Below are 143,502 nucleotides of genomic sequence, written 5' to 3'. Positions count from 1 at the left end.
CCCCTCCTTGGGCCTCAGAGTTCCCATCTGAGCACTGTCTGAGGGTTTGACACCAGTCCCAGTCCTCCGCCAGGCTCACCACGTGTGAGCTCCTGCAGTGTGAAGGGCTCTCCTATGGCTGGAGCAGAAGCCAAGGGCTTCGTGGGTGCTCGGCGCCCTCTGGTGGCCAGTGGGACAAGGGGCCCTGGGCTGGGCTGGGGTGAAATGAGGTCACCCTATCTCTGGCAGCAGTTGCTGGAGTCAGGTCGGGGGACCAAGGAGCCTACCTCTCAGCCCAGCCTCACCACCTGCAGAGGCCTCCTCTCCAGAACCCTGGCCTCTGCCAGTCTAGCTCCTCCAGTTCACACCTCCAGGATGCTGAGAGATCTTTCTAGAACACAGGGCTGCCTGGCCTCACCTGAAGCCCCACAGTGACCCCCAAACTCCTTGGCTGGCTCCTCAAAAGCCCAGTCCAGTCACAATGGCCTCTCCAGACTCACACCGTGCTCATCCCACCACGGTCATCTCCCCGTCAGCTCCCCAAGCCCTGTGCGGTGGGCTTCCCTGAGCTCCTTACAGGCGGCTCCCTCTCCCGGGTGTGTCTGCCCGCGCTCTCCTGTGAACGAACTCCAGGCCCTGCTGAGGTCACCACCTGTGAACTCGCCTCATGCTAACTGCCCACTCTCCATCCTCTGATCTCAGGACCCTACAGGTGTCTCTCGGGGACAAGCTGTCCCCTCTGGCCACCGCGCTGGACAAGCACTCTTCAAAGTGTTCTTGGTGGTGTCCCCAGGGTGGGAACCAGCAATAACCAGCGGGCCTATGGAAAGCCACCATCACACACAGCTTCACACCCCTGCTCCAGACCCGGGTTACCGTAGATCTTGAAGGCGTAGCTGGCCTTGAGCTCGCGGGGAGCCGACTCACAGAGCACAGAAAACATGTCAACAAAGTCATTGAAGGTGAGGTTCCCCTCACCATCCTCAGAGAAAGCCTCCACGATCCTTTCCTTGAAGGGATTCTCCTGAAGAAAACAACCACAGCAGTCACCATGGGTGCAGGTTCACTGGGAGGACCCTGGAGCCCATCTGTTATGCCTCTGTGACCTAACCCCTCTGGGCCTCAGTTTCCCCATCTGTAAAATGGGAATAATAATCACACTTACTTAATTAGGTGGCGAGAGGGTTAAATGAGTTAAAAATAAGGTGTTGGTACAAGGCCTGGCACATTATGAGAAAAGCCAGGCTGGATGAGTTATAAGCTGGAATCAAGATAGGTGGAAAAAACAAAAACAACCTCAGATATGCAGATGACATACTAATGACAGAAAGCGAAGAGGAACTAAAGAGCCTCCTGATGAGGGTGAAGGAGGGGAGTGAAAGGCTAAATATTAAAAAAACTAAGATCATGGCATCTGGCCCCAATACTGCATGGCAATTAGAAGGGGGAAAGGTGGAAGTAGTGACAGATTTCCTCTTCTTGGGTTTCAAAATCACTGCAGATGGTGACTGCAGTCATGAAATCAGAAGACAATTGCTTCTTGGCAGGAAAATGATGACAAAGCTAGACAGTGTGTTGAAAAGCAGAGACATTACTCTGACAACAAAGGTCTGGATAGTCAAGGCTAAGGTCTTCCCAATTGTACTGTTATGACAGCTGGACCGTAATGAAGGCAGAATGCCAAAGAATTGATGCCTTTGAACTGTGGTGCTGGAGAAGACTCCTGAAAGTCCCTTGGAAAGCAAGGAGATAAAAGCAATCAAGGGAGATCAATCCTGAATATTCACTGGAAGGACTGATGCTGAAGCTCCAGTATTTTGGTCATCTGATGCAAACAGATGACTCATTAGAAAAATCCCTGATGCTGGGAAGGATTGAGGGCAGAAAGAGAAGAAGGTGTCAGGGGATGAGATGACTGGACAGCATCACCGATGCAATGAACATGAACTGGGGCCAACTCTGGGAGATGATGAGGGACAGGGAGGCCTGGCGTGCTGCAGTCCATGGCATCACAACGAGTCAGACACAACTGGGCAACTTAACAACGGCAGCAACAAGACCCAGCTCTAGGGAGAGCTCTGCAAGTGTCACGTTCTGTTATATTGTTCAGACGAGCAGGGGGAGCTCTGCAAAGCCCAGTGTGCCCACTGGAGGCATCGCCTCTTCCAGCAGGAGCAGGGATTAGTCCCATTACCCAGGGAGTACATGGAGGCTCCTGCCTTGACATGCAAGAGAAGACAATGTTCCTGAGTCCAAACTCATACTGCTCACTGCACAAAAGGCCAGTATATCAACAGATGAGTTACTGGGGCAAGGGCTAGCAACTTTATTCAGAAAAGCAGCAAACTGAGAAGATGGCACTCATGTCCCCAAGAACCATCTTGCCTGAGTTAGAATTCAGGCTCCTTCTACATTAAAGGGGGAGGGAGTAAAGTGAAACATTTCCTGGTTCCCATCAGCCTCCAGAGTGAGTGAAATGAAGTCGCTCAGTTGTGTCCAACTCTTTGCGACCCTGTGGACTGTAGCCTACCAGGCTCCTCTGTCTGTGGGATTTTCCAAGCAAGAGTACTGGAGTTGGTTGCCATTTCCTTCTCCAGGGGATCTTCCTGACCCAGGGATCAAATCCAGGTCTCCTGTATTGTAGGCAGACGCTTTACCTTCTGAGCCACTAGGAAAGTTCAGAGGGGAGGTATTAATTTCTTCCTCCCCGCAGTCATTCACAGGTGGGCCTGGTCAGGATGTTACCTGTGAGCTAAACAAAGATATTTTAGCTTAATGCTCACTACCTGGGAGGCAGGGTTCCCAGAGATGGGCCACTATGTATAATTTAAGCTTAGAGGCAATACCCCTTTAGTGATTAATTTGGAAGAGAATATAGAGGTTGTTCCCTACTGCTACAGCTCTCAGCTCAGACCAAGATCATGGAGGCAGAAGTGGGGCTCCAGGGGTTGGATAACCGAGCCTGGATCAGAGAATCACTCAGATCCCAGGCCAGCAGTCACCCAACTCCTATGAATTTTCCTAGGCCAGCCCACAGGGAGGTGAGAACTTATATCAACGACTCCTTCCTCTGATCCCAGCTCACTCAGGGCCCATCTCTCCTGGAGTTCTCTACCGTAGCTGGGCCACTCCACTCTGTGCCCAGTCCAGCAGAGGGGGCTGAGAGACAACCCCATGGTTCCTCCCAAGTGCCTCCTACCCTCGAATGATCCTCTGAGCCTGGGCTCAAGCCCCAGCTCTAGGCCAGGCTGGCCGCTGGTCCAGGGCTGAGCCTGTGACTTACTATCCCTCAGGACTGAGGTCACAGCCTGGATACAGGCCCCAGGTGGATGCTATGTGGCCCCCAACTGCATACCCTGACCTCAGAGTCACACATATGAGACCTGGAGAGGGGCTATTTGCAAAGACCCACAGCAATGTGCTCTAAAAACCCAAATGCTTTCTTACTGTCGAAGTGCAATTTCTGTGTATTAATAAGTAAGGAACTCGGGAAATGAAACTCTTAAGTCAAGTATATAAACAGTTTAAGACCAGCAGCATCAGCCTTACCTGGAAGCTTGTTAGAAAAACAGGTCCTTGAGCCCCATCCCAGACCTACTGAACCTGGATTGGCATTCTGACAAGATCTCAAGGTGATTCCTGTGCACGTTAAAAGTCTGAGATGGGATGCTATGGATGACTGTGCTGTGAGAGACTACAGCCACGCGAGGAGGAGGCTGGAAAAAAATTACCATCAAAAGCAGACACACACAAGGTCTGCGAAGGACAGCAGCTGGGCCGCCTAACAAAGGGGTGAGCAGGTGAGTGCAGGCTAACAGCCTGCCGACCAGGGGGCAGCACTAGTCACAGCACCATGACGGAGTCCCGCACATGTGACCCATTTACTCAGAGTGCAGATGAGGAAACTGAGGCACGGCGGGGGGTTCAACTCAGGTCTAGGTGGCTCCGCGGCCCCGCCATCCGGAGGGGCACACTCCCCCAGCCCCCAGCCCCCCTGCCCAGCCTCCTCTGGCTCCTCCCAAGCTCTGCCTGGCAGCGGCGGCTGCTCAAGTACCCGGAGCTCCGGCATCTGGATGATGAGGCTCATGGGCACGTGGACAATGGGGCTCTTCCTGTAGTCCATCGGGACGAGGTTGGGGGCCAGCTCATAGAACCGCGCATGGAGCCTGCAGGGGAAGCACAGAGAAGGGGCTGGAGGGGACGCAGGCCCCAGGGCCCTCAGAGGCCCAGTGCTGCCCTGCCTGCACCCTACCTCCCATGCTGGGGACCCCCTGTGGCCAGGAGCCTAGGGAGACCATCTCCTCCACCCATGGGGTATGGCATCTGTGAGGAGGGCAAGTTCTGCCCAGAAACCCTCACATCCCGGGAAGCCCCTGAGCCTGGGCCACCCACAGCCTCTCTCCAGCTGGGAGCTGTTGGGATGGAGCCCACTGCCCTGGGCCTGGCCCTCCTTGCTGACAGGTCGGGTCCCCAGCTCCCTCCCATCCTCCCGTCTGGCTGAGGAGTCCCTGGAACACAAGCCCACCTCCATGTTGCGTGGAACTTCAGGGTGCTGCCAGATGGGGGGATAAGTGTCAGGGGCATTGACTGGGGGGCCGTGGTAGGTAACCTGCCCAAGGTGAGGCCAGGGTTGCAGGGGCCTGGATTGAAGGGGCCCATATCTCCTGGGGCCCATCTGCCCTGCTACCCCCAAAGCCAGAGCAACCCTGGTCTTCTTCTAAGCAGCCTGACCCAGTGACACACTCCTAAGCCCATCCTTAGCAGGCCCTTCAGCATAGCCACCCAGTCCCCCACCAGGTTCCACCCAACTCTTGTCGCCCGGCTGCCCGGCCCTCTCCATCAGAGCAGGTAACTGCCTGCCCAGCTCACACACCCGATGTCAGCTACTGGTTAGCAAGTGCTCACTCGGTGCCCAGCTCGGGATTAATCCTGTGTGCACTGCTCTACAGTAAGTCCCCAACACACGAACCTTCAAGTTGCGAACTTTTATAGACACGAATGTGTGTTCCCACGTCCAATCACCTAAGTCAGTTCACGAGACTGCCGTATATTGTCACACACGTGCATCTCCTGCAAGTGGTTGTATGTTTGTGTCCTTTACTGTACAGTACCGTATAGAGTACACAAGTACAGAATCTACGTCAAGCCAGGTCTGCAAAAGGATGGACCTCACTGAACTCCTTGCTGTGCGACAAGACTCATTCCGATGCTGATGAAGGCCTGATAGAATGGAGGCCCAAAGAGAGGATGGAGAGAGACAAAAGGACAGAGAAACTGAAGAACCGGAGAGATTCATGACACAAGGAAATGGCAAGGGGATTTTCTTTATTTGAGGAGGCACTGTTGGCTGCTGAGGCACAGGACCCGATGTAGAAAGTACAGCAAGGTTGCGGCAGCTGTTCACAACGCAATCTGGTGCTACGGTGTCATGAGAAAAAAAGAGCTACTGCTCAGACATCACTGGATTGTTTTTCAAGAGGGTAGATAAAACCGAATCAGCTAGGAACAAAACCATCCGTGCCATCAGCATCAGGTATGAGTGAGGCTGCAGTTTGCCCTCCACCTCCTATTGCTGACGACCCTTCAGCTCTGCCATCTCCCACCTCCTCTCTCTCCTCCGGTCAGTGACTCTTCTCACCTGTTCGCTTGATGTGTGCGAACTGTGCGTGCCCTGTGTGCCAGCTATTGTACCATGCTACTGTACTTTTCAAGGTGCTGTACTGTAAGGTTAAAAATGTCTTATTTTCTGTATGTATTATTTGTGTGAAAAGTATTATAAAGTTATTATAGTACAGTACTACATAGCCAATTGTTGGCTGGGTACCTTTTTTGCTCTCACTTTTGGCATCGAGGAAAAATCAGCCCTATTTTATACTGTCCCCAAACAAGGAACCAGGGCTCTGATCACCATTTATGTGTCTAGTATCATCTGCTTTTGAGGGGACCATCACATTTCCCACTTGACCCAGGCATTTAGGATGTGATGCGGTGTTTCTGGGGGTTGGCTTACACCTCCAGAATTACGTGGGGTGGCTGCAGCAGGAGTATGAAGTCAGACTGAGGCTGGAGCCCTGCCTAATCCTCTCATTAGCTGCATGGCCTTGGGCAAGCGGGTTAACCCCCTGGAGAACAGATTTCCAAATCACTAAAATGGGGATTGTGCTACCCTTCTCACGCCTGTGGGGATTAAAAAGGATGGTGTTAGTAAAACCACCTTGCCTCAACAGATAGCTATTAGCACACTGCCTGCCATGTCAGCGGCTACCTGGAAAGGGGGGATTTGGGAGAAGGTCTCTGGGCACTGGTGGAGTTGAGGAGGTGTCTTCTGGGGTGAGAAGGCCAGCTTCTGCCCCGGGACATGGATCTGTTCTGATTCCATGACTAAAGTGATACTGGATTTTTTTTAAAAGAAAACTCAAGGAGAATTTGTAAAGATGAATCATTGCGGGAGAAACTCCAAAACTGTCACAGAACTGCATTCCTGTCACCTGTCCTCCCAATGAAGGGCACTACTGAATTCAAGATGTACATATCAGTTCCCTCCTAAGTCCCAGGAGTAGAAACGATAACCTATGCTTGATATCTATGCAACTTGAGCTGGTCCAGGGTGTGAGGCAAAAAAGCAAAGGCCTCCCAGTTTGTTTTAGGAAGTTAATAATGCTGTATGACCCTTACACATACAGACGCAATAGTCTTATAAAATAACATCAGTAAATCAGGTCCAACAGCATTTGAAAGAATAGTACATTGGGACCAAGCAGGATCTATTCCAGGAATGCCAGGAAGGATCAATGTTTGGAAATCTGTGACTACAAACTGTATTAATAGGCAGCAAACAAATATTTCAATCAACTTGATGGCTGCATTTTTGATGAGATGACTGTATGGACACAGACAAACATCTGAAGAGCATATACCACATGTTTACCCTGATGGGCCCTGTGAGGCAGGAGCAGAGTGATAAGAGAGAGGCCAGCTTTCACTTACCACTTTACCTACTTGTGAACTGCCTCAATTTTTAGAGTATTTATTAATAAAAAGTATTTTTAAGGTACATATTAATTTTCATCAATAAAAAAATTAAAATCCTTGGGACTTCCCTGCTAGTCCAGTAGATAGGGCTCAGTGCGTTTACTGCCAAGGACCCAGGTTCAATCCCTGGTCAGGGAACCAAGATCCTGCAAGCCACGTGGCATAACCAAAATAAAAACTTTAAAAATCTTAGTCAAACATAAACAAAAAGATGCTCTCTATCTCAAATCAACACCCAACATTATACTTAAATGACAAAGTCCTATAAACATTCCCATATAAGTGGGGTTCCTAACCATCACCACTGGGGCCTCTCTGGTGGCTGAGCGGTAAAGAATCTACCTGCAATGCAGGAGATACAGGTTCAATCCTTGGGTCAGGAAGACCTCCTGGAGAAGGAAATGGCAAGAATACTCCAGTATTCTTGCCTGGGAAATCTGACAGAGGAGCCTGGTGGGCTATAGTCCATGGGGTCGTGAAAGAGTCAGATGTGACTTAGCAACTAAACAACAACACCATCACCATTATATAACATTTCCCCCGGGCGTGCCAGTCAATGTAATTAGTCGGGAAAATAAAATAGTGTGCTTAAACTTTGGAGAGGAGGAGGCGCATTATTATTTGCTGGAAAACCAAGAATAACCAGTTTAAAAACTATTTGAATGAGAAACAGCTCAATAGCTCTTCTGTGTGATAGTTTTTCTATCAGTATTCATCTATTCAAAAAAACTATATAAAAAAGATCTGATTCACAATACAACCCCCCCAAAAACTCAAAACAACTACACAAAAATAATATGAAATGTGCACAAAGTAAACCATGGAACTTTACCAAAGGATGTAAAATAGGGAGTTAGATAACTTTCCTGATTGTAAAAAGGCTTATTACTATAAGGATGGCAATCTTCTCTTCATTTTCCTATAAAATGAATACAGTTAATTGAAATCTGCAAAATATTTGAGAACTTGTCAGCCTGATTCAAAAGTTTGTTCAGAAGAATAAACGTAGGAGAGTTGTGGGGAGACCATGAAGAAAGAGTAATTCGGCAGATGTTTGCCCCATTGGATGTGAAAACTGTTTAAAGCTACAGTAAATAAAACTGTATGGAACAGACACTGGTATAGAAGAGGCAACCCAAATACAGTATAAATGAGATTAGTCCATGACAAACATTATTTGAAATTAGTGAGGAGAAGATGAATTCTTCTGGAAGTCACAGATGGGTTGGTGGTCCACACTCATGACTAGCTTTCATGTAAAATAATGGTTTAAAATTTAGTTGATAACACTTACAAATTAAACTTACATGACAAACCTTGATTCCCTGATCACACTGAGGCTTAATTTCCCCAAGGTCACAACCAGTTGGGGCTTAGGAAGAGCTTTTCTGCAGATCCTGGTCCTAAAACATTCCCAGCAGAGTACACAGGTTCATTTCGTTGCAGTGCATGTTGGCCCAGGCAGGCAGCAAAGTTTGAGACCCTTGGGATATTCAGTAAATGATTTGGGGACAGAAGACAAGAAAGACGTAACAGCCAGTGTGACTGAGGAAGCAGGGAAAAGCGAACTTAGGTGTGGCTGCTACTGAGCAATTAGAAATAAAAATCAAAAGCCTGAAAAATATCCACATATTTTGATCCAGAAGTCTATTAGAAATGTACCCTAGGGAAATAATCCCAGTGGTGTGGGTTATATGTTAAGGTGTCCCAAGAATGTGCCCTACCGTGCTAATCATAACAGTGAAACTTTGCAAACCTGTATGTCCAACTAAATGAACTGAAGAGGTGGTGAGATCATTTTTTAAATCTTATCTATCTTCACAAGTCGCCTAAAAGGAAAAGAAATTTAAAGCGGATTACAGAACAACCTGATCAAAATTTCCAATAAACACACACACAAAGGGAAGCTACTTGTACACTATGTACCTAAAGATCAAATATATCAAAATGATAGTAGCTGTTATTTCTGGGTGGCAGTATTGCAGATAATCTTTTGTTTTCTCTTGACCAGCTTTATTTTCTAATTTTCTACCGTCATCACATAGCACAGGTGCAATAAAAATTAAAAGTAACTGAAACAAATCACGCAGAGTTTTTAAATGGTTGAGAAAATAAAACAGAGGATAAAGTAACCATAGGCAAGCACCCCAGGTGCCAGCTGGGTCTCTGTGCTCAGGAGCACCGGCTACCTGGAGGCTGGGGGAACCACCTACGGCGAACAAGGTGGCTGAAGGTGGGGCTGCCCACTCAGGCTCAGCATCGGGGTGGAGGAGCTGTGCCCTGGGGAGCAACTGGATCCACCCTGGGGTGGGGGAGTTGTGCATGTGAGTAGGGAGGAGCGGGGGAGGGGAGAATTCCCTGATGGGTATCTGAGACTCGGTATCACTGACCCGAGGCTGCCAGAGAGCTTGGTCTCAAGCTGCAAAGAAGAACCTGCTGCTCACATTTCCTCCTTGCCATCTGGTCGCTACTCAGGGTGCAGCTCACCCAGAAACCCATCCAGGTGGGGGTGGGAATATAGCGCTGGAAGGCCCCTGGGAGGAGGGCCCTGGGCCTCGCTCGGCCGCTGGCCTGGCTTGGTGTTGCTGGCCAGGGTCTCGCTCCGTGTTCCCTGGACCTGAAATGGGAACAGTGTGCCTGGCAGGGGTGGTCAGTCACACCGGTTCTTGCCGGGGCTCAGAGAGAAGGCTGGAGAAAAGCCAGGAGACTGAAACTGGAATTGAGCCACTGTGGCCACGCCTGGACACATAATCCCACACGCTGCCCGGCCTTACTGCCCTTCCTGAGGGGGACAGGTGGGCGACAAAACTCCAAGCAGCCTGTGTTATGTTGAACAACGCTGTCACCCCTGCCCTCCCAGACACTGGGGCCCATGGACAAACAGCGCCGGGGGCACTCTCATCCCCACGCCACAGAGGTGGCAACTGAGACACGGCAGGTGCCACACAGTCGGACCAGATCACAGGGTTCCTGCTCCCAGGGCTTCACCCCTCCTCCACCCCACTTGACCAAACTCTGCAGAAAAAGCACCAGGTCTGGTCCGCTGTGAGTGCTAACACAGAGGTGAGGCCAGAAGGAACCAGAGACAGAGCAGGTAGTGCGGGACTCAGCGAGGGTGTCCAGGTACCAGAAAGGGTCCTTTCCCCACCTGATGGACCCAGGCCTGGGTTGAACTGCAGAGGCTGGTACAGAAGGATGCAGAGCTGGGTGGGTCAGGGCTGTGGGGAGCCAGGAGATCTCCTACCCCTGCTCAGACCACCTACCTGCCTGAGATTGACCATCTGCCAATACAGCAGGGTCCCCCCACAAAAGCCCATCAGGTTGAATCCAATTCTTGGCCTGGCCTGTGAACCACCCTCTTGCCCCGGGCAACCCTGCTACTCAGTGAGACCGCTGTGGATGGGGAAGGTAGAAGCAGGTCTGTGCCCCCGAGCCCACTGCTCCTAGCCTGGAATGTTCTCCCCTTGGCCAACTCTACCTATCCTTCATCCACACAATCTTCAAGTGCTTCCTGGTGCCGTGCCCAATGCCAGGTGTGAGGAGCCTGCATCCCGAATGACTGCAAGTACGGGGGGGAACTGGGACCGGAGCCATGAGCCCACAGAGCTGCCTAAGAGGCTTGCAAAAGCAGTTGGGGGAAGGTAGCTGGGAGCTCACAGAGCAGATGACTCTGGAGTGAGTCTTGAAGGATGTGCAGGAACACAGCGGGGCAGCCTGTGCAAAGGCCTAGGGACAAGCTTTTGTTGCCCGAACAAAAATGGTGGTGGGCCTCACAGGATGAGCAGCCTGGGCCTGGCATCTACAGAGGTGGGGGGTGAGGATGGTGGGAGCTCCCTGCAACAGAGGATTAATGTGGTGAGGCTTAAATGAGGATCTGTGTCAAGAACTCTCAAAGGTAAGAGGTGCCACTGGAAGGGCTAGGGTGACCACTGTGTTGTTCTGAGAACCATCTGTCCGGATGGGAACCCCAACCCACACATCACTTAAGCTACAGACCAAATTCCATTATCAAAACACACACCCTGGCATTCCTCCTCTCAGCCATGCTATGAGGAGAGGTATCATTAACCCCATTTTATAGAAGAATCAGAGGCTCAGCAAGGCTCCAAGTTTGTCTGAGGCCAGAGCTGGGAAGTGGAGCCCAGGTTTTCGCTGATGCCAAGGTCTGAGGGCTTTGCCCCTGACCCTGCTTCTCCAAGGTGGTAGGAGTGGGTATCCCCACCTACCCAGGGGACAAGCTGGAAAAGCAGCCTGGGTAAAGGAAGGAACGAGGGACACTGTCTGAGCAGAGTGGTCATGGCAATGACAGACCATATCTCCCTCAGGTAGTATAACAGGATCGAGCCCCAGCCTGCCCATCGACCTCCGAGGAAAGCAGTCCTGAGACCATGCTGGCTTACAGTGCTACCTAACACTCCAGGCAGGGGGGCCTGGTAAGGCCTGTGGGACCAGGTTTCCTGGAATTCTATGAGTCCTGCCCTCCATCTGGTCCTGGAGCTCTGAGGCTGCCAACAACCTTCATCTCTCCTGTCTAGGCCCAACCCACCCCCAAAGAAAGGGACTGTCCTAGAAAGAGACTCTCAGTTGTCAGCTCAAGGGCAGTGAGGGCATCCTGCCATGCCCCTGACTTCTGGACCTCCCAGGGATGGAAGGACATCAGAGCCTGAGCGTGGGGGCTCTTAAGAAGCCCCGTCTAATGACAGGGACCTCCTAGTCGGGTAGGTCTCAGGGGGCAGTGAAATAGCAAGGAGCCTGGAGTCAGAGGCCAGGTCTTCAGTCCCTGGCTGGGAGACTTTAGCCAAGCTGCTCAGCCCCATCTGTAAAGTGAGGATAAAAGGATTCTCCTGTTACAAGGGCACAGTGAGGATTAAGTGAACATCTTCCTGAAACCGCCCACCATGGAGCCTGGCACGCACTCGGTAGACGTTCCATTCCTGGCAGAAGGATGTGGACCAGTTCCTGAGTTCACACAGCAGCCCACACGAGGCTGCTGCTGGAGGCGGAAAAGCTCATCCCCAGCTTGGACGGACCCTGCACACCCCCCCACACCCCCCACCCTCAGGGCGGCCGGCCCCACCCCTGCCCCTGCCCCCAGAGGGGTGAACAAGAACCACACTTACTTGAGGATGTCCTTCTTATTGAAGAAGGTGCAGTCCTGTGAAAGGAAAACACACATACAGTCGGCTGTATGGGCCCCGGGTCCCTTCCTTCCTTGCTCAGAGCCGCATCGGCACAGCCACCAGCCCTGCTGCCCCGGCCCATGGAGGGGAGCAGTCTAGTGGGGCCAGAAACCACCTCCTGAAGCTTCTGACCTGAGCTAGGGAGTTGAGCGCATGCCGTTGCGGGGCTGGGAGGCACACATTGGGGTAGGGCATTTGGGGGGCCGATGGAGAGTTCCGAGGTGGATGCCATTGATTTGAGGGGCCGGGGGAGAGCCTGTGGGAGAGGGGAGTGGCCGGGAGATGCTCAGGAGACAAAACAGGAGTGAGGACCGCCACGGCATCCCACTGCCCAGCTGCAGGGGCCACATCCACGTGGCAGCCCCTGAGGATGGTGCCTTGAGGAGCAGTGGGTGGTGTGTGTCCTGAGGGGCCGCGGGCAGTAGCCCCCTGCTCAGAGACTGAGAGTTCCAGGCACAAAGACTGGGGAAGCCCCAGCATCTACCTGCATCTGTAGCCACAGGCACAGCTGAGGCCAGAGAAGGCAGTGGAGAGGCTGGCGTGCGGGGGAGGAGGGCAGGGAGGAGCTGGGAGCATCTGGACGGAGGCTGGGGTGGAGGTTTCCCCAGGTAGGCATGACTCAGGGTGGGGGCAGGACTAGGTCCAGAGGTCACCCAGATTTTAAACTCTTCTTGGGGGTCCTGCCTTTGTCTGGATAACCTGACCCCACAGTCACACCCCTGTCCACAGCCCAGCCTGCCTGGGCTACTATGCCAGCCTGGTGGGAAGTATGGAGGGGAAAAGCACCCAGCACTTCGTAAAACACCCAACCATGAAAGGCTTTTGTGCTTATCCTCTGCCGTCTGGCTCCTCTGCCTTGACCTGTTGTTGGAGCGTGAGGGAGCCCAGAGCCGGCGGGGCCTCCTGGGTAAGCTGACCACAGCTGGCTCTGACGAGGGGCTAACAGCCACAGCCCAGGCGTGCAGACAGCCGGGCTTGCACTGGGAGAGACCTGGAGCCCTGGGCCCTGGGGCAACTGTACAGCACATCGAGAAGGACCCAAGGAAGCAGACCCACAGGAGGCACATATAGGGTTTCCAGTGGGCGCCTGAAGGAGCCGAAAAGGGAGGGTTGGTGGTAATTTCCAGGCCCCACATGTCTGTCCTGAGCTCACTGCTGCTCTGCAGGAGTTACACTGAGGACCCTCATGCTGCCTGGCCCTTCTGAGAAACACAGGAGCTTCTGCTGGGGAGGTAAGGCTTTGCTTTCAGTGATAGCTCCTCTGTAGGGTATAGAAGAGGCTCAGGCTGGGGCGGCAATGCCCCCTCCGCACCCCACGGGGGCAGAGAATTCCCTGCCCCACAGGCCTAAGACTCAGACAGGATGAAAACTGTATGGGCTGATTTCTCAGGAGACCCCAGAAACCTGAAACAGGCAGCAAAGGCCACCCAGCTGGGTCTTCCAAGTACATACTTCTCTCAGCCCCACGGCTGCTTCTATGGCCTGAAGCTGCCCAGTGAGAAGGGTCAAGGTGCTTCCAATCAGCATGGTGGGGATATCAGGGATGAATGTGGAAGAGGTCCCGGTTCTGTTCTCTCTTCCCCTGCCTATCCTCTTCCCCCTCCCTTCCCCTCTCTTTTCTCCTCTCTCCGATCCCCTGGGTTGCAAAGGAAGTATCTGCGTTTCGATGTGTGAGTTTTATTGGCAACAGATGGGAAAGCTTCTCACATGACCCTAGTCCCTTATTGCAACTACTTCCATCTGTCCACATCAATGGTCCTCAAGATGTGGTTCCTGGACCAGCCACATCACCATCACCTGGGGACTTAGTGGAAATTTATATTCTTGGGCTTCTCTCCAGACCTACAGTCAGCAACTTTGGGAGGGTGGGGCCCAAAAATCTGCATTTAGAAAAGTTTCTTCTCATGATGCTGATGCTTGCTAAAGTGTGAGGGCCTCTGCTCTAGACCAGAATCACTTGGGGACTGCTTAACTCCCTGCGTCCTCTCCCATCACCACCAACAGACCCCAGATCAATTACGACAGAGTCCCTGAGGGTGGATCTGGGCACCAGCGGTTTTCAAAGTCATCAGGTGACTGTAACGTGCAGCTGAGAACCACACCACAACCAGTCCGTGATTATCACGGGCTGGTCAGTAGGCACTCTGAATATCCAGTCTTGTTTAGTTCTCATCACTAGCATACATGGGGTGGGGAGTGAGGCATTACCTCCCCATTTTGTAGATGGGAAAACTGAGGTTCAGCAAAGTTGAAGAGCTTGCCTGAAGTCGCACACACAGACCAGAGGGCTGGGCTGGAACTCAGGCATATGTGCTTCTTGACCACTGCCCGCTGACAGGAAACAGAACCGCAGTCCACCCAGGGCAGTCCGACACCCACCACTCCATCTCCTGCTTCCGCTGTTTATTCCCATATGATACACGGTGCATGCGCAATACAGACTGGGGGGATGAATGACCAGAGTTTTCCACATAAACCTTCCTTCCACAGCAGTTACATTAGCAATTCGCTGGCTGGGGAATATCTCACTGAAGGTATCGGCCCTCCTTCACCTAACCTTTCTCCTCTCTCTGAACATTTAGACACGGCCATTTCTAGGTTTTTAACATTACCAATAAAGCTGCCATGAACCTGTTCACTGAGTGATGTTTTGCTTTTTCGTCTGTTGACTTACTTCCCTGGAACTCATCCCAGGGAGGCAGCTCATGGAGGAGGAACATGACAGGTGCCTTAAAAGCTGCTCAGGGCTCTGAGCATTCTGGCAGCGGAAAAGGGTTAATAGTCAGATTCAACTTCTCATCTTGCTTTGGATCCTTAGGCAAATCAGTCTCCTTTTGGAACCTCAGTGTCTGCGTCTGTAAAATGGGATACTGACTCTCTGAAAGGGCCAGTGAGAGAAGCAAATAAGCTAAGGTGCAGGACACAGGCCACAGTTTATGGGGCTTCCCTCCCCATTTTGGACACTCCATCCAGCGTCCCATGTCCCAAAGGCATCCTTTCAGAGCTCTGTGTCTGTTCTCATCCTGAAGAAAAAACACAAACCCTGCCCACCTTCATCTGCTCAGCTACCCAAGGAGTTAGAGCCCCAGGTCTGCAGGAACTCTTCCTCATACTCCATGAGAACAAATGTCACTGCTTGGCCCCTGCCAGTTCACAGGGATAGGTCTTCAGGGAAGAGGTCCAGCTCAGGTTAGGGTCACAAAGGGTAGGAGTGAGGGATGGAGGGGCCTAATTCGGCGAGGTGGGCCCTCAGAAGTCTGGCAGCAGAAGACAGGGCAGGCTGGGTTTTTATAGCAGAAGGGCAAATGTTACTGCAGTTAAGGCTGGAGCTCCTCCTCCAAGCACATGTTCACGCTGCTCTCCTAACTGGAGAGCCTTCCCCACCTTGCCCAGCTTGCCCAAATCCTTTCCATGTTCCAAAGCTCAACTCAGGAGTGCTTTGCCCAGGTAGCCTCCCTGCTGTGGTCCCGAGCCAAGCCACAGCCAGCCCCAGCTGCAGTGGGTTCTCCACAGGGCTCTGCCATCGTAAGCCTGGGCACCGCCCAGCCGACCACCACACAGCTCAGCTGATCCCCACAAGAACCCTTGACACGAGCACTGCAGAGCTGGTATCATTCCCATTTGAGAGCTGCAGACACGGTGCCCCAGAAGAGGACGGTGGCTTACTAAAGTGGACAGAACTACAGCCCCTCCATGACTTCAAGCCAGGATCTCAGAATCCCTGAAGTTCCTTCCCTTCCTTAGAGCTGTGCTTTAGCCAGTTTTCATCCATCCATCCATTCATTCAATGCTCTCCACAGCCTTTTCTGTACCTGAGCGGGGGACACACAGGAAACGGGATGGAGAGTGAACACTGATGACTGGGTATAAACCATTCTGTGGCCACAAGAAGGACTGGGGGGAAGGCATCAGGGAGCCTGTCTCCCAAGGGCGAGGCCTGGCATGGACAGAAAGATGGGCCAGACTGGGCTGGTGAAGAAGTGAGGGGATGGTGCCAGGAGAACACGGCCAGAGGTAAGGCCATGCTTGGCTAGAAGCCCTTGGGTGTGCCTGGAGCTTGGGGTGCCAGGGGAGGGGTGAAGAATGAGGTTGGGGGCTGGCCGGGGTGAGCTCTGCTCTGCACTCTGTTTAGGCTATCACCCCAAGACACTGCGAAATTCCAGGGGGAGGAGAGGGTCACACCCATGTTTTAGGAAGATCCAGCACATCCTTGACCCTGCACTTCTGCTCCAGGCATGCAGACCGAGAGATGGACAGCTCCCTAGGGCCTCCCACGGCAGCAGAAGGTTGGATAATTTGCGTACAGTGCAACTCTGGGCCCAGGAATTCTTTTTTAAAGAAAAACTTGCTTTACAATGGGGATGCATGCTGTGTCTGCTGAAAGAAAATGAGAAGGAGGGAAGGGAATGGAGTAAGGAACTGAGGGATTGTGGTAGCAGCGTGTGGATGGAAATTACATCTTCAGTTCACCTGAGATTGAGAGGCCTGGCCCCTTTCCGGCTGTGGAGATGGAGGAGGGGATCCCCAGGTGAGCCCCCAAAGAGGCTGAGTCACAGGACTTGTTCTTGACTGAAAACATGGGCCACAGCAGAGCAAAGTGTCAGACCAGCTGGAGGAGCAGTGGCGGGTCCTGGGGAAGGCAGTGGGCCCTTGGCAGTTTGAGGGGTCGGTGGAGAGGGTGGGGGGGTGGGTTGGACCTGGAAGGTGGAGAGGTGGTCTGGGGAGACACCTGAACTCTGGGGATCTGGGCTGGGGAAGAGGGCAGGAAACACTGGGGATCAGCTGAGGGAGGCGTGGCTGTTACTCGGGGTCACCCCCAGCCAGCCCTGGCTGGCCCTGGCTGGCCCTGGCCGGCTGCAGAGTCTCAGAGAGGGAGACGCGGGGCTCTCCGGTTTCACAGCTCTCCCTTTTCCCACCGAGCTCAGCCTCTGGCAAAGGATCAGAACCCAGCACTGGGCCTGACTCTGAAGGGTAACTCAACGCCAGGCTGGACTGAGTGGGAACCACTCCCCACCCCCGTGAGGGGACTCTTCTGAGCATGGTCTACCTGCTTGCTTGGCCCCACCTGCAGGTCTTTACCCAAGCGGTCCCCTTGGCCTGGAAGGCCTCTTCCGGGACCCTGATGAGCAAAATCCTACCGATCTTTCAAGGGTCTGTGCAAGTGCTGTCTTATTTCCAGACCTACCATTCAAAGCAAAGCTGCCCTTCCCTCCAGGTCTCCCACTGCCCCCTAGAGCCCTCCGCTAGAGCACACTCACCGCCTGCCTTTCTCTGGAGGTGAGGGTCTGTTTCTGCAGACAGCGAGGGTCTTAAGGACAAAGAGTACACACAGCCCCCAGCCCCAACAAAAGGATTGAGCCTTGAATTCACCAGTCAAATGGATGCATAGAGAGCATCCATTACAGCACTGGGTACACCAAAGGCACTCCACCGATGTGGCACCCCCCACTCCTTCTCAGGGCCTCATGTGGAGCTGAGAAAGTACTGTTATTGACAATCAGCGCTTGCAGGAGCAAAAGGGGTGCCCACATCAGAGGACCCATACTTCAAGCTTGATTCTGAATTGTTCACGAACGCAAGGGGCAGCCATGGAGAGACCCTGCTGATGTTCATCTCACCCAGGCATGGTCCACACAGGCCACAATACTGTCTAGACCCCTCTGGTTGGCAGAGCCTGGAAAGAATCATCAGAGTTGGGCCTGGGAGGATAAGCGAGATCATTTGAAGACTGAGGAGCAGCATCCCTCAGAGAATGGGCAAAAAGAGTGAGGAAAGAGCCCGGTGTGTCAAGGGAAGGAGGATAGTTCTGCAGGGGCTGCAGCGCATGGGGCAGGAAAGGAGCCTCGACAGGCTGGCCAGGGCTCTGGGCAAGTCAGGAGTTCAGGCTCCATCCTGCAACCACAGTAAAGTTTGCACATGGGTGGGAGGGTACTGGGATCTGATCTGGACAGTTCCCTAACATTGGAAGCAGGGGGACCTAGGAGGATCTAAAGGGGTGGTTGCTGGGGCCTAAGGGAGCTTGGAGAAGTGACCATATAAGACTGGTACCTGGCTTGCCTTCTTGCACCAATTACTTCCATGCTGGGGCCAGAGGGAAAGACCCCAATGGGTAACAAGACATCCCCAACCCAGAATCGCATTTGGGGACTGACGTGCTTCACTTCCAACCCAGTTCATTTTTGCTGTACAGACTCACTCCCTTCGGCGGCTTCCCGGGTTTTGAGGGGTGGGGGAGTCCTCTCCCCAGCCCACGTTTTAGGACTGCATCTCAGCGCCAGTGTAGGCTCTGGGATGAGTGGTCGGGTAGGGGTTTGGGTCCAGATTGGGGCCAAGAACAAGAAGTCTGAATGAGAGAGAGAGGAAAGGGGAGCAGAAAGAGACACGCCTGCGAGAATCTTCTAACTGGAAAGCTCTCTCATTCCTCTGGTGGGGAAACTGAGGTTTGAAGTCACCGGCCCAAGGTCACGCGTCGAGCTGAAGGCAGAAGCAAGGTTTAAACCTGGTGAACCAGCTCTCGGGAGGCCTCGGCAAGCGACAGGAAAAAGCAGGGAGGGAGACGAAGGACGCCGCTTCGGGATCCGGGGGTGGCCGGACTCACCTGGTAGTTGTCCAGCTGCTCTTCCGTGAAGATGGTCTGCTTGTTCCCCATGGTGGCCGCGGCGCCGTCGCTCGCCCACCCGGGCGCTGCCTCCCATCCGCGGCCGCCGGAGCCCCGCGGCGGGCAGCTTCCGACGGCCGCCGGACCCGCCGCCCCGCCCCGCCGCGCCGCGCCGCGCCGCGCCCGCAGCCCACCGGAGGGGGCGGGGCGGGGGCCTGGAAGGCGGGGAAGCGGACCCGGAGCGCGGCGACTCCGCCCCGCGGCCGGGAGAGGGCGGGCGCCGGGCTCCCGGCTGCCGCGCGCCCCGGGTCCGCCAGGGGGCGGCCTGGCCTCGGGAGGCGCTGCCCGGCCCGTCTGGCGCCCGCGCCCGCGCCGGCTGGGCGAACCCGGGAACTTCCGGCCGCCGGGAGGCCAGGGGGCGCGGGGCTGAGGGTTCCGGGCCTGGACCGATCCATTTGAGGGGTGCAGTGGGGGCAAGTGGGTGATCTTGGCGCCCCTGCAGCTGGGGCGCAGGGTGTCAGCGCGGAGCAGGGGGAGAGCCCTGGACTGTGAGTGTGTGGATGCAGCCAGGGCCCAGTTCTGCCAGCGTCTCACAGCCTGACCTTGGGACCAGCCCCTCCGCGGAAAAGGAGGGAGTCTATCGAGATGAACTCTAAGGTCCCTCCTGGCCTGATCTGGCCTTTGACCACGGCCCGGGCAGAGTATCTCAGGCCTTCTGGCCCCCTTAGGGAGGAGGACGGGATTTGCTTGTCTTTCTTTGAGCCCTTCGATCCAAACGTGGGACTTGAGGGGGTTTAAAAGACTGGGTGCAGAGACTTATTGTGACAAAGGGCAGGGCGTCTCCTGGGGCTTTTAAAGAAATGCCATCCACTGCAGCAAATGGAGCCACCACTGACTAGGTACCTTTTACGAGTCCAGCTCACACATTGGTTATTTCTAATCCCAGGATAGCTGATTCAGTAGGTATTATCTCCATTTTACAGGTGTGGAAACTGAGGCTGAGAATCGTTCAGTAACTTGCCCAGGGTTCCAAGGCTGGGAGGTAGCACAATCTGAGCTAGACTCCAGCACTGGCTCAGCCCACACCTGAACTTTGATGAGAAGGTCAGGACTTCATGCTTTAGGATAGGTAGTTTGTTTCTTTAACCACTGAGAGCAGCGCATCAGAACCACTTGGGAGGTTCCACCCCCAGAGTGTCTTGATTTAGTTCTCCAGGGGTGAAGAAGGTGGGCGGACAACCAGTTCCCAGGTGATGCTATTGCTGCTGGCCCTGGCTTTGAGTTTTGCTAAGGCTGGAGGTCGGGGTTCAAATAGGAGCAGGGATCTAAGTTTGGCAGATGACCCCTGGTATTTCTACGTTTTTCCCTTTTGTATCTGAGGTTCCTGGTTGGGGTTTTCTGACACTATTTTGCTACCCTCTGGTGAAAGTAGCAGCCATCAGCTAAACAGACAATCCTCCCTGTTGATAGGGTAAAAGTCATCAGAGGCATAATCAATTGCTATCAGATGGGCAGGAAACAATTCAGAAGCCCAGGGGATGGCTGAGCAGCCTTCGGAGACCGCCTCACCATCCTTCATTTATATTAGACATTTATAGTGGACAGCTGTGGGAAAGAAGGCCCTATCTGTGACCAGAGATTCAGAGAATGTGGAACTTTAGAGCAGAGACAGGCCTTTATAAGATTCTTTCCATCCGTAATTCCTCTTTCTCCCACATTAGCGTTGAGGAAACGGAAACCTTTTCTGAACCACACAATCACTATTAACAAGCATCTTAGATTCCCCCTTGCCCACGAAGAGGCCAGAATTCTGTGTGCTCACATCCTGCTCTGATATATTCTTTTACAGTTGTGAACATGCTACTCATTTGCATGCCAAGTATTCCTGGCAGAAAAGCCAGAACTTCTACAAAGAGGACTGTGTTTTCAGTTCTGGGAGTCCCTCCTCTCACAGGTGATAAATAGAAGCAAGCAACCTGAGGAGAATAGTCTATTAAATCCTTTGTGATCACTATTGCCATTGCCCTAAGAGAAGCCCTCTCTCTTGAACTATTGCAACAATGCTGTGAGGAGGGGCATGGCATATAATTTCCTAGTTACAGAGGAGAAACCCAAGGCTCAGTGAGGCAAAGTGACTGGCCCAGTGCCACTCAGCTGGGAAGGGGCAAAGCAGGACTCTTACCTCCTTCTCTGATTCCATATCGTGCTTCTGCTGCTTCCAGCTGTTGGGTGTGGTCCCTGGAAAAAAACATATTTGAGGGGAGGGTAGATGGAAGGAGCAGAACTGATTACCTACTCTGCATCCAGGATTGTGTTGGATACTTTACTGAATAGCATTATTTCATGAACACCTCTTTTTTTTTTTCATTTACTTTTATTAGTTGGGGGCCAATTACTTCACAACATTGCAGTGGGTTTTGTCATCATGAACACCTCTTAAGTCTACAGAGTTTGATGTTATTACCCCATTTCACAGATGAAGAAATAATCTCAGGAAAGGTGACTTGCCCAAGGTCATGCAGCTGGTGATGGGTGGATTTAAATCTGGGTTCTGGCTGTCTTGATCACACTGTCTAGGGGCAGGGGAACATGTGCTTACCGCGGTTTAAAGGGGGCCAAGTCCTAGGCAATTGCAGTCTTTGTAAATGATGTAACATCAGAAGGTAGCAACAAGGAGTAGTTTAGGGGTTCTTGGCACTTTGTAGAATTTGGAAGGAAAACAGGAGGGATAAATGTTACAAAATGCCCAAGGAGTAATTAGACAGGAGTTAAATGTCTGAGTAAATACAAGAAAACATGGATTTCTTTCCTTCTTTCCAAGGTCCTTCCATTGACTAGCTATTCTCTGTGCTGGAATGTCCTTGATCTGCAGGTTGTTAATCTATTAATAGGACTTAGAATCTAAGTGGATCTCTATGGCAGAGATGAAGTGCTCTGGGCAAGAATATCTCCTACAGTAAATCATTCTCTACAGTAAATCTTCCCATGAGCCCAGTGAGTCACTCTCTTCTACACTCAAATCTTTTGCTAACCTACCTCTAAATTTTTATCAGCTTCAGGTCACCTACTAGTAACCTCTGTCTATCTTGGCTCATCTGAGGGAGCCTTTCTATCTTAGGGATAATTTAAACCTCATTCCTCCTGGAATCTTATCTTTGTTTAGAGAGCACTTACCTTGCCCTCTCCCCTGACATAGCTGCTGTTATATTCCCTGAGCTGTTACTTGGTCGATCTCATCTCATTCGCACACAGATGCCTCACAATCCTTTTTAATCTGACTGGTGGCTCAGAGGTTAAAGCGTCTGCCTCCAATGTGGGAAACCCGGGTTCGATCCCTGTGTCAGGAAGACCCCCTGGAGAAGGAAATGGCAACCCACTCCAGTATTCTTGCCTGGAGAATCCCATGGACAGAGGAGCTTGGTAGGCTACAGTCCACGGGGTCGCAAAGAGTCGGACACGACTGAGCGACTTGACTTCACTTCATATTCTAGCAGTGAACAGAGTGTCTTGTAACTTTCCTGTATCTCCCTCATTTTACATATAGTAGATTCTTCATGAATATTTGGTGGATGAATGCATACATAGCTTGGGGCCATCTTTTTTGAAGGAGGGATGTGTGCTTGAGAGAAGAGTGAGGAGAGGGAGAAGAAGCATTGATTACTTACTCTGTGCCCAGGATTGTGTTGGATCCTTTATGTTTACTGAATAGGATTATTCCATGAACACTTCACAAGTCTGTAGAGTTTGGTATTATTATCCCTTTCACAGATGAAAAAATAATCTCAGGAAAGGTGACGTGCCCTCTCAAATACTGAGATTCAGGAGGACTGGCACCATATTTTTCTTTTCCTTTTTTTTTTGGTTCTATCCCCAGGCTCTAGGACAAGGTCCTAGTAAATATTGAATCAACTTTCTTTAAAAGAATACATTTTCTGGACCTGTTTACACATTGAATCAACTAGCTACCCAAATGTACCTGACTTAGAATAGATTTTCCTCCTGGAGGATTGAGTGACCAAGCCCTTTCTTTTTGGGGGGTGAGGGGAGGAGGCTGGCTGCACAGCATGCGGGATCTTATTTTCCCAACCAGGGATTGAACCTGTGCCCCCTGCAGTGGAAGCTCGGAGTCCTAACCACTGGACCTCCAGGGAATTCCTGCCCAAGCCCTTTGATACAGAGCAAGCTGAGTGAACCCACTTTCTCCCTTCCTAAATCACCTCTTTGGACCTGTCCTAGACCCTTGCCCAGAAGCTACTCTGGATGTTCCTGCGTGGCCTAGAATGAGACCCCCAACCTGATGATGACTGTTTTATTGTTGAGGGAGAAGGGATCAGTCTCACCGACCAACCTGTTTCTCTGCAGGCTGCCCCATTGATCCCTTTAAGTACCTTTAAAATCCTTGGAGGCATCCTCTATTCCTCTCTTCTCCTCACACCCTGCACTTGGTCCATTAGCACAGCCTATTATGTCTAGAAGCCAGCCTGTCTACAGCCAACTCTGTAGCACTCCATCACTATCTGGGTGTCCAAGTCCCCCTCATCTCTCTCCTGGATTACTGTGGTAGGTTACATCATGACATGACTAAGCCAGTTCATCGAAACCAGGTTCAGTGTTTCAGTGGGTTAATTATTTTTTTAATTACTTACTACATATTTAAAAATACTTGTAGGGGATCACATGCACTATTAAAAAACTTTTTATTTTATATTGGAGTATGGCCAATCAACAATGTTGTGACAGTTTCAGATGGCCAGAAAAGGGGACTCGGCAATATACAAATACATGTAACCACTCTCCCCCAAACTACCCTCCCATCCAGGCTTCCACACATCACTGAGCAGAGTTGCCTGTGCTTAAAAAGAATGAATAAATGCCATTTGCTGCACTTTTAATTTCTAAACGGTAAATCTTGATAACCTCTATGAACAAAATCTGGGATCCTCAATTTTTAAGATGAAAAATAGTCTTGAGACCAAAATGTTTGGAAATTGTTGTATGGTTCAGCAAATTTTTTCTGTTAAGGACCAGATGGGAAGTATTTTAGGCTTTGCAGGCCACACAGTCTCTTGTCCCTGTTCCATCTACTCACCTCTGCTGTGAAAGCAGCTATACACACAAATGGGCCTGGAAGTATTCTAGTAACACTTTACTTATGGACACTGAAATTTGAATTTCATAGGATTTTCATGTCTCACGAAGTATTATTCTTTTGACTTTTGTCAACCATTTAGAAAAATGTAAAAGCAACTCTTAGTTCACAGGCTGGCCAAAAATAGGTGGTGGGCTGAATTTTACCCCGCCCCAGGTTACAATTTGCCAACCCCTCCCCATTCTTCCCAGGTGGCTCAGTGGTAAAGAATCCACCTGCCAAGGAAGTCCCCACAATAGCTCCTTTGTATTCCAATGCAAAATTTAGAATCGTCTAGTCAAGGGGCTTCCCTGGTGGCTCAGTGGTAGTGAGAGTATCCTGCCGATTCAGGAGATTCGGGTTCCATCCTTGTGTGGGGAAGATCCCCTGGAGAAGGAAATGGCAACCCACTCCAGTATTCTTGTCTGGGCAATCCCATAGACAGCGGAGCTTGGTGGACTACAGTCCATGGGGTGGCCAAGAGTTGGACATATCTGAGCGACTGTGTATGCACACACTCCCTATTCTAGCAGGTTCAAACCTATCACAGACATATATCATGTTAGTTCAACTGAAATGTTCAGACAATATAACAACTTTCTCATTGCTTCTGTACATGAGTCCTGAAGGCTACTCTCAACATAGCAGCCAGACTGGTCATCACATCTTGGCCCTTCCCTACTCTAAAGCCTCAAGTGACATATCTCATTCAGTAGAGAAGCCAATGGCAACCCACTCCGGTGTTCTTGCCTGGAGAATCCCAGGGATGGCGGAGCCTGGTGGGCTGCCGTCTATGGGGTCGCACAGAGTCGGACATGACTGAAGCGACTTAGCAGCAGCAGCAGCAGCAGCAGACAAGCCAAAGTCCTTCTCATGGCCTGGAACACCCTACATGACCTGCTGCCCCATCCCTCTGACTCAACTCCGTCTAACCTGTCCCTTAAAAGCTAAGCCTGCTTTTTCCTCAGGGCCTTTGTACTTTCTGTTCTCTCTGCCTGGAATGCGCCACACCCCCCAGCCACTTAGCTCACTCAAATGTCTGCTCAAATATCGCTTCTCACTGAAGTCTTTATTTTCCTTTTTCATAACAGTTTTATTACTATAATTAATATACCATGCAATTCACCCATTTAAAGTATACAGTTCAGTGGGCTTTAGTATATTTACAGAATTGTGCGACCCTCATGATGGTCAGTTAGAACATTTTTCATCATGCCAAGAAGAAACCTCAGACCCATTAGCAGTCACTCCTCATTTCTCCCTGGTTTCTTCAACCCTCTCCACCTATCTATTTTCTGTCTTAATGTATTTGCTTATCTTGAACATTTCATGGAATTAGATGGAATGGAATTAAATGGAACTACATACTATATTCTCTTTTGTGACTGACTTCTTTCACTGAGTATAATGTTTTCAAGATTCATGTTTTGGAACTGCATTCCTTTCTAGGGTCGAATGATATTCTCTTGTATGGACATACCACATCAATTAAGGGACATTTGGGTGTTTCACATCTTAGCTAATAGGAATGATGTTGCTATGAACATTCATGTACAAGTTTTTGATGGACATGTTTCCATTTCTCTTGGGTAAATACCCAAGAGGGAATTGCTGGGTCATATGGTAACTCTGTTTAACTTTTTAAGAAAATGCTGGAGTGTTTTCCAAAGTGGCTGCACCATTTTACATTCCCACAAGCAGTGTTATCAGGGTTCCAATTTCCCACATCTTCTCCAACATTTGTTATTACCTGTCTTTGTTACTACAACCCTCCTAGAGGGGGATGAAGTTGTGTCTCCTTGCATTTTCTTGAAGGCTAGTATAAATAAAGCCTTTCTTGATCATTCTATTTTTAAAATATGATCATTTTTATTAGTTTTTTACTTTTGACTGCACTGGTTCTTGGTTGCCATGTGCGGGTTTTTCTTTAATTGTGGAGAGTGGGGCTACTCTCTAGCTGTGATACATGGGCTTCCAACTGCAGTGGCTTTTCTTGTTTGCGAAGCACACACTCTAGAGCCCACAGACTTCAGTAGTTGCAGCACATGGGCTCAGTAGTTGTGGCCCATGGGCTTAGTAGCCCCATGGCATGTGGACTCTTCACAGAGCAGGGATTGAACCCATGTCCCCTGCATTAGCAGGCGGATTCCACTGGACCACAAGGGAAGTCCTGATAAACCTATTTTAAATATCAACCTCTCCTTCTTTCTCTAACCTGCTTCCCTGCTTTATTTTTCCAGAGCACTTATTTCACTTGTTTATTTGTTGTCTCTCTCCTCCCCAGGGGTAAGCTCCAGGAGGGCATGATTTTTGTCTGTTCTGTGCTCTGCTGTATCCTCAATGCCGATAGAAGCTCTGTCCAACGGAAACAGTGCAAGCCATGTGTGTAGTGTTAAACTTTCTATTAGCCACATTTTAAAAAGTGAAAAAATAAGGAAGAAACAGGTGAAGTTAATTTTAATAATAGTTTTATTTAACCAGCCATATCTAAAACATTGTAATTTTAGTAATTAATCAATATAAAAAATTACTAAGGCAATATTTTACATTATTTTATTCAGACTAAGCCTTTGGAATCTGGTGTGCATTTCACAATTAACACCGTTCTTAGTTTGAACTGGCTACATTTCAAGTGTAGCCACACGTGGCCAGTGGTTTCAGCACTGAATGTGCATCTAGAACATTCATTTCATAACTGTATGAACAACTCCCTCTTAATGACAGTTCAATTAGTCACTGCCCTGGGGACAAGGAAGACTTTCACAGATAAATTTATGTGTGGTTTTGCATGCAAGTGGTTGACTCAGACAGTAAAGAATTTGCCTGCAATGCAGGAGATGTGGGTTTGATCCCTGGGTCAGGAAAATACCCTAAAGAAGGAAATGGCTACCCACTCTGGCATTCTTGCCCGGAGAATTCCATGGACAGAGGAGCCTGGCAGGCTACAGTCCATGGGGTCACAAAGAATCGAACACAACCAAGTGACTAACACACTTGCATGTATGTGATAGGCCTAGGCTTAGGTTTCCAATTCCTACTTATTCACTGTGACCATGGGCAAGCAATTGTCCTTCTCTGAGCATCAATTTCTTCACCTGTGAAATAGTCTTTATGGTCCCTCCCAAACTTTCAGTATCAGAGAGGGAGGTGCGGGTGTCTGTGGGATAAAATGATGTACAAATGCCTTAGGTCCCACACTGTTTGAAGTCAGGTTGCTTTCACTGTTGCTTCGAGAAAGGTGTAATCACATAGAAAGATGGTTCAGGAAGACCTCTTGGAAAGCCCCAGCGAGCTGTAAAGAGACCCTGGGATGATGGTTTACACAAAAAGAACAAAGGAATCTATCTGGGAACCCCCACCCCTCTCAAGCCCCGTTACCCTAACACAAACTGTCTCCCAGAATTCTCTGTGGAGCTACCCAGCTGACAGTGCAGCCCTGAAAGATCCAATATTCATTTCTGTGTTTGGAGGACTGTTTGGAAGTCTGTGTAGGGAGACTGATTCAGTTCACTTCCCTGCATCTTTCTGATTAATCCAGGAGGATGGGGGAATTCAACACGTGTTTTGCCAATATACTAGCTTCTGCTTGTTTCAAGCATGTTAAAAGATGTTAATAGGGTGCCACATTAATCACAGAATCTTCAGAACCCTTTGTGGGGTGAGACTGGGGACCAGGTTTGCCTGGGGATCTTGCCTTTGTGCCCTGGCACCTTCACTGAGAGGGGCTACTGTCCCTTACAGGTGACTGTGAGCTCTTCTGTCCCCCTTGGGGACTGTGGGAATGGGCTTTCTGGAGCCTATGCCGTTAACCTCGCAGCCCACAGGCTGGGTTTCCTAGGGGGAAGGCTGTGCTGGGAGTCATGATCTGCTTCTAGGGAAGTGTTATCACTGTTTCAATAGCTTCTCGGAACTTAACCCACAGACGTGGGCAGATCGAGCAAAGCCAGGCCCCAGGGTAAGCAAATAGGAATAGGTCAGGTCAGTTTGATTTGATCAACACCCCTGGTTTGCACTTCCAGGCCTTACTTCTGGAGAAGTAAGATACTATTCCCAAAATGGGCCTCAAGGGGACAAATCTTTTGATCAGAGTTCATTACAAAGTAATACACGAGTAAAACACATCATACATGAGATGACTCCCCTTATCCTCCCCAGAACAGAGTCCAAACTGCTTCTCGAAATACGTGTGGGAGGGTCTAGACCCTGCCTCTTCCTCCAGCCTCTCAACACCTGACCCTTTGGGCTCTAATCCTTGTATTTCCCACACACCTCATGGATTGTCATTCATCTCCAGGCCTTGGTTCACACTGTCCCTTCTGCCTGGCCCCCCTTTTCCTTCCCGTCTTTCTGCCTGCAAATTGGCCTCCCTTATGTCTTATCTGCTTATAACAATCTGTCTGCTTTAAACCCCCAGTTGCTGAGATCCCCCAGGTTTGGCACTCCCATAGGCCCTGCAGTCCACATCAGAGCACATGTTACACTGGGTTGGGATCAACTGTTTGCATATTGAACCTCTAGACCAGTGTTCCTCATGGAAGGGATACTGTTCCCCAAGGAATGCTTTAAACTGCATGGGGTATTTCAGTGGATGCAGTGACAGGGGTCACTGGCTGGGGATGCTGGCTGTCCAGCAATACTGGGACAGTCCTGCCCAGCAGAGAATGTTCCACGTCCCACAGGACATGAAGGTAACACATCTATTGTAGTTAACTGAGCTTGGAAACTTAACTCTTTTACAAATAAATTCAGTATTTTCCTTGGCCTGGTTTTAACATATGCTGACTTTTCCAGGAATGCAACCACTGTATAAATCAAGGGGAGACCAAGATTTGCTTTGCTCAGAGCTTTAGTAAGGACTCATCACCATTTTGGAAAATCACATCCGTGATGGCAACATGACTTACAATTGAGAAAGAAGAAATTCACCCAGATGCCTCCTGACAAATCTAATTGTTTGAGGATTTTGCTTGACCATGGGATGAATCCCCATACAACATGTCTGGATCTGTCTGCATTTGTTGCGGGACTCTCTAGTTTTGGCGTGGGGCTTAGTTGTCCCACGGCATGTGGGATCTTAATTTCCCAACCAGGGATGGAACCATGTCCCCTCCATTATAAGGTGGATTCTTAATCACTGGACCACCAGGGAAGTCCCTGTCTTCCCTCTCTTAAGTCCAGACTTTGTTCTATGTAGGTGTAAGCACATGACTGTTTCTTTCTGTTTTTTGGTGTATTTATTGTTGTCATTGTTTAGTCGCTAAGTCTGCTTATAGCAGACTTAAGAGTTGGACGTAAATCATGTCCAACTCTTTTGTGACCCCATTGACTGTAGCCCACCAGGCTCCTCTGTCCATGGGATTTCCCAGGCAAGAATACTGGAGTGAGTTGCCATTTACTCCAGGGGATCTTCCCAACCCAGAGATCAAACTTGTGTCTCTTGCATCTCTCTCATCTTTACCATTATGTCACCTCCTGAGCATTTACAGATTGAAGCCCATTTTATTCTAATGCTCCTTTTATTCCCCTTTTATATTCATTATCTTATATTGATTTTTCAATATATGTATAAGGGGGTTATATTATCTATGAATTTAAAGAGGAGAATATTAAAAATATTAATTAAAAGGGGGTGGTCCTATCTGACAGTGTGGAGAACCACACTAAAGCCCTAGAGGGCAGGGATTTCAGCTGCCCTGTGTCACTGCTTCCTCCCCTGTGCCTGGCAGGAGCCGGGAATCTAGTAACTGCATAGAGAGTCTCTTTTGAATGATGAAGGGGTTGAGGGTGACACCTTGGCTGAGATGGGGCACGCAGAGGGGAGGGCAGCTTAGGGGAGTGAGTGATGAGTTCAGTTTTCAGTGTAGAAGTTTGGAGAGCCCTGGAATTTGAGGGGCAGTGGCTCTTCAGGCCCAGACTGCTGCCACTGAAGAGTAGGAAGTACAGTCAGAGTGTCAGTTCATCTGTTTGGTGAGCAAACATTGCAAGGGGCTCCGTGGAGGATGGATAGATCAGCAGGCTCTGAGAGGCTCACAGTGTAGGTGTGTGTCTCTTCTTGTGGTGATCTGTGTACCTGCCCAGACCCTCAGAGGGTGGGGGCTCACTCGAGGGAGGGGATGGGACTCCATCTCTAGTCTCCATCAGTTAGAGCAACCAGCAATGGTGCTCCTTTCTATTTCCTAGATGGGATGCTGCCCAATTCATTCATCACTGAATAGAATCAATTACATCTTCAAATTTCCTCTGGTGAATTTTGTATTTGGGCACTATGGTTAGGGCTTGGAATTTTCAGCCCTGCTCCCCATTCTCTTGGGAAGGGAGAAAGGCTGGAAATGGAGTAAATGATCCATCATGCCTACATGATGACACCTCCAAACAAATCCTGGAGGTATGGGGATCGCAAGAGTTTCCAGGTTGGTGAATAGATCCATGTACCAGGAGGGTGATACACCCCAAATCTCCTGTGCTCAGGACCCTCCCAGACCTCACCCTATATGTCTCTTCATCTGGCTTTCAACTGTATACTTTATAAGATCCTTTAATAAACTGGTTACTAAACTGGTATGGACTTAACAGAATCCTCAAGTGATACACATAACAATAATATCTTTAAGCTCTTTGTGGAAAATTCTTAAAGAGATGGGAATACCAGACCACCTCACCTGCCTCCTGAGAAAACTGTATCCAGGTCAAGAAGCAACAGAACTAGACATGGAACAATGAACTGCTTCAAAATTGGGAAAGGAGTACGGCAAGGCCTAATATTGTCACCTTGCTTATTTAACTTCTATGCAGCATACATCATGCAAAATGCTGGGCTGAATGAAGCTCAAACTGAAATCAAGATTGCTGGGAGAAATATCAACAACCTGAGGTATGCAGATGATATCACCCTAATGGCAGAAAGTGAAGAGGAACTAAAGAGTGTCTTGATGAAGGTTAAATAGGAGAGTGAAAAAGCTGGCTTAAAACTCAACATTCAAAAAACTAAAATCATGGCATCTGGTTCTATCACTTCATGGAAAATAGATGGGGAAAAAATAGAAACAGTAGCAGATTTTATTTTCTTGGGCTCCAAAATCACTGCAGATGGTGACTGCAGCCATGAAATTAAAAGATGCTTGCTCCTAGGAAGAAAAGCTATAACAAGCCTAGACAGAGTATTAAAAAGCAGAGACATTACTTTGCCGACAAAGGTCTATATAGTCAAAGCTATGGCTGGACCATAAGGAAGGCTGAGGGCTGAAGAATTGATGCTTTCAAAACTGTGGTGCTGGAGAAGACTCTTGAGAGTCCCTTGGGCAGCAAGATCAAACCAATTCATCCTAAAGGAAATCAGTCCTGAATGTTCATTGGAAGGACTGATGCTAAAGCTGAAGCTCCAATACTTCGGCCACCTGATGGGAAGAGATGACTCACTGGAAAAGACCCTGATGCTGGGAAAGACTGAGGGCAGGAGAAGAAGGAGTGACAGACGATGAAATGGTTGGATGGCATCACTGACTCAATGGACATGAGTTTGAGCAAACTCCGAGAGATAGGGAAGGACCGGGAAGCCTGGCATGTTGCAGTCCATGGGGTTGCAAAGAGTCAGACACAACTTAAAAACTGAACAACAACATAGAACTAAAAATGCAATAAATGGAAGATGTCAGCATTCGTCATACCCCAGAAGACCACCTGAGACCAAATTAAGTTAACCAGAGAAGCTCATCAACAGATTACCTGAGGGACTTCTCTGGTGGTCCAGTTATTAAGACCCCACTCTTCCACTGCAGGAGGGCTTTGATCCCTGGTTGAGGAAGGAAGTTCCCACATGCTGCAGAGCCAGTTTAAAAACATAAATTACCTGAGACCAGATTAAAGGTGTGCAAGCCATGCACACTCCCTAATCTTATTAGCAAATCACTCTTGAATCACTGCTATAAAACTTCTCACCGAATTTTTCTGGTTTGGGACACACAGTTTTCAAGGGCAGGAGCCTGCTGTGTCTGCTTTTGCCTGGCAAAGCAATAAAGCTATTCTTTTCTACTTCACCCCAAACTCTTATCTACAAGATTCGATTCAGCATTGGTACAAAGAGGCCAAGTTTTTGGCATCTGCAGTCAGACCAGATTGTGTAGGGCTTTAGGGACCACTTAATGCCACTGGCTTTTTTGAGCAGTGGAGGATGTATTTGTCTTATGTTTTAACAGAATCCATAAGGCAGGAGATGGATTGTAAGAAGGCAAGAGTGCAAAAGTGGAAGCAAGGAGACCAGTTTGGAGACTACTGTACTGACTTGGGCAAGAGGTGATTTTGATATGGACCAGGGTGTGAGCAGTGGAGGTGGGAAGAAGTGTCTGATTCTGGATCTATCTTGAAAATAGAGCTCCCCATCAAGTCTTGTGGTCTGAGCAAATGGGAAACTGCTGCTGGATTTTATTGAGAGAGGGAAGACTGTGGGAGGAAGTAGTTTCCCTGCTAGTCTTTGCTGCCTCATAAAAAGACATTATATAGAGCAAAACAAACATTTTAAATTTGATATTTTTTTCCTGACGCTAAACCATAAACACTGAGATACTAAAGAGTTCTCATAATGACCACTTTTGACGGCTGTGTGCTATTCCATTCAATTCATTTACCCTAAATTACATAACCATTTCCTTGTAATTCTCTAGATTGTTTCAGTTTTACTTTTAAAATGATAGATAATCCTATAATGAATATCTCTGTGCTTTGTCTTTGTGGATTTTTCTTAGATTTCTCAAGGGATTAATTCTCAGGAATAGATTTACTAGGTGAAAGAGTAAGAATACTTAATAGCTCTTGAAGACACATTGCTAAATTGTTTTTACAAAGATTGTGGCAGTTAATAAGGCCAGCCAAAACTTAAGAGTGTGACAGTTTCACCATAAATTAGATAGTAAAGGATATTAGCATTTTATTTATACTTTCTAATAAAAAGAATAAAAGCTTCAAATTTAAAAACTGTTTGCATGTACTTGATTATGGTTAGATTGGACTTTTAAAAAGTTTATTTGCGGGACTTCCCTGGTGGTCCAGTGGTTAAGAATCCTCCTGCCAATGCAGGTTAAACCTTGGGTTTGATCCTGACCGGGAAAGATTCCATGTGCCAGGGAGCAACTAAGTCCATGCATCACAACTACTGAGCTCAACTAGAGCTGGTCCTCTGCAACAAGAGAAGCCACTGCAATGAGAAACCCCCGCTCATAGCAACTAGGGAAAGCCTGCACACAGAAACGAAGGCCCAACAAAGCCAAAAACAAACAAATAAAAGCTTTTTAATGAAAAATTTTAGAGTTCTGCTGACTACTGCCAAGGACAGACCCTCTAGTCATCTGTTGCAATCCAAGGAGGCCTGCTCACATGGCAGGCAATACTGAGTTTCTGCTGAGTCAGAGATCTCTGTTGTGTTCTTGTACACTGGCTTTTGGAACTCAAGTAAAAGCCTTTCATTCCAGGTGAAATTTCTCTTGGTAGATTGGACCTAGGCTGGTCTTTGGAGAAAGATAAAGCCTGAACTTTTGGAGTGGGAGCACTCACTCCAAGACCCTAGACTACCAAAGAACTAACCCTAGGGAATATCAAATATTGAGAACTCACACAAAGGAAACTACTTGAATACAAGACCTGGCATCACCCAACCACCAGTATCACCCTGTACAGGATCCCTCATGTAAACAACAAACAAAACAAAAATAAAAACCCAATCATCAGTAGACAGGGTTACCACCTCACTCAGCCTTGCCTGTCACAGGAAAAACAAACAAACAAAAACTCAGCACAAATCTCATCCTATACAAAGCTTACACCAACCACTGGACCAATCTCAGGAGGGCAGAAACCAAAAGGAAGAAAGAATACAACCTTGAAGCCTGAGAAAAGGAGACCTCAAACACAATAAGTTAAAAAAAAAAAAGGCAGAGAAATATAACACAAATGAAGGAACAAACTATAAACACAGAAGTCCAAATAAATGAAGAGAAAATAGGCAAACTACCTGAAAAAGAATCAGAATAATGACAGTAAAGATGATTAAAAACCTTGAAAGCAAAATGGAGAAAATCCAAGAATCAATTAACAAAGACCTAGAAGAATTAAAGAATAAACATGCAGAGACAAACAACACAATTACTGAAATTAGAAATACTCTAGAAAGAATCAATAGCAGAATATCTGAAGCAGAAGAACGAATCAGTGAGCTGGAAGATAAAGTGGTGGAAATAACTTCTGAAGAGCAGAATAAAGTAAAAAGGATGAAAAAAACTGAGAATACTCTCAGAGACCTCTGGGACAATATCAAACACACCAACATTCAAATTATAGGGGTCCCAGAAAAAGAAGAGAAAAAGAAAGGGTATGAGAAAATTTTTGAAGAGATTATAGTTGAAAATTTCCCCAACATGGAAAAGGAAATAGTCAATCAAGTCCAAGAGGCACAAAGAGTCCTATACAGGATAAATCCAAGGAGAAACACGCCAAAACACATACCAGTCAAGCTAACAAAGACTAAACACAAAGAAAGAATATTAAAAGGAGCAAGAGAGAAGCAACAAGTAACATACAAGGGAAATCCCATATGCTTAACAGCTGATCTTTCAGCAGAAACTCTGCAGGCCAGAAGGGAACGGCAGGATATTCGTATTGAAAGGGAAAAATCTACAAACAAGATTACTGTACCCGGCAAGGATCTCATTCAAAATTGATGGAGAAATAAAAAGCTTTTCAGACTGTCAGGGAATGTTTGACGGGAGGATTCCTACGTGCTGTCTCTCATGAGTCCTTTGTCCCTCTTCAAGCGGAACAGCATGCTGCTCCCAGGGACTGAGGTCATTGTGTGAGGCAGGCTTGGGTCTCCTTTAGTAAACATTCTCTTTAGGACAAAACTGCTTAGTCTCGTTCCCCTTTCTTGAGATATGGATTGTGTCCTGACCTTGTGACTAACATTACCCCTTGTTCCCTTGGTAACGGTTGCTGTACGTTTGGTTTTCTGATCTCTATCATTCCCAAAAGAAGTTTCTTGTACCACAGCCTATATATACTCATAGGAAAATCATTAAAGCACCTTTGCTCCACCAGAGCTTAGGTCCCCGGGTCTTTTTTGTCTCTTTCTCTCTCTCTCTTTCTCTCTTTCACTTTCTTATCGTCGACTCCGTACCACAAGGTTCCGGTCCATTAAAGGACCCCAACATCAGACAAGCAAGAATTAAGAGAATTCAGTACCACCAAACCATCTTTACAACAAATGTTAAAGGGACTTATATAGTCAAGAAATACAAGAGAGAAAAAAAAAAACAACAGATCTACAAAATCAACCCAAACAATTAAGAAAATGGCAACAGGAACATATATATCAATAATTACTTTGAATGTAAATTGATTAAATGCTCTAACCAAAAGACACAGACTGGCTGAATGGATACAAAGTCAAGACCCATATATATGCTGTCTACAAGAAAGCCACTTCAGACCTAAAGACACATACAGACTGAAAGTGAGAGGGTGGAAAAATATATTCCATGCAAATGGGAAACAAAAGAAAGCTGGAGTAGCAATCCTCATATCAGACAAAATAGACCTTAACATAAAGAAGATTACAAGAGAAAGGGAAGGACACTACATAATGATCAAAGGATCAATCCAAGAGGAAGACATAGCAATTGTAAATATCTATGCACCCAACACAGGAGCACCTCAATACATAAGACAAACACTAATGGGCATAAAAGGAGAAATTGACAGTAACATAATAATAGTAGGAGACTTTAACACCCCACTCACACCAATGGACAGATCATCAGAACAGAAAATTAATAAGGAAACACAAGTCTTAAATGATACATTAGATGAGATGGATCTCATTGATATCTTCAGGACGTTCGATCCAAATGCAGAAGAATACAGCTTCTTCTCAAGTGCACATGGAACATTCTCCAGGATAGACCACATCTTGGGTCACAAATCAAACCTCAGTAAACTTAAGAAAACTAAAATCATATCAAGCATCTTGTCCAACCACAACACTATGAGACTAGATATCAATTACAAGAAAAAAACTGTAAGAAACACAAACACATGGAGATTAAATAACATATTTCTAAATAACCAACAGGTTATTGAAGAAATCAAAAGGGAAATCAAAAAATTTCTAAAAACAAATGACAATGAAAACACAACAACTCAAAACCTATGGGATGCAGTGAAAGCAGTTCTAAGGGGGAATTTTATAGTAATACAATCCTATCTCAAGAAACAAGAAAAACATCAAATAGACAACCTAACTTTACACCTAAAACAACTGTAAAAAGAAGAATCAAAAAAACCCCAACATTAGTAGAAGAAATCATTAAGATCTGAGCAGAAATAAATGAAAAAGAAATGAAAGAAACAATAGTAAAGATTAATAAAACTAAAAGCTGGTTCTTTGAGAAGATAAACAAAATTGACAAGCCTTTAGCCAGATTAATCAAGAAAAAAAGAGAGAAGAATCAGATCAACAAAATTAGAAATGAAAAAGGAAAGGTTACAACAGACAAAGCAGAAATACAAAGGATTATAAGAGACTATTATGAACAACTATATAGCAATAAAATGGATAACCTGGAAGAAATGGACAGATTCTTAGAAAAGTTTAATCTTCTAAGAATGAACCAGGAAGAAATAGAAATTATGAACAACCCAATTACAAGCACTGAAATTGAAACTGTGATCAAAAATCTCCCCCAAAACAAAAGCCTGGGACCAGATGGCTTCACAGGAGAATCCTATCAAACATTTAGAGAAGAGCTAGTGCCTATCCTTCTAAAACTCTTTCAAAAAATTGCAGAGGAAGGAACACTTCCAAAATCATTCTACGAGGACACCATCCCCCTAATACCAAAACTAGACAAAAGTGAAAGTGAAAGTTGCTCAGTCGTGTCCAACTCTTTGCAATCCCATGGACTATACAGTCCATGGAATTCTCCAGACAAAGACAACACAAAAAAAGAAAACTACAAGTCAATATCACTGATGTACATAGATACAAAAATCCTCAACAAAATTTTAGCAAACAGAATTCAGCAACACATCAAAAAGCTCATACACCATGATCAAGTTGGGTTTATTCCAGGAATGCAAGAATATTTGAATATATGCAAATCAATCAATATAGTGATATAATATGTATCAGATAAAAACCATATGATAATCTCAACAGATTCAGAAAAAGCCTTTGATAAAATTCAGCACCCATTTATGATAAAACTCTTCAAAAAATGGGCACAGAAGGAACCTACCTCAACATAGTAAAGGCCATATATGATAAGCCTACAGCAAACGTTATTCTCAATCATGAAGACTGAAAGGATTCCCTCTAAGATCAGGAAAAAGACAAGGGTGTCCACTTTCACCACTATTATTCAACATAGTTCTGGAAGTCCTAGCTACAGCAATCAGAGATAAAAAAAAAGAAATAAAAGGAATCCAGATCGGAAAAGAAGTAAAGCTCTCACTGTTTGCAGATGACATGATACTGTACATAGAAAACTCTAAAAACAGTATCAGAAAATTACTACAGCTAATCAGTGAATTTAGCAAAATTGAAGGATACAAAATCAATACACAGAAATCACTTTCATTTCTATATACTAACAATGAAAAATCAGAAAGAGAAATTAAAGAATCAATCCCATTCACCACTGCAACAAAAAGAATTAAATATTTAGGAATAAACTTACCTAAGCAGACAAAAGAACTGTACACAGAAAATTATAAGACACTGATGAAAGAAATCAAACACGACATAAACAGATGGAGAGATATTCCATGTTCCTGGGTAGGAAGAATCAACATTGTGAAAATGACCATACTACCAAATGCAATCTACAGATTCAATGAGACGCCTATCAAATTACCAATAGCATTTTTCACAGAACTAGAACAAAAAAATTCACAATTCATATGGAAACACAAAAGACCTGAATAGCCAAAGCAGTCTTGAGAAAGAAGAATGGAGCTGAGGAGTCAAACTTCCTGACTTCAGATTATACTACAAAGCTGCAGTCATCAAGACAGTACGGTACTGGCACCAAAACAGAAATATAAAGCAACAGAACAAGATAGAAAGCCCAGAAATAAACCATGCACCTATGGGTACCTTATTTTTGACAAAGGAGGCAAGAATATACAATGGGGCAAAGACAGCCTCTTCAATAAATGGTGCTGGGAAAACTGGACAGCTACATGTAAAAGAATGAAATTAGAACACTTCCTAACACCATACACAAAGATAAACTCAAAATGGATTAAAGACCTAAATGGAAGACCAGAAACTATAAAACTCTTAGAGGAAAACATACGCAGAACACTCAATGACATAAATCAAAGCAAGATCCTCTATGACCCACCTCTTAGAGTAAATGGAAATAAACACAAAAGTAAACAAGTGGGGCCTGATTAAACTTAAAATCTTTTGCACAGCAAAGGAAACTATAAGCAAGGTGAAAAGACAACCCTCAGAATGGTAGAAAATAATAGCAAATGAAACAACTGACAAAGGATTAATTTCCAAAATATACAAGCAACTCATACAACGCAATGCCAGAAAAACAAACAACCCAATCAAAAAGTGGGAAAAACACTTAAACAGACATTTCTCCAAAGAAGATATACAGATGACTAACAAACACGTGAAAAGGTGCTCAACATTGCTCATTATAAGAGAAATGAAAATCAAAACTACAATGAGATATCACCTCACACTGGTCAGAATGGCCATCATCAAAAAGTCTACAAATAATAAATGCTGAAGAGGGTGTGGAGAAAAGGAAACTCTCTTGCACTGTTGGTGGGAATGTAAATTGATACAGCCACTATGGAAAACGGTATGGAAATTCCTTAAAAAACTAGGAATAAAACCACCATATGACCCAGCAATCCCACTCCTAACATATACCCTGAGGATACCAAAATTGAAAAAGACACATGTATCCCATTGTTCACTGCAGCACTATTTACAGTAGCTAGAACATGGAAGCAACCTAGATGTCCATCGACAGATGAATGGATAAGAAAGTTGTTGTACATATACACAATGGAGTATTACTCAGCCATAAAAAGGAACGCATTTGAGTCAGTTCTGATGAGGTGGATGAACCTAGAACTTATTATACAGAGTGAAGTGAGTCAGAAAGAGAAAGATAAATATCATATTCTAAACATATATACTGTCAGGGCAGCAGTGGAGAAACAGAGATAGATAATAGACTTTTGGACATGGGGAGAGGGAAGGAGAGGGTAAGATGTATGGAAAGAGTAACATGGAAACTTACATTACCATATGTAAAATAGATAGGCAACGGGAATTTGCTGTATGGCTCAGGAAACTCAAACAGGGGCTCTGTATCAACCTACAGGGGTGGGGTGGGGCAGGAGATGGGAGGGAGGTTCAAAAGTGAGGGGATATATGTATACCTATGGCTGATTCATGTTAAGGTTTGACAGAAAACAAGAAAATTCTGTAAAGCAATTATCATTCAATAAAAAAATAAATTTAAAAACAAGAAGAAAAAAAATTTTTTTTAAGTTTATTTGTGAGATTTCCCTGGTGGTCCAGTGGTTAAGAATCCACCCTCCAATGCAGGAGATGTGGGTTCAATCGCTCGTTGGGGATCTAAGATTCCACATGCAGTGAGGGAACTAAGCCCGTGCCACAATTACTCAGCCCACGAACCTCAACTAGAGAACCCATGCACCACAACTAGAGAACTCCTGTGCTGCAACTACTGAGCCGGTGCGCTCTGAGGCCCTCACCATAACTAGAGAGAACCCTGAGCACTGCAATGAGGATCCCGTGTACCACAACTAAGACCCAATGCAAAGATAAATAAATTAAATTAAAAAATATTTTAAAAATAAAATATTTGCATTTCTTTGTGAACTGGTTATTCAGTTTGTCCATTTGTTTACTAAAGCCCTAATAATTAGGAAAATAAACTAGGGAAATTCTGTTGAAATAGTTTTGTGTTCCTTTGGTAAAAATTTTTTCAAAAGCTTTTGGTATGTGAATAATTATATTCCAATTTTACTGACTAATTTAAAAATTGCCATCTTGGCTGCAAAAATTTTTTCTTAGAGTGAAGCACACCTGGATCGGATAGTGTTGTTTTCACAAATAAGGGCACATCTTCCAGATCCTTCCCCTGAGTGGCAAAGTATTCCCACTGTCTGGTGCAAACACGGCTCGCTGGTGGGATCTCTGGACACTACAGTGCACAAGAGACAGGACAAAGGGGTTTTTCCAGAGGAGAGTGACCTGCATGTTGGAGGAACTCTGGAACATGTATGAAGAGTAGTGGCTGGCAGTTCTGGACTCAGGGAACAGGTCCCGGCTGCAGGGGAGGTAGCTTTCTGTCTCCCTGCTGTCCCAGCTGCTCCAGAGTCAGGAAGCACCTTGATATGGGAGTTAGACTAGGAAACCTCTGAGGTCTTGTCAGTCCCCCGAGCCCGAGCTTCCAAGGATTTGTCACTTTTCTGCCTCAAAGTCTTGGCTGGCCCTGGTCTTTCCTCAGGGCACCATCTCAGGCTGCTGACCTCTTCGATCTCTTCAAAGTGAAAGTGAAAGTGTTAGTTGCTCAGTCCTGTCCGACTCTTTGAGATCCCATGAACCATCTGAGCTACCAGGGAAGCCCTCGACCTCTTCGAGGACGATTGAAATGCCATCTCCGCAGTGGAATCTTCCCTAATCAACACCCCCTCTCGCCCTGCACCGTACCCCCACCCCCCACTCCCACAAACTGTTACAGCACTTGGCTGAATCTCTTCTGTGTTTCTCCCTCACTAGACTGCAAGGGCAAGGCTGGGGCTGATTCATTCCCTTGTCTTCACAGTGCACCTGAGAGGGACTTCACTTAGGCAGTATTTGTTGAGTTGAATGACCCTCCTTCCCAGGGGAAGTTTAACCATGAGAAGAACTGCCTCAGTAATTAGGAGGCATCCTAGTAGAATGTCAGCATCATCACTTACTAGCTATACCTCAGTTTTCCTACGGGACAGTTGTGAGTCTGAGGGACTTCCCAAAGGAATCAACATCCGAACTGAGTCTTGATGAGTGGCTGGAATCACAACAGGTGGAAATGGCACAAAACGACATTCAAGCAGAGGGAATGGCATGAGCATAGGGCGGGTAAAATATGGGAAGCATTTGTGGGCTGGCCAGGAGCCCTACTTGGCGGGCACTCCAGGACTTTGTGGCTGGAAGGAGGGACAGGAAATGCAGCTGAATAAAAGACAGTGGTGAGAGATGAAAGGGAGAGCCAAGAGGTGTTAGGGCCGGGATGGGCTGTGGTCAGAGCTGTGAGAGAAGGAGGACAGTGTGGAGAAAAGACTGGAAGGGGCAGGTTGTCAGGGTAGGATGCGGCTGCCATGGTCTGGATATGAGATGGTCAGTCCTGAAGGAGGGCAGTGATGGCAGTGGGGCTGGAGTGGAGGGGCACTTCGGAGAACACCTTAGGGTGGGACTGCCAGGGCCTGATGAGAGCAAAGGCCAAGAAGAGAGTGATGAAGTCCCTGGATCCTCATGAAGCCACAGACTTAGCAGTACTTGATTACCTCATGAAAGCCACTGGCATCACTTGTGCAACCTAATTCACCACTTTTCTAGGTAGATGGGTAGCTCTTCTCTGGAAAGAACCTTTTTCAGGGTGGGGTGTGGGGAGACTTGGTCTAAATCACCCTGACACCCAACTAGGGGAGCCCTGATCAGTAGAGCTTCAGGACTCTGGTTGCTGAGAAGATGAGGAGGGAGGGGAGTATGGGCGTTATTTCCTCTGCCCTCTCTCTTAGATTTGAATCAGGTCCCCTGATTTTACCTTCTCATTGCTCCTTGTGCCTTCCCTTCATGATACTTATCACAGTCTTAATTTACATATTTCTGTCATACTTGATTGGTGTCTGTCTTTTCTACTGGACTGTAAAACCAGCACTGAGAACAGTACCTGGTAACTAGGCGGCACTCACAAATATTTTTAGAGCTTTGAAGAAAGTAGATCGGCAGTTGCTGGGACCTGGGATGGGAGCTGGGGCTGACAGCAAATAGGCACAAGGAGCATTTTCACAGGTTGGAAAACTGGATTGTGGTGATGGTTGTGCAAGTGCTTACATTTATTGAAAATTATCGCGAAATTACAGCGAGTGAATTTTATTGTATATGTTATGGGTATACGTTATACCTCAATAAAGCTGTTAAAATAATAAAACATTTGTGAAACGCGTAAATGATCTATCCCCCTTCCTGAGGTTGTAAACTCCGTAAGAGAAGCTATATCCTCCAAATCCATAAGATTGACTGGCATCCAGTATATGCGGAACAAACAGCCCACCTAAACACTGAAATCTATGAATGAAGCGGGAGAGGAAGGACTCTCACCAGAGATCCCCACCAGCAGCTTCCGGGTCGCTGCTCTGCCCGCCGCCGCGAGACAGGGCCGGCGATTGGCCAGCGCAGCCGGTGTCCAGGGCCCGGACCTGGAGGGTGCTTGGAAAATCCCCTACGCAAACCTACAGGGCGGGGCTTCCAGGGGCGGGGCCAAGAGGGGGCGGGCTCCGGACGCTGGCTGCGCGGCTGCGCACTACTGCCGCCGCTGTCGCCGGGGTGAGAGGAGTGGACGCGATGGCAGGGCCCGCGTGGATCTCCAAGGTGAGCGCCGGGCAGGCCCGCATGTGGCTGGCGGGCGTACTGGGTGCTGGGCGGGGGCTGGCGCGCGGGCCCCGATGGGGAGGCGACGGCGCGCGACTGACTGGGAACAGTCAGGGAGCCGGTCCTGGCCGCCCGTGCGCCTGGCTTGGTGGCCCGCAGGCGGTGTGTAGGCAGCCCCGCTCCCGGAAGGTCGCGCCTGGGGCGGGGACAGCATCAAGGTCAAGGCGGGGAGCGCCGGTCTTGTTCCCGGTGAGACCCCAGTGCCACCGCCGGCATCTGTCCCGGCCGGAGCCCAGGCCTCGCGCGGAGCCCGGGAAGGTCACCGGAGCCGCCGGCCAGGCCCCGCCATCCTCCCGGCTATTTCCGAAGCTGCGGCCCTGCAGCTTGCTGATCGCGCTTAGAGTCCGCCTCAGCACGACCCGGGCCTTCCCCCGGTCTCTACTCCGGCCCCGGCAGGGTAACCTCCCTAGCCACCAGCACGTGCGTTGGGCTTGAGAGGTTTTCTCAGGTGAGGGAATCCCAGGGTCATTTTCCTGCCAGATTTTTTTCTCCCTTGGAGCGCTTCCCAGTCTGCTGTTGGAGCTATTTCCCCTTCAAAGTACACGGGGCACGTTGCACCTTGGAACCTGAGCACCCAGAGACTAGAAGAGGGAGACCGGCAACGCCTTTCCTTTACCTTATGTTGGTGAGCGTCCTGTGATCTCACCGTGACAGCTGGGATGCCTGCCAGAGCTGGAGAGGGTTGCAGACCATCTGCAGTTCCTTGGTTCCTCGGTGGAACTAACTGCCTGAACACGTAATTTCTCAAGGTCACATAGGAAATCCCTGTCAGAACTGGAAGAGGAACTCAGGTGTCTCAGGAGTCTCAGTTCCAAGTCCCATTTTGCCTGCTCTGTCTGTGGTCAAGGTCAGACAACAAATTATAGGCAGAGGGGAAAATGGGCCCTCGGGTCTCCTGTTGCCCTTCGAGAATCATCCCCTAAAAACCTACCATAAGTAGTTTAATTTTTTCTCTAGAAAGTTTGATACTGTGTTTCTCCCTTGCTTTGAGTTTAAAGTGAGGTTTGCAGACTTTTGATTTAGTGAAAAGTGCTCTACACCGGAGTTGAGGAGTCTTAGGTTTAAATCTTGGCAATGCCACCGACTGGCCATGTGACCCTGAGCAAATTGCTTAACATTTGTGAGTCTTAATAAGCCATCTGTAAAATATCTATACTTGCTTCACAGAGTTGTTGAGGATTGAATAAAATAATGTGAGAGCACCTAATACATACAGAGGCAACACAGAAGTCTGAAGCTGTCCTACCTGTCAATATACTTATCTTACAGCCTTCAAGCAGACAGTTGGGCATCAGTAGCTGCATTTTATTTAGTAACTGGGTTCTGCTTTGTTACCCTCTTCAGACCTGGACTTGTGTGTAATGGTAACTTATTTCACATTCACTCCTGAAGGTAAAGCAACTTCTGTGTCATTGTCTAAACGGAAGTCAATCCTTCAATCACTGAGCTTACACTTAACACCTAATTATCTTTGGTCGATACAGTAAGAGTTCAGAATGAGAGACTAAAACAGCTAGTGAAGTGCTAGTAAATTTGTTTTTCCTTTAGTGTGGTCTCTTAAGAAAAAAACTATGCAGTAGGTATTCAGAAAGTGTTGGGTTGTGGAATCAGACGATGAGGTTCTCTGACATGGACTCCCAGGGTGACATTTGGCAGTCATTTGACCTCTGGCAGTCATTTGACCTTTGTGGGCCAGTTTCTCCCTTTAGGGACTGGAGTAGGCAGTGCCTCGGAGGTTGATGTCCCAGGATGCTGAGCTGGATGTGAGTTTCAGTCAAAATAAGTCCTCTATTAAGAGTTACATTTGAGGCTCTATTTGAAAAAAAGAGATCTGCAGCTTATATATATATATGTTTTATTTTTCTAAAGAAGCTTTATTTAGAGAAAATTAAAGGGTTTCTAAAGACCTTTCTGGCTCTAAAATACTATAATTATAATGAGGCAGTTTCCCATCAGTAGGCTTTTATTGAGTACCTGTCATACTTTCAAGAGTGTATTTATATGTTTTTAAGTTGGAGGATGAAGGTAAAAAAGGAAAGAGGTGCTATGGGTGAAGTCACAGGTTCAAACCATATTCTGTGAGCCTGGCCTTGGTCTTCTTATCTGAGAAGGGCTACTAATACAATCTCCCCAGGTTTTATAAAAGATAAAATGATGTAATATATGTATATTATACATATAACTATATATGTATATTATATAAGTACAATATAAAGTAGAAGACAGTCTGTGCTTTAAAAAATCTTATTCCACTTTAAGTTCTGGGTGATTTAGATGCAGTACTGCCTTACTTTAAGGTCACAAAGGAGAGATGACAAATGTAGAAAAGACTGGTTGTTAGAGAAAATTATTGCAAGTATTGAAGCTGTTTGCTGGAGTGGGAACTCATCAGACAGAGCGATGCTTGAGACTGGCCTCAGTTTTTCCAAAAGTATTGTGAGCACTTACTATGAACTAGGCACTTTCTAGGTACTGGAGATAGAAGAACAGTGAACAAAACAGGAAAATATTTGCCTTGTGAGTTTACATTTTAAATCAGTTAGTTTGGTTGGGTCTTTTGCCACAGAGACATAGGCCTGTTTTGAGTGAATGTTTTTTGTCTCTTTTTGAAGGGCGGGGAGAAGGACCCATGCAAATTTTATAACATAGCCTTAAAGTGGTCTCCCTTCTTTCCAATAGCCCATTTGCTGGTAGATGAACCATGCTCTAGGATTGAGTTTTTGGCCAGTGGTTTTGGCATAGCGTATTCTTTTGGGTCATGCCCTATCTTTTATTTTATTATCAGTCCAGAGAGATAACCAGTTGCTGGGTTAGAGGATACAACCTGTTCTCAGCTCCTTGGCTGTTGGTGTCTCTTTACTACATGCTGATATTACAGCCAAAGGTTCAGGACTTATAAGAACTGTCCCCCAAAAGGAAGTCTAAGGATATAACAAATGTATCTTTGCTCATGTATCTAGCATGAAAAAAAGTTAACCTTTAAAACTTTTAATGAATTTTAGTTTTAATACCTTTGGTCTATGTAGCCAATTTCTTTGATTATATTCTGTGTATTGTAATGTGACTTTGTACCAGTTTTCAAGAACTGAATTATTAAAGTTCAGAATAACCTTTTAGAATTTATATTTCTGGTGTGTCATAGTGTTAAGTGGAAATGGCAACATCTTTGGGTAGTGGGGTTGGTGGTGGTTTAGTCACTAGGTCGTGTCCGACTCTTGCAAACCCATGGACTGTAGCCTGCCAGGCTTCTCTGTCCATGGGATTCTCTAGGCAAGAATACTGGAGTGGGCCATTTCTTTCTCCAAATGGGGTTAGTAGGTCACATTTATTTATTTTTTTACATCTTTTCCCATCCCAGTAATTAACAGTAATTGTGGCATTACCTGTATTATCAGAAGTAGATAATTTATTTAAAATCTTCATTTTGTATGACGCATGTCAAGAACGTATTGAATAAACTTTGTTAGATTTTTATTACAAAGTATAATTTCTTAATATTCATGGGAGAAGAATAGGCAGAGTATATAACTTGAGGAGCCCTGGAACAGGAGTTAGGAGACCCAGATTCTGGTCTCTTTGTGGTTTCTCTGTGGTTTTAGACAAATCCCTACTCTCTGAACCCACTGTTTGCACTGTATAATGAGTGAGTTGGGCTCTGGGATTCATAAGGACCCTGCTGACTCTTAAAATTAGTGATAGTTTTCCTAGGGTGTGTGACCCTCAAATTGATCCAGTGGTCAAGAATGTGGACGTAAAACTGTCCAGATCATCTGAGGAAAATCCAGTGTTTGAGTTAAAAAAAAGTAGAGTTTCATTCTATTTTCAACATCTTTTGACAACTTATATTGATAAAATCAACTTTAAAAGTACATATATAGTACTTAAATTCTCAAAGCAAAGGTAAACTGAATATTTGGTTTTCAAATCCAAGAGAACTTGCTATGTTGAGCTAATACATGAGAAAAATATTCCTCGGAAATTCCTGAATATATCTGTGTGAAGCTGCAGCATTGTCAGCTGTCAGAGACGGTGCCGTGTCTGCCTTTTAACACTATGTGGTTAATTCTGTGCATGACGTTTCTTTGTTGATATTAAATGTAGGTCTCTCGGCTGCTGGGGGCATTCCACAACCAAAAACAGGTGACCAGAGGTTTTGCTGGTGGTGTGAGTATAATTATGTCTTTTATTTTTTCCCTTTTAGAAGTTTCTCAAGAAAAGTGCTCTAACACATTTATTATATAGCATTTAATCTCCATTTATTTAAAATTGGGGAAAAGTGGCCATACTTATATATTTAAGTTACTGATGAACATGTGTAAATCTATTAGGTCACTTGTACATTTTAAAAAAGATTGTATTATAGCTGGCTATATAAACCTGTCACATTAATATCTTGAAGCAGGCTTGTTTAAAAATAGATAGAAATTACCCTTGAGCCTGTTACTTTATTTCACAATCTCATTTGGATAAGACAGTTTTTCTCCAAACTAGTACAAGTTGAGAGAAAATTGTTGAGAAGCTTCAAAACCTGCTTCGCATTTTTATTTTGTAAGCTTCCCTGAAAACAGTAGATTGATCACCAATTAAGAATGCCTCAAATATCTATAAGCCCTATAGGCTTATATGTATTGATACTTTCCTTATGTAGTCTTCATAGACTCTCCTGTTAATGGATCATCTGTTTCTCATTAAATCTGCTGCTTTTAGAATTCCCCGCATTAGAGTTCTGTGCTTTAAAAACTGATACCACATTTTTAGAGCATTCTAAAACTGTGGGTCAGTGACTTCCTGTATGTTTTTATTTTACCTCCTTTTTACAGAATCTGATTTGGATTCATAATTCCTATACTCCCATATAACATCTTACCCCATGAGGTATTTATAAGAGCATAGTACTTTTTTTTTTTTTTCATTTACTTTCTGAACTCTGGAAGTAAAGTAGATTTTTCTGGTGACTTGATGACATTTTGTATTACATGTTGGGAGAACAGGAAGAAGAAGCCAAAGGGGTTCTTTTGGCTCTGCTTTTGCTACAAAAGATGCAGAAAGAAGCTTGTTAGCATTTCAGATGCATTCTGAAAGCTAATGAGATGATAATTGCTCTCTGCTATTACTTAATTTTCAGGTTTTCCATTAAAATATATATTATCCTGGAGGGAAGGTGGTTATATTTGAGAGAAATAAGAAGAGAAACTAATTTTTAAAAAAGATTCCTTCCATCGTATAGTTAAATTCAAAAATAATTAGTCCACCTGCTTAGGGAACATCATGTGTCCGACTCTTTGTGACCCCATGGACTGTGGCCCAGCAGGCTGCTCTGTCCGTGGAATTTTTCCAGGCAAGAATACTGGAGTGGGTTGACATTTCCTTCTCCAGGGGATAGTCCCAACCCAGGGGTCAAACCCCAGTCTCCTGCATTGGCAGGCAGATTGTTTACCACTGAATCACCTGGGAAGCCTCTTAGCATCACTGGAAGCTAAAAGACCAGGGAAATGAATCAGTGATTTTTTTCTTTTTAAATCAAAGTTTTTATTTTTTTAATTCTTAGAAAAAATTATTTCCATCCTCGATTATTTTGTCTAGCCTAGCCAAACCAGCATAGGCAACTAGAACTGAGAAAGGCCAGGGACCATGGTCTGGGCCAAACTTCCAGAGAGGGGAAAGTCCACAAATATTGACATATATAGTTTCCACATGGAAGTCCTCACTTAAATCCTCTCATCATTTCCCTTTATATATATTTTTTCCCCTGTGTTTGAAATGCTGGCTTTATTCTATTTAAAGCCTTTGCACTAAATTGATGTTACATTATAGATACACTTTGTCATTTGAAGTGTGATTCAGACATTGCAGGCATGATCACATAGCATATTCTTAATGGTTCCAAATAAACTTCACTGGGCTTATTTGGATTACTGCTGTCATTAGGGGCCAGTTTGATAAAGGAACTCCGGAAAACAGACCCTCTTTTGATGTAAAGTCTGATTTTCTGCGTGCCAAAATAGACCACAGTGCTATTCTGGAGGTGTCTGAGAGCGTTTTGTAAGATGAATGAGTTACATGAGAAATGGAAATTTCTAGGCTCCTGGTGGAGAGGAATATGCCTGCCTTCATAGGAAACCCTCTAAATTTTAGTGAGAGAACACTTGAAATGTTTTACTCTTCTTGGTTTTACAAGTGGTCTCTTCGTAGTTTGTCTGAAAAGAAATTTCAGTTGGGAAGTTTACTTGGTAGTTTATTTTTGTTTTTTCTGGAGAGCATTGCTTAAGTTCTTTTTGAAACCTCTGGACTCAGCTAGGAAGTAGAGTTGTAGCATCTCTTGATTCTTGCCTCCACTTTGATGAGCCGTTGGGAGGTAGGTCTGTTTTCTTAAAGGCCTTTTTTAAAATGAGTTAAGAACCCCTAAACTGGATTTCTTTTTGAACGATGTTCTTTTTTAAACCTTCAAAAATCAATTCTGACTGTCTCCTCTGATGATTTCTTATATTCAGGTTAAGACAGTAACTTTAATTCCAGGAGATGGAATTGGCCCAGAAATTTCTGCTGCAGTTATGAAGATTTTTGATGCTGCCAAAGTAAGTGGGCTTACATACTTTTGATAATAATTTGTACAAAAGTTTTCTTAGCCATTTGGGGTCTATGAACTCTTAGGATGAATTGTTCATGTTTGTATGAAGTTGGTGAGGTCTCTCATTAAAACTTCACAGATTCTGACTTGAAGAGTGTTGTTGCTGCCATCATTGTGGATGGTTTAAGCTACTGTGTTGGCATCAGTTATGTATAAAGGAATCCAAGTAGTACTGTAATTTTTATGAACTTTTGAACTCTGCCTTGGTTTAAGGTCTTTAAGTCCTGCCAAGTCACCTGTCTCCCTCATTCTACCTTCTTCTACCTTCATGCCAAAAAAAAAAAAGAAAGAAAACAATAGATATTTCAAAAAATTATTGATATATAGGAGATTTTGAAAGATTTTTTTTTCCTGGTGTGGTAATACCAAATATGAGGTATTATTATCAAATAGTCTATCCTTCAATGCAGGTAGATATTTAAAAATGGGAATTTAGGAAAGTTGGATTTTGTTTGACCTGATGCTTTATTATTGCTATTTATAGCTGCTAGGTGAAATAATGTATAAAATTAAATAAGTGGTTAATTTTGATACCAATGGATAAAAGTCAAGGAATTCGATTTATTTATGCTAAACATACATTGTTTTTCTATATGCATTTCTAATTAAAACTCCTATAGAGGAAATGATGCTTATGCAAAAGCGTTCCCGGAGGGAGCTGAACTATGCTCACTCTCAGCTGTGAGCTCCTTGTGAGCCAGGACCAAGTCTTGCTCTGGTTCCTGTTCCTAGTGCATTCCCTGTTGGCTGTCAGATTGTGTGTACATAATGAAACATGTGGTTAAAAAGAAAGGATAGCACTGGTTTATACCTTAAAACTCTTGCCTTCATAGGTTATATAATATGTCTTTTTTTTTTTCTTAACAGCTTTATTGAGATTTAATTCATATACTATTCAGTTCATCATGTAAAGTATGCAATTCATTTCATTCATGGAGTTGTGTAATTATTACCACAATCTAATGCTAGAACATTTTCATCACCCAAAAAGAAACCCCATACTCATCAGCAGTCATTCCCCATGACCCTTGTCTCTCCCACCCTACCCCCTCCCATCACCAGCCCTAGGCAACCACTGATCTACTTTCTCTCTCTGTAGATTTGCCTATTCTGGACACTTCACATAAATAGAGTGTTAAAATTACATGATTTTTATGATTGGCTCTTTGCACTTAGCATAATGTTTTCAAAGTTCATCCATGCATCAGTACTATGTGATACTTCTATGAATCCTATTTCTCTGCTCCTTACGATATTCTAATTATAGCCACGCTAAGAGTCATTGTGAAAAAAAGAAGTGGGCAGGTGGCAGCTAGGAGTGATGACTGGACAAGGGTAATGTGGAGAATCCCTCGGGGCATGCTGGAGAATGACATCTCTTCTTGCATGCCAGGAACTTTCTGGACCTTTACTGTTTGTGTTTTCACCAGTTGCATCCAAAGTTGAAGAAGTTTGTTTATAGCTGCAGTGTGAATGTGAGTCACATGTAGTTCTTTCCAGTTCACTGTGCTCTGTGGTGTGGCATCTAGGCACCTATTCAGTGGGAGGAGCGAAACGTCACCGCCATTCAAGGTCCAGGAGGAAAGTGGATGATCCCTCCAGAAGCCAAAGAGTCCATGGATAAGAACAAGATGGGCTTGAAAGGTAGTGCTGATGTGATATGATCATTATTATTGATTTCTGTGACAGGTGTTGTATTTATCTTTACCTGGGTTTATCTTTTGCATGATTTTTATATTTTTATTAGTTTTAGCTTATACATGCTCCAGGTCATGACTCAAAATACTGGCATGTGACAGATTGGAATTAAGCACTAAGGAGGTGGTGTCATAGGATTAGCTAATATCAGGGACCTGATACAGTGCTTGGTCCTCAGTCAGTCGGTGTTCAGTGCAGTTGATATTCCAGAAAGCTTCATTGAGGAAATTTCTTCCATATTTGAATCGGAAGCAGAGGGTCAAGTTAGAGGCAGAACACATTTTACGGGGTGTGTAGGTGACACTGGGAGTGGGTGCTCAATGCGGCCTGAGAGTGACCAGCTATGGGTGGGCTCATTTATGCTGAAGAGGGCATCAGACTTAGAAACAGAGCCCCTGTCTGTCCTTTCAAATGACGCTGGTAAAAGTGTCCCTCGTTTCATGAAGCATATGTGTTAGATGTGTCACATAGCTACTTCATGTCCAAAGAAAGGATCCTAAATACAGCTCTGATGGAACAGTGGAAAAAATGAAAATTAGAATTTCAAATACAGTTGGCCCTCCATATCCAAGCATTGTGCATTCATGGATTCAACCAACCAGATATTGAAAATATTAAAAATTCCAGAAAGTTCCAAAAAGAAAAACTTGAGAATTTCCACTGGCAACTATTAACATAGCTGTTTACATTGTGTTAGGTATTATAAGTAGTCTAGAGATGATTTAAAGGAGGATGTGTGTAGGTTATAGGCAAATACTATGTCATTTTATAAGGGACTTGAGCATCCATGGATTTTGGTATCTGCTGGGTCCCTTCCCCTACTCGATGCTGAGGGACAAGTGTCAACATTATGAGCTTGTGTTTATAAAGAAAAAGAAAAGACCGGAATGTATTTTGTTGTCATCTGCATATTCTTCTTTATTATAGGCCCTTTGAAAACACCAATAGCTGCTGGGCACCCATCTATGAATTTATTGCTGCGTAAAACATTTGACCTTTATGCAAATGTCCGACCATGTGTCTCAATCGAAGGCTATAAAACCCCTTACCATGATGTAAATATTGTGACCATTCGAGAGAACACGGAAGGAGAATACAGTGGAATCGAGCATGTGGTATGTTCATTTGGATACTTTTTCATTTTTAGTTAGGTTGCTTTCTGGGCCCTTGGGACTGTTATTCAAATTCCCAGGTGAAAACATTCCCCAAGGACGGCTCCCTTTCACTCAGTGAGGAGTTGTGGGTATTTGTCTTGTCACCTCAAACAGATGCCTGGGGGAGGGAGCGTGGTGCTTCAGGGCACAGGCTTGGGAACTTGTCCTCTGTTTGAAGTCTGAATCCTCAGCTTCATGGGTGACCATCTCTGCAGCTCGGTTTTCCTCATCTGTGCAGTGGAGCTTATAATATGTGGCTCACCGGCCTGGGGTGAACATGACTAACCCTGCCGACATGCCATATGCATGAGGCTCGCCTTGGCAGCTGGCGCCGTGCAGGCCTGGCACAGATGGTGTTGTCTGCACACACCGGCGGTCTAGAGCCAGGTGGTTGCCACACCCTTTCAGCAAGACAGGACTTCTTCTCTTTCAGATCGTGGATGGAGTTGTGCAGAGTATCAAGCTCATCACCGAGGCGGCGAGCAAGCGCATTGCGGAGTTTGCCTTTGAATACGCGCGGAACAACCACCGGAGCAACGTCACGGCCGTGCATAAAGCCAACATCATGTGAGTCCCGGTGGGCGGTGCTGCCTCTAGCTGTGTGGGTGCCAAGCAGTGGAGGGCTTGCTTTTCCTCTCTGCAGCTTGCTCACTGCTTCCTGATAGCTCTGGAAGACGGCCTTGCAGCCAGTCAGAGGGTCGGGCATTGCTCCTGTGTCAGAGTCTTCTATTTAATGTGTTTCCTTGGGTGGGTGATGAACAAGTTTGGAGGCAGCAGGAATTCAGGTCCCGGAAGTTTAAGGGGGGGAAGAGAAGGAAGCCAGAGAAACTGGATCCCCAGACGAGGTGACCAGTTAGCTAAGTCACGTCTAAAAAAGGGCAGTCGTTCCTGTGTTAGGAGGGGAATGAATAGCAGGAATGTTTCTGAAATGGCCACCTGTTCAGGAGCTTAAAATAGTGCTCATAGTGCTAATCTGATCTGATGTATCATTCTAGCAGTTTGAATTCTCCTCATCCCTGGTGCAGTAAAGGCTAACTCGGTGTGTTAAGAAGCAGGTTTCCTAACCTAAGAAAAGTGTTGAGCATGTAAAATAGTAAAACTATTTAAATAATTGAATAAGTTAACCTTCTTAAGGCAATTTTGACATTTCCTTATTAATAGATATTTCTTAATTCTTGCTATGTAACACTACAAAAATATAGTCTTCTTCATTATGATCAAACTACTTTACATTTTTTACCCTTCTGTGCTTCCAGAAGTATCCCCAAACATTTAAATTTGCATTTTACTGATTTCCCCCCCCAAATTTTTTTACTGTAATTGAAATCAGACATCTTGGCTTCTGGAACTTGAATTTCTTGAACTTTACTTCTCTGATTTGATCTTTTTCTCTCTGCAAGTCTTTGCTTTCAACAATTTTTATTTGATTAAATACAGGCGAATGTCAGATGGGCTTTTTCTGCAAAAATGCAGGGAAGTTGCAGAAAACTGTAAAGATATTAAATTTAATGAGATGTACCTTGATACAGTATGTTTGAATGTAAGTATATATTCACACTTACCTGCTATGTTTTGTGGTGTATAGTGTGTACATGTGGTGCAGTTTTTGATTGCTGAATGCACAAATGCATTTTTTGTAGATGGTCCAAGACCCATCCCAGTTTGATGTTCTTGTTATGCCAAATTTGTATGGAGACATCCTTAGGTAAGTCTGGCTACACATTTTAGCCTACAGTTTATTTATAAATGTTCTAAAAATAAATTGTAGCTTAAGAATTTTAATCAAGGGTTATAAAAATAGCATTTGTTAGAAGATATGAGTTGAATTCTAACACCTCAGGTGGTGACATCAGTGGTTACATGTTGGTAGGTTATTCCGTTGTTCATTTGCCAAATTAGCTCTGGACTGTAGTTCCCTGACCATTAGTTCCCTCTTCCCACTTTACAGATATTTTATTGGTTGGTTGGTTGATTTCAGTGTTTTATCATGTATAGCTAGGAAGGTGGGTGTTCATTTTTACAAGGTTTTTTCCGGAATAACTTTTGGCATAATTTCAGACCTTCAGGAAAGTTGCAAGAACAGTACAAAGAAATCCTGTGTACTCAGCACCACATTCACCAAATGTTAACATTTTTATCAGACTTACTTTGTTACTCCCTCCTTCCTCCTCCTCATTTCTCTGTCTCTACACACATACAGATGCTGGTGGCCAAATGGTGCTTTTGTTAAGTCCACCATTCCTTTTACATCTATTAGTTGGCATTCTACTGTAAGAATAAGCTTTTCTTTCCCTCTTATTTGTTTACAGACTTACCTATGTCAGTTAGGACTCTTGGCTTCTATTTTACTCAGGGGTTCTGTCCCTCACTATCATCACTGATATTGGTGTTTAGATTGCGCAGACTTGGCCAGTGTCAGTCCCTCTGAGCTGTGTCTGTGCCCTCTTGACACAGCCCGTTATTTGCTCTCTGGCATAGTAAGATGCTTCAGGCTCATCCTATATGTTCCTGACTAGTCCTGAAATCAGCCATTTCCTCAAGGAGCTCAGGTTCTCTCAGTGGAGAATGGTATGTAAAGATAGAAGTCTGACCACTAGGTGAGCTGATTTGTTTTTCAAAGTGTTCTTTGAAATGTTTTTCTGCCCCCAGTGACCTGTGTGCGGGATTGATTGGAGGTCTCGGTGTGACACCAAGCGGCAACATTGGAGCCAATGGCGTTGCAATCTTCGAGTCGGTAAGGATCCTGGTGACACCTGAAGCAGAATTCAAGTCAGAGTGACATGAGAACCCAAGAGAGATTGTCTGCATAAGTATCTGTTAACGCTTGAGTTTTTCCAGTTGTCAAAAGAAAGTGAAGCTTTGTTTAGCTTTTTGTATAAGCTCAGTTTGTTCATTCATTTCCCTCTGGTTTCTTTCGTATCCTTATTATTTATCATGTTTCCTTCCTCAGTTAAAATATTTTACCAGAAGTTCACTGGATAAGATTGTTCATTCATCTTTTTACATTTAAAAAAAATTACTTTAGCTCTTCATTTTTCTGAGGCTTTATTTCTAAAACCTGTGTCTGGATAGCTGTTCCGTAGCTATTTTCCATCAGAGAGGAAAGCTGATTAAGAGCCCAGCTTCCCCGGAGGAGAGCTGTTTGCTTCTGTCCCCCTTCTGACTGTGTGCCCCCCGACCCCCCACTGCTGCAGGTTCACGGGACCGCCCCGGACATCGCGGGCAAGGACATGGCCAACCCCACGGCCCTCCTGCTCAGCGCCGTGATGATGCTGCGCCACATGGGGCTTTTTGACCACGCCGCAAAGATTGAGACGGCATGTTTTGCTACAATTAAGGATGGAAAGGTATCAGTGATCTTGCCACACTTGTGCTGGGTGAAATTCATTTCCTCCTTGGGTTTTGTATGTGAAGGACAGATGATGATTCTTCTCAAGGGGGCCAAAGGATTGGACATCAAGCAGGCATCCCTAATGCAGGCTCCCTGAGTGAACTCGGTGGTGTGCATATGTTGCATCTTCTGAAGGGAGGACCCATGTGTTTCATCAGGGGAGGGTTGAGAGGCACCGAGGCAGGGGCACCAGCATGCAGTGGGAAGGACAGTGATATGGGGGCTGGAGCAGGGCAGACGTGCTTTTCCTGTTGCTACCCATGGGATCTTGGCTAAGTCCAATAATTTTTCTCGGTAGTTTTTTCCTCTTTCCAGCAAACATCTATTGCATACATTATAAGGTATGGAGGATATAATAAAATAAGGAATAAGGTAAGGTCTTAGACTTCAAGGAGCTTGAAATCTAGCAAGATGTAGACGTGTCTGTAATACAGTGGTGCTCTGTGTTACTTTATATGCATCTGTGATAGTAATATAGAAGTTTTATAGATGTATTAATAGCTGATACTAATTGAATGCTTACATGATCTTATATTCTTTATGTATATATATGTGTGTGTATATGTATATATACACACACACACACATATAATCTCAGCAAATTTCTACTACTCTGTGACACAGATACTGTAATTAAGCCCATTTAGAGATGAGGGCTTCTTAAGTGGCGCTAGTGGTAAAGAACCCACCTGCCAATGCAGGAGATATGGGTTCAATCCCTGGGTTGGGAAGATCCCCTGGAGGAGGACATGGCAACCCACTCCAGTATTCTTGCCTGGAGAATCCCATGGACAGAGAAGCCTGGCCAGCTACAGTCCATGGGGCATCAGATAGTCAGACATTACTGAAGTGACTGAGCACATAAATGAGGAAACTGAGGCACAGAGAGAGTAGTTAAGTTTGCCCAAGGTCTCACAGCTCCTAACTGGCAGAGTTCACACCTAGTCTGGCTCTTACTCAACAAGCTTCACTGTTTCCATAAGCAGTTGTAGCCCGTGGGAGGGTTGTGATCGATTATTCTGAAAGTGGGAGAATGGAGAAGATCATGGCTTTACAAGGCTGGGCCCGAAAAACTGATCCTTAGCCTGAGATCTCTTCATTAAAAAAAAAAAGTTATCATTTTAAAAAAGGATAAAGTACACATAATACACAATTGACCACTTTAATAATTTTTGAAGTACACAGTCTACTGGGTATTAAATACCCAGTATTTTCACATTGTTGTGTGACCTTCACCACCATCCATCTCCAGACTTTTTCATTTTCCTGAACTGAAACTGTCCCCATTAAACAGTGATTTCCCTATTTTCTGCCGTTGCCTCAGCCCCTGGCAAGCACCATTCTACTTTCTGTCTCTGTAAATCTCACTGCTCTAGGTACCTCACGTAAGCGGAATCACACACTTGTACTGTTCTGACTGCCTTACTTCACTTAGCAGAGGTTTGTCTTCAAGGTTTGCTGCTTATTTTTTTTTTAATTCTGTACTTTGAAATTTCTGTGGCCAAAATATAAGAAACCCAAGCTTGTTTTTAATAGCCTGATATAGTCATATTGAAGGGCATGTGATTATATATATTTTTTGTTCTGACGCTGTATTAGAGAAGCTACTCATATAACCCAGGAGAGAGATGCCTAAATTACACAGTAGGCTCTTTAAATTGCATAGGATGTGATGAAACAAGAGAATTAAATATATTGAGTTCTGTTTGGGAGTAAAGAGCATAAGCTGGTAGAAAACAGGGGAAATGAGAGGAATTCTCTCCTAAAGAGGGGAATTGAAGAGTTAGTCATTTAAATACTTTCCTAGTATTGGTTTCTCAGCCTCCAAAAATAGGTCAAAATGTGTTTTTAAAAAAAAAAAACTTAAATTCCCCAAGAGGTTTATGCAACCTCTTGTTTAGATTTGCTGTCAATGATATGTCCATGATCAAATGCTTCCTTAAAATCTATTGTACAGATCAAGGGAAAAATTTTGGAAAGCCTCCCTCCTTCCCTTTGGGGTGAGAGCATCTTGTTTTGTTTTGTTTTTTAATTTTGGCTGTGCTGGGTCTTTGTTGAGGCATGCTAGTGGGTTCTCTTGTTGTGGTGTGCGGGCTTAGTTGCTCTGCAGCTCCTGGGATCTTAGTTCCCTGATCAGAGATTGAGCCCATGTCCCCTGCACTGGAAGGCAGATTCTTCACCACTGGACCACCAATGAAGTCCCAAGAGACTTGTTCTCATTCTCACTGTGTTTCTGCGTGCACTATCCAATTAGCTTTTCCAAGTCTGCCTGGGGTAGGTGGATGGTGGTGGAGCCGGTCTCACTTTGAAATGAGGAACTAAATGAACAAGTAGCCAGGTAACTCACTCAGCCAGTGTCTCACTGAGGACTTTAAATAAAAACATTTTTTGCTTTGGTTTAACATGTGGGTACGTTTTCTGTCTTTGCCTTTTCTTTTTCTCAGAGCTTAACCAAAGATTTGGGAGGCAATTCAAAATGCTCAGACTTCACAGAAGAAATCTGTCAGCGAGTAAAAGATTTAGATTAAGGCTTCTACAGATGGTATCTGCATCAGTCACTCCTAGCGGACGCTTATCTGCATCAGTCACTCCTAGTGGACGCCACATCAGCCTGCGTTAGAATACTTCTCATTATGTATGCATTTATGCATTTGTTGCTTGTTTCTTGACAGAGTACATTTTTAGACCTGGCCTTTTTCTTAACAAAACTGTGCAGAGGATGCAGGTAATGTCCCTAGACCTGCTTTCAAAGGACTTCTTCCAAGTGCTTGTTTTATTTATTAAATGTCTATCTGCTATACATTTTTTGTAAACTCTCAAGTGAACTGTTATCATTTGCTGTTGTTAACCATTTTATGCTTCAGTTAAAATAGTTTTTCTTTCACTGTAAATATCATGATACAGAAATACTAAGAGAAAACATCTAACTTTTTAAAGAAAAACACTGATATTCTTGGTTTACGAAAAATATAATGGAGATAAAGTAGAATGTTGGCATAATAGCACGAGAGGATATTCTTATAAAACTGAATGGGCACAGGAGAAATTTCCTGGGAAAGTTTACATCAAAAACAGTGAATATGGTATATTTCTTAGCGATATGGAAAGTAAAGACTAATTTGTACTTTACATGAATTACTGAGTATGAATAAAGACTTCGGATGGGAGAAATATATAATGAGAGCTGTAATTTTTGTTCATAGGATACGGGTAATATATCGGGTACAAAGACACAGGTGGATTGTGTGTTGTTATTTTAGTTATCTTGAGATTTACTGTTCTTGGTAAGAGCTTTTAATGAAGTGAAGGGGTGGTCCTTCCTTTTCACTGGACGTATATCAAGCATGGTACATAACACAGCCCTCCATCCCCTGTCCCTTGGTCCCTTGGGGGACCCTGACTCGGACCTGGGAGCAGTCCCTCTTCTGCAGCCTGTCTGTCGCTGTCCGGAAGTGGACCACACTCCCACTGATATGGCTAACAGGCCTCACCATATAAATTTTGACTGCAATTTAGGAACCTGCAGTACTGGCTATTAATTTTACATTTCAGTGGCTTCTCCTTCTCCAAAGCACCAAATCACTGCCCTCTGCCTCAGCACCACCAGGGAAAGAGGAGATGCAAACTCAGCCTGAATTGATTCACAAAATTGTGCCATCCTGGGGCTTGGCTCAGGTACCTTCAGGTACCTCCCCATCCTTCCTGTGTTCCTCACCTTTAGCATGATTTGTCTTTAATCTTCAGACACTGAGTCACTCTTTTCATGAACCCTTTGGTCCAACACCAAAGGCAATTCATGTCCTCCTTGGCCCTTGTGTAACATCTCTAACCTGTGGCTTTGCATTGTCACAAGGGGGTTTTTTAACCACAACCAATACTCCTGTCTGGGTCCTTTTTTGAAGCTCGTAACCAGACAAATAATCTTATGTGTATTTTACTTTGTTTAAACTGCTGCTGCTTCTGTTTTATTGAATTGTGCTAATTATCAATGACCCTTCGGTTTACACAAATAAAGACTTCCCAAACTAATTGAGCTGTATGCTTTCCTCTACCCATTTAGATGCCTTGTTTCATCTTGGCTCAGCTTGCTACTAAGGATGGCTGCTTGAAATATTCAGAGTGGGCGGAAGGGGCATGGTGGTCACAGACTAGCACCAGTTAACTGCTTTCACAAGAACATTCCCCTTGACCCCCTCCCTCACCTTTGCTTATTTCAGGGCACTAAAGTTCACTCGTATACCTATTGCACATTGTCCTGTGGGCTAAATACCCACCACTCTGGACTCATCTGTTGCTCAGTTGACAAAATCAGGTGCTTGTTGACAGTTCTGTTAAAAAGTTTAATTTCAAGTTACACATTAAATACAATCAAATAGGCAGCAGCACTTTTATTAAGCATCGGAGTCAGCGGGCGTGTGCATTGATGGAATGCCTGGTAACGGGATGATGGGAGCGGCAGCATCCAATGACAGTCCACAGTAAGCTAGGCCGTTAGGGGAGTCACAATTGAGCGCTTTCCTGGCTGCACATTTCATCCAAGCCGTCTTCCCTCTCCGCCCTCCCCTTGGCACCCAGTCTGCCTCCAGCTGGCCGGTGAAGTGAGCTAGCAGCCTGTTAAATCTACCTGAAGCTAAGGTCCCAAACTGTCAGCCCTTTAGTTCTGGAAGGAGAGCTAATCTCATTGTCACCTGAACAAAAAGCAGTACTTAAAACTGTTGACACATGAAGCTTCTCGGGATTGTCAACTATTGTTGGTGTAAGACCTGGCAGATACCAGGACTGTACCTAACCTGGAGAACCTAAGAGACTTGCCAGAAGTCCATGTGCCCAGACTGAAGAGGACCTGGGGGTCAGGAAGACGCTCAGCCTGCCATCTTAAGGATAAACCAGGGAGGGATGACCCCTGCTTACTCTTTTTGCTCTTGGTAAAAAGAATCAATGACATCTTTGTATTTCTCCAGCACTACGAGCCGTTTCAGTTTCATTGTGGGACCTAAGAGAAATTGGAAGAGATGAGTGAGGCCTGGGCTCTGAGATGTCTGTGAAGGTTATGTGGTAAAGCTCTAGACTCACTAAGTTCCATAACTCTGGAATTAAGCCAGATCAACAAGTAGCCAGCCTCCAAAATGGCCCATGGTGATCCCTGAACCTGGCAGTCATACCCCTTGTGTGGCTCCTTCCCACACTGTACCAGAGTTGGTCTAAGTGGCCAGCAGAATACAGAGGAAGTTGGGTAGTTTACATGACACGACTAACAGGAAGATCATCTCTGCATTTCAGTGATCACTAATACGATGTTGGACATTATGATTTGATTGCTTGTGATGGAGGCAGGGGAAAGCCCTGGCCCAGGGAGGACCTCTGCCATGGTCTTTACGAGAGGTCTTCCAAGTATCACTTTTCTTGGCCTTGGTTCTCTGCTCTAAGGCAAGGCTGAAAGGGCTCTGCTTTGAGTAGCTTAAATTCCATTTTGTGCTAACTCACACTTGGCTGTGTAACTGGAGACTTCAAGATCAAAGCCATTTATAGAAACTGCTTAGAGAGGACATCTGTCTGATTGACCTTACATTCAATTTGTTAGCACCAGACAGCCAGATAAGCTCAGGGTCTCTGATAGCAGCTCAGCATTACTGTAGATAGTTGCCTCTGGGTTCAGCCTTGATGGTTGGAAGGAGTCTCATTGAAAAAGCCATTTCCACCTCGCCCTGTGTCATGAACACCCCAAGATGCCACAGCCAAGAGCGACTTCATCCATCCGGCTGAGGCCACACCAGAGGTCTTTTCTGATTCTGTGGACCATTGGTCCAGAAGGGTTTCATCCCTTTACCTGTTGCATGAGCTGCCTTTGCAAAAGATTATGGTGTTCTCACTCCCTGCAGCCAGGTGAAACTCTAGCCCAAACTCTAACAGGGCCTTGGTGTCTGCCTGGTGGTCCCATTGTGCTTTCAGAGGAAAACGATTCCTTAGTCAAAGCAAAGTTAAATGTCATGTGTTCAAATGAATGAGTTCCAGCACATGTACATTGACCAGGCTCTACCCAAACACAAGCCCAAGCACTTAGCAGTCAAGGTCCTCCCACAGGAAGGAGGCAGGTGTCACCTGAAGTGCCATCAGGGACCTTTGGTTTGCCAAGGCTGCTTCCTAGTGGGCACCTCCCAGGCTCTGCCATGGCCTCTGCCCACCTGCACAGCCCCTGCAATTGTGTAGAGAAAACACCTACCCAGCTCTCCACCTGAAATGGAGAAGTCCCTCTCAAGAATGGCCCACTTCTGGATGTGGTAGGGTCGTGCAGCTGCATTCATGTTGACTCTCTGGATCCCTTCTTCGATGGCCTGATACACGGCCTCATCCTTCTTCTCCACAACCTCAGATACCATGGTGGCTTTGCTGCCCACCCTCTGGCAGAACTCCACGGCTTGTTCCGTCAGATTATCCGTGGGCTCAAAGGTGTCAGGGTCCAGAGTGCACTGAAAAGCCAGAGACAGATCAGAACCAAGCCTCACTGCACAGGTCACATGCCCGGGCCTTGGAGGAGGTCTCACTGCTGACCGTCACGGATGTGGAGCACTGTGAGCTGTTTCAGAGAGCTGGTTCTAGAATGAATAGGACATGCTACTCAGACTGCTTGAGCCCCTTAGGGCAGGTGGAAGGAAGGGAGGACTGAGATTTACATGACCTCAGCCAATGAGATCATCTTTTAAAACAGGGGCCACAACTCTGGGCCCATCTACTACCCCAGAATCAGATACCAGACACCAGACTGGGAGGTGTCTACAGCACTTTGTACACTGGACTGTACTAGAAAACCCAGGATCACCAAGACAGCACATTACTATTACTAATTCTAACACGGGGCAGAAGGGATTCCTGTATGCCACAGCTGCCCCGTAGTATGGGCAGAACCGACTACTTATTCCAGAATACGGTTGTGACATCCACACTGTCTTGGCCAAACATTGCTTCTGTCCAGGGCCAGACTCACAGACCACCCACTGGCTGCTCCTTCCCCCACCCCCCAGACACACCTTCAAGGTGAGCAGCATGGACAGGAACTTCCTCTGGTCTCCAATCAGCATGGCATTGCTGATGATTGGCAGTTCCGTCTTCACGGCCTCCTCAATGGGCACAGGGGGCACGTTCTCCCCACCAGCCGTGATGATTAACTCTGAGGAGGCAAGGCCAGGCCCCCAGCATAGGCTTTAGACCAGGGGCTCAGGACAAGTACACCCAGACTCTGCCTGGAGAGCTGACCCTCTATGGCCAGAAGGACCCAGGTTTGATCACACACCTGCCTGCATGATTTCCAGAAAGGTATTCACCCACTCACCGAGCTTCAGTTTCCCCTGGGAAATTGAGGTGTGGGGTTCCCACAGGGATGCTGTGGGCATTGGGCAACATAAATAAAGCACCTCTTCCTTGGAGGTGTCCCCAACTTTCTTCCCTGGGGGAGCCAAGTTGCTCAAGGGAAATTTGAAGTTTCATGCTTTATTTTAAATTTTATGTCCAATTTGTTTTCTACTCTGCATCATATCCATGTTTGCAAATAGAAATACAAAATATTATCCGTCATGTCTCAGTAGTTAGGATTCTGTGCTTTTACTGTTGGGGCCCAGGTTCAATCCCTGGTGGAGGAACTAAGATCCTGCAAGTCAAGCAGCATGCCCTCCCCTCCTCTCCCCCTACCAAAATTACATCCTCCAATTTTCTGGAAAGACTTGCCTTGTTTACAGAAGGAGTTTGAATTCCAGGTTTGTCATTTATTAGCTATGTGATCTTGGGCAAATTACTTAACCTCTCTGGTTGTCCTCATTAGTTAGGTTGGAGTAATAGCAGTTATCGTTCCCACGGGAGACAATAGTAAGTAAAACAATGTCACTCATTCATTGTTTTTCATTGGCCATTCATTCATACACCTAAAAACCTTTAACTGGCCCTACCTCTCAGCTCTGTGGCAGCCTGGCACCCACCACCTTGCTGGAGCTGGGGGTGGAGGGGCTGGGAGGCATGGTCAGAGGGAGCAGGTTCCTCCAAGCCCTGAATCAACCCCCCAGGGAGCCCTGGGGATCCAACTTCTCAAATGTTCATCGATGGCAAGGCATGTGGCATTAACTAAGAGCTCAATACTTATAGTGGGTATAAACAGTGGTGGCAGTATAATTGCTCCCACGTCCCACCGCAGCCTCAAACCCAGCTGGCAGCACTCACCTTTGAGACGCCCCGTGATGTAGAGGAAGCCATCGGCATCCAGGCGGCCCGTGTCGCCAGTGTGCAGCCAGCCCTCAGGGTCAATGGCCTCACACGTCTTGTCCTCCATGTTCAGGTAGCCCATGAAGATGGTGCGGCCCCACAGGCAGATCTCCCCGATACCCTCTGCATCTTCATTCACCAGCTTCACCCGGCAGCCTGGCACCACCTTGCCGGAGCTGGGTGTTGAGGGGCCAGGAGGCATGGTCAGAGGGAGCAGTTTCCTCCAAGCCCTGGATCAACCCCTACAGGGAGCCCTGCAGCTCCCAACCCCTCAGTGTTCATCGATAGCTAGAATGTCCCCTCCCGGGATTTTTGTATTTTAATAGGGTCCTCATAGCTAAGAGGTAGGGCCAGTTAAAGGTTTTCAGGTGAATGAATGAATGAATGGACAAAATCTTAATGGGAGAACTTCAAGTGCTGTGATGGGCAGGCAGGGAGGGGAGATATTTAAGCACAACAGAGAATCCTTCAACTCACTCCCAAGAGCTGACTGCCTTCCCAGTTCATCAGAGGACTGACCCAGTCCCCCCGCCAGCTCCCATCGCAGCTGGAGCCTGGACCATCAACAATGCTGGGACACCCTCTAACACACCCCATGCTACTGGAGGGAGGGAACAAAGGGATGTTCCTCCCTCAGAATGCTGCTCAGGGAGCCCCTGGGCTGCAAGACTGTTTACATCCACAGAACCGTGTGACACTGTCATAGGGACCACTCGCACAAGACTCAGGCCTGGCAAACGGACTTGGCCCAAGATAGAGCTGTTGGCACTCGGGGATCTATGGTCCAGTGGTTTGGGCCCAGGGTCCTAATCAGCAGATAGGCACCGACAGGTATCAGCAAAGATGTTCAGGTCAGCATATGTGCCAAAACCTGGGACACACCTGTAGAGCCGGTAGTTGTAGGGGCTGGACATGAAGTGGGGGCCTGAGGTCTCACTGAGGCCGTAGCCCGCATATAAGCGGATGTTGAGGCCCAGGAAGAAGTGCTGTGTCTCCGCAGTCATGGGGGCTGCCCCGTAGAAGTTCTTCTGACACTTGGCAAAGCCTAGTGCCTGGCGGACCTTGGCTAGCACCAGGTAATCTGCCAGTCGGGTTGTGAAGGGCTTCAGATCGCTGGTGGGAGAGGGAGAATGGCTCACAGAAGACAACACATGCACACACATGCATTAAAAGGGAGGGGGTGGTCTTTGGGTACCCTGAATGGCAATTTCAGTTATCTACTCTGATTGATTAGTGGTGATGCTGAATCCATCACTAAATATTTTCAATATTGACCCTTCCTATGAACATGCATGCACACATGGATGTATACATGTAGTTTTGTGCAAACACATCTTGAGCCAGGAAGTCAGAAAAACAGATTCAGCTGTGTATGACAACACAGATGCACAAAAGTGCACACACAATAATACGCACATGCAGACACTTGAAGTATGTATGCATGGACACGTGTACACACATGTCTGATCCCATTTGAAACCCTTGAATGAGTCGTTAACACATATTTACTTTTCACATCCATGCAAATGAAGTGGTACAGACACGTGTACACATCACATGTGACACGATACAGTTTCACAGACACACTAGTGGTGGAAAACATTTCTAAATTGGAACAGGCCAGATTTATGCTGTTGACCCTCCTACAGCACTGGGTGAGAATTTAAAAGCAATCAAGAGGCTGCGGGTGGAAGATTAGGATGTTGGGAAGGCTGGAAAAGCCCCCATCACTGTGGCCTCTACTTGGGCTACCTCCTGAAGTCAGGAGTCCCCTCAGGAGACTGCCAGAACCTGCTCCCAGGGAGGTGAATGCTACTCCAGAGGGAGCAAGTCAGTCCTTGCAGTCAGGACCCAAAGATGGGGTTACTGTCTCCTGTGGGATCTGGGAGGAGAACAGGGGCTCAAGCCCAGCCACTGATAGGGCCTCTGTGAAGGAGTCTGGACAAGCCTGGCCTCTCAGATCCTAGGTTGTGTCCCGGGGTTATGAGCCAGCCCTGCTGCCTCTCCTGGCCTCTTCTTCCCTGGCCCCCTGTACCTGCTCGGGCAGGTGAGGTTCTGCTCCAAGGTCACCGACATGGCCCAGAGCAGCATCTTGCGCCGGATGAAACCAGACTGAGCCGCCACCTCCTGGATCCGCTCCATGATCTTCTCCCACACCCGAGGCACCCCCATGTGGGACGTGGGCTCCACCTCCCGCAGCGTGTTCACCAGACTCCCCTGTTTGCCACCAGCAAGAGACAGGCTTGTGGCAGAGAGCCAGCTGGGAGCCAGGAGGCCTGTCCCCAGAGTCAGCGTGCACCCGTGCAGGCCGCCTGCACACAGGCACAGGTGCATACCATGCAACTCACGTCACATACTATTGGCTAGGACTCAACAGCCATCCCTTCCCTGCTCCTCTTTGTTAACAGAATCCTGCTGTTGCTCAGGTACTCGGGTGGCCAGTTCTGGTGGCAGTGACTTTTCTATCAGTCTAACTCAGACGTGGTCATCTCATTCCCCTAAGCAGTGACTGGGCTTCCCATTTAGTGCTAGTGGTAGAGAGCCCATCTGCTAAAGCAGAAGACATAAGAGACGCAGGTTCAGTCCCTGAGTTGGGAAGATCCCCTGGAGGAGCGCATGGCAACCCACTCTAGTGTTCTTGCCTGGAGAATCCCATGGACAGAGGAGCCTGGTGGCTTACAGTCCATAGGGTCACAAAGAGTTGTACATGACCAAAGCAACTTAATACGCACACACACTAGCAGTGACTAGTTGAGGAATGGATGTGGGACATGATTTGGGCCAGTGTGGGGGGAGGAAGAAGTCTGTTAGGGGGCTTCTGGGGACATTCTCCTCACGGAAAAAAAGAAGGAGCCCAAGCACAGGTGTAGTGTAGGAGACCGTGATGCAGGGCAGGGCTGTGGCCGTCTGTGACCATCCTGTGATCTTACACTGAGGGTGGCCTGTCCTTGACGGTGCTGCGGACCCAGAACCACTCTGACTCAACTTTCCTGTACATAATATCACTAAGTTCCCTTCCTGTTCGGTCATCTGAGTTAGGCTGTGAAAACACAGGGGACCGGCAGGCTCACAAATGCTCGCACAGGGCCCACAGACACAAGCACACACATGGGCACACGTACAGGCAGAGAGGCAGACTGACCTTCAGAGCATCGGGCTCGGCAAAGCAGACCTGGGCCCCCCACTGGATGCCTGTCCACAGGTCATAGATCTGGGCGGCAATGTGGCTGAGAGGTAGGTAGCTGACCACCACCTCCTGCTGGATTTCTGCAGGTTGGATGTCACCGGCCTGGCTGCCATACCGTGCCGTCCACGTGATCTGGAGGATGGGCAGATGGGCCTCAGGTGGTGTCTTCAAGTCAGCTCTGGAAGTGCCCACAACTGGGGCCACCCTAGGAGCTTGGGGTCCTTCTTTGGAGTGTTCTTTGAACACCTTCCTGGGCATCTCTGCAGGAACCCCTCTGGGCCAGGCCTTGCCCTTCCATCCCCCTCCACTTTGCTGGGCTCAGCCTGGACCACAGACTTAAGAGCTGTCGTACTTATCTCAGATCCCTGTATGGAGGGGCTGAAGGAGTCCCCTCGAGGGCTGCTGGGGCAAGGCCACTCACTGCCCAGGCCCCCCCTCCGCCCACCCCCATGCATCTGGGCCTCCGTCCTACATTGTCCTGACTCAGCATCACACCCTTGGGCTTCCCAGTAGTGCCTGACGTGTAGACCAGCGCGCAGCACTGGTTAGGCTTCTGGGCGTTGATGATGGTGTCCAGGGCCTCCTCAGGCACCTCATTCCCCAGCTCCATGAACTCCTCCATCTGCACCAGGTGGGGGAGTGGGGGCAGTCCAGGTGAGCTGGGTGGGCTCACATAGGCCCCACCTTTCCCCCAGGTCACTCTACCCATACCGTGTACACGCTGGGCATCTGTGTCGGAGGAGGTTCTCCATATATCACTACTGCCTTCAGATGTGGGAGGTTTTTCCAGATCTGTGTTGACAGAGAAAATAAGTAGGGTTTCATTAAAAATGAAAGCCACTTCTTAAGAAGAGCTCCATCCCCAGGTGTTACCCAGCCTGGCAGGCGCCTTGTGGCAAAGGTTGTTGGTCCCCAGCTCTGACCTTTGACTCAGCAGGACATCCGCCACCCTTAATGCCTGGTTTCCCATCATGAGAACTTTGGAGCATCAGAGGTGGAACAAACGGGGGGCAGGGAATGACTTCCATTAAAGGAAAGCCAGACAAGCTGGGGCCTGGGTGAGCGGAGCAGAGGACTGTGTAACTATGGAAGAGAGAAGCAGAGAGGAAGGGGTAGAGGAAATCAGAACTCAGTTATCTCATGAGCTGAGGTGTCGAGGTCACAGTTCAGGAAAGCTAGGGTGCCTAGAATTTGTGAGATAGAAAACCAGACAGGAGAGAATTGGAAGAGAAAGAGTTTGGTGAATCTTTTGGGTGTCTTCTTGAGTCTTTGGTGGAATACCAATCCGCACAGGCATAGGTGAAACTTCATGAAACTGGAAGAAGAACAGATGCTGGAGAAAGACCAATGGCTGGGGCTAGAAGACAGACAAGAGCTTGTATTGGGCCAGAGATATTCATGTTTCCATCAGCCAGAGTGAAGGGCCCTTAGGAGGTGTGGAATACAGACTTCAGAAGCGACAAGTGTTAGTTATGGGGCTAAATTAGCCTTAGAGGAAAGGCTATGTAAACCTGCCCTGAAAGGTTTCATTAAACACAAGTTTCAAAGCGAAGTTGAGAAAGAGAAAAAAACTGGGATAAATTAACATGGGGGAGAAAACTAAGAAACCTAACATATATGTAATTGGAGTCCCAGAAAACATTTTTAATTGAAAAAAGTCTGAGAAATTTCTAAATTTGATTAAAACTATAAATCCATCAATTCAAGACTCCCAGCGCATCCCAACAGGATAATCACAAAGAAAACCATGCCAAGACACAGCATGATCCAACTGCTGAAAACAAGTGATAAAGGAAAAAATCTTAAAAGAGGTCAGAGAAACAAGATATACTATGTGGAAAGGAACAAAGATAAGAAAGTATAGACTGTTTATCAGAAGTTATGCAAAGTAGAAAACATTGGGATGGAGTCTTTAAAGAGCTAAAAGGAAAAAAAAAGAAACCCCATCAACCCTGAATTCTAAACCAAGTGAAAATACCTATCGAAAAATGAAGGCAAAAATGAGAAACTGACAGAAGGCATTGCCCTTGGACTTGTATTCCAAGAAATGTTGAAGAAAATTCTTTAGGAGGAAGGAAGACGAACCAGATGAAAACTCGGGGAGGACATGAAGGGATGAAGAGAGCCAGAAATGGCAAATATGTGGGTAAACCAAAAAGAGACAGCTTCCCTTTCTTTAAAAAAATTTTTGAATGATACATGACTATTTAAATACTACATTGCAGTGACTTCTCTGGTGGGTCCAGTGGCTAAGACTCTGTTCTCCCAGTGCATGGGGCCCAGGTTTAATCCCTGGTCAGGGAACTAGATCCCACATGTCAAAACAAAGAGTTGAGCTTCCATGCCACAATGGAGATCGAAGATCCCAAGTGCTGCAACTAATATCTGACATAGCCAAATAAATAAATAAGTAAGTAAATAAAATACTACATTGCAGGGGTTATAACTTACATAGAAGTTGAGTATGAATGACAATAGCACAAAGTATGGAACGGGGACACAAGTACACTGCTGTAAGATTCATATGTCACTTGCAAAGCAGTACAACATTACATTCTAACAGTATTTGAAAGTAGACTGTGATGCATTAAAGATGCATATTGTAAGCCCTAGAGCAAACACTAGAGGGAGAGCTGAGAAGCCAGTAGATAGAACGGAATGAAAGTGAAAGTGTCAGTTGCTCAGTCGTGTCCCACTCTTTATGACCCCATAGACTGTAGCCCACCAGGCTCCTCTGTCCATGGAATTTTTCTGAAAAGAATATTGGAGTGGGTTGCCATCCCCTTCTCCAGGGGATTTTTCTGACCCAGGGATTGAACCCACATCTGTTGCATTGCAGGCAAATTCTTTATCATCTGAGCCACCAGTCATTCAGTTGTGTCAGACTCTTTGCAACCCCATGGACTGCAGCACGCCAGGCCTCCCTGTCCATCACCAACTCCCGGAGTTTACTCAAACTCATGTCCATTGAGTCAGTGATGCCATCCAACCATCTCATCCTCTGTTGTCCCCTTCTCCTCCCACCTTCAATCTTTCCCAGCATCAGGGTCTTTTTGAGCCAGTTCTTCACAGCAGGTGGCCAAAGTATTGGAGTTTCAGCTTCAGCATCAGTCCTTCCAGTGAACACTCAGGACTGATCTCCTTTAGGATGGACTGGTTGGATCTCCTTGCAGTCCAAGGGACTCTCAAGAGTCTTCTCCAAAACCACAGTTCAAAAGCATCAATTCTTCGGTGCTCAGCTTTCTTTATAGTCCAACTCTCACATCCATACATGACCACTGGAAAAACCATAGCCTTGACTAGATGGACCTTTGTTGGCAAAGTAATGTCTCTGCTTTTTAATATGCTATCTAGGTTGGTCATAACTTTTCTTCCAAGGAGCAAGTGTCTTTTAACTTCATGGCTGCAGTCACCATCTGCAGTGATTTTGGAGGCCAAAAAAATAAAGTCTCTCACTGTTTCCACTGTTTCCCCATTTTTTGCCATGAAGTGATGGGACCAGATGCCATGATGTTAGTTTTCTGAATGCTGAGTTTTAAGCCAACTTTTTCACTCTCCTCTTTCACTTTCATCAAGAGGCTCTTCAGTTCCTCACTTTCTGCCATAAAGCTGGTGTCATCTGCGTATCTGAGGTTATTGATATTTCTCCCGGCAATCTTGATTCCAGCTTGTGCTTCATCCAGCCCAACATTTCTCATGATGTACTCTGCATGTAAGTTAAATAAGCAGGGTGACAACATACAGCCTTGACGTACTCCTTTCCCAATTTGGAACCAGTCTGTTATTCCATGTTCAGTTCTAACTGTTGCTTCTTGACCTGCATACAGATTTCTCAGGAGGCAGGTCAGTGGTCTGGTATTCCCATCTCTTTCAGAATTTTCCACAGTTTATTGTGATCCACACAGTCAAAGGCTTTGGTGTAGTCAATAAAGCAGAAGTAGGTGTTTTCTGGAACTCTCTTGCTTTTTCAATGATCCAGCGGATATTGGCAATTTGATCTCTGGTTCCTCTGCCTTTTCTAAATCCAGCTTGAACATCTGGAAGTTCATGGTTCACGTACTGTTGAAGCCTGGCTTGGAGAATTTTGAACCACCAAGGAAACCCATAGAATGTAATACTCAAACGAAAACAAAAAACTCCATTCAAAAGAAATCACGAGAGAGGAGAAAAGGATCAAGGGATGGATGGGATCAAAGAACAAATAGGAAAGAACCAAGTGGTAGTTTTATAGACAATTTTGTCAGACTAGATAAAAAGTATGACTCAACTATTTGCTGTCTATAAGAGACCTGCTTTAAATATAAGGACATATGTGGGTTAAAAGAAAAACAGTGCAAAAATATATACCATGGAAACATTGATCAGAAGAAATCTGCAGTGGCTATATTTATATAAGACAAAGTAGCTTTGGAAGAGTGGTTCTCAGAGGTAAAGAAGGACATTTCTTAATTATAAAGGGGTTAAGTCATCCAGATGACATTACAATGTAACTATGTGCATACATGACAGAGTTTCAAAATACACAAAGCAAAACCAGATTTAAAAGGATAAATAAATAATCCACAATAATAATTGAGATTTCAACCCTCAGTATTTGTTACCAATAGAAAAAACAGATAGAAAATTAACAGGGATATAGATGAGTTAAACAACATATCCATCAAGTTGACATTATTAACATTTATAGAACATTCTACCCAACAAACTGAAGAATGCACATTCATTCAAATATGCATGGAACAGTCACCAACATAGGCCAGTTTTCTATCTACCGCATCTACTTGGTACAATCAGGGTGTTTCAGGTAGCAAAGAGCCCCAGATGATGAGAGAGAGTTCTTTCTTTGGAAAAGAATCCTAACTGATCAATTAGAAAACCAGTGTTTTCCCATGGCTCAAGTATTCAATAATAATTAATTCAGGCAAAGTTCATCAGTGGAGAGTGATGGGGAATGTTGCAGTGGATGAGCAGGTGGCCACCCGAATCCAGGGAATGAAGCTCAGCATCAGTATAAGCGGTACTCCCTGACATCACATGCCTCTTGAAGCTGTGCAATGGGAAGTACACAGCACCACCTACGGGGTGTTTTTGCCAATTACCATCTAATCTGAAGGGCATCAAGGCTTGCGATCTAACAGGAAGTGTGGAGGTTACAGGGACAAGCTACACAACAGCTCAGGACGGCTGACCTAGTTTCTGCAGCATGTCTATGACAGAGGCTCTCACCACTTGAGCCTGTGTCAGAATCACCAGGAGGCGTGGGCCCCACACCCTGTTTTTTAGAATCCGTAGGTCTGGGTGGGTTCTGAAACTAAGTTCCTGGGTGATGTGACTCGTCCTGGACTGCACTGGTCTATGGGACAGGACAAAATGTGGGGGCTTTGTTTCGAATTAAAAGACTCTTAAGAGACACCACCAAAGGCAACACATAGGCCTGGTTTAGATCTTGATTCAAACGAATTGCCTGGAAAAACACATTGTCGGTATTAGACGATAGGAAAGAATTCTTTGACTAGTGTAAATAAAGGTGATAAAGTTATTGTGATGAAGAAACTGTCTTATGTTTTATAAATATTGAGCTATTTAGGGGGTGAAATGCTGTGATGTCAGAGATTTGCCTTCAAATGCTTCACACTGATGGGTGTGATGGAAAAACATTGATGATTATTAAATCTGGATGATCACTCTATGAGGGTCCACTATACTCTTCCCTCTGTTTCTGTTTGTCTGGAAAGTTTCAGAACACAAATTTTAAGTAATTGCCTAGGGTGGACATTTCTGATTCAGTAGGTCTGGGCCTCGGTTTCTTCAGTGGTGAATGGGGCAGGGGGAGGACGTTTGGATCAGATCAACCGTCTATGCAGAGGGGGTTGTCTCCCTGAGGGAGGGGGCAAAATCTATTTGGGGGGGTGCTTTTTTTAATTAAAAAAATTCTTTTTTTGGCCATGCAGCATGTGGGATCTTAGTTCCTCAACCAATGATGGAACCTGTGCCCCCCCTGCATTGGAAGCACTGGGCCTCCAGGGAAGTCACTATGGGGGGCTTTTTATAGTTCTACCACCCTCCCCAACCTGAGTGCCAACGTTGAGGGGTATGTGACTCCCTCGGGCGAGGCTGAGGAGGTGAACTAACCATTGCTACTTAGCAGCTGAGGCTCCTGCCAACTTGGTTCTCAAGGAATCTTAAACCACTGGGGTCTCTGGGAAAGCTGGCCTGGGTCAGGGGCCTCTGGCATCTATGAAGAATCTAAACCTGAGCGAATCAGGGTCCCACTGAGTCCTAGGGGCCTGGTACACCCCTGCTATGCACTAGTCTCTAAATATTTGTCAGCTTTCTATTAAGTGAGGGCTTCCCTTGGATCTCAGCTGGTAAAGAATCTGCCTGCAATGCAGGAGACCCCGGTTCAATTCCTGGGTTGGGAAGATTCCCCAGGAGAAGGGAAAGACTTCTTTCCCACTCCAGTATTCTGGCCTGGAGAATTCCCATGGACAGAGGAGCCTGGCAGGCTACAATCCATAGGGTTGCAGAGAGTCGGACACAACTGAAGTGATCTGGGACACTCTATTAAGTGAAGGGTCTGAGTGCTTGGGGAGGGCAAGGAAGGGGGTGCTAAGGACAGCCCAGCCTCACCTCAGCCTCTCAGAGCGGTTCACTCTGGACCACCTCCTCTGCACCCAGACTGCCTCTCCCCAACTCAAGCATTGATCCAAGTCAGATAGAACGGAGGCACTCGGAATGAGAGAACCGTGGAAACACAGGGTTCAAAAGGAGTGGAGACGGAAAAGGACTTCTCCACTTGAGCTAAGGGAGGCCATCTAGTCTAACCAGTCTGGGGCTCCAGGTCCCACTGTCCCAGGAGGTTGGAGACCACTTCTCCCGCCCTCAGGTGCAGGGGCGTCTGAGGTCCAGGTGATAGCTCCAGAACCAGGGCCAAGTCAACCCGGAGGAAGCCTCTCTGAGATGCCAGCAGCCACGGAGGGCCTTGCAGGCTGCTGGGTACAGCTGGGGCACAGAGGTGTCCTCAGGCCACTGAATGCCAGCGTGGTGCACATGGGGACAGGGCCAATCAGGAAGGGGCCTTAAATGGATCAGGAGGCATCAGTGCTCCAGAAAGTGCCAGCTGCCCCAAGAGGCACTTTTGAGCTCCTACTGTGCCCTAGAATATGCTGCAGCACTTGCTCTGGCTTGGCCCAAGACCCACCCTGTGGCAGCCTGTACCCCCACTCCCCACTGAGACTCAGACTTGAGTGCTCACATGTCAGAGCCCTGAACCACCCTCAGGGCACTCAACCCTTCCCTGAAGCGAAAGCCATGAAGGGCCATGGGCTGGCTGAGGGGGATGAGGGGTATGTTCCTTGAGCTTCCTGGGCCTCAGTTTTCAGACCTGACAAATGGGTCGGCGGCCATTGCCCTGCTGTGCTAATGTGTGCGTGTGCCAGGCAGGATTGCTGTTGAGGATGATGGGTGACTCTGGCAGGGAAGGTGGAGGTCTGTGAGGATGCCTAGCCTGACCCTTGTGGTTGTTGCCCCCTTTCCCCCAAACCTTCAGGATCTTTTCCAGCTGCTTCTGCGTGTCAACCATGATGATGTTGGCGCGGCAGTCATAGGCGATATACTGGCAGGCCTCAGGGGAGCTGGTCGTGTAGATGCCGGTGATGATGCCACTGTCAGAGACCCGGGAAGATGTGTGTCTGGGCAAGTACAGTGGCCCAACCCCTCAGCCCCGACCCTTGCCCAACACACCCATGGCCCCTGACCCCAGAGAGCTCCCATGGCCCGTCAGGCAGCTCAGCACAGCTGCCCTGGGCAGAAGGGGACAAAAACGGGTCTAGAGGGGGCCCCAGGGAAGAGATGGGATGTTGGGGAGGGGGTGAGGGGCTCCTAAAAAGAGATTAAAACCCTCTCTTCACTCTCTGCCCCCCTCCAACCCACTGGAGACTCTGCCCCTCCCGCAGCCACTCACCCTGCGAATACTGCGCCCACTGCTGAGAAGAACCACTCCGGGGAGTTGAAGGCGAGGACGGCCACGCTGTGGGCCCGCTCCAGGCCGAGCTCCAGGCCAAAGATAGACAGGCCAGGTCAACCAGCAGGAAAGGGGCCTCTCATTCTCACCAAACCCCCCTTCCAGACAGCAGGGGACTCTGCCGGCCCACCTCAGGGACCAGCTCCCAGGGTCAGAGTGTGCCCTGGGGGACCAGCCACTCAACAGCCCTTGCTGCCCCTCCCAGGCCTTCCCGGGGTTCCCACCCCTCAGCGCAGTGCACCAGGCTTCCCAGCCCCCCTTGAGCGGGACAACAAATAAGAAGATCGTGCCACGTCCTGGCACATAGTAAGGGTCCACTGTACATAAACCCTCGGCCCCAAGCCAGAATGGACCATTAGCTCAATGACCAGGATGATTTTACAGTGGTCCTTTCTAAGGGCTTGCCCAGTGGGGCATCAGAAGGAGGTCTGTGAAGGCCAGAACTGGAGGCAGGGCTGGGGAAGGGAGAGGCCAGGCCTTGGGCAGCTCCCTCACCTTCAGGAAGCCCTTGGCGGCTTTGCGGGCCAGCAGGTAGTACTGGGTGTAGGAGATGTGTTCCCACGTGCCCTGCTGCTTGAAGCCCATAGCACTGAGGTCCCCATACTTGTCCAGAGCCGTGGAGAACATCTGATGAACAGTGCGGGGAGTCTGCGAGCAGATGGGGTCTATGCGTAGGCGGACGCGCCCGTCGGCCCGAGTCGTCCATAGCGCCTCCTCTGCAGGGTCGGGAAGACCACAGCTTGCATCGTGCCAGCCAGGGCTTGTCCCCAGGGGATCTCTGCTCCTCCCCTGGGCAGAGCTCCCAGGCCTCTGGTTCCCACAATGCCTTGAGCCCTGAGCTATGTGGGCTGGCAGACTCGTGAGGAGGCTGCCTGGAAGGGGATGCCCGACAGCCTTGAGGGATGGGCAAGGCTCTAGGGAGGCAGCAATGAAGAGGGCGGGCAGAAGGAGGCCTTGGGGACCCTAGACATTTTTGTGCTAGGGTCCATCATGCCAGCTGGAATTTGCCCCCTGAGGCTGGGCAGTCAGCAGTGGATTTGGGGGTTGCCCCAGAAGAGCAGGACTCTCAGATCCTCTGGGGTTTCTAGCCTTCCTCTGTCTCCTAAGAAGCAGTTGGGGACAGACCCAAATGGCAGAAGATCAGAACATCAAAAATAGCAACACTTCCAGGGGGCTAGAGGAGACTGGAAACTAGCAGGCTCTGATCACTAGCCTGGAAAATTTCCCAGTCCCACGAAATAATCTAACCATCTCTTTGCTCATCCCTGCCAGGGCCAGGCCCCCTGTGAATCCCTCACGTGGGGATCTCATCTCATCTGTACAACATGGGTCTGGTAGCCCCATTTTACAGATGGGGCAGCTGCAGCTCAGTGAGGCTCAGTCATTTCCCCATGCCTGACACTGTCCCGGGCACCACCTACCCATTAAGTTTACTGAGTGCAGTAGGTGGGACCAGAGCCTTACCATTTAGTCCATGAGATGTGGGGTGAGCTATTTGACCTCTGAGTCTGTTTTCTCAGGGGAAAGGTGAGGGTTTAGTTCTCAGGGATGTTATGAGGGTCAAAAGAATGAAAGAGCTTCGGCATGTAGTTGGTGCCCAATAAATGCACACCTTGTTCTGCCTCCCTTTTTCCAGATCATTTGCAAAGGAGACGTGGATGGGTGGTCTAGACACTTGTCCATGGGACGGCCTTCTGGGGCCAGAGTCATCATTCTACAAAGGTGAGTCATGGGTGAGGGAGTGAGGACCACAGGGGCTACTGCGCCACCTGCTGGCCAACCCTCTCTGAGATGGAGAGGTCACACTTCCTTGGACATCCGTCTTGAGGCAAGACCAACAGTGAGCTGTATGACAGACGGTTCTGAGGCAGCCAGCAGATGGACCTTGTCTCTTCCTTCAATCCTCTAGGGTTTCATGTGAACCCTGAAGTTGGCAGAAAGAGGTGGAGGCCCTGGGGCTGGGACAGAAGAGCCCATCCTTCCTCCCATGGAGGCCAAGGATGGGGGAAAAGGGGACATGGGTGCTTAGTTGCTCCGTCATGCCTGAATCTTTGGGACCCTTTGGACTGTAGCCTGCCAGGCTCCTTTGTCCATGGAATTCTCCAGGCAAGAATACTGGAGTGGGTTGCCATTTCCTCCTCCAGGCAACCTTCCCAACCCAGGGATTGAACCCACGTCTCCTGTGTCTCCTGCATTGCAGGTGGATTCTTTACCCACTGAGCCACCAGAGAAGCCATTAAAAGGGGACATATCCAGGCCCAAATAGGAAAACAGAATGTCTGGGGCAGGGGCATGGCTGCTTGGAAATGCAGGCTGGGGCAGAGAGAAGGTCACCCAGTGCCAGGCAGTGTGTACTGTTGAAGGCCAAGACCAGGCTGGCTGGCCTCCATGGCTGCCTTCTCTGACAGAGGCCCATCTCCAGCCGCGGCTGGATCCCCGCGCCCCCTAGTGGAGGTTTGAGTCAGCGCCTGCTGAGGAGCCCTCTCCAATTACTCCTTCGACTTCTCCAAGCGCCTTCTTCCAGGTTCTTCTTCCTGGAACCCCAGCCTGGCAGACCCCAGAGATCAACCTCTTTACAGTCTCCAACCCCTGCAGTTTGTGCAAGTCCGTTCACATGAGCAGACCAGGGGAAAGACACAGCCTGTAGAGTCAGGTCAACCTAGGTTCAAATTCCGTTCTGCCATTTCCTGTTGCATGATTTTGGCAAGTCTTTCTCCTCCCAGCTCCATTTGAATAGTCTTCAAGCGCAAAGGGCTGGCAAGAGAGACCAGAGCCTTATACAGGTGGAAGGAATATAAAATGGTGCGACCATGTTGGTAGACAGTTAGGCAGTTTCTTAAAAAATTAAACTTACATCTACTAGGCTGCTGCTGCTGCTAGGTCGCTTCAGTAATGTCCGACTCTGTGCGACCTCATAGACGGCAGCCCACCAGGCTCCTCCATCCCTGGGATTCTCCTATACAACCCAGCAATTCCATTCTTAGGTATCTACCCATGAGAAATGAAAGTACATACCCCACAAAGACTTGTATAGGAGCATTCATAGCAGCATGAGTTATAGCAGGCAAGAGGTGGGAACAACAAATGTCCATCTGTTGGGGAGGGAGCTATGGCCTCTCCAGCCAAGAGAACACTATTTGGCTCTCCAAAGGAACACAGTGCTGATACAGGCAACACCATGAATGAAACTCAAAACAGATCTGGTGAAAGAAGCCAAAAGCAAAGGACCACATATTGTCTGATTTCATTTATATGATATGTCCAGAAAAGGTGGAAATGATAGAAAGCAGATGAGAGGTGGCCTGGGACTTGGGAATGGGGAATGACCACAAATTTGCATCAGGGGTCTTTTTGGAGTGATGGAAATGTTCTAAAATTGAATTGCAATGAGGCTGGTACAAGTGCAAATTTGCTAAAAATCATTGAAAAGGTGACTTTTTCAATGAAAAAGTGAAAAATCATAGTATTTACAATGGGCAAATTTGATGGCATATAATGTATACCTGAATAAAACTGCTTTTAAAAATGGAAGGATGGGAGGAAATGAAATTCCCTGGTAGTCTAGTGGTTAGGACTCTGCAGTTTCATTGTCAAGGGCCCTGGTTTGATCCCTGGTTGGGGATCCCACAAGACATGACATGCAGCCAGAAAAAAAAAAAAGGAGGAAGAATGCTAACACCACCCCCCAAATTGGCACAAGAATTCTGTAAGGTAGCCCAACCAGCATGCCCAGAGTCTGGCAGTCACTTTCCAGTAGCTGGTAGCTGTCTTCCCTTTCCTGATACAGGTTCTTCTTGGTGCTTAGGACAGAAAAGATATATTTTCCTGTGGGCATTCTAGTTGCTCAGGTTCCACTACATTTGCCTGTTCCCCCAGGCTTGCCAAGAGAAAGAGAGATAAGTCTTACAACCTCTTGTGAAAGCTTGCCTCAGCCAAGAGTTTTCACTTATCACTTTTTAAGTTATAATCTTTTAAAAAAAATCACAAAACTATATATTTGTTCTAAGAAACAGGAAATGTTAGAAGTACATAATATAAAAATGGATAGGTCTTCCTTAAGTCTAGATAATCACTGTTGCCATTTGGTGTATGTCCTGGGTATACAGGGGTTTCCTAGGTGGCACTAGGGGTAAAGAACCCACCTCCCAATGCAGGAGACCTTAGAGAAGTGGGTTCAATCCCAGGGTCGGGAAGATCCCCTGGAGAAGAGAATGGCAACCCACTCCAGTATTCTTGCCTGGAGTATCCCATGGAGAGAGGAGCCTGGCAGCTGCAGTCCATGGGGTCGCACAGAGTCGGACACGACTGAAACAACTTAGCACACACTCACGCACTGTGTATATAAATATATGTACAAGGAATTTGTTTTAATTTTGTGGCTGTTGTCATTTTAGCCAAAGGGGGAAAAAAGAATCATGTTACTATTGTATTAATCAAGGGTAGCAAACCCAAAATGCCAACAGGTAAGTAATGTATCAACATCAATAAAAAATAATGTATAATACTAAACAATAAATAAATGAATTGCTCCAGGATTTGCAAGTGAAACTCAGAGGCACAGTCTTCCTTTTCACAAAGAAATAGGCTCCCTCTCATTTTCTTTGAGATATATGGCTCCTGTGGTCCACCTTTTGTTTCTCTGTTTTTGACAAAGACAGAGAATAGTGCAATATTTCGCTAAGGGAAGCTATAATACAAGGACAGTGACCATTGCCCTGACCCCAGACTCAGGGTCAGGGAGGCAACAGGGAGTGGCGGAGACTGGCAGGGGGATACAAGCCTCATCTAAGGGGGGCAGCTGCTCCTTGGCTCTAGGATTTGGTGCCCAGGAAGAATGGAAAGCAAGAGCTACCTGAAATCTGGGTGTTTAAGTAGAATCACTTGATTTTTTAATGTTGCTCACACTTTAAAAAAATGTTATATGGACCCAATCAAACATCATCATTATCCAAATCATCCATCTTTAGCTTTTGCGACATTAATGTCTATCTCTCAGGACTTCCCTAGTGGTCCAGTGGTTAAGAATCTGCCTTGCAATGCAGCGGATATGGGGTCAATCCTTGGTCAGGGAACTAAGATCCCATGTACTGCAGAGCAACTAACCTGGCAAGCCGCAGCTAGAGAGTCTGTCTGTCACAGTGAAATATCCCAAGGGCTGCAACTAAGACCTGGTGCAGCCAAATAATATTAACTTTTAAAAATCTAGTAAAACAAAAGATTTTAACTTAAAAAAAAAATCTCTCTTTCTCTCCCTCATTGTGTGTGTGTGGCTGCATATTACTTCTTTGGCCATATCAATTTCATAACATAATGTACATATCATAACCGCCTCCCCACTGAAAGATACTCAAATGATTTCCAGCCTTCAGCCCGGTTCTAGGCTTTCCTAAGGATGGATTTCTAGAAGTGGGTTTACTGCATCTGAAAAAAAAAGCACTTAAATTTTGATGGCTATTTTGGATAGAGTTCCTTTATCTGGTTTTTTTCTCGCCTGCAGATTACATGGTTCTGTCTTTTTGCTGCATTGGGTTTTTTTTTTTTTTTTTAGCTCAGATGGTAAAGAATCTGCCTGCAATGCAGGAGACCTTGGTTGGATCCCTGGCTTGGGAAGATGCCCTGGAGGAGGAAATGGGAACCCACTCCAGTATTCTTACCTGGAGAATCCCATGAACAGAGGAGCCTGGCGGGCTGCAGTCCATGGGGTCACAAAGAGTCAGACACGACTGAGCAGCTAACACACACATACCTCTCTTCTTATCCATGGTGCCTATGATTCAGGGATAAGTTGTCTCACCTCCTTCTTAGAAGAAGAAAAGAAGGAACGGACAAGGGAAGGAAAGGCAGTGGGTCTGCGAGTTCAGTCTCCTCTTAGCCTGGCTGCTTTGGGACAGGGATGAAAGCCCTGGCCCCTGGGGGAACCACGCCCTTCAGGAAGTGGGACCCGGCAGCTTGGCTCCGGCCTGGCCTTTTCTACGTTCACTGCACAGGCTCAGCTGTCGGAACCCCCAGACCACCAGAAGAGGAGACTGGTGGGAAGGGGTCTACCCTGCCCCTGGCCTCCCAGAGAGAGGCCCCATCATCGTCCTTCCCATGAAGGAGATAAAAGGGTCACAGCTCCCGTTTACTGAGCACCCGCCTGCGCCGAGTGGGCTGCGTGCCATCTGGTGTGTGACCTCACACTGAACAACCTTCCATATTGTGCCGTAGCTGACTCTATGACTCTCAGAGAGGCTAAGCCATAGCTGGCAGAGCTGGGATCCCCACCCACAGTCTGACTCCCAAATCCACGCTGGGGTTGCAGTAGGGTTCCAGGCTGACCCCAGCACCCACACCTCCCCTGGGAAAGGACCGTCCCGTCTCCTACCCAAGTCCTATGCTCAAGCTCAGGCTCGGCGACCTTGGGCAGCCATGATCTCTGGCCACTTCCTCTTCCTACGTTCCAGAGGTTCCCAGAGCCACCTTTCTTAACCCACATCTGACCTGCTCAAAGCCTCCACATCTCCTCTTGACCACAGGGTGATGCCCTCACCGTGGTCTCTAAGGAAGTCCCTCCCCAGAGGGGCTCGCCAGCCTTTGCCACCTAGACATGGCCAGCCTGAGCTGCTCCCGGTGCCCTGCATTCCTGCCCACCCCGTGCCTTTGCCCAGGCTGTGACTCTGCCTTGAACACCCTTCTTCCATCACACCCCCCTCTCCCGCCCTTCAGGCCCCAAGCGCAACCCCCTCACTGAGGACTTCAGTGCCCAAGCCTCACTGCGGGCCGAGTCCTGGTCGGATCTGCCTCTCCCACCAGGCTAGCGGCTCTCCAAGGCAGGTCTGACTCCTCCCTGGGTCCTGAGCACGGAAGGCTGGCTCTGAGTAGAGGTCAGGGGGCCTTCAGGGAAGCATGACTCAGCCTCTGTCCCATCCCGATCCCAGAGGGCTGGACTGAATGACTGTTTGTCCAGGGCACCCAGGCCTTCCCCTCCCTCTCTGCCTCCCTTCTCCCCAGGTGGCCTGAGGGTGGTGCAGGACACATTGCTGCCCAGGTATAGAGAGAGGTGGGCTCCCAGAGCAGGTGCCTGCTCCAGCTGCCCATGCCAGGCTGAACCTCTGTCCTGAGAGCCCCTAGGTAGGGCTGGCAAGACCCAGCCTTGCCAGTGTCCTCCTGAGTCCACCATAACTCTGTGGCCTTGGGCTTAGGAACTGATGGGAAGGAAGGTAGATGAGTCCACCTGCCTGAGGTGTCTCATCCGTCCTCCCTTCTCATGTTCTGTTTCTCATATCTATGCATCCCCATCTCTGGGCCTTGGCTCACATCATTTCCTCTCCCAATCTCATCTCTGTCAGAGGAGAAATCTCCGGATAGCATGTTGGAAGATCCAGTCTTAGCTATCAGCAAGGTGGCCAGAGCAGTCAGAAGGGCCCCTTGCCTATGAAGCACTGACTCTTGGACATCTGCCCCGCTCACCTGGCCACAGCGATGAGACCAGAACCCCATGCCTGCACAGGGGCCATGAGGTCACTATGCAGGGTCCTGTAGGAATGCTCCTTGTGGGTCCCTCCTGCAGAGATCATGACAGAGCTGCAGAGATCATGGGGTGGTAGGAGTCCTAGCACGGTTTAGGGAGCAGAGAGAAGCAGGTGATATCAGCCAGGCACAGACAGGCTGGGTTTGAGCAATGGTGGTTGCCCCTGGAGTAGGGAACCATGGAGTCTATTTCTTCCAACCCCCACCCCCGCATAACCACTTTCTAAGCTTCCTTTCTTCCCTGCCTGTCCTCACGGTAACCTCCATCCACTAAAGCCATTTGAACTCACCTACCTTCCTAGGTACCTGGGTTTCTCCTGAAATCAAAGAACATGAAGTAGCAAAGATTCGTAGTAAGTAAATAGACAAGAGTTGGCCTTTGTAATGTGGCAAGAGCACTGTGTTATGTGAAAGTGTCAATTGATATAATAGGGGACTGGCTAAATTCGATAGAGTATAGCCATATCATGGATTCACAGGCAGTCATCAAAACAAAGTATTTAAAAAATATTTAATGATTCAGGAGATATTCACAATATAATTTCAAGTTAAAAAAAAGGAGCAAATAAAAGTGCATATAAAAATACATAATATATAAAACTGAAAAGATTTGTGTCAGAGTAATATTATTAAAAAACTTAGCACATCTTGGCTGCTCAAGAAATAGCTCTCTGGCCTTTCTGACTAGACTCTGAACTTCTGACGCAAGCGTTGGACTTGCGATAAATGTTTGCCAAAGGAATGAATTAAAACTACACATACGCTGCCCATCAGGGATATCGACTGAGACCTCAGTGTTGGGAGAAGGGGAGGGCATACTTGAGAAGTGGAGGCAGGGCATTCCTACACGCGACACAGGAGAAGAAACGGAGTCTCAGAGTGGGCAAGGATGGCCTAAGTCACAGCATGTTAGGGGCAGAATTGGGACAAGACGTCAGTTCAGGAGTTACGGGGCTGGTTAGTGAAGGCGCTTTAGGCTCTGGGGGTCCGTGGTCTGTTCCCCTGGGGAAGAGAAGAGTGGTGGCTGGGTCCCCCGATCCTCTGCCACAAAGTGACCTGCTCAGAAGTGAGCGGGAGGGAGGGGTCATGAAGGGGCTCAGGACTGCCGTGGTGCCTCTCAGCCTGCCTCCTGGGAGTGAGTCCTTGGAGGATAGCAGAGATGTAAGGAATCAGAATGGGCTGCCAGGCCCTTCTAGTTGACCCCATCTCCTTGCCTTGAAACTCAACAGGGGCGTAGGTCTGCCCTGTGCCCAGCCAAGCTCACTGCTGTCATCATAGCCAAAACATGGCCAGGACCCAGTCAAGGTCCCTGTCACCCAGTTAGGCACCCAAGAGCCAAACCAGACCTAATTCTAGAAGGCAGCCAACAGTTAGACCAACAGCCTCAAGCACACATCCAGAGAGTGTCCGCTGAGTGTTTGGGGTGGGCTTTCCCAAGGCCCAGATTGCCCTTTGTACTGCCTTCCTCCTCCCCCTCTCTCCCCCTCCCTCTCTCCCTCTCAAGTTGCTCCAACTCCTCTTGGACTGACCCGTCCTGTTTCTTATCAATCGCCCTTTATGCTGCGGGTGACTGGGCAGGCAGGGAGCTGTGTTCTCTGGGGCTCTGGAACAAAGGCTTCTAAACAGCAGAGAAAGTCACTCTCAGTTCACTGGGAAAGGCTGAAACAGGCGAGCAAGAGTGGAGAGATGAAACCCAGAGTGTTTTCTGCAACCTGTGGGAAAGGCCTTAGAATGAAGCGGATTAAGCAGAAGGAGGGAGACTCTGATCCTGGAATCAAATCACGTTGTTCCCCAGCCAGGACAGACCTCTCTTCAGGGTACCGGATCCCACGGCCTCTGTTGCAAAGTCCCGTCTGGTGACAAGCACCAGGAGGATGTCCCTTCACACAGGGACCCTCTGCTAAGAGTCTTTGGAACCCATTTAGCCCTGTCAGACACTCCGGGGATATATAAGGCAAAGAAGCCATGGTGACTTCAGGACCTGACAAGAACTTTAAGTCAAGGCCAGCCTGGGCCACAGCAGTGTATCCAGCCCCAGGCACACCTATAATTGGCAGAACTGGACATTTTCTTTAAGGTAAGCTTTCCACAAGTATCCCCAGAGGCTCCGCTTTTTTAGTAAGGTAAAGATTAAGATTACCACGTGTTCCCATTTCCTCTGACCTCTGCGAAGTCCTTCTCACCGTCCCCTACACTCGCATCAGGCTGAAATGATAGCAGATCTTCTACCTCACATTGTCTCTAGGACCCCTCCCTGCCCTCAACCTCAGGCTCTGAGCTCCCTGAACTCTTTCCAGCAGAAACACCATGTCTGCCCTTGAAACGTGTGGGAGGGTAGGAGCGTGGGACTCAGGGAGGCCTAGAGACCAAGCCGGGCTGAGTTCCCAGCCTCCTGACCTCCAGCTCAAAGCTCCCCTGTGGGTGTGAGAGTCGCCTAGGGAGAGTGGGTGTGGGGAATAGGCATGACCAGCACTTCTACCAGCCCCATCCCCAGCAGCTGCTCCCCCTGGACACCCTCCCCTCCCTGTGGTCTTGACATTGCATTGCTCCAGCTAGGGTTCCTGCTCAACTTAGAAAGGGCTAGAAAAGAAAGTGATGTCTAGGTCCAGCACAAGGCTGCTTTTGTATGGAGGTCAGATCCCCGCAGCTCTGCAGCCTGACACAGTGGGGCTGTTCCTGGGAGAACCGCCGTCTGGGCTGCTCAGAGCCCATCCTGGGGAGCACAGCTCAAGGACCCGCCAGCTTCTTGGGAACTTGAGGAGACTCAGGTGAACACTGAATCCTGCGGGCAAGGTTCCAAGAGCTCCCCAGAGAGGCTGCAGCTCGGCTGTTGGGAGACAGGGGCTGGCCAGGGTGTGCAGGAGGGGAGGAGACCCCACCTAAACAGTCCCAAAGAGGAGTGTGACAGTTCCAACTTCCACAACTTACTATCTGTGTGGCTCTGAGAAAAATCACTGAACCTCTCTGAGCTCAGTTTCCTCTACCATAAGAGACTGATAGAAGTGCCTACTCTACTGCTGCCACAAAGAGACGATGAAAGCATGCAAGTCAGTCCCTTGGCACGGAGCCTGTGCTAAGGGGCTTCAGTCGTGTCCGACTCTTTGGGACCCCATGGACTGTAGCCCGTCAGGCTCCTCTGTCCATGGGATTCCCCAGGCAAGAATACTGGAGTGGGTTGCCATTCCATTCTCCAGGGGAACTTCCCAACCCAGGGCTTGAACCTGCATCTCTATGTCTCCTTCATTGATAGGTGAGTTCTTTAGCACTAGCGCCACCCAGGAAGCCTGGCACAGAGCTTAGCAAAAGCTGCTCTTATTAAGGGGGCAGATGTGTGGGGATTTAACCCATCTCCTAATCCCCTGAAACCTTCTCCCTAACAGTCTTTGGTGCAGATAGTTTCTTTCTCTCAGTTTTATGGAAATGGCAGTTTTGAGGCCTCTCCCCATGTGTGGCTGCTCCAATATCCTCTTCCACACAGAGGCTGGGCTCTTGGAGCCTCTGGGGAATTGTGAAACTGAGACCCAGGGCCAGGCTGGCACCCAGTGGGCACTCAAGCCACGGTGAACCTGGATCTTAGTGCAGCTGCATTCCAGAGCTTCCCCCTCCACCCTTCAAAACCCTGGAGGCTGCACGAGATGGAGTTGGGCAGAGCATGACCCATGGGCCAGGCTTGTGGGAGTTGATGAGGCCAGCTTGGCACTATCCTCAGACGCTGTGCCTGGGGTCCCGTGGGCAAGAAGGGACCTCAGTCCTGAGAAGCCACCCAACTTGCTGTGGCTCAGTCCCTCCCAGGTTGTCCCTGTCTCCTAATCCCCAGCCCTAGATGCTAAACTCCTAAGGGCAGACCACTCAGCTCAGGCCTAAGCCTAACGGGAGTTTAAAAGTCTGAGACCAGCTAGAACTCGTCCTCATCCAGGAAGTCCACCGTGATCACCCAGTTCCCAGATAGCACGCCTTCCTTCTTCAGCCTCCGTGTGTCCTTTACCCAGAGCCTGTCTGCCCTCAGACTAGGAGTTCTTGGAGGGCAGGAAAGAAACCTGTCCATCTCAGTATCCCCAGCAGCCTAGCCCTGCACAAAGGATGGGAGTCCAGATGCACCCCCAGCCTGGCTGTCCCGACAGCTTTTGGAAGTCCTGGTAAATCTGAATGGCCTTGCTGCCTCCCCTACAGTTGCCTACTCCTTCCCCACCCCTCCATTAAAGCTGGTAACTTGCCTCCACCTCACTCTGGCGTGGCTGCCAGCCCTCGCTGACAGGACCCTCTCTGGGGTTCCCTACCCACCTGTTTGAAATCTGCTTCGTCTCTGTGCCCTGCTGCTGTGGGGCTGCCAGGCACTAATTCAGGTTAAGCAATTAAGGCCAAAGGGGTTGGCGATGACTCCTTCCTCCTTGGAAACATTCCGGACCCTGAATGCTCTGGGGACACTGAGCTTGCACCACTTTAGCTCCCTTCCTGCCCTTCAAGTTGCAAAACACCGAAGCCGTTACCCACAGCCAAGACTTCTGAGCTCCAGGGCTTTGCTGTGCTCATTCCCCGGGCGCTGACAGCTGCTCCGTGAGCATTGCAGAGACAGAACTATCTAGTTAGGAAAGCAAGCCTGAGCAAGCTGATGGGACCTGCCAGAGGTGAGACACAGCAACACAGCAAGTCAGCGAGCTTCCGTGGATCCCAGGACAAGATGCTGGAGTTGCCTGGGCCCAGCTGGCCCTTCTCCTGGGCTCTCTTGGTGCCTTTCGAATGCTTCCCCTCAAAAGTTGGTCAATCTGGGGCCTCCCTGATGGTCCAGTAACTAAGACTCGGCACTCCCAATGCAGGGGGCCCGGGTTCAATCCCTGGTTGGGGAATTAGATCCCACATGCCACCACTAAGACCCGGAGCAGTCAAAAAAAAAAAAAAAGAAAAAAGAAATCAGTCAATCCTTTCCTTGGTCCAAGTCTTTCTTCCTCTCTGACGAAGAGCAGAGAGGCAGAGTCCAGGAAAGTACACATTACAGGCCAGATCCCTGCCATGGCCACCCCGAGACACCCAGCCTGGGAGAGGGGCAGCTGTGAGCCCCACCAGGGTGAGGGGAGTAGCATTTGGTCTCCAGGATGCCAGGCAGCGGGGGAGTGGGGTATCCAGAGCCCTGGGCTGGCGTCACCACCTCTTTGGTCTCAGCTTCCTCTCCGACAAGGAGCATGGTGATCTGGGCCCAGTTTCTGCCTCCAGTCCATGACAGATAGGTCCTGATTCTGTCCCTGCCCTCACACCAGGCCTGTCCTCTCCCCAGGAAACCTGGGTCAGAAGAAAAGCTGAGGGAAGAGACCTGGGAATAAAGGCTCCAGTCCTCTTCCCCTTCCTCCTGTCCCCGATTCTGGCCTCTTAACTGCCCCATTCGGGGACTCTTAGAACTGGCCCCCCCAACCAGTTCCACTTCAAATGCTACCAGCTGCTACCCCTAAACCCACAATCCCCATCTGAAGACACCAGGCGTACCCGCGTTGGAGAACATCCTACAAAATACTCAACCAGTCCAGACTCTACCACCCAAAAGTCAACTTGTTATCTCCCTGACCAGCACCCACCCAAACCCCCAAGGGAGCCGAGGGGCCTCAGGGACCTGCCGCTCACCCTGGCTTCTCTGGGGGAAGCTGGGAAAGCTCTGAGAAAACCAGCACCGCCAAGGGATCTCATCTCCCTGGGCAGGTGACACAGACCAGAGACACGATGGCAACAATGGACCATCCCAAGGACATCTCAGAACTGGGGAGGCAGTGACCTGCTTCCCTGGGCACCAGTCACTTCCTTTTTTTTAAACTTCCACTGTTGCTACAATATCATTGTACAGCCAATAAAAGTGAACAAAAGCCTTGTTATTACTATCATTTTGATGACTCGCCAGGGTAAATGACAACTCTTGCCTCCCTCAAGGTGCAATTATCTGGAAGTGAACATCATTAGAAGAGCATGTGGCCTCCCAAGGCTTCAAAAACAATTCTGCCAGTGCCTGCCTGCCAGCGCGCCCCTTGGCCCAGCAAGAAACTGCCTCAACCCATTTGGAAACTCCAAGGTCTTGTTTATCTGGGCCTCTGCTCCTCCTTCACCAACCCCAAGCCGAGATTCCAGGTACCCAACACGTGCACCAAATGAGGCCCCAGGTGTCTTGCCATCACTGACCTCTCTTCTTCCCACGTTTCCTAAGGAGAAAAACCTTCCTCCCACTGCCTTCCATCAAGCTTCACCCTGATGGCCATGAAAGAAGAAGGGACGTAGTGGGGTCCCTGGGGACATGGAGATCAGTATTTCCACCTGGCCTGTTCCCCCCAAGTTTTGTCCTGTGGGTCACCTGGCTTGCTTTGTAGTGTCCTGTTGACCCCCTCCAGCACTCCCAGTACAGCTCCAGCCCTGTCCCGCCCACCCAGTCCTGCCTGGCAGACTCCCGGCCAGCTCACCTGGAGGATTCAACTGGGCATCTTTCACCTTCTCTGGGGTCGAGAGTTTGAGAGCATGGCTTGGGGGCTCTTTGGAGAGCGTCTGCCCATCAGTCAGGGAGCTGGAGGGGTAAGGGGAAAACAATTGTTAGAAGACGACAGGCTGGCCTGGGCTCCCGATGCCAGCCCAGAACGTGTCAAGCACCCCCGGGGGTGATACTGGCATTGCTGCATCCTAGGGGGCTCGGGGGTCAAGACCTTACTATTTGCAGGAGTTAACCTCACCCCCATGCCATGCTCTCCCTTCAGTTTCTAAGAGCTCAGTAGAAAGAAAAATCGAGCCCTGCTCTACTCTAATTTGCTGTGTGACTCTGGGAAAGCACATGACTCTCTCTGGACTCAGTGTCCCCATCTGGACAAGAAAGGCTTGGAGTCTGGGCACGCAAGGTTTGAGGATTGGGAGGGGCTGCCAAGTCCCTCACGCCCACACCCACCAGCCCTCAGTCCCCGAGAACAGCCGTTCTTAGAAACTCAGAGCAGAGCTGAGGACACTCCTACAGCTCTCGTGGGTCCTAAGCTGGCTCCCAAGTGAGGCCCTCTTCTCAGGGGTGTCTGTGAGGGTGCCCTGTGTCCATTCCCTGATGGAGAGAACAGGCAGGGGGACCAGGGAAACCTGGGGCTCTTGTCATCTGTTTTCACTCCTGGTCTAGATCCCCTTGCCTTCAAGGCTTGGTGGCCCTGGACAATAAATCCTCTTCTGGTCAACACAGCTCATGGGGTTACTGGGCCTCTACTATATACTTAGCCTCACTGCTCCTCTGCGTGATTCCTCCTAAGGGTTCAACTGGCCAGACCTCAACCTTCTGGATGAGCAGACGGGGTTCAGTATACACCTCAGGGTCAAGCAAGGCTGTGGTGTTACTCAGCTCTGGGGACACGTGTCACAGTAATAGGCTATATAAATAGAACCTGGAGTTGTGCAGTGTGTAACCTGCGCAGCTGGTCTTGGCAGCCCTGAGGCAGGCCCCTGGCTTCAAAGAGTCCCACCTGTGTGTCAGGGTGGAGCTGGTCCCATCCCTGCCCAGTTCCCAGGCACCTGGCTCAGTTACCTGCTTTTCACATTCGGTCTTACTTCTTGCTGGTACCGTAGGTTCAAACTGAGTTTGCGAACACACTCAGGCCCACCTGGGGGTAGTCTGTTTAAGAACCTGAGATAGGTTTTAAAGCAAAAGACATCATGAGGTTTTGAAAGGGGGAGGGTGAGGAGCAGGGAGATAAGGAGTGGGGTGCCAGGCTGGTCCCCTTCTCGGGAACTTTGTGAGCAAGGCTGGGCCACAGGGCTGGAGCAGCCCTTCTGTTGCTATGGTAACCTGCTCCAGGAGGCTGCCAGAAGGACTGAAAAGCGTGCTTTTTTCAGATGAGGCCTGTTGTGCCAGCAGAGGGAAACAGAGGGTTCTGAAAACCGTAAGACGTGTCCTGCTGACTTTGGATCATTGGTCACTGCCACTACTCTCTTGGGTCGTTGAGTAAAAGCTGTCACCAAATGACCCCGAGCTCTGGGCTCAGGCAATTACAGGGCAAGCTGGGGGACACACACCCAACTAGGCTGAGGGTCCCACACTGAGTCTAGGAGGGGGGATGGTATCCTGTGAACATGGTATAACATCCATGCTCTATTTTGGTCCCTGTTCTCAAAAGACAGGGCTGCCTGCTTAAACTGATCAACTTTTGAAATCACCCGCTGGGTAGCCACCCCCAAATTAGCCAAGGCCATCGTTGGCTATAATCTCCCACCATCTTAACTATTGCCTCACAAACAAGCTTGCTTTTAAATCCCCACCATCAAAAGGTACGGGCAGCGTTTCTGCCACCTAATCAAATTTGCGTAAACCGGTTCTGGTCTTAAAACAGCGAAACAAACACTAAATGAAAGGACACCTCAGGAAGCCAAGGGCCAAGCCTAACCATCAGATTAGACCCTTCTTCAGTCTATGGGGAGGAGAGACAGTAGGCAGCAACTTCCTGTGAGGGCCTTTCCTGAAGTGTCTGCCCCCCGACCCTGCCCCACTGCAGCAGCAAGCCTCTTGTGACTCAATCACCTCTGCTGTCCTCTCCTCTCCCGGCGCCTGTCCTTTCCCTCCCTCAAGGAGAGGGTGGATCCTGTCCCCCTGCCTGTACTTGGCAGGACAAGAACCCCTTGAGGATGGCCCACGGAGGGTCTTACTCAGCTCTCTATGGGCCTGAAGAATATTGGATGCTTAAGACAAGGTCAAAATCTAATTATCAAAATGAGTAAAGAGTACTCTGCCCCTTGGCTCGAACCTTCAAGATTTAGTCCCCTTAAGGGGAGGGTACCCTTGTCCATTGACTGAAACTGAATGTGCTGGACCTTCCTATGACTTTTTCCTGCTCACTCAGGGTCATACTAGTAACAGACTCTACCGGTTTGGCTTGTAACACGGAAGTGAGTCAAACTGCAGGGCATGGAGGGCCATCTGTCCTTTCCTGAGGTGGCTGCTGCCTCGTGTGTCGCTGCTGGCCATGGTTGTCTTTCGTCTTTAATCCTCACCTGCGTCACTAGTGGTCACTTCTTGCCACTGTCCCTGTGCTGGCCTCCAGTGACTCACCTCCCTCCTACTCTGTGGGGTTTTCTTCGGTAGCAGGCTAGTAAATAAAATAGCCAAGCTTGTTAGAATTGTTAAGTCAGAGGAGATGGCTTCCAAAGTGGAATTTATAATGTTTTCCTGAAAGAAAAGAGTTCTGGGTAGAAATCCCTTCTGTTTTGACTCCTCAAGAGCAATTTGGGCCCCTTCTTATTCTTGCTGCTGTTCCAGAAATCACAAGTGGCTGGTAAATCATTGTGACAGGGGAAGTGTGAATATTATATAGTCAACCCAAGAAGCCTGTTAAAGGGGAGGAACACAGTATTCCCATGATTCTGGAATCCTCGACTACACCTGGAACGTGGCGCTCCAGAACTTGGCTCAGTGTCACAGGAGAAAGTTTCTAAGTAGCAGAATGACAGTAACGATGAGAGAACAGCCCAAGGGGGCTGACTTGCCTCTGCTTTTGCATTCCTAAGAGAAAGAGGAAAATCCAAAAAGGATCCCTGAGGAGGACACGAAGATGGCTTTGGTGGTAAAGAACTCGCCTGCCAATGCAGGAAACACAAGAGATGTGGATTCGATCCCTGATTCAGAAAGATCCCCTGGAGGAGGGGCACAGCAATCCACTCCAGTATTCTTGCCTGGAGAATTCCATGGACAGAGGAGCCTGGTGGGCTATGGTCCATGTGGTCGCAAAGTCGGACATGACTGAAGTGACTTAGCACAAGGATGCAAACTGCTCTCAACCCCAGTTCACACACACGGACTGTGAGCATCTTGCCTTACTCACTTTCACAGAAGCAAAAACTCCTTCAGTGTCCGCCCAATAGTAGCACGGGGAGCAAGAAAACACTTGGAGGGCACGTATGAGCAGGTATATTGTGAGGTGTGTGGGGTAAGCAGAGGAATCTGGGAGGGCCTGTACTCTCCTTTCCCTGAACTGGCTCTCCTTTCTCCTCCTGTCTTCCAGAAGATCTGATGGGAATCATTTAAAGACAGAGCCTGCCAATAGCTTCCTTCAGCTCCTCCTTCAGGAAGTCCTCCTGGATGATCCCTAACACCCCCTCACCCTTGTAGCCCTCAAACATGCAGGTTTGGACTTTGAAGCCCACAGGTAGCTTGAGAAACTTCTTGAGAGTAGGGGTCATGCCCGATTCAACCCTGTCCTCTGGCCCTATAAGTGCTCTCTGGCAGGCAGTTGGAGTAAATGTTGGTTGGACCTAATTCTGCTCAAGTTGTCACTACGTGTGTGACATTTAAGTCAAGGGAGCCTTCATTTTCCATGTGGACCCCTTGTGGATGGGGATCCAGCTCCCATTTATTTCTGTTGCCCTTTCTTCCCATTCAGCACTCTGCTCTGTACCAGTAAGTACTCCATAAATGCTTTCTTGAAACAATAGAGCACTCAGATTTACCAGAGTTGGCCTGCCTGGGTTCAAGTCACTTTACTTGCTCTACAACCTCGGGCAAGTCATGAACCTCTCTGAGCCTCAAGTTTTCTGCCTAAATCCTATGGCTATTGTGAGGATAACACGATACATGTAGTGCTTAGGCTCTCACAAATCTTTTGGTGAATAAGTAGGAGGAAATTCTTTGGTGAGATTAGGAGGGTTATTAAATAGGGTGAAAAGTCCCAATCCAAGTCTGGGGGTCCAGGGACCCTGCCGAGCCCAAGAACTCTCCTCCCTAGAAGGCAGTGTGGGGGCCAGGAGGTGGGAGGAGGGTAAGATCCTTGTTCCTTACACGGTCCTCAGGATGGAGCTGGCAGACCTGAGCAGGAGTGCCTCTGGCATGGTCCCCAAGAGGTGGCCACACCCTGCAAGCTCACCCCGGAGAGAACGAGAACCTCAGAGAGCCTGTTCAGGCGTCCCCTGGGAGAGCCGCATCAGCCCCAGAGAGGCCCAGCACCACCAAACTGCCCTGCAACAGAGACACAGAGTGAGTCACCCTGTGGCCTGACCAGGTCTGGGGCGACTGCCCTCCTTCCAGAGCATGACTCACTGGTTCCCAGCCTCGGTACCTGTCTGTAATTCACCACCACCTAAGCCCACATGCTCTGATCACATTGGGAACAACACAGCCTCGCAGCAGGTGGCTGCCTTGGGCCCCGGGGTCAATCAGTTACCTGGATGAGCAAATACATCAGATTCCGGGCCTCCTGACTCCTGTCCACTATTAGTAAACACCCCCCGACACCCCCGTACCACCACCACTCTTTCCCACCCCTTTCTTGTTCTGGTTCTCACCTCTCTCTGTCCTGGGGGCAAAAAGAGACTCTCTCTCCTACATGCTGCAGGGTATTTTCAATGGAGGGCATTGTCCAAATACTTCCCCAAATCCTAAAACCCCCCTGAGCAGGGATGGGAGCTGTGCCTCCTTCTGATCCCACAGTCCTGGGCACACTGGCTGGTCCCTCTGCACAGCTGGAGCTCGCGATGGCGGTGGCCTCGTCTGCAGCCCCGCTTCCTACTGGCTTCCCTGCTGTCCCACACAGTGGACCCCACACTGCATACTGCTCTTTAGTTGGCCTGACCTGCCTGTCTCATCTCAAGGATAAGGCTCCCCTGGCATCCCTCTTGCGATCCCTGATTCCCAGCCGGAAGACCCCCACCGAGGACTTACAGTGATGGACTGTGCACCTCCAGGGAGGGTCTGGCTGCCACAGGGTGCTCACCTTCCTCCTCGAGGCTGGTAGGCACAGGGCAAAGCCCTCGCTGTGCTCCTCCAGCTAAGGCATCGTAGGTGTGGGAGCCAGTGCTGCAGGGTCCCTGGGTCCAGGTGATGAGGCAGTGGGGCTGGGCGGGAGTGGGGACCCGCCCCAGTCTGCCCTGGGGCTGCCAGTGAGGTGCGGCCCCAGATACCTCTGGCCTACCTGGCGCAGGTCCTTGCTGCCCACCTGTGAGGCTTACATAAAGAGGGGCGGGAGGCGAGGGAGGGGCCTGCCGATGGCAGTGGGTGTGTTGTCTGTCATCCTTGGCAGAGACGCAGGAAGACACTGTTCCTGCTGAAGGGCTTTCTGCCTGGAGCTGGCCCTGGCCCCCAGGGGTTAGGCAGGCAACCCGACCTTTTTTTTCTTTGCCTTTTCAAACTTTTCTTTACTAAATACATGTATCATGCCAAGTGTTTTATGTGTGTTGGCTCTTTACATCTTCCAACAGCCCAATGTGGATTAATGGTACCATTTCCCAGGTGAGGTGACAGAGGCCCAGAGAATTTTATTTTATTTTTTCCTCCTTCCTCTTTTATCCCCCACTTTTTTTTAAATTGGAGGATAATTGCTTTCCAATATTGTGTTGGTTTCTGCCGCACAGCAATGTGAATCAGTCATAATTATATATATATATATATATATATATATATATATATATACACACACACACACACACATAATTGTACATATACTTGGGCTTCCCTTGTGGCTCAGCTGGTAAAGAATCCACCTGTAATGTGGGAGACCTGGGTTCGACCCCTGGGTTAGGAAGATCCCTTGGAGAAGGGAAAGGTTACATATATCCCCTTCCTCTTAAACCTCCCTCCTACCTCCCATCCTACCCCTCTAGGTCATCAGAGAGCACCAGGCTGGGCTCCTCTGTTATACAGCAACTTCCCACCAACCATATATTTTACAAATGATGGTGTATATATGTCAATGCTACTTGAGAGCTTTAGACATGTTCGATGTCACACGCCCAGCAAGAGGCAGAGATGTCATTTGAAATCCAGCTTTCCATAACTGGCTTTGAAACCAGGACACCATGTAAGCTGGATTTGACCATTATTTGCATCATCAAACTCAGCTGACAGCTCCATCTCACGTTGCCTCTAGAGAGCCCCTCTTCCATGGAAACAGTATCTCTGCACGTTGCCCTTTGTCCTCTAATACCCTCACCACTTCCACCTCATTCCAGAGACTCTTGGGTGTGTGGCATTATATCTGCATCTTCTAAAACCTGGGCCCTGCTCCCTGGAAACGCCCCTCCCAAACACTGTGCTATTTCACCTTCCAACCCCGAATCCCCTGCCCACCTGAGTTGTCACCTGCCAGCTGCCTCTGGGGTGAGCAGGTGTTGGAAGGGGTGAAAAAACAGAGGCCACTGGGTGTTAGGGGAAAATTTAAGCCAGCCCTAAAGTGAAGGCTCAGATGCAGGGCACAGCAGTGAGACGGGGCAGGGGTTATTCCAAGGCTCTCCACCCATTCAGATGGCAGATGACTCCCAGATTGCCACACGCTAAGCTGGCGTGTCACCACCAGCACACCAACTTCAAAAGAATTCTCCCCTTTCAAATTCCAATTTCTTAACAGTGATCCTTGCCCACTACCACTTCAGGGCACCTGACAATTCAGGTCTGGGGTGCTACCCCTGAGCCTCTCATGGGTTGGGAGCCCCTTTGAGAATCTGCTCGAAGCCCTCCGCTCACCCCTATCAATGTGCCCAAATGCTCTTGCAGTTTCAGGGCACCCAGGGTACTTTGGAAATCCATACACTCCAACCCCAGGGAACCCCAGAAAGAAATGCGGGATCCTTCCTCTGTCCTAAAGAGGGTATGGGTTGCCCCACTTTTTTCCTCTTTCTCCCACTTTCCTGGCGAGGATAGAGCATTGATGTTGGAGTTGGCACTGGGGGTCGATGTTGTGGGGGGGATGGCGGGAGAGATGTCCTCACTTTGGGGGGCTAGCAGGAATGCATGCCCAGATCCCTCAGCCCCTCCCAGGCAGCTTGACAACTCCTCTAAATGTAGAGTTTCCAAACTGATGAGGAGGCTGGGCAAACGGGCTTATTCTAGGCAGGAGGACTTGGGAAATGCATCATCTTCCCTTTCTATCCCCTCTCAAAAACTGCAAGCTTGCCTTCCCTGGCAGACCTTTCCTACTGTTCTTCAGACCCCTCCTCCTCCAGGAAGCCCTTTGGGAAGGACCCCCAGCTCTCAGGCTTCTTGCTGGAGCCGTGCTGGCTGTGTCCATCCCAGAGCGCTTAACGTTTAGAGGCTGGGTGTTACTATTTAAAACCGAATTGTCTACTACGAAATAAAAATCTTAAGCCCATATTTTCAGAGTTGGAAATGATCTCTGCCTGCCCCATGACTGCTAGCTCCAGGAGGCTCCTCCTTCCTACTATAATTACTGAGTACCTCCTCTGCGGACATTGCCAGGGGCCTGTGGGGCAGAGGCAAGCCCTTGTCTCAAAGGCAGAGCCTGGTCTCTGCCTCGAAGTCTTAGAGATGATGGAATTGACAGTTAATAAGCAAAGATGCTTTCAAGGTCACTGTGGGGTCACCAGACCAGGCTGGGGTAAGGGTACAAGGAAATTGAAGGAAGAAAGTTGGATAGGGGTGAAGGTTTACTTAACAAGAGAAAGAGGACAAGTGCCCCAGGCAGTGGTGCAGCAGAGGAAGTTGGTGCGGACAGGAGAGTGTCCAAGTGTCATAGACTCAGGCTGTGGACCGCCCCCAGGCCTGGGACCCCAGCCCACAGAGGGAGCTTGTCCAAGGCAGAGATCTTCTGGGGACACATGGTCTCTCAGAAAGGGTGAGGGCAGACATATCTTGCCAGGTCCATCAGAAGGAACATATTCGGGGCAGGCACCTGGGGTTCTTGACTGTGACTGATCCCCAGTACAAGGAGGCTCAGTGTTTTTCCTCCATCTTTGCCTAACAGGAGTGCTTGCTGAGAGGCCAAAGGCTTGTCTCAGCTTCATCTTGGCTCCTGCCATGGTGGGTGGGGTTGTCCCACCAGCCAGCTGACTTCTAACCCAATCTGCAGCACCAAATGCTTAACCTTCTCAAGCCAATCACACAGCCTACAGGGTCACGCCAAGGTCCTCTGCATGGCCTAGGAGGAGTCTGGCCATGCCCTAGACAGGTGCCTGGACACTGGGGCACCTGGATTCTAGGTCAGATTTCACCTCAGTTGGGTAACCTTGGGAAACTCCCTGGTCCTCTCTGGGACTCAGTTTCCCTAGGCAAGTCGCAGGCAGAGGGCTTTCCAGTTTTCTGTCTATGACTGGTGATTTGGATGTCTGGGTTGGAATTCTGCTGTGCCAGGCAAGGACAAGGCTACAGGACTGGGTGTTTCTGGACTCCAAAGCCTGAGAAGCTGGTGGGAACAAGGCAAGAATAATGATAGTAATGGCTAATAATCAACACGCTTGCACTACTAGCTGTGTGCCAGGCAGTGTTCTGTGCACCTTATACGTATATGGACATATTCAGTCCTCTCAACAGCTCAATGAGGTAGATCCTATCACTATCCTTACTTTACAGATGAGGAAACTGAGGTACAAGGAGATTCTGTAACTTGCCAAAGGTCTTTTGGTTAGCAGAGTAGAATGCAAACTTGGGCAGGTTCAGTGTTTATGCTGTTAACAGGCTGTACTTGATAGTCTCAGGCCTGCGGGGTGATTTGAGTGGGTGAGGCAGGGGCAAAAGCGAGTGAGGTGTAGAAAGGTGGGTGTCCCGTGGCCCTCTGAACTCCCACTCCCGAGCATTCATCATTAGACATTTTTATTACACCCTTTCTCCAAAATTTTGAAAAATTTGGGATAGAAGCAAGGTTTAAATCCTCAAACCATTTTCTTCTGTTGTATTGATAACTGACAGAGAGAACTGTCAACTGGTGCTTTGCATCATAATTGGGAGGGCAGTATGAAACTTGGAGTGGACACAATTCTGACACATAGCAAAGAAGCTTGCCATCTCCCATCACTCGCTGTTTTTATTTGAAGACCCGCAAGTCTGACTTTGGGTTACACTTTTTCTCCTGTTATGGCTCAGCTAGTCCATCTGTAAAATGAAGAGGTGGAAGGGATGGTCTCTAAATTCCAGCTCTGATGATAGATGGTTTTCCATGTTTCTATTAAGGAGATGAGAGGAAGGAAGAACACTGCCATTTTTCAGGTTCTGGACCAGTTCTTAGCCAGAGACACTTCATGGTGTCAGGATGGGGGCAAGGCTGGGGTTTAGACTTCTACCAACAGGGGTGTTGTGCCCCTGCAGCATATGGATGTTGGCGCCCAGACTTGGTCCCTGTCCTGGAGGAGCCCACGGTCTAAAGATGGGCATGAAGGAGACAGGCACTTATATGACCTACACACACGAGAGACATCTGTGAGCATGGCAGGCAAGGGTGTTGTGCAGTGTGGACACAGCCTCGGGAGACTGATCTCCTAGGAGAACATCATGTCACTTTATTCACAGTGAGAACTAACACTTACTGAACAATTAGTATGTGACAGGCCCTGTTCCAATAATGTCATATGTGTCAACACATTTACTTATCTCAACAATCTTATAAAGCAGGTACTAAATCATAATGCCCATTTAAGAGGCAAATGAAGCACAGAGAAATGAAGTAACTTGCTAATGTCTACAGAGCTTGTAACTGGAATGGTTGGAATTCAAATCTAGGCAATCTGGCTCCAGATTTTATGTTACGAACAATAATGTGCACTGCATAAAATTGAGTGAGGCTCTCCGAGCCTCCTTATTCCTCTCCACACACTTCAGCAACATGGGATTTGGTAGGAGAAACTGACTGAGAAAGGCAGAGCACTGGTTGAGACACTGGTTTAATGCACGTGCAATTTTAAATTCTTCAAATCAGTATACTCCTGACATGTCATTACAATATCCAACATATAATGAAAAACAATCAGACATTTGAAAAGTCAGGAAATGTGGGCCAAAATCAAGGGGAGAAAATAGCCAATAGAAACATACTCAGGCATGACAGAAATGTTGGAATAAGCATGCGTGCATGCTCAGTTGCTCAGTCCTGTCTGACCCTTTGCGACCCTATGGGCTGTAGCCCACCAGGCTTCCCTGTCCATGGAATCTCTTGGGCAAGAATACTGGAGTGGGTTGCCATTTCCTACCCAAGGGGATCTTCCCTACCCAGGGATTGAAGCCAAGTCTCCTGTGTCTCTTGCATTGGCATGCAGATTCTTTACCACCGAGCCACCCGGGAAGCCCTGAAATAAGCATACAAAGATTTTAAAACAGTTACTAACAGTTCAATAATTTAAAGAAAAAATGATACAACTGATGAACAGATGGAAAAATCACAACATAAAAATAGAAAGTATAAGAAAAATACAGTCTCTGAAATGAGAATTTTACCAGATGAGTTTGATAGCAGATTGAAAAGTTCATATACCTGAAAGTTCATTCCCCTTAAGACAGAATAATAGAAATTATTCAATCCGAAGAGCAGAGAGAAAAAGATTTTTTAATTGAACAGAACAAAACATTACTGAAAGAAGATGACAAAAAACTAAGTAAATGCAAAGGCATCTCAAGATCAAAAGACTTGATATTATAGATTCCAAATTGATCTACAGGTCAACATAATCCTTATCAAAATCCTAGCTGTTTTTTCTGCAGAAATTAACAAACTGGTATAAAATTACTATGAGATTTCAAAAGACCCAGATAGACAAAACAATCTTGAAAAAGAACAAGTTGGAGGATCCACACTTCTTGATTTCAAAACATATTATAAACCTACAGTTTCCTGCTTCCATGGTGGCTCAGCAGTAAAGAATCTGCTTGCAATGCAGGAGACGCAGTTTCAGTCCCTGAGCGGGGAAGATCCCCTGGAGGAGGAAATGGCAACCCACTCCGGTATTCTTGCCAGGAAAACCCTATGGACAGAGGAGACTGGCAGGCTACAGTCCATAGGTTCATAAAGAGTCAGACACGACTGAAGTGACTGAGCACACAAGCACAGTGTGTCCTTCAGTACTCAGGATAAAGTGGTACCAGCATAAAACAGACATACAGATAGATGCAATAGAATATAGAATCCAGAAACCAATCTTCATATTTATAGTCAATTGATTCTCAACAAGCTGGAATCAAGATTGCTGGGAGAAATATCAATAACCTCAGATATGCAGATGATACCACCCTTATGGCAGAAAATGAAGAAAAACTAAAGAGCCTCTTGAGAAGAGTGAAAAAGTTGGCTTAAAACTCAACATTCAGAAAACTAAGATCATGGTATCTATTCCCATTACTTCATGGCAAATAGATGGGGAAACAGTGGAAACAGTGGCAGACTTTATTTTTGGGGGCTCAAAAATCACTGCAGATGGTGATTGCAGCCATGAAATTAAGACGTTTACTCCTTGGAAGGAAAGTTATGACCAACCTAGAAAGCATATTAAAAAGCAGAGACATTACATTGCCAACAAAGGTCTGTCTAGTCAAGGCTACAGTTTTTCCAGGACAAATGTATGGATGTGAGAGTTGGACTATAAAGAAAGCTGAGTGCTGAAGAATTGATGTTTTTGAACTGTGGTGTTGGAGAAGACTCTTGAGAGTCCCTTGGACAGCAAGGAGATCCAACCAGTCCATCCTAAAGGAAATCAGTCCTGAATATTCATTGGAAGGACTGATGTTGAAGCTGAAACTTGAATACTTTGGCCACCTGATATGAAGAGCTGACTCATTTGAAGAGACCCTGATGCTGGGAAAGATTGAAGGCGGGAGGAGAAGGGTACAACAGAGGATAAGATGGTTGGATGGCATCACCGAATCAATGGACATGAGTTTGAGTAAACTTCGGGAGTTGGTGATGGACAGGGAGGCCTGGTGTGCTGCAGTCCATGGGGTTGCAAAGAGTCAGACACAACTGAGCAACTGAACTCATTCTTAACAAGGGTGCCATGACAATTCAATGTGGGAAGTATTCTTTTCAACAAGTGGTACTGTGGCAACTTAATATCCATGTGCAAAAGAATAAAGTGTCCAACTTTACACCATACACAAAAAATTAATTTGAAATGTATCAAAGACCTAAATGTAAGAGCTTAAAGTGTAAAAATGCTAGAAGAAAATATAAGAATAAATCTATATAGACTTGAATTAGGTAAAGCCTTCTTAGCTAAGACACCAAAAGCACAAGAAACAAAAGAAAAGTAGACAAATTGGGCTACATCAAAATTAAACCTCTTTGTGCTTCAAAGGACATCAAGAAAGTGAAAAGATAACCCACAGAATGGAAGAAAATATTAGCAAATCATTTATCTGATAAGAGAATTAGCAAATCATTTCTTTGATATGAGAACTCTAATAATTCAACAAAAAAGAAAAATAACCCAAATGAAACTGGGCAAAGGATCTGAATAGACATTTTTCCAAAGATAAACAAATGGAGAAGAAATGCGTGATGTCCATCATTATCAGCTATCAAAAAATGCAAATCAAAACCAGAATGAGATAACACTTCATACCCACTAGAACGGCTGTATAAAAAAGGTGGATACTGGGGATTCCCTCGTGGCACAATGATGAGAGCTCTGTGCCATCACTTCCCAGGGCATGGGTTCAGTCCCTGGTCAGAGAACTAAGATCCCACAAGTGAGTATGTGGATAAATTGGAACTCTTGTACACTGCTGGTGGTAGGTAATGCAGCTGCTTTGAAAAACAGTCTGCTAGTTCCTCAAAAGATCATGCATGGAGTTATATGATCGAACAATTTCACTTTTAGGTTTATATCTGAAATAAAATATATGTTCATACAAAAACTTATACATAAATATTTATTGGAGCATTATTCATAATAATCCGAAAATAAAAACTCAAATGTTCATCAGCTGATAAATGGGTAAACTAAATGTGGTATGTCAATACATTGGAATTTATTTGGCCATAAAAAGAATGAAGTACTGATACATGATACAACATGAATATGAATCATGAAAACATGCTGAATAAACGAAGCCATTCACAATAGATAATATATCATATCAGATCATTTAAGTGAAACATCCAGGCTAAGCAAATCTATATAAACAAAAAGTACATTAGTGGTTGCCTAGGGCTGGAGGCTTGAGGGAAAATGGAAATGCTAATGGGTTAGGGGTTCATTTCAGGTAAAGAAAATACTTTAAAATAGACTGTGGTGATGTTTGCACAAATCTAGAAATATACTAAAAATCACTGGATTTTATACTTTAAATGGGTAAAATTTATGGTATGTGATTTATATCTCAATAAGGCTGTTATATTAAAAAAATAAATGGAGCCTCATCTACCTGTAAAACATCAAATATCTTCAAAATGGAAGTAAATATGAGATAGATACAAACAAGGACCTATTGTTGGTACAGAGAACTATATTCAATACCTTTTAATAACCTATAATGTAAAATAGTAGAAAACAGAATGTGTATATATATATATTTTTTCATATGTATACACACACATATATTTATAACTGAATCACTTTTCTGTATACCTGAAACTCACACAACATTGTCAACCAACTATATTTCAATAATTTTTTTAAAGGTGAAATGATATCTAAATGAAATACGAGAGATTGTTTCATCAGCACACTTACGTGATGACTTGAAATCATGTCTACAAATTCTTTACACTCTTCCCATCAATCAATTGTCTTATTCTCCTCTTCTTAAATATGAGATGGCCTTAATGACCAGCTTCTAACAAATACAATGTAGCAGAAGTGACACTGTGTGATTTCCAAGGCTAGCTCATAAAAGGTAATACAATTTTCATCTGATTCTCTCACAATACACACTTTTTGTATCCCTGACCTACTATGGCAGAAGTCAGGCTACCCTGAAGCCACCATGAAGGAGACCATGTGAAATTAAATAGAGGAGATACTGAGGCTTCCTGGTTGATCCAAACCGCAGCCTATTGAGTCTCACCACCTCAGGCATCAGACATATGAGTAAAGAACACTTGAGACAACCCCAGGCCCAGCCACCAGTTGTCATGTCAAGAAAACACTCAAGCAGACTATACTAGAGAAGTCCACTGGCAAAACTAAGGTCTCTGGTGAACAGCAAGTGTGGTAAGTTGAAAATGCCCCCACCTAAATATTCATCTTCTAATCTCTCAAAACTGAATATTACTTTATATGCCCCCATCCAATAAAAGGCAGGGGGTGGGGGGGTTGCAGATGTGATTAAACTGAAAATCTTGACAAGGAGTTGATCCTGGATTATCTTGGTGGGCACTAAACGCAGTCCCATGAACTCCTTATGGCAAAATTCAGACTTAAACTGAAGAAAGTAAGGAAAACCACTACACCATTCAGGTATGACCTAAATCATATCCCTTGCAATTATACAGTAGAAGTGACAAGTAGATTCAAGGGTTTAGATCTGATAGACAGAGTGCCTGAAGATCTATGGATGGAGGTTTGTGACATTGTACAGGAGGCAGTGATCAAGACCATCCCCAAGAAAAAGAAATGCAAAAAGGCAAAATGGTTGTCTGAGGAGGCCTCACAAATAGCTGAGAAAAGAGAAGCTAAAGTCAAAGGAGAAAAGGAAAGATATAAGCATCTGAATGCAGAGTTCCAAAAAATAGCAAGGAGAGATAAGAAAGCCTTCCTCAGTGATCAATGCAAAGAAATAGAGAAAAACAATAGAATGGGAAAGACTAGAGATCTCTTCAAGAAAATTAGAGATACCAAGGGAACATTTCATGCAAAAATGGGCTCAATAAAGGACAGAAAAGATATGGACCTAACAGAAGCAGAAGATATTAAGAAGAGGTGGCAAGAATATGCAGAAGAACTATACAAAAAAGATCTTCATGACCCAGATAATCACGATGGTGTGATCACTCATCTCGAGTCAGACATTCTGGAATGTGAAGTCAAGTGGGCCTTAGGAAGCATCACTACGAACAAAGCTAGTGGAGGTGATGGAATTTCAGTTGAGCTATTTCAAATCCTGAAAGATGATGCTGTGAAAGTGATGCACTCACTATGCCAGAAAATTTGGAAAACTCAGCAGAGGCCACAGGACTGAAAAGGTCAGTTTTCATTCCAATCCCAAAGAAAGGCAATGCCAAAGAATGTTCAAACTACCACACAATTGCACTCATCTCATACGCTAGCTAAGTAATGCTCAAAATTCTCCAAGCCAGGTTTCAGCAATACGTGAACTGTGAACTTCCAGGTGTGCAAGCTGGTTTTAGAAAAGGCAAAGGAAGCTGAGATCAAATTGCCAGCATCTGTTGGATCATCGAGAAAGCCAGAGAGTTACAAAAAATCATCTACTTCTGCTTTATTGACCATGCCAAAGCCTTTGACTGTGTGGATCACAACAAACTGTGGAAAATTCTTAAAGAGATGGGAATATCAGACCACTTTACCTGCCTCCTGAGAAATGTATGCAGGTCAAGAAACAATAGTTAGAACTGGACATGGAACAACAGACTGGTTCCAAATAGGAAAAGGAGTAAGTCAAGGCTGTATATTATCACCCTGCTTATTTAACTTATATGCAGAGTACATCATGTGAAATGTCAGGCTGGATGAAGCACAAGCTGGAATCAAGATTGCTGGGAGAAATATCAGTAACCTCAGATATGCAGATGACACCACCCTATGGCAGAAAATGAAGAACTAAAGAGCCTCTTGATGAAAGTGAAAGAGGAGAGTGAAAAAGCTGACTTAAAACTCGGGCTTGGTACACTGGGAAGACCCAGAGGGTGGAGAGGGAGGTGGGAGGGGGGGATCGGGATGGGGAATACATGTAACTCCATGGCTGATTCATGTCAATGTATGACAAAATCCACTGAAATGATGTGAAGTAATTAGCCTCCAACTAATTAAAAAAAAAATAAATAAATAAATAAAATAATAAATAAATAAACAAATACCTAACATTAAAAAAAAAAACAACAACATTCAGAAAACTAAGTTCATGGCATCTGGTTCCATCATTTCACAGCAAATAGAAGGGGAAACAATGGAAACAGTGACAGACTTTATTTTTGAGGGGCTCCAAAATTACTGCAGATGGTGACTGCAGCCATGAAATAAAAAGATGGTTGCCCCTTGGAAGAAAAGATATGACCAACCTAGACAGTATATTAAAAAGCAGAGACATTACTTTACCAACAAAGGTCCATCTAGTCAAAGCAATGGTTTTTCCAGTCTTCATGTATGGATGTGAGTTGGACTATAAAGAAAGCTGAGTGCCAAAGAATTGATGCTTTGAACTGTGGTGTTAGAGAAGACTCCTGAAAGTCCCTTTGACTGCAAGGAGATCCAACCAATCAATCTAAAGGAAATCAGTCCTGAATATACATTGGAAGGACTGATGTTGAAACTGAAACTCCAATACTTTGGCCACCTGCTGCGAAGAACCAACTCATCGGAAAAGACCCTGATTCTGGGAAAGATTGTAGTCAGGAGGAGAAGGGGATGACAGAGGATGAGATGGTTGGATGGCATCACCAACTCAATGGACATGAGTTTGAGTAGGCTCCAGGAGTTGGTGATGGACAGGGAAGCCTGGCTTGCTGCAGTCCATGGGGTTGCAAAGAGTCAGACACAACTGAACGACTGAACTGAACTAAACTGAATTGCAGTCCCAGGTATCACAAGAGGGAGATAGAGGGAGATTTGACAGGCACAAAAGAGAAGAAGGCAGTGTGAGCACAGAGCAGAGACTGGAGTGGTATAACCACAAGCCAAGGGTAGATGTTGGTAGAGGAAAGAAGAGGAAAAAGGAAAGAGGCAAAGAAGAGGGGATTCTCCCCTACAGCCTCTGAAAGGAGCACAACCCTGCTGACACCTTGATTTTAGCCCCATGAAACTGATTTCAGACTTCTGCCCTCTAGAATTGTGAAAGAATAAATTTATGCTGTTTTAAACCACTAAGTTTATGGTGATTTGTTACAGTGGCAATAGGAAACTAATACAGCAAATGAAGAACATAGGTCTGCCAACAACCTTATATAAATGAGCTTGAAAGAGGGTCTTCCATCCAGATGAGTGTTACCCTGGTTAATATCTTGAGTGTAACCTCATGATAGACCCTAAGCTAGAACCACTTAGCTAAGTTGCTCCTGAATTACTGACCCATAGAAACCATGAGAAATAATAAGGGATTGTTGTTGGCTTGAGGCACTGCAGTTTTGAGTTGTTAAGCAGCAAGAAATAACCACAACATATTCACTACAAGAAATGCTATAAGAGTTTATTCAGGTTAATGGGAATTACACCAGATGAAAACATGGATTTGTTAGGAAAAGCACACTGATTGAAATCGCCCACCCTGGCCAGGCACCATAGTAACCATATGCATGAGTTGTTTTATGACAGGAGGTCCTGGTAAGGAACATGGAACTAATAAACCTCCACCAACCAGAAGAGTTCGGGAAAGGTCAAAAGGAGACACCACATGTTTGACCACTTCCCAGCATCCCTTTTCTCTGGCATCCATCTTGGCTGAACAAGGCGTGCACCACCAGGAAGGACTCTGAGTCAGAATGATTGGCTAAAGATAACCTGGAAACTAATCCCATCACTATAAAACCCGAGACTATAAACCATGTGACAGAGCTGTTCTCCTGGGTTCCCTTAACCTGCTGGTCTCCGCCCGGGTGCCCTTTCCCAGTAAAATCTCCTGCTTTGTCAGCATATGTGTCTCCTCAGACAATTCATTTCTGAGTGTTAGACAAGAGCCCAGTTTCGGGCCCTAGAAGGGGCCCCCCTTCCTGCAACAAATGGCGACTCTGGCGGGGACTCTTCTTTGCTGCGACTGACATCCTGACCACTTGGGGTACTCAGGGGCCAGCTTGCCTGCCAATGGACCAGACCCAGCGGCCGCAACTGGGACCCTTTTGTCCCTGGTCTCCTCCTGATGCAGACAACTGGCCAGAGTGCCCCGACTGGTGGGGAACAAGAGACTTCATTGACCTCTCTTCCCTTCCCTCTCTCTTTCCTCTCCTTAACCCTTCCAATGCTTCCCCTTTTTTCTAGTCCCCGGGTCCTGGACGCAGAAATCTGGTCGAAAGGCCTCAGCCTGGGCTGAGCATTGGAGACTGATCACCTCCTCTTGGCAGAGAACTCGAATTCTGGTTCTGTTCTGGTCTGGTTTATGGTAGGGCCAAGTTCCAGTCCTCCCTTCTCTGGAGGCCCAGGGTAAAGTCCCGAAACACCTGGGTATCTGCAGATGGCAGGAGACGTCTGTAAGGCTACCCTTTTTGCCCCCTCTCCTACCTCCTCCCCCTTCTTCTTTCAACCTGGTTTCCTTTCCTCCCTTTGAAATCTTTGAAGACCTGAGATATTTTCCTTTACTCTGTTAGTACTTGGATCTGAAGTTCTATGTCTCTCTAGGAGGTTTTCTGAGAGACTGTATGCTTGTATTTAAGGGAGTGGCTGATGAAGACTTACTAGGTTTATATGTGTTTTAACTCTGTGCTCTGCATTGTGATTTTTGATGGCCATTTGCTTTGTCTGGCCACCATTTGGTTTAGACTTACCACCATTTTGTTAGAACTTGATTTTCCCTGTGCCTTGAGACCAGGGCTCTCAGGAACAATTATCTAGACCATCTCTAACTCCTGAGACTGAGGAAAAATGGGAAAACACCTTTAAAATTTTTATTTATTCCAACTGTTTTTTTATAAACTAGTAAATTTTATATTGTAATACCTAATTCATGACTTAACTTAGAAAATGAACCTAGATCTTGTTTTGTGTCTGTCTAAATATGTCTTGGTATGATTTGGCTCTGGGTAATATTTTTTAGGTTAATTTGCAAAAGAGATCTATTTAATTGGCTTAAAGAAAGGTAAACATTTACAAATCAAATAATTCTAAATTAAACAATAAATTCCAGGTTCATGTGAAATGGTAAATATTCAGTATTAAATACCTGATATTAATGTTTGTTTGTTGATCTATCTAATATAGACATATCTTAGAGTAATTAACATTAAGTAGAATATTTTCATTGTACCTAGGTTTAATATAAGTTAAGTATTATCATATCTGTTACAAGTTTGTCAACAAGGAAATTACCTCGAGTGAAGAAACTTCTAAAAAAAAATGTAAATGAGATATGAGCTTTTAGATAAGCTCTATTATGAATAATTATGCTTTAGGAATATCTGTCTAAAATAGTCTCTCCAGATTGGGGTAACTTGAATTTCTAAGGGTTGTGCTAAATTAAGTGTTGGAAGAATATTGAATAGTTAGGTCATTGCCAAATAAAATAGACTTTGAAACATTTACTACTAAACTCTTCTACAGAAAAACTAAAGAGATTTGGGACTATAAATGAATAATGTTTGGTGCCATCCTAAAATGTTTTAAGAAAGCAAGGGTTTTAGAAATTTTTACTGGTATTTATGCTCACCAATCTATAAAATGCTAATATAAAAGTTAGTTCTTGGTTGCTAAAGGAAAGTAGGAAGTGTGTTTTCAGTAAAAAAAAAAAGATGAAAAATACTAAAAAAAGTTACGCATGATCAGGATTTTTAAAAAATTGGATTAAAATTAGTTATATAAATGGATTTTTTTAGGAATGACACAGCCATAGGAAAACTGGTTAGAGCCAAAACTGGTTAGGTCCAAGATGGCAGAGTCAACTTTCACTAGACCTTGAGCCTTGGTATATACACTCATCCCTATCATGACATATCAACAAGCCAAATGATACACCCATCAACATTGACTAAATCTGACCAAATGTTCTAAACCCTTTTAATTGATTTTTTTGACAAAACTTCCTAAACTAAATTCTTTTGAAGTTCCTTTGACCTCTAGCTAACTTTGGGGTGCTTCAGAGGGCCACTGAAACATCCCAAAGAGAGAAACTAAACTATGTTTATTTGGTTGGCTAAATTACATGAAAAATATTATCAAATGAGTAATAAATCCTCTCATGTTATAATGTATGGTAAATATTACTGATATAGATATCCTAGAAATTATATGGAGCTCTTAACATTCTGATATGTCCTAATATTCTAATGAAAAACCTGATGACTTCACAAAAGTTAACAAAGGACTGAATGAACCAGTGAATATGCTTATAACTTTTATGGTTTCTATCTGAAAAACTACATGTTTGAATCTTGTGTTTTCCAGGAATAGGGAAAACCTTCCTCTCAAACTAATTATGACAATAATTTGGTAAAATTCTATGTTATAAACAAAACAATTTTATTTTCTCTCTACCTGACTCCTCCAGAAATTGGAAACTCTTAGGTTTCCAGTAAGTTTATCAAATGAGTTAGGAAGGTTGTCTCACTAACAGGTACAAAAACCTCAAGGAATTTTTGAGACCTTAAAAAGGAAGAATTCACCTAAATTTGTTAGGTGAAATCTGTGATAAGCCTTTGGTGTGAGTTTCCCAGCCTTGTTTTATTTTAAAAGTTCTGTCTGAGACTCTATAAACATTTCAGCAAAATAAAAAGTCTATGATCAATTATGGTTATATAAATTATCAGGCCAAAATTAGTGACAGCAGACCTATTTTGCAAACAAACTAGCCTTAATTTGGTTATATTTGATAAAAATGAGGGTAATTTTAGGGAGAAAAAGATTTTTCAATAAATGTTAAATCCCAGTTTGTTAATGGAGATCTGCATCTAGTAAGACTCATTTCTTGGATAGTTCTTTTCTGTTAACATGATATTAATGTAAAGTTTAATTGAATTCTTAAAGAACACCCTAAGTTTGTTTCTGAAGCTTATCTCAGTAACCTATCTTTGGATGAAGATCAGATGCCTCATGACCTGCAACCGGGACTAGAACAAGACATAATTTAAGGGACGGTCTCCAACCTGGATGGAAGGACATTTTTATAAGGTACTCTTAACTAGCTCATGCACAATGAAACTGAAGGGAAATTATTAATTCCCACTTCCAAAGGCCCCTACACTGGACTGGTCTATAGAGAAGACAGCTGACCTGATCTCACCTTAAAATGATGCTCAAACAGAGGAGAAACTACACTACACCAGGATGAGAAGATGACAACATCAGAGGTAGACTGCTTGCCCAAGATGCTGGACCTGATTCATATGATCATTTATAATGTTTTCTTGACTTCTTAGACCTTTGTATATAAATCAAATACTTTTCTATCATAGGCCTGATCCTATGCTAGTTTTAGAAATCAATCCAGTTGTTGGGTTTGTGACCAATTACCTGTATCTAGTTCTGGGTTACCTTGGTAAATTTCTCTACTACAAGGCTTTAACTGGTTGGCCCTGAGAAAATTTATTTAAAAAAAATTATAGTCATATTCAGGTCACTATTGATATTACTAGATGGGACCCCCTCACCAGGCCAATTAATAATGCCTGCCCTGACTGTGGCCATAAATTTAAGCTTTCTTCTATTACTCAAGCTCAATCAGAACAACAAGCAAAGTTTCAGCAAAGGAGGAAAAAATCTCCCACAATCATGGGATGGATTTGTATAGATAACACCAGGCTATGGTAATTTAGGTTTTAAGTCTCCTTTATGTTGGAAACAATTAAATCATACTAAGAAATAGAGGAAAACAACAGAATTGGAAAGATTAGAGATCTCTTCAAGAAAATTAGAGATACCAAGGGAACATTTCATGCAAAAATGGGCTCAATAAAGGACAGAAAAGATATGGACCTAACAGAAGCAGAAGATATTAAGAAGAGGTGGCAAGAATACACAAAAGAACTGTACAAAAAAAATCTTTGTGACCCAGATAATCACAATGGTGTGATCACTCACCTAGAGCCAGACGTCCTGGAATGTGAAGTCAAGTAGGCCTTAGAAAACATCACTACGAACATCACACTAGTGGATGTGACGGAATTCTAGTTGAGCTATTTCAAATCCTAAAAGATGGTGCTGTGAAAGTGCTGCACTCAATATGCCAGCAAATTTGGAAAACTCAGCAGTGGCCACAGGACTGGAAAAGGTCAGTTATCATTCCAGTCCCTAAGAAAGGCAATCCCAAAGAATGCTCCAACTACCGCACAATTGCACTCATCTCACACGCTAGTAAAGTAATGCTCAAAATTCTCCAAGCCAGGCTTCAGCAATACGTGAACTGAGAACTTCCAGATGTTCAAGTCGGTTTTAGAAAAGGCAGAGGACCAGAGATCAAATTGCTAACATCCGCTGAATCATCAAAAAAGGAAGAGAGTTCCAGAAAAACATCTATTTCTGCTTTATTGACTATGCCAAAGCCTTCGACTGTGTGGATCACAACAAACTGTGGAAAATTCTGAAAGAGATGGGAATACCAGACCACCTGACCTGCCTCTTGAGAAACCTGTATGCAGATCAGGAAGCAACAGTTAGAACTGGACATGGAACAACAGACTGGTTTCAAATAGGAAAAGGAGTACGTCAAGGCTGTATATTGTCACCCTGCTTGTTTAACTTATATGCAGAGTACATCATGAGAAACACTGGGCTGGAAGAAGTACAAGCTGGAATCAAGATTGCCAGGAGAAATATCAATAACCTCAGATATGCAGATGACACCACCCTTATGGCAGAAAGTGAAGAGGAACTAAAAAGCCTCTTGATGAAAGTGAAAGAGGAGAGTGAAAAGTTGGCTTAAAGTTCAACATTCAGAAAACTAAGATCATGACATCTGGTCCCATCACCTCATGAGAAATAGATGGGGAGACAGTGGAAACAGTGTCAGACTTTATTTTGGGGGGCTCCAAAATCACTGCAGATGGTGACTGCAGCCATGAAATTAAAAGACGCTTCCTCCTTGGAAGGAAAGTTATGACCAACCTAGATAGCATATTAAAAAGCAGAGACATTACTTTGCCAACAAAGGTCCATCTGGTCAAGGCTATGGTTTTTCCAGTAGTCATGTATGGATGTGAGAGTTGGACTGTGAAGAAAGCTGAGCACCAAAAATTGATGCTTTTGAACTGTAGTGTTGGAGAAGACTCTTGAGAGTCCCTTGGACTGCAAGGAGATCCAACCAGTCCATCCTAAAGGAGATCAGTCCTGGGTATTCATTGGAAGGACTGATGCTGAAGCTGAAACTCCAATACTTTGGCCACCTCATGCGAAGAGTTGACTCGTTGGAAAAGACCCTGATGCTGGGAGGGATTGGGGACAGGAGGAGAAGGGGACGACAGAGGATGAGATGGCTGGATGGCATTACCGACTCGATGGGCAGGAGTTTGAGTATACTCCGGAAGTTAGTGATGGACAGGGAGGCCTAGCGTGCTGCGATTCATGGGGTCACAAAGAGTCGGACACGACTGAGTGACTGAACTGAATTGAACTGAAGATAATCAGTCTAGTAACACTAAAAAACTGAGCTATGTGCCTTATAGACAGTGCCAATATATAATTTCCCTGGAAGATAAAATTTCGTACAGAGTATACTAAGTCAGATGACCTGGGATATACTGGGCTACATCTAATGGAAGCTCTTAACTTAAGTCTTACTTGTGACTTTACTAATATTGCTAGCTATGTTATTTGTATTTCACCTGTTTTACAAAATTTCTGTTTCTTACACTGACAAATGTGTGACTGAGGCCTCTGATAAAATAATATACAGTTCTGTGTGAGACCGATGATGGTAACAGTGTAACTCTAGATATGGGAAGAAGCAACAAGAAGGAATGTTTTCCTGGATGGCCTAGTCCAGTAACAGCACATTGAGTGGCCTGTCAACAAAATCTTTGCCAAACCTGAGAATGGACATTCTCAGCACCATGAGATAAAATGGTCATGAAATGCCCCCCTCAAAATCATGGGCAAATTTATGAACCAAAAGGGACTCTGCCAACTGAAAACTGACACTTGCCATCTATGTCTACAAAGATTAAATCATGGCCACTGCAACTGCTGACTATCGACTCCCCTGAAAGGAATTCAGGGTGAAAATCAGGAATGAGGCACTCTGCGCTCTGGGAAAAACTGACAGAACAGGCCTTCGGATAATTAGATCTTTTCAGAAGATTTTATGAGTCACAATTCTTGCATCTTCTCATATCTAGAGAAACACTGACATCATTAATGGTGACATCTGCTTTGGCTATTAAGGAAAATTTACATTAAAAGTCAAAATAGAGTAGCTATGGTTCAGACATCCTGGGAAATAACTAGATGATACTATGGGTATAATTTCAGATTAGACGTTGTACTGTTAAACACTTTCTAAGTGACTTTCTGATTTCTGAGTTGTGTCAGGCTTAGATGCCACCATTCTCGAAACAAGGTCTGCTGGAAACTAGTAACTGCAACGTTACTTTTTATAAAACTAGGCAACTGGCTACCTGGCTACAAGTCTCCCCGAAGTGCCAGGTCCAGACTGGGTTTCAGGCCTATTGTTCTAATAAGAAATGAGATTTATTTTGTCTATTAAAATTCCAGTTATCCCTCCTCCAGCTACTTCTAATTGGGTCTGTTACAACAAAATGGCAGACCAAGGGATTGAGATTTTAATCATACAAGGCTCAGATCTAGGACTTGGAACTCAGGAATACTTCCAATTCAGTGTCTATTCTCCAAGCTGAGGCAGTCCTATGCCCCATTTTGACAGGAAGTTATCGCAGACATAGTTGCCCAGGTCCCTAAATTAAAACTGAGCAGGACTCTGTGGGGCTCTTGGGTACAGATCCGTTCTGTATTTTCCATTTCTTGTCTGTAGAATATAGGCTTCATTCAGCCTCCTTGACCTTCTCTGAGTTCCAATGGGTGGATTCAAACAATTGCTAATCAGGGAAGAGAGGGGTTACAGAAACAGAGGAGAAACAGTCAAATGGTGGCATAGCCTTGAGACAGGGTTCTGGTTCCTACTCAAAGAAATATGCATAACAATGTCTTTAAGTTCTTCTACAGAACTGGAGCCCCCATCTAGGTGTAGGATGGTAACTTCAGACTAAACACAAGATTCTTGGAGCACAGCTCTGTTGCCTCACCACCAACCAATCAAAAAAAAAAAAAAATCACAAACCCTGCAGCCCTCACCCCAAATGTTGCCTCCTGTTTCTGGGGACCAGTGATGACCATCCTATAGTCTCCTGTTTGGCCCCTGTCTATTTCATCTCTAAGAGGAGCCAACAGTTTCAAACTGAAGTGCGGTTATTACAAGGGTGAATGCTGGTTTCAGTCAAGACAAAAAAATACCTTGACTTAGATAAGGTAGAAAGAGACTTCTGCTCTGCTAGGTAGGCCTATGGCCATGCACAGCAGGAAGAAGTTACAGATGAAAGAGACCTCTACCCCAATTTCCAAGAAATATCTTGAGTATGAAGTCTCTCAGGGGGAAGTTGTTAGGGGAAGCACACTGATTGAAACCGCCCTCCCTGGCCAGGCACCATAGTAACCATATGCATGAGTTGTTTTATGACAGGAGGTCCTAGTAAGGAACATGGAACTAATAAGCCTCCACCAACCAGAAGAGTTCGGGAAAGGTCAAAAGGAGACAACACATGTCTGACCACCCCCCAGAATCCTTCTCTCTGACATCCATCTTGGCTGAACAGGGCGTGCACCACCAGGAAGGACTCTGAGTCAGAATGATTGGCTAAAGATAACCTGGAAACTGATCCCATCACCATAAAACCCGAGACTGTAAGCCATGTGACAGAGCTGTTCTCCTGGGTTCCCTTACCCTGCTGGTCTCTGCCCGGGTGCCCTTTCCCAATAAAATCTTTTGATTTGTCAGCATGTGTCTCCTTGGACAATTCATTTCTGAGTGTTAGATAAGAGCCCAGTTTTGGGCCCTGGAAGGGGTCCCGCTTCCTGCAACAGATCTACAAGAGGGAGTAAAGATCACTGGGAATGCTAAATACATTAGAAACAAGGCAAGGATGTCTGCTCTTACTGTCTCTATTCAGTGTTATATCGGAGGTCCTAGTCAGTGCCACAAGGCAAGACAGATTAAAAAGTGAAATGATTGGAAGCAAGTAGAAGAAATAAAGCTATCTTTTAAAATAGATAACACATTTGTATGCATAAAAAACCCAAAGGAATCTACCCCCCAAAAAAGCACTAGAACTAGCAAATGTAATTAAGATCACAGGATTCAAGATCAATATTTTCTTTTAAATCAATTGTATTTCTATACAAGCAACAAATGATTAGAAAATTAATTACAAAATACAATTTACATAGTATCAAAACCCATACAATTCTAAGGAACAAGTTTAGGAAAAAAGTATGTAAGACATCTACACTGAAAACTACAATTCATAGCTGAGAGAAATCAAAGATCTAAATAAATGGAAATACATACCAAGTTCATTGATCAGGAAATTCTCCCCAGTTTGAAACGTAGGTTCAGTTTGTTCTCAGTCAAAATTCCAACAGTCTTTTTTGTTGACACTGACTTGTTTAGTTGCTAATTCTTGTCTGACTTCTTGTGACCCTATGGACTATATAGCTGGCTAGGCTCCTCTGTACACGGGATTTCCCAGGCAAGAATACTGGAGTAGGTTGCCTTTTCCTTCTCCAGGGGATCTTCCTGAACAAAGGATGGAAGCTGAGTCTCCTGCATTGGCAGGCGGATTCATTACCTCTGAGCCACCAGGAAAGTTCCATCACTAGATAATTCTAAATTTTGCATGAGAATACAAAGGAGCTATTGTGTGGACTTCCCTGGTGCCCCAGTGGCTGACTCTGCAACGAAGGGGTCCCAGATTTGATCCCTGATCAGGGAACTAGACCCCACATGCTGAAACTATTATGGAAATGAGTGGGGGCAGGGAAGGGGCGGGTCCAGATGCTTGCCCCTCAAAAGCCAATAAGCAGGCCAGGTTGGTGAAAGGGAAAGTTTGCTTTATTTCAGGTGCTGGCAACTGTGGGGGGAGGGTGGTGGATATCTGTCCAAAGGTTGACTCCTTCCCCTGACAAGCACAGGGTGAGAGCATTTACAGAGAGAGTAGGGGATGCTGTTACACGCAGAAACAACATAGTCATCTCTAACAGTCATCTTCAGTTGGTCATCAGTGGTCTGATTAGCATCATCTTAGGTACAGGTTTAGGTACAGTTAATCTTCAGTTCTGGGGTACACGCGTTCCCATTTCTTTGCAGTTAATTCTCAGAATTATGGCAGCTCAAGTCCTGGTTACAGTCTGGTCATCATGTAGTTAACTTCTCCACCTGGGGTTTTGGTATCTATAAGACAGCTCACGGGATATGGCTCAGAATATTATCTACAGCCCTTGAGAAAGAACTAAAGGTCCTTGACTATGCTTAATGACTACATTATTATCATTTATTCTCCTTAGACTGTTTTCCTTTGTTTCAGTATTTCTCACTTCTCTGATTAAACTTATTCTTTGACTAAAGTTTTCCACAGGCAAAAGCAAGGCAAAGAACATTATGGGGGGGGTGGGGGGCAAGGACCATACAGTCCTGATCTGTTTCAAAACTCTTAGTTTTGAACTAAGAGTTCAAACTAATTCGAGCTCTTAGTTCGAATGACACTACTAAAGATCCTGCCTGCCACAACTAAGATCTGGTGCAGCCAAATAAATAGATAAAAATAAATATTAAACAAGCAAACATAAAAACCAAAGGAGCTATTGTGTTATTAACCCATTATACTATAACAAGCATCCCCAAGTGTAGTGACTTTTTAAAAATAGGCATTTATTATCTTACATTTTCCATGGGTTAAGAATCTAGGTTTAGCTGAGTGCCTCTGGCTCAAAAACTCTCATGACGTTGTCATCAAACTGTCAGTCTCAGCTGAAGGTTTAACTCATGGGGTTGTGGGCAGAACTCAGTTCCTTGCAGGTTGTTGGGCTGAGGATCTCAATTCCTCACTGGCTGATGGCCAGGGGTCTCCCTCAGGTCTTTGCCACCTGGGCCTCTCCCTCAGAGAAAGTAAGTAAGAAAATGAGAGAGAGCAGTAAAAATGAAATCCTGGTCTTTTTATAACCATATCTCTGAAGTGAAATCCCATCACTTTTGCCACATTCTGCTTCTTAGAAATAAGTTAGTAGGTTGGTCCCCATTCAAGGATATGGAATCACACAAGAATCCAAAAGGCAAGAGTCACTGAGGAACATCTTAGAGGCTGTCTACCACACCCAGGATAGCCAAAACAATCTTGTTTAAAAAAAAAAAAAGAACAAAGTTGAAAGACAAACACTACTTGATGCAAGACCTAGTATAAAGCTATACCAATGAATACAGTGTGGTACTGACATAAAGATAGAAAAATAGTTTAGTGGAAGTAAATCCAGAAATAGACTCATACATGTAGCCAGCTGACATTTATTTTTAAACAAAGGGGCCATAACAATTTAATACAGAAAAAAAAATCATTTTCAACAAAGGGCATTTGAAGAACTGGATAAATATGTGGGGAAAAAAGAAAATATTAAATTGAGATGGATCATGGGCCTAAATATAAAAACTAAAACCATAAAGCTTCTTGTAGAACATATAGAGGAAGAGTTCTATGTGTTCATAGAGGGACTGATATCAGGAGAAATCTCTACAAATCAATAATAAAAGGTTTAATTAAAAAATAAATAAAAGGTTTAATAATAAAAGCCCAATTACAAAATGGGCTAAAGTTTTGGATAGATACTTCACAAAAGAAGATGCAGAGATGACCAACAGGCACATGAAAATATGTTCAACATCATTATCAGGGAAATTAAAATTATAATGAGATACCACCATTCACTCACCAGAAAAGCTATAATTAAAAAAGAGTAGCAATAGTTAATGATGACAAAGATATGGAGCAACAGAAACTTCTTGTGGGGATGCTAGGACCACTTTGGAAAACCTTTGGTGGCTTCCTTATACATGTATTTGTTGTTCAGTTGCTAAGTTATGTCCAACTCTTTGCGACCCCAAGGACTGCAGCATGCCAGGCTTCCCTGTCCTTCCCTATCTCCTGGAATTTGCTCAAATTCATGTCCACTGAGTCGATGATGCTATCTAACCATCTCATCCTCTGCTACCCCCTTCTCCTGCCTTCAATTTTTCCCAGCATCAGGGTCTTGTCCAATGACTTGACTCTTCACATCAGAAGACCAAGGTAGTGGAGCTTCAGCTTCATCATCAGTTCTTATAATGAATATTCAGGATTGAGTTCCTTTAGGATTGACTGGTTTAATCCCCCTATATGTATACCTATCTTTTGACTGGACATGGAACAACAGCTTGGTTCCAAATAGGTAAAGAAGCGTGTCAAGGTTGTGTATTGTCACCCTGCTTATTTAAATTATGCAGAGTATATCATGAGAAATGCCAGGCTGGATGAAGCACAAGCTGGAATCAAGATTGCTGGGAGAAATATCAATAACCTCAGATATACAGATGACACCACCCTTATGGCAGAAAGTGAAGAAGAACTAAAGAGCCTCTTGATGAAAGTGAAAGAGGAGAGTGAAAAAGTTGGCTTAAAACTCAACATTCAGTAAACTAAGTTCATGGCATCCGGTCCCATCACGGGAAACAATGGAAACAGTGACAGACATTTTGGGGGGCTCCAAAATCACTGCAGGTGGTGACTGCAGCCATGAAATTAAAAGATGCTTGCCCCTTGGAAGAAAAGCTATGACCAACCTAGACAGTATATTAAAAAGCAGAGATGTTACTTTGCCAACAAAGGTCCATCTAGTCAAAGCTATGGTTTTTCCAGTAGTCATGTATGGATGTGAAAGCTGGACTATAAAGACAGCTGAGCACCAAAGAACTGATACTTTAAACTGTGGTGTTGAAGAAGACTCCTGAGAGTCCCTTAGACAGCAAGGAGATCTAACCTGTCAATCTTAAAGGAAATCAGTCCTGAATATTCACTGGGAGGACTGATGCTGAAGCTGAAATTTTGGCCACCTACTGTGAAGAACCAACTCATTTGAAAAGACCCTGATGGTGGGAAAGATTATAGGTAGGAGGAGAAGGGGATGACAGAGGATGAGATGGTTGAATGGCATCACCGATGCGATGAACATGAGTTTAAGCAAGCTTTGGGAGTTGGTGATGGACAGGGAAACCTGGCATGCTGCAGTCTATGGGGTTGCAAAGAGTTGGACATGACTGATTGACAGAACTGAACTGATCTTTTGATACAACAACCTAGAGACTTCTCCAATGAAATGAGTATATATGTCCACAAAAAACCTTATACAAGAGTGTTTGCAGTAGCTTTATTCATAAAATCTCCAAACCAGAAACAACCCAAACACCCTCAACAAGAGAACGGATAAACAAATTGTGGTATAGCCACATGACAGCATTCTACCCAACAGTAGAAAAGCACCACTACTACTGAAACACTTCACAACATGGAGGAATCTTGTAGACACTGTGATTAGTGAAAGGAACCAGGCATAGAAAAGCACATACAGTGGATTCCATTCGTATGATGTTCAAGATCAGACAGAACAGTGTCTTTTCAAATTTAGTTATTTAAGGATGAGTGGGGGTGAAAATCGACTAGAAGGAAGCACAGAGAACATTCTGGAGTGATGAAAATATTTTATATTTCAATCGAGTTGTTGATTACATGGGTAAATACTTTTTGTCAAAAGTCACCTAGTGAAAAATTTGCTTCCATTAATAAAAAAACACAACCCATTACATTTTGCAGATGTAAATTCTTATGTTACAGCTTCTTGGGGCTAGAATCCATGCTAGGTCCTAGATGTCCTTGACATGGTCATACCCTTTGCAGTTTCCAAAGTACCTTTCTAGCCCTGACTTCAAATGTTCCTCACAGGCTCCTTTGCAAGGAACCAGGGCTGCCTGTGGAGGAGGGCGATAGAGCCAGGACCCAGGGGGCACACATAGAACCAAATGGGATACAGGACTTTCTCCCACCACTCCCCTGTCTTTTGCAGGGACAAAGAGTTAAGGAGTGAGCTCCTCGTCCCTGGAGGTATTCAAGTCAGGGTAGGTTGATAATATGTAAATGTTGGGTTAGACTCAATGACCTAAAGAAAAACCTCACTGGCCTGAGAGGCTGCCAATAGGGAACTTGCCTGGGGACAGAGTGAGTCAGCTTCCAGTTCAGTGTTCTGACTCCAGGCCAGCTTGGGTTCTGCTGTTCCCAGTTAACAACTCTGTAGCCCCTGCAAAAACTCTGCACTGGCCTGGGTTGACCTGCATCCTGAAGGCATCCAGATCTGTATTCAGATGTCTGGGACAGGGTTATTTTACCCTAGGGACTCCGATTTCTGGGATTTGCTCTGCCCTTTATCCTAGGACTCTTGACCTTGCCTTCCAGTGGTACTTATAATATACTCCCATGTCCTCTGGGACAATATTTATGCAGCAATAAATATTACATATTTTTGAGTTTGAAGACTACACTGCTGTTATTTATTTATTTTTTTTTAAATTTTGGCCGTACCAGGAAGCAAGTGGCATCTTAGTTCCTCAACCAGTGATCGAACCTGCACACTATGCATTGGAAGCACAGAGTCTTAACCACTGGACCACCAGGGAAGTTCCAACAAGAAATAATCTTGAATAGATGAATGTATACTTATGGAAACTGATAAATAGCAAAGAATCCAAAATATGAGAAAGAAAGAAATTCTACTACAATAACCATTTTTTGTATCATGGGGAAGTGAAGGGAAGGAAGTTGGGAAAACTGGAAGGCCCTGGATATTCCATATTCTTAAGGATGCCTGTATAATTTTCATAGTATTTGCATTGTGATTGTTTGTTCCTCCCAGACTTGCATATCCCAGAGATGGGGAGCTCACTCCCTATCACCTACAGGAAGCTTTAGTAGTGAGAGCGGCCTTCTTCACCAGGCTTGCAGTAGCCTCCTGTGCCTACCCCACACCCCTGACTCCAAGGGGTCTCTTCTCTGCACCTAGTCTTTGAGCAGGCAGAGCTGGGAAAGGCAGCTGTGAGTCCAGGAATATGGTTAGTTCAGAGTTCACTGTCCTTCGCTGGGCCACACTCAACTCTGCAGGTTCCCTTCTTCTGGCATCTACCTCCAGCCCACCCAACTCCAGCCTGTATTCACCGCTGCCAGAGCCACCTCCACAAACTAGGCTCTTCTTCTGCTTCTGCTGCATCCATGCCTCCCAAGTCTCCTCTTTGCCTCTTCTTTTGACTCTGGTGGCCCCTGGTCTGGCCACACCAGCCTATCCAGACCTAGCAGTTCAGGCGGTTAGTCTGGCCCAATCTAACTGGTCTAAAGGCCACCTTAACCCTTCCACAACCACACCTTCTATCCACAGAACATTCCTGCCTGCCACCAGGGCATTCATGGCCCTTCAAACCCAGGATGAACTGTCCCCTTCTCTGGTTCTTTTAAAGCCCTTCCTCCAACTTGGGCTTCTTCCAGCTCAGGGAGGCTGGTGTCTCTACTGGACCAAGAGTTTAACAGGACTCTGGACATATCTGATGGGTACTCCTGATGGATGGCACAGTCTACAACTGTGGCCTCAAAGGACACAGAGCACAAGCTGCCAGGTCAGCATCAGACCCGCCCTAGCTCCAGCCCCACAGAGGCTCCTTCCCTCCAGCCCTGCAAGTGGTGTGATACAAAAGGAAACTCATTTGGGTGAGCCTGGCATGCAAACCCTCCTCTGCTCTCAGTCTTCTGCTCCCCAATATCTGGCCTTCCTTCTGAAACCCTGGGAAGGGGAGAGGGGGAAAGATAAGGCCTCTCCCAGACTACTGGAGGAGTAAAGACCCACCCTCTCCCAGGAGCAGCAGCCTGCCAGGGGCCACAAGGCCAGGAGAGATGGGCCAGCCTGAGATGGAGCCCTGTGCTCCTGGGGCCGGCCTGGAGGGATGAGGAGCATCACAGCCATGGTAATGGCTTCTGACTTTAGGACATGTTAAACAAGGGTTCAAAGCTCCTTCCTCCGGCTATTCTGCAAGGTCTAGGAGGTTTACTGTGCCTGTGAGGGGTGGCCCTTGTGCGTTTGGAAGCATTTCATACACACCAGCTGATAAGGCTCTGCACAGATTTTCTGCAAGGTCAACAGAGGTCAGGCTTTTGTCTTCCTTTGAACAGAGAGTGATAACGATAATCAGAGAAGCTAAACAACTTACCCAAGGTTGCTAAGCAAGAAAGCAGAGGGGGAATGACCTTCTGAGTTTTCTGCCCTCTCTTCCCTCATAGGCCCCCTCTCATATCTACCATTCCTGGCTCTGCGTCCCTTTCATAGAGTCTGCAAAAGAGGCCCCCGCCTCTGTGAGCCCATTCCCCAGGGTAAGGGAGCTCCAGCCAGCCCACTTGAGTCCTATTGACCCTCTGCGTGTGGCCCACGTCCAGGGAGGGGGCTGGACCTTAAGTTCTTGGAGGACTTGCAGGTAAGGTGCCTCTGCTTCTGGGAGGAAAGGAGCCCACTCTGGGCTCTCTGGAGACCCAGGGCTGGGCCCAGACCCTCAGCCTTGGGGTTTGGGGGGGTGGTCCCTCTGTCTGTCAGTCACATTGACATTTCTTTCATTTGCTCCATCTTTCCTTCCTCATAACTCCCATGAGAACAATGGCCATTCACTCTATAGTTCAAACACCGTCAAATTCTCCCCAGAGGGCGCAGACCCTGGCATTTCTCCCTTGTCCTTCTCCGCTTCTGCCCTGCGCACTGCAGCCAGCCAACCTCACCCCTCCCTGAGCTCCCCATCTTTCTTCGCATCTTCTCACCATCCCAATGCTGTTCCCTCTGCCCGCATGGCTCTTCCTCTCTGAATGTCAGTGCCCTCCTGGCCATCCAAGGCCTGTCTGATGTTCGGGACTTTCCTGATGGTCCAGTGGCTAAGACTCCACGTTCTCAAAGCAGGGGGCCTGAGTTCAACCCCTGGTCAGGGAACTAGATCCCACATGCTGCAACTAAGAGTTCGCACGCTGCAACTACAGACCCTGCATGCCACAACTAAGACCCAGTGCAGCAACCCTCCCCAAAACAAACAAAACAGTCCACTGTTAGAAGCCCCTCTCTCCTCCTCTGGGCCTGTACCCCTTCTGGGCACAGATCACAGGCATCTGGAGGTCTGTGTGTCTGCCTTCTCCCTGTACTCTTGTTGGGGAATCGTGGGGCCAGGACTGGGTTCCAACTTCTCAGGATCCCCCATCCGTGAAGGGGGAGGACCTAGGCCAGAGTGGGCACTGGTGATGACTGACAAATTGAATCTGCTTCCTCTGGATCACAGGTTGTGCTCAGTCGTTTCCAACTTTGTGAACCCATTGGGGTGCGCCCGCCAGGCTCCTCTGTCCATGGGGATTCTCCAGGCAAGAATACTGGAGTGGGTTGCTATGCCCTCCTCCAGGGGATCTTCCCAACCCAGGGATTGAACCCAGGTCTCCCACGTTGCAGGTGGATTCTTTACTGACCGAGCCACCACAGAAACCCAGATTAGTAGAATACATACAGCAGAAGGGCTTTGGGGAAACTTCAACCCCTGCATTCATGTCTAGACAGGGAAGTTGCAGCCCAGAGAGGGGCAGGGACCCACCAAGCTCACACAGCAAGCTGGGGCCAGACTCTCTGGCTTTCCCCTGTCCTTGTCTGACCTTGACCCCACCTGCCAAAGTTCCCCCTTGAGGATACAGGGAAACATTCTTATTGTCTGCTAACTTCTTCTTCCTCCATCCAGCTGCAGCCGCCTACTCATGCCCTCATTCTTCGGTTGAGCCCCTCTGAGCCACGCAGGGAAGTATACATGTCCCACTCCAGGGCTTATCCCATGTAGTGATCATCCAGACCCTTTCTTTCGTTTCCTAGATGAAGAGACTGAGGCTCAGAGAGTGAAGCAGCCTGCCCAGGGTCACACAGCAGAGTCAAGTCCAAAACTCGGCCACGGGCTCAGTGGACAGAGACCCGACCTCCGACTTACCTGGTTCCCAAGTTTTCTTGGGTGGTCCCCAGGCTCGCATCCAGCAGGCTCTCCTGTGGGGCTGCTCTGCTGTCCGGCATGCTGGGGTTCTAGAGGGGACAGCTGCGTCCAGCTCCAGAACTGTGTGGCACCAACCTCAGGCATCTGCCAGAGAGAGCAGTCTCCCTCTGCCTGGGAGGTTGGCCTTGATGGGGCAGGGGGGCGGGCCTGGGGCCGGGGGAGGCGGCGACTGCAGTGGCCCAAAGAGACCCATTTCCTCTCCATTTTTAGACACTCAAAACACTCCTCAACGGTGAAATTGCTCAAGATTAAAACTTTCCTTTTCTTTGTGGCTTTGTTTTCACTCAAGACGAGAAGAATTTCAATGAAGCCAGTGTTCTTTTTCATGCAAATCTGCTCTGGTTATCCCAGGAAGTCTGGCCAATGGGCTCAGGGCTTCTGGGTCCCCAGAAAACCTCCTCACTGGCTTTAAGAGGCCATGTCAGAGCACAAGGGGTTCTCAGCACCAGTCTGGATTCAGATCCTGCAGTAGCTGCTAACCTCACCCCGCAAACCTGCCTCACTGTCAACACAGCACCCAGGAAGGTGTTGTGTCTCAGCCCACCTCCCCAAGGCTCTGCACTGAAGGCTGGGGCTCTGATCAGGACCCATGGCTCCTGCCCTCAAGGAACCCCAGTCTGGGGGAAGGAGAGAGACATTGCCAACCCTGAGGACTACGGTATAGTTGACAGAAGCATTTGCACAGAAGCAGATGTAATAAAGGACCCAGGGGCGTGACCACCAGGGCCACCTAGTAGAAGTGTGGATCTGCTCCTTCAGCTAAAGGAAAGAAGGTGTTGATGGTGGGTTTGCAGGCATCTGTAAACAGATGTGGGAAATTCACGTAGGGCAGGGCGAACTGAGGGCTTTCTCGGAATACCAGGAATCTCCTCCCTTGGGCAGTCCTTGCCAGAACAAAGTACCGTGAACTGGGTGGCTTAAAAGAGAAATGTATTCTCTTACAGTTCTGGAGGCCAGAAGTCTGAAATCAAGGTGTCGGCAAGGCCTTGCTCTAAAGGCTCCAGGAAAGAGTCTTTCTTTTTCTCTTCCGGCTTCTGGCTCCCAGCAATCCTTGAGGCTCCTTGGCTCATAGCTGCATCTGTCCAATCTCTGCCTCTGTCTTCACGTGACTGTCTTCCCTCTCTGTGTCTTTGCCCCTATAACCCCTTAAGGACGATAGTCATTAGACTAGGACCCATCTTCATCCAATATGACATCATCTTAAAAAATTATATCTCTAAAGACCTTATTTTCAAATAAGGTCACATTCCAAGGCTCTGGGTGGGCATGACTTCAGGGGGAACATAATTCTGCGAATATAAACTGTCTACAGGAGGCATTGGTGGAGATTCCTGCAAGATGTCCCCAAAAGTGGTTAGTAGGTTCATCTGGATCACGGGTAATGCTCTCTTAACTGGTGGATGCAGGTGGTTGAGAAAGAGTTTGTCAGCATTCATGAAAATTCGGGGCATGGACCCCAGGGTGCTGTATCCCAATATATCGAAGGCACATTAGACAGGAGGCCTGAAGTCTGGCTTTGAGGCCTGAATCTTCCACTCACCTCTTCTCCCTGTGACCTTGGGCAGGCCCTCTGTCCCTCTCTGGGCCTCGAATTGACTATTCGGATCACAAGGGTGATGACTTGGAGGGTGGCCAAGGTGGCTGCCAGCTCCAACTGGACATGAGAAGGTGATGGGCCAAGTCATGCTCATGGGCTGACTGGTTATGCCGAGAGGGACATCATTGTGAGTGCTAAGTGGCGAGTCCCCACCCAAGGGGATACTGAATCAGAGAAAAAAGACATCTAATTCTTAAGCTCAAAAGCTTTGCTTAAGATGAAAGCCTGAAAAGGTTTGGAAAGATGTACTATGTGGCAGAACAAATTCTCCCTCCCCCAACCCCGTCCCTCAGATTCTTAGGGATCTTGAGAGCTGAGAAGGGAAGAGACTTCAAAAAGGAAGCCAGACCCTGAGTGGGGCTCAGAGAGCATCCCTAGGGTATATTTCCTGAGCAGTAAGAAGAGAAGGAGTCAGTAGGGCCTGAGGCTTCCCAAGAAAGTGACAAGGCCCTAGAGCATGAGGCACAGGCCACAGAGGAGGAGATGGTCCCTGGGCACCGGAACCAAGAGGGCCTGGGCGGCCCCCCTCAAGGCAGCAGTGGAGCAAGGGCAGGGTCCACATGAGCAGAGGGCAGGGTCGGTGTGCTGGCCACAGAGGCTGATGGGAGAATGGGCACTCAGTGGGCCCGGCGGGAAGGGCTGACCCCACCTGAGGCCCCAGGACCACAGATCTCATACAGAAGGGGTGGGACAGGGAGCAGCAAAGTCTGATTTCGCTGAGCTTTAAAAACAGTTACCTAACTTCATTTGAAAAAGTGTCTATAACCAAGTGCTGGTTAGCCTGCCTTGCCACGGATTCCCTCTCCATGGGCTCGGTCCCCTGGGAGCTGACCTGTATGGGCATCTCCGAGGTCCCTGGCCTCTGGTCGAGTTAGGCCAATACAGACAGCAGCGGAACGGAGGGCCGATAGAAAGAGGTTGGGAATTTGATTCCTCTTGCTCTCTCCCTGCTGGCTGCAGTTTTGGCAGTAGCTTCATCCTGGTCCTGGCAGCTGAAGGTCCTGTCTGACCTCCTGCCCAGACAGCTTGGGACCTCAGGAATGGTCCAACTCCCTGCTGTGGCTTTCCCATCCTTTGTGGCCCCCTTAACTCGGCCCTCCCCTCTCTAACTGCCCCTCTGAATGGGCCATCTCTTTCTTTATGAGGACCCTCACTGATAAAGCAGGAACACAAAATGTACAAAGGGAGTTGATTGTTTAACAGGAACAAAGTTTCCTTTTTGAGGGATGGAATGTTTTAGAAGTAGATAGAGGTGCTGGCTACACAAAATGGTGAATGCACAATATGACACAGAATTGTGCACCTTTAAATCACTTTATGTGATTTTTTTCTCAATAAATTTTTTTTCTTAAAAGAGGCACAGAGAACTTCACAGTGAAAAGTGTGAAGTTTCCTTCCATCCTTCTCCCTCCTTTGCTCACCCATTTCTTCTCCCAGAGTCACCACTGTTAAAACTTGCTCTTGCATCATTCTAGAAGTATTCTAGGGGCTTCATCTGTGACTTAGAGGTAAAGAATCTGTCTGAAATGCAGGAGACATGGGTTTGATCTCTAGGTTGGGAAGATTCCTTGGAGGAGGGCATGGCAAGCCACTCCAGTATTCTGGCCTGGAGAATCCCACAGACAGAGGAGCCTGGCAGGCTGCAGTCCATGGGGTCACAGAGTCATGACTGAAGCAACTGAGCACACAGGCATGCAGAAGTATTCTAGACATATACAAATGATAACACAGCATACAGTTTTGTATCTTGTTTCTCATACTTGACAATGTTCTCTGGTGAATCTTTCCTATTGTATTGAGGGCTTTCCAGTTCTTTTGTTGGGATGTACAGCATTCCATGGATGATCTGGTCGGGATGCATTTAATCTGTCCTGTGCAATGAACACTGAGGTTGTTTTCAGTCTTTTGATGAAACAAACAGCCTTATTTCTGCACCATATTGAGTTGGTCTAGCTCTAAGATAAATCCCTAGAAGTGGAACCGCTGGGACTTGACTTAAACTGGAAAATGATAGGTTTTTTTGTGAAATGGACACATTAATTATTCTGTCATAGGAGGAATGGGGAAGAGATTTAAAAAATTCATGGAGTTACAGAAAAATAAAGTTTTGATTTTGCCTACATGAGTTTGTTGACTGGGAATATCTGTTCCCTCTGTGTGTGTGTGTGTGTGTGTGTGTGTGTGTGTGTGTGTGTGTGTGTGTGTGTGAGGCTAAAATGTTTTCTGCATCAGCTGGAGGGCTCTCCTCTTGCTCTGGCTGCATGGGGGGCAGGGGAAGTGGTTGCTGGCTGGGAACTCTAGAGATCTCTAGGATGCTCTGGGGGCCAAGGGCATTGCATTGCAAGGAGGGCCCAGGATGGTATGGGTGTTCTTAACTAGACTCTGGGAATCCCCGTGAGTCACCAGGCAATGTTGTGTGTGTGTGTGTGTGTGTGTGTGTGTGTGTGTGTGTGTGTTTGCCTTTTTTTTGGAAATGGCTCCTAGCTTTTTGTAGACCCTCAGAATTTTTATCTGACAGTGAGGAACCACAGGAAGTGGGAAACCCTAAACTTCACATTTAAACAGATCCGGGTTCAAATTCTGCATCTTCTGCTCATGACCTGCATGACCTTGGGCTAGGGCCCCACCTCTCTGAGCCTGCGTGCGTGAGTGCTAAGTCACTTCAGTCGTGTCCAACTCTGTGCAACCCTATGGACTGCAGCCTGCCAGGCTCCTCTAACCAAGGGATTCTCCAGGCAAGAATACTAGAGTGGATTGCCATGCCTTTCTCCAGGGGATCTTCCCAAACAAGGGTCAGACCTCTCTGAGTCTGAGCTTTGTCATAGTGATGGGGGTCAGTAATCAATGCTTCTTAGAGTTGTGGGTAAGGACTAGAAGGCTGGGGAGACGAGGTGAGTCAGGGCTTTCTTGAGGCACTGCTATATTTCTGATGATAATCTGGTACCTACTTCTCTGCCTCCTTCCTTCCCCCAAGGGCCTGGTGGGCACCACGTTCCCTCCGCTGGTCCACACTAAGGCAGAAACAGAGGTTCCCAGAAACATCTGACCTAGATCATGTTGATGCAAAGGAGTGCACAGAACCAGTTGTTCCTCCCCCTGAGATTAGATAAGAAAAGAGAGGAGGTGGAGTGAGAGTTGAGGGGGTACACGGGAAGGCAGGAACTAGAGGGATTCAGGACAGGGTGTGCTGATGGGGGAGCCCCAACCGCATCAGATGTGGATGACCAGCCTGTGTGTCCTGGGCCCCCGTGAGCCTCCCTGAGCAGTGGGTCTCAGATTACACACCTCCCCTGCCCCAGCCAGGGCTGAGGCCTCAAAGGCCTTGTTCTGAGTGAAGTCTGAAAGCATACTGCACTCTGCCAGAACAGTCTAAGGCTTGTCTTATCAGAACAGAAGCCAAAGTCCTCACGCTGGGCCACGGGGCTCCCTGACCTGGCCCTGACCCCTTCTCTGAGCTCACCTCCTACAACACCTCCCGCCTGCCTCGCTCCCCTCCCCGCTCACTGGCCTCCATGTTCTACCTCCTGCGCACAGACTTTAGACAGGTTGTTCCCTCAGCCTGGGACACACTGTCCCGACGTATCGTCTAACTCCCTCTTCATCCCTTCAGCATTCCCTCAGATAACCACCTTCTCAGTGAGGCCTTCCCCAACCACCGCAGCTAAACCCATACCCCCACCCAGCACCCCACTCTCTTTCTGTTTATTTTTTCTCCATGCCTTCACCATCACCTCATTTCAGGATACTCTGTGCATCAACACCTATCTGTCCACTAGGATGCAGGCTCCTACAAGGCAGCAATTCTGTCTCTTTGGTTCCTTTCTCAAAAACAACGCCTAGTATTACTATCTATAAAATGGACAACTAATAAGAACCTCCTGCATAGCATGGGGAACTCAATACTCTGTAATCGCCTATACAGGAATAGAATCTAAAAAACGAGTGGATAAATGTACACTGATCCATTTTGCTATGCACAGAAGATAACAGGACATTGTAAATTAGCTATACTCCAGTAAAAATTAACTGAAAAACATAATTATACAACTGCTTAAAACTGGGTTCCTAAAAAGAAGGCTTGTGAGGTCATTTTGGAAAACAAAATGTAACCTTTCCACTTCAACAAAAGAAAACAAAGCAGTGCCTGGTAGAGGGTAACTGCTAAATAAATGGTGGTCAAATGAATGACTTTTCGAAAAAAGTGTGGCATGTAGTTGCTTTGCAATGTTGTATTTCTGCCGTACAGCAAAGTGAGTCAACTGTATGTGTATATGAAAGTGAAAAGTGTTAGTTGCTCGGTCGTGTCTGACTCTTTGTGGCCCCATGGACTGTAGCCCGCCAGGGTCCTCTGTCCGTGGAATTCTCCAGGCCAAGAATACTGGAGTGGGTAGCCATTTGCTTCTCCAGGGCATCCTCCCAACCCAGGGATCGAACCCAGGTCTCCTGCATTGCAAGCGAATTCTTTACTGTCTGAGCCACCAGTGAAGCCTCATGTGTGTGTGTGTGTGTGTATATATCCTCTTTTTTGGATTTCCTTCCCACTGAGGTCACCACAGAGCACTGAGTGCAGTTCCCTGAGTTATGCGGTACGTTCTCATTGTGTGTTAGTCACTCAGTCCTGTCTGACTCTTTGCGACCCCACGAAGTGTAGCCCACCAGGCTTCTCTGTCCGTGGAATTCTCCAGGCAAGAATGCTGGAGTGGATTGCCATTCCCTGCTCCAGGGGATCTTCCCGAACCAGAGATCGAACCCTGGTCTCCTGCATCGCAGGCTGATTCTTCACTGTTTTAACTACAGGGGGGTCCTTGTGTTCTCATTAGTTATCTGTCTTATATGTGCTGTGCTGAGGCTGTGCTTGGTCACTCAGTCATGTCTGCTCTTTGCGACCCCGTGGACTGCAGCCCACCAGGCTCCTCTGTCCATGGGGATTCTCCAGGCATACTGGAGTGGGTTGCCATGCCCTCCTCCAGGGGATCTTCCCAACCCAAGGATTGAACCCAGTTCTCCCGCAGTGCAGGAGTGTTCTTTACTGTCTGAGCCATGAGGGAAGCCCCAAGAATACTGGAGTGGGTAGCCTATCCCTTCTCCAGGGGAACTTCCCGACCCTGGAGTAGAACTGGGATCTCCCGCATTGCAAGAGGATTCTTTACCAGCTGGGCTACAGGGAAGCCCATATATGTTTATCCCAATCTCCCAATACATTCCACCCCGCCTTTCCCTGCGTAGTGTCCATACATTTGTTCTCTATGTCTGTATCTCTATTTCTACTTTGCAAATAGGTTCATCTGTACCATTTTCTAGATTCCACTTATATGCATTAGTAAACAGTATGTGTTTTTTTTTTCTGACTTCTTTCTGTGTGACAGTCTCTAGGTCTATCCATGTCCCTGCAAATGGCTCAATTTCATTCCTTATGGCTGAGCAATAATCCACTGTATATACGTATGTACTGTATCTTCTTTATCCATTCCTCTGTTGATGGACATTTAGTTTGCTTCCTGGTTATTGTAAATAGTGCTGTTAATAAACATTGGGGTGCATGTATCTTTTAGAATTATGGTTTTCTCTGGGTAAATTCCCAGGAGTGGGTTTCTGGGTCATACGGTAGTCCTGTTTTTAGTTTTTTAAGGAACCTCCAATATCAGTTTACATTCCCACACCGTCTTCAGCATTTATTCTTTGTAGATTTTGTTGGTGATGGTCATCTTGACCGGTGTGAAGTGATAACTCATTGTAGTTTTGATTTGCATTTCCCTAATAATGAGTGACATTGTTGTGTATCTTTTCATGTGATACTTGGCCATCTGTTTGTCTTCTTTGGATATTTAAAGATATTAAATTTAAAAATTTAATAGATAGAAATTTAAAGATATTAAAAAGATATTTATCTTTTTAGGTCTTCTGCCCATTTTTTTAAATTGGGTTGTTTGCTTTTTTGATATTGAGCTGCATGGACTGTTCTTATATTTTGGAGATTAATCCCTGTCAGTTGCCTCATTTGCAAATATTTTCTCCCATTCTGAAGGTTGTCTTTTTGTCTTGCTTATGGTTTCCTTTGTTATGCAAAATGTTGTAAGTTTAATTAGGCCCCATTTATTTATTTTTGTTTTTATTTTCACTACTCTATCAGTGGGCCAAAGATGATCTTGTTGCAATTTATGTCAAAGAGCATTCTGCCTATATTTTCCTTTAAGTGCTTCCCTGGTGGCTCAGCTGGCAAAGAATCTGCCTGCAATGCAGGAGACCTGGGTTTGATACCTGGGTTGGAAAGATCCCCTGGAGAAGGGAATGGCTACCCACTCCAGTATTCTGGCCTGGAAAATTCCATGGAATGTATAGTCCATGGGGTCACAAATAGTCAGACACGACTAAGTGACTTTTTTTTTTTTTTTCTAAGTGACTTTCACTTTCACTTTTCAAGAGTTTTATAGTGTCCAGCCTAAATTTAGTTCTTTAATCCATTTTGAGTTTATTTTGTGTATGGTGTTGGTGTTAGGGAGTGTTCCGATTTCATTCTTTTTTTTTTTTTTTTGCTCGGCTGGGTCTTAGTTGCAGCATGCAGGATCTAGTTTGCTGACCAGGGAATCTAACCCAGGCCCCCTGCTTTGGGAGTTCAGAGTTTTAACCACTGGACCACCAAGGAAGTTCCTCTAATTTTATTCTTTTACCTGTAATTCTCCAGTTTTCCCAGGACCATTTTCTGAAGATTGTCTTTTCTCCATTGTATATTCCTGCCTCTTTATCATAGATTAGGTGATGGTAGGTGCATGGGTTTACTTGGGGCTTTCTATCCTGTTCTGTTGATCTATATGTCTGTTTTTGTGCCAGTAACATATTGTCTTGATTACTGTAGCTTTATAGTATAGTTTGAAGTTTGGGAGCCGAATTCCCCCAGTTCTGTTTTTCTTTCTCAAAATTACTTTGACTGTCTGGGGTCTTTTGGGTTTCCACACATACTGTAAAATTCTTTATTCTAATTTTATGAAGAATGCCGTTGGTGATTTGATAGGTATTACATTAAATCTGTGGATTGCTTTGGGAAGTATAGTTATTTTCACAATATTGATTCTTCTAATCCAAGAACATGGTATATCTCTCCATCTGTGTTGTCTTTGATTTCTTCCATCTGCATCTTATGGTTTTCTGAGTACAGGTCTTTTGCCTTCTTAGGTAAATTTATTCCTGGGTATTTATTCTTTTTGTTGCAATGATAAATGGGATTGTCTCCTTAATTTCTCCTTTTGGTCTTTTGTTGGTGGTGTATAAGAATGCAAGAGATTTATTTGTATTAATTTTATATTCTGTGACTTTACCAAATTCATTGATTAGTATTGGTAGCTTTCCGGTGGCATTTTTAGGATTTTCTATATACAGTATCATGTCATCTGCAAACAGTGACAGTTTTACTTCCTTTCCAATTTGGACTCCTTTTATTCCCTTTTCTTCTCTGATTGCCATGGCCAGGAATGCCAAAACTATGTTGAATAATAGTAGTGAGAGTGGACTTTCTTCTTTTGCTACTGACCTTAGAAGAAATGCTTTCAATTTTTTTTTACCATTGAGAATGATGCTTGCTATGGATTTATCATATATGACTTTTATTATGCTGAGGTGGGGTCTCTCTATGCCCACTTTCTAGAGAGATTTTTTTTTTTATCATAAATCAGTGTAGAATTTTGTCAAAAGCTTTTTCTACATCTATTGAGATAGTTTTTATTCTCCAATTTGTTAATATGGTGTACCACATTGATTGATTTGCACATATTAAAGAATCCTTGTATCACTGGAATATAACCCCACTTGATCATGGTGTATGATCATTTTCATATGTTGTTCGATTCTGTTTGTTAGTATTTTGTGTCTATGTTCATCAGTAATATTGGTCTATAATTTTCTCTTTTTGTGATATCTTTGTCTGATTTTGATATTAGGGTGATGGTGGCCTTATAGAATGAGCTTGGGAATGTTCTTTCCTTTACAATTTTTGCAAGAGTTTGAGAAGGATGGATGTTAGTTCTTCTCTAAATGTTTGATAGAATTCATCTGTGAAGCCATCTGGTCCTGGACTTCTGTTTGTTGGAAGACTTTTTAATCACAGTTTCAACTACATTACTTATGTTTGGTCTGTTCATATTATCTATTTCTCCCTCGTTCAGTCTTGGAAGGTTGTACTTTTCTAAGAATTTGTCCATTTATTCCAGGTTGCCTATTTTATTGGCATATAGCTGCTTGTAGTAATCTCTTAAGATCCTTTGTATTTCTGCAGTGTCAGTTGTAATTTCTCCTTTTTTTTTTGTTTCTAATTTTATTGATTTGCACCCTCTCCTTTTTTCCTTGATTAGTCTAGCTAAAATTTTGTTGATTTTGTTTATCTTCTCAAAGAACCAGCTTTTAGTTTTATTAATCTTTGCTGGTTTTTTCTTTGTTCCTCTTTCATTTACTTCTGCTGATTTTTGTGATTTCTTTCCTTCTACTAACTTTGAGTTTTGTTTGTTCTTATTTAGGTGTAAGATTAGGTTGTTTATTTGAGATTTTTCCTGTTTTTTGAGGTAGAACTAACTGTATTGATATAAACTTCTTAGAACTGCTTTCACTGCACCCCATAGGTTTGGAGCCATTGTGCTTTCATTATCATTTGTTTTAATGTATTATTTCCTCTTCAATTTCTTTAGTTATCTCTTGATTATTTAGTAGCATATTGTTTAGCCTCTATGTGTTTGTGTTTTTGTTTTTGTTTTTTTTGTAATTTTCTTCCTATAATTGATTTCTAACCCCACAGCATTGTGGTCAAAAAAGATGCTTGATACAATTTTGGTTTTCTTAAATTTACTGAGGCTAGATTTGTGACCCAAGATGTGATCTATCCTGGAGAATATTCCATGTGAACTTGAGAAGAAAGTGTGTTCTTCTGCTTTCAGATGGAATTTCCTATAAATATCCATTAAGTCTATCTGGTCTAATGTGTCATTTAAAGCTTGTGTTTCCTTATTACTTTTCTGACTGGATGATCTGCCTATTGGTATGAGTGTTAAACTTCCCCACTATTATTGTGTTACTGTCAATTTCCCCTTTAATGGTTGTCAGCATTTGCCTTATGGGTTGAGATGCTCCTATGTTGGGTGAATAAATATTTACAATTGTTATATCTTCTTCTTGGAATGATTCCTTGATCATTATGTAGTATCTTTCCTTGTCTCTTCTAACAATCTTTAAAGTCTATGCTGTCTGATATGAGCATTGCTACTCCAGCTTCCTTTTGATCTCCATTTGCATGGAATATCTTTTTCCATCCCCTCATTTTCAGTCTGTATGTGTCCCTAGGTCTGAAGTGGATCTCTTATAGACAACATATATATGGTCTTATTTTCATATCCTTTCAGCCAATCTGTATCTTTTGGTTGGAGCATTTAATCCATACATTCAAGGTAATAATTGATATGTATGTCCCTGTTGGCTCTATGTGAGTGATCACACCATTGTAATTATCTGGGTCCTGAAGATCTTTCTTATACAGTTCTTCTATGAATTCTTGCTACCTCTTCTTAATATCTTCTGCTTCTGTTAGGTCCATACCATTTCTGTCCTTTATTGAGCCCATCTTCGCATGAAATGTTCCCTTGGTATCTCTAATTTTCTTGAAGAGATCTCTACTCTTTCCCATTCTATTGTTTTCCTCTATTTCTTTGCATTGGTCACTGAGGAAGGCTTTCTTATCTCTCCTTGCTATTCTTTGGAACTCTGCATTCAAATGGGTGTATCTTTCCTTTTCTCCTTTGCTTTTCACTTCTCTTCTATTCACAGCTATTTGTAAGGCCTCCTCAGACAGCCATTTTGCTTTTTTGCATTTCTTTTTCTTGGGGATGGTCTTGATCACTGCCTCCTGTACAATGACATGAACCTCTGTCCATAGTTCATCAGGTACTCTGTCCATCAGATTTAGTCCCTTAAATCTATTTCTCACTTCCACTGTATAATCATCAAGGATTTGATTTAGCTCATACCTGAATGGTCTAGTGGTTTTCCCAACTTTCTTCAACTTAAGTCTGAATTTGGCAATAAGGAGTTCATGATCTGAGTCACAGTCAGCTCCTGGTCTTGTTTTTGCTGACTGTATAGAGCTGCTCCATCTTTGGCTCCAAAGAATATAATCTATCTGATTTTGGTGTTGACCATCTGGTGATGTCCATTTGTAGAGTCTTCTCTTGTGTTGTTGGAAGGGAGTGTTTGCTATGACCAGTGCATTCTCTTGGAAAAACTCTGTTAGCCTTTGCCCTGCTTCATTCTGTACCCCAAGGCCAAATTTGCCTGTTACTCCAGGTGTTTCTTGACTTCTGACTTTTGCATTCCAGTCCCCTATAATGAAAAAGAAATCTTTTTTGGGTATTAGTTCTAAAAGGACTTGTAGGTCTTCATAGAACCATTCAACTTCTGCTTCTTCAGTGTTACTGGTCAGGGCATAGACTTAGATTACCATGATACTGAATGGTTTGCCTTGGAAACGAACAGAGATCATCCTGTCGTTTTTGAGATTGCATTCAAGTACTGCATTTTGGACCCTTTTGTTGACTATGATGGCTACGCCAAAGGGATTCTTGCCCACAGTAGTAGATATAATGGTCATCTGAGTTAAATTCACCCATTCCAGTCCATTTTAGCTCGCTGATTCCTAAAATGTTGATGTTCACTCTTGCCATCTCCTGTTTGACCACTTCCAATTTGCCTTGATTCATGGACCTAACATTCCAGGTTCCTATGCAATATTGCTCTTTACAGCATCAGACCTTGCTTCTATCACCAGTCACATCCACAACTGGGTGTTGTTTTTGCTTTGGCTCTGCCTCTTCATTCTTTCTGGAGTTATTTCTCCACTGATCTCCAGTAGCATATTGGGCACCTACCGACCTGGGGGGTTCATCCTTCAGTGTCCTAACTTTTTGCCTTTTCATACTGTTCATGGGGTTCTCAAGGCAAGAATACTGAAGTGGTTTGCCATTCCCTTTTCCAGTGGACCATGTTTTGTCAGAACGCTCCACCATGACCTGTCCGTCTTGGGTGGCCCTACATGGTATGGCTCTTAGTTTCATTGAGTTAGACAAGGCTGTGGTCCATGTGATTAGATTGGTTAGTTTTCTGTGATTGTGGTTTTCAGTCTCTCTGCCATCTGATGGAGAAGGATAAGAGGCTTATGGAAGCTTCCTGATGGAATAGACTGACTGAGGGGGAAACTGGGTCTTGTTCTGATGGGCAGGGCCATGCTCAGTAAATCTTTAATCCAATTTTCTGTTGATGGGTGGGGCTGTGTTCCCTCCCTGCTATTTACCTGGGGCCAAACTATGGTGGAGGTAATCAAGATAATGCTGACCTCCTTCAAAACATCCCATGCATGTACTGCTACACTCAGTGCCCCCAACCCTACAGCAGGCCACCACTGACCCACACCTCTGCTGGAGACTCACAGGCAAGTCTGGGTCAGTGTTTTGTGGGGTCACTGCTCCTTTCTCCTGGGCCCTGGTGCACAAGGTTCTGTTTGTGCCCTCCAAGAGTCTATTTCCCAGTCCTGTGTAAGTTCTGGCAGCTCTATGATGGGGTTGATGGCAACCTCCTCCAAGAGGGCTTATGCCATACCCAAGTCTGCTGCACCCAGAGCCCCTGTCCCTGTGGCAGGCCCCTGCTGACCGGTACCTCCACAGGAGACGCTCAAACACTGTTCTGTCTCAGTCTCTTGGGTCCCTGCATCCTGGTGCACACAAGGTTTGTTTGAGCCCGCTTAGCGTCTCTGGCAGGAATGGGGTTTGATTCTAAACACAAATTCACCCCTCCTACCGTCTTGCTGGGGCTTCTCCTTTGCCTTTGGATGTGGGGTATCTCCTCACAGCTGCTCCAGTGCCTACTGTCTTACTGGGGTTTCTCTGACCTCGGACGTGGAGTATCTCCTCTTGGCCACTTCAGCGCCGCACAGCTGCCGCTCTCCACTCCAGTGCCATACAGGATGTGAAGACTCCTAGAATGTGAAGTCAAGTGGGCTTTAGGAAGCATCACTATGAGCAAAGCTAGTGAAGGTGATGGAATTCCAGTTGAGCTATTTCAAATCCTGAAAGATGAAGCTGTGAAAGTGCTGCACTCAATATACCAGCAAATTTGGAAAACCTCAGCAATGGCCACAAAACTGGAAAAGATCAGTTTTCATTCCAATCCCTAAGAAAGGCAATGCCAAAGAATGCTCAAGCTGCTGCACAATTGCACTCATCTCACACGCTAGTAAAATAATGCTCGAAATTCTCCAAATTCTCCAAGCCAGGCTTCAACAATATGTGAACTGTGAACTACTGGATGTTCAATCTGGTTTTAGAAAAGTCAGAGGAACCAGAGATCAAATTGCCAACATCTGCTAGATCATTGAAAAAGCAAGAGAATTCCAGAAAAACATCTATTTCTGCTTTATTGACTATGCCAAAGCCTTTGGCTGTGTGGATCACAGTTAACTGTGGAAAATTCTGAAAAAGAAGGGATTGCCAGACCACCTGACCTGCCTCTTGAGAAATCTGTATGCAGGTCAGGAAGCAACAGTTAGAACTGGACATGGAACAACAGGCTGGTTCCAAATACAAAAGGAGTATGTCAAGGCTGTATATTGTCACCCTGCTTATTTAACTTATATGCAGAGTACATCATGAGAAATGCTGGTCTGATGAAGCACAAACTGGAATCAAGATTGCTGGGAGAAATATCATTAACCTCAGATATGCAGAAGACACCACCATTATGGCAGAAATTGAAGAACTAAAGAGCCTCTTGATGAAAGTGAAAGAGGAGAGTGAAAAAGTTGGCTTAAAGCTCAACATTCAGAAAACGAAGATCATGGCATCTGGTCCCATCGCTTCATGGTAAATAGATGGGGAAACAGTGGAAACAGTGGCAGACTTTATTTTGGGGGGATCCGAAATCACTGCAGACAGTGACTGCAGCCATGAAATTAAAAGACGCTTCCTCCTTGGAAGGACAGTTATGACCAAACTAGACAGCATATTAAAAAGCAGAGACATTACTTTGCCAACAAAGGTCCATCTAGTCAAGGCTATGTTTTTCCAGTGGTCATGTATGGATGTGAGAGTTGGGCTATAAACAAGGCTGAGTGCTGAAGAATTGATGTTTTTGAACTGTGGTGATGGAGAAGACTCTTGAGAGTCTCTTGGACTGCAAGTAGATCCAACCAGTCCTTCCTAAGGGAGATCAGTCCTGAGTGTTCATTGGAAGGACTGATGTCGAAGCTGAAACTCCAATATTTTGGTCACCTGATGCAAAGAACTGATTCATTGGAAAAGACCCTGATGTTGGGAAAGATTGAAGGAGGGAGGAGAAGGGGATGACAGAGATGAGATGGTTGGATGGCATCATCAACTCAAGGGATGTGAGTTTGGGTATACTCTGGTATTTGGTGATGGACAGGGAGGCCTGGCGTGCTACAGTCCATGGGGTCGCAAAGAGTCAGACACGACTGAGCAACTGAACTGAAGTGAACTGATGTCCCTGTTACCATTTTCCTTGTTTTGGGTTTGTTTTTGTAGGTCTTTTTCTTCTCTTGTTTTTCCTGCCTAGAGAAATTCCTTTAGCATTTATTGTAAAGCTGGATTGGTGGTGCTGAATTCTGTTAAATTTTGCTTGTCTATAAAAGTTTTAATTTTTCCATTGAATCTGAATGAGATTCTTGCTGGGTAGAGTAATCTTGGTTTTAGGATTTTCCCTTTTATCACTTTAAATATATCCTGCCACTCCCTTCTGGACTGTAGAGTTTCTGCTGAAAAGTCAGCTCATAACCTTATGGGGATTCCCTTGTATGTTATTTGTTGCTTTCCCTTGCTGCTTTTAATAATTTTTCTTTGTATTTAATTTTTATTAATTTCCTTAATATGCGCCTGGTATGTCTCTTCTTGGGTTTATTCTATATGAGACTCTGCACTTCGTCGACTTGGGTGGCTATTTCCTTTCCCATGTTTGGGAAGTTTTCAACTATAATCTCTTCAAATATTTTCTCAGATTCTTTCTCTTTCTCATCTTCTTCTAGGACCCCTATAATTTAAGTGTTGGTACATTTAATGCTGTCTCAGAGGTTTCTGAGACTGTCTTCATTTTTTTTTTTTTCATTCTTTTTCCTTTATGCTGCTCTGCAGCAGCTATTTCTACCGTTCACTCTTCCAGTTCATTTACCCATTCTTTCTCAGTTTTTCTGCTGTTAATGCCTTCTAGTATATTTTTAAATTTTAGTTATGGTGCTGTCCATCACGATTTGTCTGTTCTTTCCTTCTTCTACATCCCTGTTAAACGTTTCTTGTATTTTCTCAGCCCATACCCTTCATTCTATTTCCAAGATTTTGGGTCATCTGTACTATTATTACTCTGAATTCTTTTTCAGGTAGGTTGCTTATTTCCTCTTCATTTACTTGGCCTAGTAAGTTTTTACTTTACTTCTTCATCTGTGACATATTTTTCTGTTGTTTCATCTTTTGTTGATGGATGGGGCTGTGTTCCTGTCTTGCTGATTCCTAGGTCTGAGGCATCCAGCACTGGATCCTGTAGGCAGCTGGGTGGAACCTGGTCTTGCCACTGAGATGAGGACCTTCAGGAGAGCTCACACTGATTACTATTCCCTGGGGTCTGAAGTTCTCTCGTGGTCCAGTGGCTTGGACTTGGCACTATCATGGGGGCTCAGGCCTGATCCCTGGCCTGGGAACCAAGACCCTCCGAGTCATGGGTTTTTGCAGTGTGGCAAAAAAGAAACAACAAAAACAAAATCTCCCAAGACAAGCAAAGCCCAAAACAAATGATAAAAATAAAACAGAACAAAAAATAAAAACAAACACTCAAACAAAAGAGCAAACACACAAATACAATTCTAGACAAATAGCAAAAACAAATCCAAGCAACCAAAAAACAAACCAGCAAGCAAAAAAAAGGAAAGCAAAAACAAGTAACCCAAAGAAATAAGAGCCCCCAAATCAAAACCAGTTAACTAACCTAAACAGAAAACAAAATTTAAAAAGCTGAAAGAAAAGGTAAGAGGACAAAAGACAAGCACATAAAAATGACAAAAACAAAAATAAAAAATAAAATCAATAAAAGCAAGATTAAACAACAAAAAAAATTCAAATGAACAGATAGCAACAAAAGACAAAAACAGACAACAAACAGAAAAGAGCAGAATAACAGAATAAAAGATAAAATAAAATTAGAAAAATAAAAATATATTAGAAAAAATGAAACAATGAAGCAAAACAAGAACAACTAGAAAAAAAGAAAACAAAAGAAAATAAAAAGTAAGATTTTGTATATATAAGAAAATTAAAAGTTCCCTGATGCCTCCACTATTGGTGTCCTTATCCCCATGGAGTGCTGTATCTAACCCCTGCCTCCCTAGGAGGCCCTCCAAGACCTTGAGGTAGGTCCCCGGACCCACTGTGTCTGCCCCACTTCTGCAAGTGTTCCTTTCACTAGCATCCTGAAGCACACGTGCCCACACAGGCCAGCTGGGGCACAGGCTTCCACAAGCTGGAGGAGGCTTGAGGGGGTGGCAGATCAAGTGAACGACTTCGGACCTGTGAGTGTAGATGTGGACTCTAACCACTGCAACATAATCAACAGTTCTTGGGTGTCTCCAGGCAAAAAGGGGCCCTCCATGTAACCAGTGGGATGACTGAGAGAATGATTAAACCTGAAGATGTGCTGTTTGATTGAGACCAAAAAAAAAGGAGGGTGATTAGGGACACCATGGGAAACAACTTGCAGAACTAAATGGTGGTGCAACAATGAGAGTGGAACACTTGGAAACAATTAAGTGGAAGAAGACAGAGTTGAAACGTGGGTTGGGTTGCATCCTGCAGGTCTGCAAATCTGGTAGTTGCCCAGCCTTGAGACTGAAGAAAGAGCCTGAAAAGTGTGGCAGAGACATCAATGATCTATTAGGCAAGGGATCTTATATGTCTCAAAGAGTGTCCTGGGACAGCTTCACTCTGTGGGCGGCACCTAGCAAGCAGGAAGTGGCAGCCATCTTTGTTACACTGGGGAGAAGAGGCTACCATTTATAGGGGGAACAGACAGCAGCTGGGCTCATTAGTTACCAGGGACTAAGTAAGGCCTATAATTAAGAGGATTGGATAGTCACGTGAATGAAGCAGGGACGAGTCTAGCAGGGGATGTACAGAGAGCAAGAGAACAGCCATCTTGAATGACCTGACCATACAATGTTCTCAGTGCTGGCAAGTTGCTTCTTGAGCAGCCTAGGCTCTGGGATACCCAATTACGGAAGGAAACATCATTACAGTTTGCTGCTGGGCTCAGCAGTGGAGAAGTACTGTCATAGCAAAGCAATTGCTGTGCTTGCTATTAATAGTTTTTTAATTTGAGAATCAAAACCAGTTTTCCAATCGATCTCTTAGCCCCCTTCATGATTTTTCCTATATCTGCATGCCTTGGGTATTTACCACCATTTAATATTTTTCTTCACCTTAGCTCAGTTTTGGAGAAGGAAATGGCAACCCACTCCAGTATTCTTGCCTGGAAAATCCCAGGGACAGGGGAGCCTGCTGGGCTGCCATCTATGGGGTCACACAGAGTTGGACACGACTGAAGCGACTTAGCAGCAGCAGCAGCAGCACTTCAGTTTTAACATTTAGGAATTGACTCTAGCTTCATCCTAAGCAATTAGATTTCTGAAAACATATACTGAAGGACTCATTATATACATGCATACATAATCATATTAAAATAAATACAAAACCATTTTGTAAAGTATTTGTCCATGTACCACCTATAATATTTGATCATAGGATACTTTCAGAAACTGCTATAGAAAAAGTTGGGAAATTACAATTTTGTTTTCACTAAAGAAAGTAAATATTCATCTGAACAAAATCAGAGTTAAGGGCCAGCTGACAGAAGTCACAGGATAGATGGGAGTAGGGTTCCCTCAGACTTTCATCTTACACTAAGGGTTATGAGATACTGTGGCAAGTGGATGGAACAAGAGATAGAGAGATAAGATGCTGTTTAGAGCTACAGAAATGAATAGAAGAACCAAAAATAGGAGTAAGTGATCAAGCACTGGAAGGAAGTGCGGAGGGGAGCTAAGTATATGCGCACAATCATTGTTCACAGGTGTCCTTTGCAGTAACAAATCAAACTCGAGAGAGATAAGCACATGCTTGAAATCAGTAGAGCCCTCTCAAGAGTAGGTTATAGGTAAACACAGAAACGAGTGAGTGAGTATCACTGTTGTGTCCGACTTTTTGTGACATTATGGATTGTAGTCTGCCAGGTTCCTCTGTCCATGCAATTCTCCAGGCAAGAATATTGGAGTGAGTTGCCATTCCCTTCTCCAGGGGATCTTTCCAACCTAGGTATCGAACTCAGGTCTTCTGCATTGCGGGCTGATTCTTTACCATCTGAGTTACCAGGAAGCCCTAAACCTAGAAGTCTTTATAGATAAGCAACAAGGATTTACTGTATAGTACAGGGGTATTTATATTTTGTATTTATATCTATATATAATAACTTGTAATAACATATAATGGCAAAGAATCTGAAAAAGAATTATATATATAACTGAATCATTATGCTGTATACCTCAAAGAACTAACATAACATTGTAAATCAACTATAATTTAACTTTTTAAAAAGCTTAAAAAAAGTTAAAAAAAAATCTAAAAAAAGAAAATAATGAAAACAGTTAAAAAAAAAAAAAAACCAAATGGTTTGTATCCACTAATCCCATGCCTCTTATTTGTCTCTCCTCACTCCCAATCTCC

At 46.1% G+C, this 143,502-nt stretch overlaps 3 protein-coding genes across 7 annotated transcripts in view; 1 reads left to right on the top strand and 2 right to left on the bottom strand.

Moving 5' to 3' along the window:
* The window catches only part of CIB2 (calcium and integrin binding family member 2), a 22,023-nt gene extending 3,045 nt beyond the window's left edge, over positions 1-18,978 (bottom strand). Inside the window, exons 1-5 of one of the 3 annotated variants that reach the window (XM_043490276.1) lie at positions 18,790-18,896; positions 12,132-12,166; positions 8,768-8,840; positions 4,034-4,145; positions 856-1,003 (exon numbers count right to left, since the gene is read on the bottom strand). In XM_043490276.1, the coding sequence (XP_043346211.1) occupies positions 856-1,003; positions 4,034-4,102 (217 nt within the window). In that variant the 5' untranslated portion in view covers positions 4,103-4,145; positions 8,768-8,840; positions 12,132-12,166; positions 18,790-18,896. Of the gene's footprint in view, positions 1-855; positions 1,004-4,033; positions 4,146-8,767; positions 8,841-12,131; positions 12,167-18,789 lie in introns of all 3 variants that reach the window. The other 2 variants (XM_043490275.1, XM_043490277.1) reach the window with 2 other exon arrangements.
* A 23,518-nt stretch (positions 18,979-42,496) lies between these two features.
* IDH3A (isocitrate dehydrogenase (NAD(+)) 3 catalytic subunit alpha) lies at positions 42,497-58,697 on the top strand. The gene is made up of 11 exons (XM_043489789.1): positions 42,497-42,593; positions 46,755-46,817; positions 49,145-49,228; positions 50,811-50,925; positions 51,907-52,094; positions 52,567-52,700; positions 53,571-53,673; positions 53,774-53,838; positions 54,783-54,867; positions 55,328-55,480; positions 57,969-58,697. The coding sequence occupies exons 1-11, from the start codon at positions 42,567-42,569 to the stop codon at positions 58,050-58,052; spliced, it is 1,101 nt and encodes a 366-aa protein (XP_043345724.1). The 5' UTR covers positions 42,497-42,566; the 3' UTR covers positions 58,053-58,697.
* A 1,153-nt stretch (positions 58,698-59,850) lies between these two features.
* On the bottom strand, positions 59,851-124,222 carry ACSBG1 (acyl-CoA synthetase bubblegum family member 1). Of its 3 annotated transcripts, none has more exons than XM_043489787.1 (16): positions 94,181-94,287; positions 93,250-93,426; positions 90,010-90,108; positions 88,922-89,022; positions 75,477-75,697; positions 74,922-75,010; positions 74,502-74,622; positions 67,670-67,750; positions 67,431-67,580; positions 66,914-67,090; positions 65,807-65,988; positions 64,654-64,884; positions 63,730-63,947; positions 62,550-62,689; positions 61,745-61,991; positions 59,851-60,517 (listed from the first exon to the last, which is right to left on the bottom strand). In XM_043489787.1, exons 2-16 carry the CDS (start codon positions 93,297-93,299, stop codon positions 60,432-60,434), a joined length of 2,193 nt encoding a protein of 730 aa, XP_043345722.1. In that variant the 5' UTR covers positions 93,300-93,426; positions 94,181-94,287; the 3' UTR covers positions 59,851-60,431. The 3 variants fall into 3 exon arrangements, with proteins under 3 accessions (XP_043345722.1, XP_043345721.1, XP_043345723.1); XM_043489786.1 differs by having other exon boundaries at positions 94,129-94,266; XM_043489788.1 differs by lacking the exons at positions 90,010-90,108; positions 93,250-93,426; positions 94,181-94,287 and adding an exon at positions 124,048-124,222.
* Between the last annotated feature and the right edge of the window lie 19,280 nt (positions 124,223-143,502).

The sequence above is a fragment of the Cervus canadensis genome, chromosome 17, assembly GCF_019320065.1.
Source record: "Cervus canadensis isolate Bull #8, Minnesota chromosome 17, ASM1932006v1, whole genome shotgun sequence".
In the NCBI taxonomy this organism is placed as follows: Eukaryota; Metazoa; Chordata; class Mammalia; order Artiodactyla; family Cervidae; genus Cervus; species Cervus canadensis.
This window is presented reverse-complemented; position numbering and strand designations above follow the sequence as displayed.

What these genes read in the sequence shown, in the direction of transcription:
- IDH3A (XM_043489789.1), top strand. Translation starts at nt 42,567, where the DNA reads ATGGCAGGGCCCGCGTGGATCTCCAAG. An exon ending in AGATTTTTGATGCTGCCAAA is followed by an intron (nt 49,229 to 50,810) that starts GTAAGTGGGCTT and finishes TGTGGCATCTAG; the next exon opens with GCACCTATTCAGTGGGAGGA. An exon ending in ACAGTGGAATCGAGCATGTG is followed by an intron (nt 52,095 to 52,566) that starts GTATGTTCATTT and finishes CTTCTCTTTCAG; the next exon opens with ATCGTGGATGGAGTTGTGCA.
- ACSBG1 (XM_043489787.1), bottom strand. Translation starts at nt 93,299, where the DNA reads ATGCCAGAGGCACTCCTGCTCAGGTCTGCCAGCTCCATCCTGAGGACC. An exon ending in TGATGCTGAGTCAGGACAAT is followed by an intron (nt 67,091 to 67,430) that starts GTAGGACGGAGG and finishes CCCATCCTCCAG; the next exon opens with ATCACGTGGACGGCACGGTA. An exon ending in AACCTCACCTGCCCGAGCAG is followed by an intron (nt 64,885 to 65,806) that starts GTACAGGGGGCC and finishes CTCTCCCACCAG; the next exon opens with CGATCTGAAGCCCTTCACAA.